Source organism: Enoplosus armatus, chromosome 2, assembly GCF_043641665.1.
Source record: "Enoplosus armatus isolate fEnoArm2 chromosome 2, fEnoArm2.hap1, whole genome shotgun sequence".
NCBI lineage: Eukaryota > Metazoa > Chordata > Actinopteri > Centrarchiformes > Enoplosidae > Enoplosus > Enoplosus armatus.
In genome coordinates, this window is record NC_092181.1 from 3,626,020 (window position 1) to 3,753,228 (window position 127,209).

Sequence of the window (127,209 nt, forward strand, 5' to 3'; positions counted from 1 at the left end):
AAGTTAGAGACGCCCGACAAAAACTCCACTGGGATGTTGGAATTAGTTAAAAGGTGCCCGAGGCGATATTATATCAGGGGACCCAGGATTCCTGTGCTACGCCCCTGATGGGACCAGCGTGTCTGTCAAGAACCCCTGAAGGGCCGACAACACAGCTGTTCTCTGCCTCAGAATGATATTGAGCATATTTGTATTACATATATTTATTTGGTGATTATCAGAATCTCAAAAAGATGATCATTTACGGTGTCTCTCGTCACACAGAGGACAGACAGTGAGTCCTACAGTAGCCTGAGTTCCACCACACGGTGGCCCTCTGCCTCTCCTTCTCGATGCTCCTCCTCGCCTTCGCCACCGTAAAGCCCCCCCCCCCCCCCCCCCCACCACCACCACACACACACACACACCCCACCACCTCCTCGTCCTCCCTCTTACTTCCACTCCTTCCTCCCGTCGCGCTGCGCAGAGCCACAGACGGTCCTCCAGCTCCGTGCAGCCCGCTGCGAAGATGGTTGGCGGCTTGTGTGCTCGCAGGTTGGCCCGCCGGTCGCGGTCCGCCCTGATAGCAGCCCTCACGGTGCTGCTGGTGCAGACGCTGATTGTGTGGAACTTCAGCAGCCTCGACTCCGGCGAAGACAGGGAAAACGGAGGCTCCAACGTGCGGGAGAAGAGGGACCGGGTCGCAGGCAACAAAGCCGCTGGCAGCGACTATTTCCAGCACGGGGTCCAGCAGCAGCAGCGGCGGCAGCGGCAGCATCTTCCTCCGCCCGGGAAGGGGACGTCTCGCCACATACAGCAGCCGGTAAGACAGAAGCGCTGCCGATGTGTTCGTATCATATCCAGGCTAAAAAAGACACTGTCTCGCCGGGGATGAAGCCCGGAGGGGTTGGCAGGCGGGTCAAAACATCTCCGGTTTGCGCCTTTTGGGAGACAAGCACACGGCCGGGCCTCAACATGAATTCACGTTTGATTGTTGTCACTTGAGCGGAGGCTGCCTCGCAGGGAAACGAGCATCCTCAGCCGACTGCGTGCTGAGGACAGGAGCCACATTGCGCCGTTTGAATGAACGCACTCCGGTCCAGACTCCGTTTTTAAAATGCCAAAGCTGAGTATGAAATCTGAAGTCAGCGTGCAGTTCACTCCGGGGCAGGATGGTAGCACGGCAGGGCAAATCCTCTCAGAAGGTATCAGAGCTGAGGAGGCGCCTGGAGCGCTGAGTCGCTGACTGGGGTTGTAGCCTGTACCTGTCACGGTCTATTTGCTGTTTTAAGTCAAATACAGTAGCTGCGTGGCTCAGCAGCGACTGTCTCTGCAAGGCCAAATTGAAACCTAACCTAATTTGCAGTTGTTTTTGATGAGCACACAAAGATTAGAGTCATCTGTTGTTTGTGGCAACACAAACAGTTTTATTGGTAGTGGCAACACCAGACTCAAAGGTCAAGATAGATGTGATTGTGGAGCCAAAGCAAACATGCAGACCTGCATAATGAACATCTTGTATGCATAATGAATGCATGAAGTCGAAAGATGTGGAACTGTGTCCATTCAGGGAGCAGAGGAGCTAATGCCACCTTCTGCTCCCTGAAAACGGAAGAATTGGCTCCCAGAAAATCCAAATGTTTGTTTGTCGACTCCTTTGACTGCTCCCTGTGCCCTGGAGGCTCCACACCGAGCAGGTTTTGTGCTTGTACAGTGCTTCCGCGCCGAATGTGATTAATTTTCACAACCTCATGTCTGGAATTAAATTCTTGAGCTTCTTGCTCGCATGGTCTCCCAAGCAGTTAGGCTGCCCTAAAGAAATTGGACGCTGTTGGTCCTGGCAAACGTTCCTTCCTCAAATCTGCCAGCCATTCAAGTATAGCCTACTCCTCAACCACCATGCAACCAGTAGATAACCGCCTTTGATATGGCATGATACGCTGTGGCCTCCGCGCTCAGTCAGTCACTCGGAGCCGTGCACTGTATCATCTGTCTCCTCCGCAGATTTTACAGTGACTCACTCCCTTCATCTGGTAGGACTGTTTGTCCCACCTGCCGGCATCTCCACAGTACAAAGTCACGCTAAGGACGGGTTGTATTTGAGTCTATTTTTGGCCACTTGGAGAATCTACTAACGAGTCATCACTGTAACAGTCCTGCAGGGACTCAAAGTGTGTCTGTGGCACTCAACAGTGAGTTTACATTATAACACGTCAGGGCATTGTTGCTGTTCTGTTGTATGGGATCACTGCCTCATTCCTAAAAGAATTGTACATGAATTAGTAACGCAGTGACATAACAGGAACTGTGGCACTTGTGTCAGAACCTATTCACGCTGCATCAACACCGATTTGTCCAAATGTGTTTCACTATTAAAACACACAGCGGATCTGCACCCATGACCTTTTTAAAGAAGGGCTTTCATCCCTCACCGCCTCGAGGCACTTCACACAGCCTGCATGCCAGTCAGTCCACCAGCCAGTCAGCTCGCCTGCTGCCTGCCTGTCTGATTGTCGCTCCCTTCAGTTCTGTGGCCCCCGGACTTTTAACATTCAACCGGCCGCCCTCGGCCACATGCATTCCCCTTCAACTGGTTAATCACTGCATTTTCATTCTTTCTTCCCTTGTGGGCGGTGTGTGTGTGTGTGTGTGTGTGTGTGTGTGGCTTGGCAAGGCAGAGTTGTCCAGCCTAAGGCTGACGCACAAGCGCCAACTGATGCTATATGAGGCACCACGCCTGAGAGAGAGGGGAGAGCGGCGCTCTGATCCAGAATAGAATGAGCCAGAAGCTACAGCATGACAATAGCTGCGTTTTCTATGTGATAACTTGTGTTGGATGGAAACATTATGCATAGCTTGTGTGTCATCCCAGCAGGCAGGAGCTACAGTTGTCATTAGTGGCTGTCTCCTGTTGTGTCTCTTGAGGGAAATGCTGCAAGAGAGCATAGATGCTTTCTTCTTTAGTCCAATAGACGCCACAGCTCCACTGCCTTATGTATCTGGATATGAAACATGAATGATATTATGTCAGCTGTGAGCGTTAACTCTAGTCACACAGGCGGTGGCTACCTGTTGCAGATTCCCCATCACAAACGTCTACACTTGTTAATTAGGCTGTCTTGTTTTGCCTGACATCAGTTTATTACAGGAGATAGCATCACAATTATTATTAATAGGTGCTTATTAAGGCGGTCCTGGTGATGGATGTGAAAAACTGTTAATGTGCCAGAATTAAACCAATCTACCATCCGCAGAATACTGAGTAAAGCCTTGATAAGCATCCAGCTCCGAGCTTCACATCTGGTTGTCAGCGTTTTCTTTCCATCTGCCGCGGTAGTCATATACTGTCATGATCCCCATGTGCCCAGCGGGTGTCCAGCTCACACGTGTTGTAAAGAGTTTCCCTATTAGTCATGGTATTACACGTAACATTACCTCTGATGTACACTTTTTCCATTGCACTGAGTTTTCCTAATGGTTTCCAGTGGCAGAGAAGGCACTTACAAACCATCTGAAAATGCACATTTACCTCAGTTTATTTTTACATGGTTCCTCAGTATGGTGACGATACAGACATGACGAGCTTAACCACAAAATATTATACATTATATTTTATTATAAAGACGTTCACCACTGTTTTCTTTTAATTTTCCCACAGTGGCTCACTTGGCTTTTGCTGCAGACCTAATTTGTACAAAGAAATGGGTGCCAGCAGATATTTTACTTGAAGAGTATGTGACTGACAGAGGATGTTGTACTCTCTGTGTCGGAGAGGGGAAACTGTCGAAGAAAGCCGCCAACGCCTGTCTCATCAGCTCCCATATATGACCGTTAATACCCTGATATTAATGTTCTTATGTAACTTTTAAACAACACTTCTTATTTTACAATGGTGGCTACTTTTAATAACTGCAATCGAAGTCTTTGAAGCTGTTTTTCCAGGATTTAATGAGAATAAATGAGCTCTTAGATGAATTAGAAGAATTAACATTAAAGAAAATGAAATAACTGAGTAAACTCTCCAGTCATGTTGGTGATTATCGTTGGAATTGAAATCATGTCCAGTACAAGGAACAATGCACTGTACATGTGTTTTGCATTTAGGAGCTTTGCCGAAATCTATTGTTACTACCAGTCTATTCTCCAACCGCCACCACAACCACAATGTGATTCATCCCACTGTGTCCATGATCACAGCACTGACTCACACACAGACACACACGCACTGTGCACACCAGCACTCACACTAACACCCAGAATTATATATGTATGTACGTAGACGAAGGGAAGCAGCTCCACACAAACACACCCACATATACGGATGCGTTTATAGTTACACACACACACACACACACACACACACACACACTCACAAAGTATGAGTCCCTTTTTTTCCAATTTCCTATTTTTGAATCTGCACTTAGTGCGACGACATAGGTTGTGACGAGGGCTTTGTACAGTCATCGCTAACGCAGTCCTGTTAGCTGCAAGGTGTGTGACTTGTCTGCTTGTGAATATGTATTAGGGCTGCCAGCTTGAAATTTGAACAACAGTTTGAACGAGGGAACAAAATAAAGTATTTCCGTTTGTAATGATCAGTATGAATTCCAAATTCACAGAATGTGCGAGAAAAGGCACTCGTCTTTTCCGGAAATGTATCCACTCAAGTGAAGCAGCAGAGGAGCGTCAATTCTACATTAACATTAGTTTAGAGTTTATATTTGGAGTATTGCTAAAGTATTATTGTGTATTGTGTGGTGTGACATGGTTAATGGTGCTACATTTTTTTAAGGGCCAGCCTTCTCATTTTTCATTCCCTGAAAGTCTCTTCATTGACTCCGTCGCCTGTCCCCCCCCCCCCCCCCCCCCGGTGTTTCACGTTCAGCTCTTCTTCACATTGCGTTTCTGGCAGTGTAGTTTGTTCCAGTACCATTTCAAGTGCCAGTCACTGTCACTGCCGGTTTTGGTATCATAGCAATGCCACTTTAGTGGTGGTAATTGGCAGTTAAATTGGCACTCCCTGAAAGTAAATCGTCTTGGAGTGTGAGCTATTCTGTTTTAAACAGACCTTTGAACATACATAATTACAGTCCAGAGACACCCAGGAGATGCACTGTGTGATTTAAAATTTCAAACGTCCCCAATCATTACATCAATAAAGTGTTACTTTGTAAAACCTGTAATGAAGGAAAAGTGAAGTACAGCCTGCCCATCAGTCCATCCATCTGTCGTTGTGATTTAGTACACAGAGAGCTTCTTTTCCAAAGTGCCGTTAGTGTTGGAGAGAGGTGGAAACACATTGAGATCTTAGGGTGGAAGTATACACCTCAGACTTGAAAGAGACGCATCGAAAAATCCAAGACACTTTGATGTTGAAGTGTAATTTGTATACATGACACCTCCCGTCTTCAAAACCTGCAACGGGAAAAACATTTTATTATTATCATAATGCAGTATATTGTTAAAACCCTGTCGTGTTATTTCACCGAGATGATCCTTCTCATATGCAAAATATCAGCATCAATATGGAATCCTAAGACTTCAGACTGTGTAGTTTGTAGGCTGAAAGTTTGGGTATCCATAGCAGCTCAAACATCACAACGGAAACACTTACCTGCGAAACACTCCCTCTAACACAGGTGCTGAATGTACTGCAGGCCTCTTCAGCGTGGCGTCCGTGTAATCTGTTTACAGAGGAGGCAGCGGCCTCTCTCACTCTGTACCCCTCTGTCTCTTTGCTGACTTTGTGTGAAGGAGGAACAGCCGTTTAACTATTCAACAAGTGTCAGGGTGTTAGAAATACTATGCATACACTCGGGAGCAGAAAACACACTGGCATGACTCACGCAGACCTGCCAATTATGTTGACTCTTGCTTAGGATATGAGAGCAGAGCAGGTTCCATTATCATGTTATATTTAATGGGGCAAATGGATAACTGCATCATCAAGTTAATAGCAAACAGTGTGTTGAGGGTTGAACATCAGCACAATATGTAAAGTATTCTACTTAGAAATAGCTCACAAAGTAATGCAGTTATGAAGAATAGGACTGGTGTTCAGTTTCTTTTCTTTTGTTCCAGCTTCTCAAATCTGAGGATCCGCTGCTTTTCTCAGCTTTGTATAATTGTCAATGAAATATCTTGGGTTTTACACTGTTGGTTGGACTAAACAAGCAATATGAAGATATCACTTTGGGCTTTTGGGAGATTCTGACATGCATTTTTCTCAATTTTCTGATGTCTTACTGACTATAAGATGAATCAGTGTAATCGCACAAGCATTGCTCCATCCATAATGTTTGGAAAGAGTCAACATGGAGCTTTTCTGGAACAGAGACCTACAGATGGGTGACAAAACGAAAAATTTTGAAAGGTCCTGGGCCACCACAAGCCTCCTGGACCGCTTCAGGGCTCCTTGTCATAGATTCTCCAAGTCTCTGGTGCTCTACTTATTTTTAAACATACCAGCCAAAAGATATTTCCTCATTTGGTGTTTTGATGATGGTGGTGTTCGTCAAAAATCTCTCGTAGGTGTTCAGTTGGGTCATAGCATATGTGACCCCTCGCATCCTGTGTGGAAGCAGGGGCATCTGTTATGTTTCTCAGCTCATTTATTCAGATTTCCCCTTTAATTTATCACCTGTCTGTATGTTTGAAAGCCCACTACTTTAGAGTAATGTGCGTGTCTGAAAGGGGCTTAACAGACACACAACTTACTATCCTTTCTCTGTCTCCTGTTAGACCGTGTGTATGGCTGCTTGTCTGTGTGTGCTTTGTGCTCAGCTTGATGCCTTTGTATGCCTCATCTGTAAAACTGAAAAATCAAAGATCATAACTACCGTTCATCTCTTTCCTGTCAAGTCTATTCAAACAAACCTCACCATTACCACCAATTAGAGTTGCATCGCTCTGTGTCAACCCACCCTCCACACACATACACACACACACACACACACACACATACAACATCACCACAACTCCAGCCCAGCCGTCTCTCTCCTGCCTCTGTGAGACAGCTTGCCCCCCCCCCCTTCCCCTCATCCTCCCATCATCCTCTGCCGCCGTTACAGATGGTTTCATTCCCCAACACATTAATAACGCATCATCCAGATGAATGAAGCTATATAATACCTAGCGTTGCCAATAATCCCATAGGTAAGAGGCTTAGCAGACAGCCCTGAGAGAGAGACAGAGGGAGAGACATAGAGAGGGAGATAGGAAGATGGGGAGGGGGGGGCCTGAATTAGTTTTATCTGAAGTCGGGTATCCATGTTGATGTTTAGCGCAGAGCTAAAAGGCTGCACACACACACACACACACACACACAGGTCTTGACTAGACCATCACCATATGGAGGGGTTATTAGGCTAATCGCTCAACTCCCTTGCTGTTTAGTAGTTGCAGGGTTATCCCTTTAAATAGATCTGCTGTATTTTATAAAAATAGATCAGTGCCAACCGCTGTAAGACGCTGTACTTGAATTACGTAATTTGGAATCACATTGAACTGCTCAGTAAAAAGAAATGTTTTAAAAAAAAAGGACTCTATTGTAAACTCACCGCAGTGGTTTGATCTGTCTCTTGTTTCAGCCTCTGAACGTGGGATACTGGTTCTAGATCATTTGCCACTGGGCCCAGATAAGATGTGATATCTGGTCCTTAGGTACAATTTTCAATACAATAAAAAAGCAAATTGAAAACTAAGACTCTGTATAGAGTACTGTATGATCTGCTTTTTATTTTTAAGCCCATGCACACAGCATGTGTCTCTGAGCCTAATCTGAACTGAAGAAACAGCATTTGAACTAAGAAAAAGTCCCTGATCAGCTTCTTATTAAGAGCAACACTCCTACAGAAACAGATAGAAGAGACTTCGGTATCGTCGTTTTGTCTGTGCTCTTTTCATTAGTTTGAAGTGGGTGGCTCAGTTGGAAAAAAAGTGATGTCATGTGTAGCAATCGCAACTTTGAAATCAAAGTGTGACGACAGTTTACAAGCACTGTTAGTCAAATGACACCCACGCCGTCTGATGAAGCAGATATTAACTGAGTTTTTGAGTGTTAAACCTTTAATAAATAATAAGTATATTTTTTTGATTGATGCTTATTTTGTCATGAAGTACTCAAAGGAGGACACAGATTTGCCAGGGAGAGGCCACCGTTACTCCTGCTGTGAAAACATGTATGAATGTACTGATTCCCTGTGAGCATGAGACACGGAAATTACTGCAGCTAAAATACAACCTCTGCAGCCTCTAACCTTTATTTATAGCCAGCAGAGGGGCTAAAAGTTGTAAAAAGTGTAGTGTTTTATTGATTGTGTTTCGATACACAAATTCTGTGGAGACTTGTATTTTAGGGAGGATCATTTTTTTCTTGTAATGGAACATAAGTGAATTTTCTCCTTGTAGTGTAAGCTGCCAAGCTGGGAGGTGTGACATGATGGCAAGCTGCACTAGCCTATTCCTATTGGGTCAGGTACTGTATCTATAGCATCTATATTGTAGCCCCTGCAGCACTCACCATGAATGGACTTCTGTAGGGGATCATTAGACGGTAGGGAGTGTGTGTGTGTGTGTGTGTGTGTGTGTGTGTGTGTGTGTGTGTGTGTGTGTGTGTGTGTGTGTGTGTGTCTCTCAACCTTAATGGTCACATCACAGTGAAAAACACTTGACAGCCTTGTCATTGGGGAAGCATACGGCAGATTGCCCACTTCTCTGGAAATCGCTGCAGTGCATGCAAACATGCTGATCCACATGTAACACCCAAATGCACATGAACATATATTCACACCCACACAGACTAATGACAGTGAGCATGAGCCACTGCCTTGCTATCTCCTCCTCAACACACCATACACTAATCCCCATGAATTGTGTTATTCTAATAAGACAGGGGGGTTTGTGACAGAAAGAGAAAGGAGGACGTGGCAGTTTGGCGAGGACACAGGGTGATGATACGTCGGCTGGGTAGAGATAGGGGCGATCCGACCTGTCAGGGAAAGCTTTTGTCCCTCGAGTCCCGTGGAGCAAGAGGAGAGGAACTGACAGCGGCCCTTTTCTTCTTCCTCCTCCTCCTCCTCCTTTTTTCTTCCTCTCACTACTGGAGCAGAATGCCAACAGCCCAGAAGACTTGTCTCTATCTGTGATTAAGAGAGAAAGTGAGGGGCGAAAGAAAGGACGAGAGATAGAGACAGTCAGAGAAAGAGAGACAGATATGCAAGACAGAAGAAAGCTGGAGGAAGAAATGTTTGGGGGGAAAAAGAAAAGATAAACGTCTCATCCCTTCTACAAATCCGACGTCGACTCAAATCCCGGCGTAATCCTCAGGGGAACCCGGGTTGGTTGGAAGGCTTGTTAGTGTAGCTTGGGCCTGGCTGGCATAGACGGTGTGGTTGGAGGCCGTTTCTGGAAACCAACCTGAGTCCAAATGGCCTCCACGCATGCAGGGATCGGGTCTGTAATTTTCCCCTCTGTTGGTGATGTTTAGGATTTAGAGGTAAGCTGATGCCAAGACTGATCAAGCTGGTTTTATCAAGCATCTCTAAATAGGAGCTTTGATTTAGGACTATACTGAAGAGGACGGTTGAGGGAATCTGACCAATAATCCCCAGTGTTTCCCCGAGGATGGAGTTGTAGAAGTGGAGGTGAAGCAAAAATGCCTTTTTTTGTGCGGAAAAAATATTTGTGTGCTCTCAAAGCGCACCCTGCCGGGAGGTTTCTCTGTGTCTATCGGCACCAGAAGCCTAAGTACATACAGTGTCTTGAACATCACTTCTCTCTCCCCATAGTTCAACCTAGTTGCAGCAAACAGCTGTCGTCGTGTGGCGCAAGCCATTGGAAGTAATGGGTTTCAGAGTGCAGTGGTGCTGTTGTCACATTGTGTCTGAAAGGGCCTTATTGTATACTCGTGTGAAGTTGCAGGATTGTTTTCCCTTCAGTGAATGATAATCCTGAATCCGTAATCAGCATTGCTTTCTTTATTGTCGACATCTACCCGGTGCTTGTTGTTAGAACTGTTGTGCAAAGTTTCTCATTTATATGCTTTAGTCACAGGTGTGTGAATTGACCTGGATATGAAGCGTCCGTAGTACAAAATAATATAACGTTCGTTTCTAAAGAGATAAGACGGAGCGTATCGGTGCGGTTCGGTGCGTATAGGGGAAACACTGATCCCAGATCTCCACTCCCACTTAAAACAGGTTGTGATTCCACAGGTTTAATTATTCACCCTAATCATTTAATTAAAGTAATTATTTCAGTGTGGCTCATGAAATTTGAAATGAGAACTACTGTTGTGTTTTGTAATGCTATTCAACCCTACAGCAACCCTAGAAATATGTAGAAAATGATGCAAAAGGCATTTACAATTTTCATTAGTAGATTAGAACTGTCAAGTACTGTAACATGGCGTCAAATGTTTGGTCGGTTTTCTAATCTTATTGACTGTAGTATTTATTAGCGATTTAGTAATTTATTATTTGATCAGATAATTCCTGTTCCTGTATGTGTACTAGTGTTTGGACAACATTTAATATTTGAGAACTTTTGAGAACTGAGGAGAGAACAGATAAGGAATACATCATGTTTTGTCCCCTTAGTGGCAGCGCAACACACTGTAAAGAAAACATTTACATATTATCACATTATAGTTAATATGGCGAACAAAGAGTTGCTTATTTACATCCAGCAGACACGCAGAAATGGTAACATTCATTTGGAGTTGTGTCTGGCCACGTGATGAATGAAAGTTCAATAATCGCTCTCATTTTGGTCTCCACCAACCGTCTCTTTAGCTGCTAAATGCTCCACCGTGCTATTTGGTGCTGGGCAGGTAGTGTACCGTGGGTTTATCAGAGCTTTTTTATTTTTTTTATTTTTTACAGCAAATAGCTTCCTGCTGCGCCTGGAGACGAGCTTGATGAGAGTGAATCAAAACCTAGTTAAGTTACAGGGGCGTAAAACAAAAACAGTGACAGCTGAGAGATGCTACTCTGTAGAGCTGAGGGGATTTGGGTGATGTTAATCTGTGGGTTACACCTTTGACATTACACAGTCATTTGAGCCATTAGTGCAGCTGTAAAGCTACATAAAAGGATGATTAAAGGAACACATTAGGATTCAAGTGGTAAATATCTCCTGTAAGAATACCTTAGATGTGGTTATAGGGTGGTGTTTGGTTCAGAATGTCATAGCTACAGAATTACTGCTTATTTCACCCATTACGCACGCATGACACAGTCACCGGTACATTGCATGTGAGAGAATCAAGGTTTGTGTTTATGGTCAAGGTCAACGAATAATCCCCCGCTGGGAGGTCAGTGAAGCAGTTCAGCTGAAGTTGCCTTTGCCTCAGGGCAGCCTGGAAGGTACGTTGGAAGGTACGCTGCAGACGGCCAGGACGCAAGAGTTAGTTAGATGCACACACCTGCAAACATCCACACAGACGCGTACACGTGCATACACACTCCCACGCGCTCTCCTGCGTCCCCTCGGTGCTGAAGGCGCACACCTACAGAATGCATAAAATCATGAAATACTCTTTCTTTCCTGCACAGCAAAGAAAGAAAAAAACACTCACCCACACAATCTCCCTCTCACAAACACACACACACACACACTGAAAGGCCTCTATCCTCGGCTCATGCACAACACACACACACACACACACAATTTGAGAGTAAATAAAATTATAAACCACTCTGTGCACCACATGAATAGCTGCACTTCAGTATTCATGTTAAAGCACCAGGACCAGCCGGAGAGCTCGTAGTCATTACTGAGCAGGTGTTTTCTCCATCAGCGGTGCATTTACATCCTGTCTGTCCCTCCTGTCTGTCCCTCCTGCCTGTCTCTCCTCGAGTGCGGGGCTCTTTACGCAGACGCGCGCCTGAACGCTGCCACGTTCGCGCCCCTCTCCTCGACGACTTCCTCAGGCTCTTCATCCCTGCGTGCTCCCACTCCTCCTCTCTCCGGTCGCCCTCTCCTGCCTCCTCTTCTTCCCCCGTCTCGAGTGGGGATGTCTTGCCGCTGAGTCGCTCCCTGGTCCTCCAGACGCCGCAGGCCTCCCAAATCAGCTTCAATGAGGAGCCCTGCAGAGGCTGTCGCTGCCGGGGAGAAATTGCGCTGTAATTGAGCTGCTTGATAATAATACGTTCTTCTCTCTGATTTCCTACCAGCGGTGAATCATCAACACCATCATCATCGTGCCATCACATCAGCAACGCTCCGCAGACGCTTCCACGCCGCCGCCGCCGCCGCCGCCGGAGTTGACCTGCTCTCTCACTCGACTCCCGCTCGCTCTCTCTCCCGTCAATTGCTCTCGTTCCACTTATTTTATTCCCATTTCCTCTCTCTTTCACTCTTCTCTCGCTCCGTCCTCGCCACTACTCGCTCCTCTCATCTGTCTCCAGCCATCCTTCCCGTTTCTGTTCCGTTCCATTGGACGCCATGCCTCAGAGGTATACAGAAATTACAATGTACGGGGGAAAAAACGTGTGTGCATGTGTGTGTGCGTAGGGGAAAGGGGGGGGGGCAGAGGAAGAGAAGATAATTAGGATGGGTGATTGTGTGGGCACAATGTCAAATGCCTTTTTGCTACGTACTTAAGGCTTCTGTGGCAGGAAGCGGGAGGCTTGATCATTTTTGTGCAACAGTTTGAGTTTTTTTTTTTAGAAAACAGTCTGGATTTCATCGACTTTGAACATTTAACTCATAAGCTCTCACTTAGTCCTTCTCTCTCCATTCTGTTACAAAATATCCTCACGTTCCCAGCACACTTCAAACTCTCATAGAGGCCTCTGTGTTTCCCTCCATGCCATTTGCAGTTTGTTAAAGGTGTGTGCGCATGTTCATGTAAACGTGAGAAAGAACGAGAAAGAGTGAGCAATATTAGAAAGTTGGTTAAATTATGAGGCAAGTAAAAGGTTGTGGCTTGAAGGGGAAAAAACTGAGGCAGAGGGTTAATGCACTGCCAGACAGACGGACTCAGATGTAAAGAGAAAAAGAGGTTAAAGGAAAGCGAGCGCTTGCCAAGACGGGTTTTAGACTTGAGTGTGTTTTTCTGTATGTGCCTGTGTGTGTGTGTGTGTGTGTGAGAGAGAGAGAGCTAGTAATGGGGGGGGGGGGGGGGGGTTACACATGGCTTTCAGTGCTTTAACCATCCTCATGAGAATTGCCTTTCCATAGAAGAGAACCATTAGGAAAATCATTGACTGCTTATTGGTGTCAGCACTCTATTTGTTTTTTTTGTGTGTGTGTGTGTGTGTGTGAGCTCAAACAAAGAACAATACTGCTCTTTTTTCTCACTCTCTCTCTCCTCCGAATGACCAGTTTAGCTTTTGCAGGGGGGGGGGGGGGGGGGGGGGGTTGACTTCTCTCTTTGTCCTGAAGTTTCTCCCTTAACTGCTGCGAGTGAAATCCGTTTTACTCCGGCAAATAGGCCTACCACAATCTCTTTATGTAACTCTGAGTTTATCCACGGGATAGATGAATACGTCTTGCACATACAGTATGCATGTGTTGCGGAGGTATGTAGTGTATGCAGACATAATTGTCTTAGATTTGGTCAAGGCAATTACAATGCAGCCAGGGCCCATCTGCTTGCTTTTGCACTCAGTCTATTTGCCTAAAAGACACAAATGACTGCAGTTTAACAGCAATAGAGGAGGACCGTAATGAGTCTGTAACTATTTGCCTGATGTGAGCGTGTTGCTCTAAGGTGCGAAGAATAATCAAAGGAGTGGCACGATGTTTTCGCCGGCATTATGTCCAATGGCCGCAATGGAGATTAATGAGCATGAGGTTTATTAGCTTCTCAAAACTATTCTGCTACCTTTTTTTTCATTCTTATTTTTCCTTTTTTCCTTAATAGACTCGGATTATAGCGTATATATTATTTCTGCTGAAATTATTCTGCTTAACGCCTGGTGGGGAGGTTGGTGGTTACAATGCTGCCTGGTGACAGTGCCAAGAAGCTCCACATATAGATACATTTAGACAGTTAGTGTCCTGGTTAAAGGAATCCTTCAACATTATTTCATTAGTGACCTTTAGAGGAGGCAGATTCTGTTACCTTTTGGACAGAGCCAGGCTAGCTGTTTCCCCATTTCCACACCTTTATGCTAAGCTAACCGTCAGCTACATACCGTCCAGACAAGAGTGGTGTATTTCTCAAAATGTCAAACCATTCCTTCCTGGTATTGATTATATTTGGCATATGACATTTACACAGAGCATAGGGAAACCTGGTTATGGTCATTCGTATCCCTGAATGCGTGATTGTGTCATTATCCAGGTTTCTGATTGTCTGTGTTATGGCAATGTCTCCGTCGTTAGTGCACCATTTGGTTGTTGAGGACACTGCAGCTTTTACCACTCTACCTGATTTGGCCTCTCTATCTAATTTCAGGCACTTTGAGACAGGAGCACCAGGCGGTCAAATTCATCCCCCACCTCACCGGTGTCAGACTTTCACTCCAGTGTACATCTTTCAGTTTTTGTTGTTCCCACTAACTACTATGTGTTCTGAGTTGAGGATGCACTCGCACACATAACAGACAATGATCAGAAACCTGTAAAAACTGTTCCACTCCTCAGTGTCTCAGTGGATTAAGGTCTTATCCATCTTTCTAAAACCAGTACATGATTTGTGGTATGAAACAGCACTTGACGGAGCGATCTCAGCTCAAGGTCCACGTACTTGCATACCCTGGAGCTTTCAGCCGTGTCACATGGTCCTCATTAGCAGATGGAGTTTGCTCGTTTGAGTCAGTGGATTAATGGATGCTCAAACTCTCCGTTATACTGAGCACCATCTGTTGATGAAGATCGTGTGATGTGGCAGAGAGCTCCAGAATAAGCGAGCAAGTGGACCTTGAGCTGAGAAAAAAACCTAATAAAAACTGGGATGCTAGTCTGCAGGGAAACATACTTGCTGAGTATTACACATAGTATGCTTGTGAAGCCACAAATCATAACCTGAGGAGAGCCACGGCCGTCACCATGGAGACACAGAGTTAAGTTGCCATAACCCTTGTCTTTACCACCTCAACTCATTTATATTATTTATGTGAAGCCGATGAGCAGAGTAGCTTCCCAGTGATTTCATATTATACAAGTTTATGTGATTAAATTAAATGTTTTCTTTGCATTTTCCTCCTATATAGTAAAGGTGGTGAAGGTGCATGCTGTGCTCTCTGTACGCACACTGTCACATTGAGCCTGTTTCTTCTGTACTCTGTGTAAGTGTGCACCACTGACACCAAGGCAAATTCCTTTACATTGATTTTAACTTCAAATAATCAAGTAAGAACATAATCCCTGTGAGAGCCACAGTACAATATATGCTGAATATTAAATGCGTGTGTGTGTTGAGTGTCAGAGGTGCCTGAGATCAAACTGTTTTGTTTCCAGCAGGGCTCGCGCTGTCAGGCATGTGCACTGCATACTGTATATATCATGTACAGAAATCTTGTACAGAGTTACATGTTTCTTGTGTTTAATGGATGAAGGGTTTTGAGTTTATGATGGCCTGTGGCTGTACACACTTTTCATGTGTGTGTGTGTGTGTATAGAAGTGAGGTGGTGGTGAGGAGCTATGTGCATGCTGCATTGAACATCAAAGGTCACGGAAGGTGATAGGCCTCTCTCGTTGTTTGTGTGTGTGTGTGTGTGTGTGTGTGTGTGTGTGTGTGTGTGTGCGTGTGTGTGTGCGTGTGTTGTGCTCCACATGGCGTCCCAGCCTGCAGCGGGGCCCGATGATTCAGAGGACACAGGCTGCATGACGTGCACTGTCTTTGACCCTTCTCTGCAGCAGCTGTTAATATAACGCTGCAGCTGTGTGTTTGTTTATGTTGTGGCGATGAGGGGAGAGGACTGTGCAAATGGGACTAAATAAGTAAGTTTGTCGTACACTTGTCACTATTAGTATGCATTCATTGTGAAGGATATGTGCATCTTTGTGTGTGTTTTCATATCAGTGTACAGCTGCGTGTATTTAGCGCCTGCTGGGTCACCCCAGGGCCCTCTGTGCTCTTGCCAGTGCCCTGCTTTGGCTCCCAGGGGCCCCAGAGAGTTTTAGCTGGGATATTCTGACAAATTGACGCTGCCGGACTGGCTAACTGCTCCTTCTGTGGCTGGCACCAGCCGCAACGTACTCTGAATACCAAGCGATGGCCGTGAGCACTTTTCTCTCTCTTTGTCTCCCACAAACACACACACACACACACAAACAATATGACGTCATTGCGCAAACCCAGAATTTCAGATGGGCCCAGTTTGAGGAAAAAGCCCCAAATCCAGCCTAAAATCTGGATCAAAAACCTAATCCTCAACTCTGGGGGATCCGATCTGAGTCGCTGCGGGGTCTGGCTATTGGCCATTGCTCCATTCCTCATTGCCCCCTCTCTTTCTCTCCCCTTCTCCCCTTTTCTGTCTCTCCCGCTCGCTCTCTCAAATGTTGGACAGCTGTTTCACACTGTGAAAAGGCTGGGAAAGTAGCTTTAATTTTGCCAATAATGCCTCAGTCTGTGCATCTGCTGTGTCGGAGTGATTAGCGCAGCAGAAGCTGTCTTTACTATGGTGACAAGCCCATATGGTTTCCGTATGTACTAGTAAGCATTAGGCTTGATCTGTCACTTTGTATTAGAAGTTGTTGTACATGGAAATATAATCATTAAATCTTTTCCATAATACAGTGGGAACAGGGAGCGTTTGTGTGTTTGATTGAGGTACATGTGCTTGTAGAGTCTGTGCGGTTTCGGACGTCAAAAGTGGTTTAGAGAACACAACAGGCGTCAATGTAGAGAGCTCTGAGTTAATCCAAGTGGAGTGTGTGTGTGTGTGTGTGTGTGATTTGGTAAATGTGTGTTTTTTTTGCTGTGTTACAGTGCGACAGTCTTGAGTTTAATCTCACACACTCCCCCACACGCGTACACAAAAAGCAGCCTTTACATTCACAGTGTGACTGAACCCAGTGAACCTCAGCTATCCCTACACTCCTCAGTAAAGATACTCCTCTCTCACACACACACACACACACACACACAGAGGGGCTCTGTATGGCTCTTTAACAGTTTCCTCTCAGACAGAGGGAGTTTTGCTCCTGCCCGGTTTCTGTTTGCCACACAGTGCACCACTGTAGCCGGCTAGCCGTGCCTTCAGCTTCCGGTCCTTTAGCTGCACCAATAATCAGCTAACCTCCACCACTTGCCAAGGCTAACCACATAATTACTGCACTCATCTGGCCGAATGCAGCGCAGAAGCATGATCCCGCAGTTGCAGAGAGCTGCTTTAGCCAAACCCTCGAGCACACGAGACTACAAGGCTAGAGCTCAGCCCTCATAACTCTCACTGCAGCGTGGTGAAGATAGAGCCGACTTTCTCGGCTTATCTTTCTCGGAAGGTCATGGATTAGCAATCCTTGGGCCTTGTAGCTCTAACTCATTCTTATGGATCAGCATCGAGCACAGTCAACAAACCAGTATTGCAGCACGAAATGCTCGGCGTCGTGGTAGGAAAGTCTGATTGGTGGTGGTCGGACTGTGTTGGAGCCGGATCGTGCTGGCATTCCTCTGGAGGGCTGGGGAGTCGCTCTGCTACACCAGACAGACTGAAGAAGCTAATTAATTAGTTTTTGATGTGTGTGGGCATGGCAGGTATATATGTATGGGCTCCTGAGTGTCTGTGCCTTTTCATACCTAAGTTGTGTATAGAGTATGTATGAACGAGTGCACATGGATGACATGAATTTCCCCTGGCTACATCCCATCCCCATAACAGGAAAGGATGAAGTAGACATAACCCAGCCAGGAAATACTTTAATTGAACGTCTCTCGTTGCAGTCATTCATGAAACATGGGGACTTTCTCAGCCTTGTTTTTTCCTGCATTGTACGTCAGAGACTAATAGCAGAACTGTCAAGCCTGTAAGATCTGAAAGAACTGGATTAGTGTGTCAACTAAATAAATAATTTGTTAGTCAGTGTCTCCCCATCATCTTACTCCAGAAAGACAAACCCCACACGTCTCACGATGTCAAACAGTGCTGTAGGGAAGTCATCAGTCTGAAAGGGTCAGCACACTGCATGTTGTCTGAGATAAAAGGTTTCTATACTAACTGTAGGATTACTATAAGGTTATGTAATTATTATGGGCTTATTATAACCGTATAGTTTATGCTGTCTGTGACATTGAATCCTGTCAACCATAAATTTGGTTGCTCTCAATTGAATTTTCTCTTCATCTAATTTTCATTTGAAGTCAATTTTCTTTTCATAGGTTGATAAACATCCTGAAAAGTTACACCACCCATCAAGGGCTGCCATTAACCTTTATTTGCATTATTGATGAATTAGTTCATTAATTGTAAGAAAAGCACAGTCACATTTGTGAAATTTTGGCATTTTTGCTTAAGAGATGACTTAAATGATTAATCGATGATCAAATTTGTTATATACATTTTCTGTCGATCGACACACTGACAAAGTGTGTTGCTGTGACGATAACAAGCTGACAAGTTGCACTTGAACGCACAACAAAGATCACAACTGATACATAACCGATGGTGCCGCACGCACCACCAAAACTACATGTGATGGTCAACCAAAGACATTCAACCACGACCGTTCGGCGCCCGACTGCCGACAGTCAGCTTGGAGTGTCGGGGGCGCTCACACCTACTGGCTGATCGTAAAAGAGAATTGCAACCAGAAAGGTTAGTACTGCAGTTGTGTGTTGGAGCCCTTCAGCAAAGCACTTAAGTCATAGTAAATGTCCTGCTGTGCCAATGGAAAACGTGTAAAAGATTTTGCCTTGTCAGACGCTTTGTAGAAAAGTAATTTCCTCTTGTTTCTATTGAGGCTGGAGATAAGCCAGCAATCCTGGTACACTGAGGAACAACTCACAGATGATGCACATTTTCTGTTATAGCAGAGAACAAACACACACAAACAAGCTTTGCATTAGGTCTCAAGAACAGTCTGCAATACATGAACCCCCACACACACTGTACATAAACATACATGTGCACGTATACAGACAGTTTGTCAGCTGGCGTCAGGCACAACATATACACATCTAAAAGCTGACAGGAGCGCTTCACAGTTTTGTTTTATTACAAATCTTGCAATTTCCCTCCAGCACAGAGACACTGTAAAGAGATTTCTTTATTTAAACCTGTCCATTTATTTAATTCCACGATTCAATTATGTATTTACCTCTGCAATATTTACTTTTGGCAAAAAACACCGAACATCATTAGTAAGATAACCCGCTGAGCAAAACTGACAAGTGCACGAAAGAAAGGAAGAGAGAGGATGTGAGACGAAGGAGGCAAATGACAAACATGATGAAATAAAGTTTTTCGGAATAACGCTGCGTGGGAGGAGATTTGGAGTGACCTAATTAAAATGTTGGAATCCTGAGAGGAATAAATTAAGAAAATGTCAGTTAGGCTGAGCCGGAGGAGGGGAGATTAAGAGGCGCAAGCTCAAATACTGTCTTATTTCTGCTCTTCTTCTCTTTTATCACTGCTGCATGGAACATTGGTCTTTAACAACAACATCGTGAGTTGTAATATTAACCATTTGAGTACATGCAGAGAGTTTGCAGTGACATATCTGAAAAGAAAAGGAACAGTGTTGCAAGTCGGGAACGTTTTGAGCTTTAGGTGAGCTAAAAAGAAAAAGTTGAATAGGTGTGTAACTAGTCTGACATGGCTGATGTTCCAATCTTCAGACTTCCTGAGGAAACTTCGAAATGAAAATGGAAATCTGAGAATAAAAAAACAGAAAGCGAGAGAGAGAGAGACAGGAAGATACAGAGTTTCATCAAAATAGTCCCACCTTGCAGTTTAAGCAGCTTAAGGTTTCCACATCATTACTGTACAGTAGCACTATGAAAGCCACCGGTCTATTAGCATCATCTAGCTAGCATCCTCGCCGACTTCCACCAGCCGTCCCGGATACATTCCCCCTGTGGGGAAGCTCCATATGGGGCCAGCATGTCTCTGCTGTGCTGGGCAGGATGGGACCATACGGACGCTGTCGGACTGCATGTAGCGTGTATTAGAGCAGATGACGGTAATGGCAATGTGTCGATTGTCAACACAGTGGAGGAAAGGGATGGCATGAACAATGAGAGGAGGAGGAGGGAGGGAGGGAGGAGAAGGAAGAAAGGACAGCTGGTACCAAGATTGGTGTTAGTTAAGGATGACTAAGTGACATGTTGACAAGAGACAGATAAGAAGACTCTGTGGAACAAAGATGAAAAAGGAAAGTATCAGTGAGGCTCTGATGCCAGTGTGCTTTAGTAAAGTACAAGATCTTTGATTCCGTTTCCCTTTGAAGTGATCCATGGAAATAACACCATGTGGCATGCATGAATTTCAGCAAAAAAAAGATCCAGTCTGGTGCAGCATCCCTAATGCTGAGCCTTCACAGCCGCAATTGACTCGCACAGCCGCAGCATTTTCCTCGTGATTGGACCACATTACACCGGTGTGCACCCTCACGCTGTTTGTGCAATAAGCACTCACTTTGCTTTCGATTGCAATCAATTCACAAAGTTGGATTTCATCAAAGTTTTAACAATGAAAAACTTCTGCACTGAAAACGGATGTTATATCTAATCTATTGGACAATAATCTCTTGCAAATGAACAGCAATTTCAGTTTACATTTTCAAGCGCGCTGAAATGAAAGCGAATTGCCCCCCTAACGCTTGCGTTCCACACACCAGCGCCCAGACCCACACTATAGTTCAGGCGTGTAGTGTTTGCTCAGAAGGCATCCATTTCCCTGCTGTACTCCGCAACAACAACAGCGGGTCATTTGTTTCAATCTAACAAGAGATGGTTGCAACATCTATTTTTCTCTCAATTCCTCCCAAAACCTTTGCGTCAGCCGGGGGAGGCTTTACATAATTTCTTTCACCATCCCTTATCCCGAACTTAAATCTCCCGTGGACTCTTAGGTGTGTGGCGCTCTGCTCTCCTGCGCAGTACCATGCAGCAGTGGGTCTGTGTTGGTGGTTAGTGGTGTAACAATGGCCGTGGGGCTACACTCCACTTAAGCTGTCACGCCTGTAATGAACAGCAGATTTCAGTGTGAAGCAGCTATTGGTGTGTGTGTGTGTGTGTGTCTGAAAGAGAGAAAAAGAGAGGAGAATCTGAACTATAACATGGCAAACATTGTAGCTTACGGGGGAGAAGGTCCAACTGACTGCTGTGGATTCACTTGGTCTGTTTCCATCCACCTGTTGCTATGCGCTTTTAAAATTTGCCCATTGAAAAATAGGCTCTGTGCTGAATGGATGGCAATGTCGGCCTGTCGGTACGTCGGCCCACCTCTTAACTATCTCAACTACTATTGGATGGATTGCTACAAAATCTTGCACAGACAATTGTGGTGTCTCGATCCTAAAGACTTTGATGATCCCCTGACACTCTAGCGCCACCATGAGGTTCACATTTTTAGTTTTGAGTGAAATATCTGTGTAATTTTGTGGCCAAAGGTCAAAGGTCAGGTCAACATTTCATTTTGTCCAGTCTTTGGTTTATGACCAAATGCTTGCAATGACATTCCCATCAGCCTCAGCTGTACTTTGTTTACTAATTAGCAAATGTTAGCATGCTAACATCCTAACCTAAGGTGGTGAACATGGTAAACATTATACCTGCTAAACATCAGCATGTTAGCATGCTGACTTGGTGGAGAAGTTGGCACATTAAAAAAGACAAAATGTGATGAAGGCTTACAAGAACAGTTTGTTTGGTACTAGACAAAGCATTTGTGTTTTGCTGCCAAACGAAAAAGCCAAAAAAATAAGAATAAGAACAAAAAGTGTGTTGAGTCAAGGGTGCATGTACTGAAACTCCCCTGCTTCAAGTGCAGACGGGGTCCTGGTTACATGTCAACCCGCCAGCGTAGCAGCTGATAAAAACACAAGTGCCCTCTTAGATGTGAAACAGCGATGAAATGTCATAATTTATCAGAGACACTGGTGCTCAATTAATTGCAGAATCTATTGATGTCCTCCTGAATGGATTCAATTCAACAGTAGTTGAAGGAAACATAAACTCACATTGCATTTTGCAGAAATGTCATTGTAATGAACACATAACAAGTGAGGCTCAACAGGATGCTGTTGTCTGGCAGAGCTCAGAAAGCTTTTTGTCTCTCTCTCCAGTTTCCCTTCCTTTTTCTCTCACCAGAATTTGTTTTTAATCATTTTTCCTCATTTGTGCAATTCCCTGCATCTTTTTCTCCTCTGCTCTACGTCTGTGTCTCATTTGTCTATTTTTCCTTTTTCTGTTTCCCTCTCCCTTTTTTTTGCTTCCACTTACTTTCTCACAGTAGCTCTGTCGCCTCAGCACTTCTCCCACTGTGTGTGTCTGCTGCGCCCAGTGTGTGTGTGTGTGTGTGTGTGTGTTTCTTTTCCTAGTGACATTTCCATGCCAGGTGTGACAAATGGCAGGCAGAGAGGAAACATTTATTCCCTGTGGTGAGCTTAATTAGCCTATCAGCTAAGCCTTGGCACCAGCTTGTTTTGAAAACCACACACACAGACACACACACACACACACACACACACACACACACTTGCATGCACACACATTTATCCTCAAGTAAGAATCCACCAACAAGTGCACACGCTCGGGCATACACACAAACACACACATACACACACAACAGACAAATCACTTCAGTACATGAGCCACATAGATAATTGGACAGTACAATTAAATGATGTCTAAATCACAGCTCCGATCCTTACTTTTCTTCTCTGGCTTCACATCCAGAGGGACTCAGCTGTGGCCAACCTCATCTTTTCTCTATTAAAAGGTTAAATCATTTACAAATTACAGCTCTCTTCCAGCAGTTAGCATATGGTGGGTGTGTAGAGGCCATACAGGCAAGACTGGAGGAGAGACAGTGGAGAAATCGCATGCATGTCTCTTCACTGTGTGAATTTGTGAGCAGGGTATCACATTCAGCGCAGTTTTACATCACATTTCCATCTGTGTGTGTCTGTGCGTGCATGTGTGTACGTGTGGAAACATCTGTCCACTTCTGTGTTGGTCCATTGTCGTGCCAAACGCAACATCTGCAGCTGAGGGATGGAAGTTGGGGGGGACAATGAAGGAGGAGGAGGAGGAGGAGGAGAAGGAGTCCTGGTGTCCAGTAACCCTGCAGCCAAGCAAGGGAGCTGTAACACAGGGCTGCTAATTACACACACAAATGAATGCAAACACACACACACACACACACAAGCACATAAATGTGCTTTCAACTGAATGAGTGGTGTCTGAGGGCCTGTCTTTGTCTCTTCTTTCCTCCATCTTTGTCAAATTACAGATATTATTGGCTGCAAGAGAGACTCCCTGTCTACCTCGGTCTTTTTCTCTTTCACAGTGAGCCGGGGCTCTGGCATGTCCCTGTGCACCCCCGCTGCGGAGAAGGAAATGAAAGCCAAAAATGTTGCTGATGTGTCTCCCTGCTAAGCACTGGGTTTCTGGGCTTTGATGCCAGCCAGGTGGTGGGAGGGGATATTAAGGTGCCCTTTAAGGGTAGAAATGGGGGAGGTGAACGCTGTAATTTGACCAGGTTGTGCTGCGACTTGTTTTGGGTGTGGCCCGGTCCGGCAGCCCCGCTGGCAACAAATGACTTTTGATGTCGCGGTTAAAAGGTTTGGTGGGATTTTGGAGAGACTCCATGCTGTTCTGAGGAAGGATTAGTGTTGCAAAGTCAACAATGACAAGAGGCGCATGGTGCTTGTTGGTCTCCAGCACTGCAGCAGTTCAGCTGATTAGCTATAATTGCTGGAGAATTGGATGCTATGTTTGCCTGTAAATGATTGTTTAAATGCATATGAATGTGTCCATAAAGTTAGGGCGAAGTAAGACCTGGGTTCAAGTAAATATAAAAACTATTTATTTAACTATTTAGAATTATTTTTTGGTGATGACAAGCAAGATCACATGTTATGGTGAAAAGGGGGCCTGCCCTACATTTTGTCCTTCTTTACCTACCCATGCTAATTCTCCCCCAAGCTGGTACTGTAGACACAACAGGAGTGGGAATGTAGTCCTGGTTAAACAGGAGCTCAAAAAGTAACGCGTGACCCACAGGTTAGTGAAGACAAATCCACTTTGTCCAGTCAGGGTTTGGCATTCGTAAAAGGCCGCTTGTTGGCTGCCAGGGGATTAAGAGTCATGATAGAGTGAGAGAGGGGAAGGAAACAGCAGCTCTGATGCTGCTTTGTTTCTGAATATTGAGTTAACATCAGGGTGGAGGCAGCAAGGATGTCCCCGCCTGGTCATTCGCCGCTGAATTCAACCATGTGTAACAAAAAACGTGCACTTTTTTGCCACAGTAGCAGGATGGCTCTAGGGATGTTCGGTCAGTCAGTCAGTCCACCACTTTTGTCCAGACTGGAATATCTCAACAGATTTGATAGAAGAGGATGAAGCCTAATGACTTTGTTGATCCCCTGATTTTTCATCTAGCACCACCATGACGTTTTACAATACATATGCCTGCTAAACATCAGCAGGTTAGCATTGTCGTTGTGAGCATGTTAGCATTCCGACAGGCTCACAGCAGTGTATCTGAAGTCATTAATAATCCCATAGTGACTTCAATATCAATTTGGCACAGCGAGCTACTGTTTTTGATAAACATTTGTTAGATTAAGAGCTTTACAGATTATGAACGGTTCCGTCTTCCCACCTCTTCATCCCTGTCTCTCTCCCTCTGTCACTGATATCCAGTTGGTTTACACCTTTGTGTTATCACTCACCTGCATAATATCAATTTAAAGAAATGCATTTCATTTAAGAGCCAGTCAAATCTTCAAAATCCTTATTGACAGACATATTTCAGACAGAAAAATCCAGTCATGCAGTGGTTGGGAATCTAGCAGTACCTTGTCAATGTCCAGTGTCCAAATCCACTGCAAACAAACCACAGAGGCACATTTCTTTGATAGAACAACACTGACCAGAGCAGATCAAGACTGCAGGTAACTCTTGCCAAAATTAATACTCGGGTCAAGCAGGGAAATCTCCGGCAGTGTCGTTCCAAACAGCATTAGAATGAATCAACAGCTCCTTTGATAGATGCACTTGCTATCGTTATTGCAATAGTGGAGCTCATTCTGTCAGATAGAGACTAAAGACTTGTTTTGTTTGTTGCAAAATGACCATATAACATTTTCACCCTATAAATGTTATCATTAGACTGTTGATTTCTCTTTGGATCCATTTGAGGTCCTTAAAACTATGAAAACAACTTAAAGTCTGAAATCTCCTTTCTGCCCCAGGATCCGCTGTGCAGGACTGTCGGGCCATCAATCATTTGGATGTTTTAATGATCTTGGTGTCAGACCAACAGATCGTATCAGTCGTCTCTCCACTCGTTATTGCTAGCTTAGGTGCTTAACTCCTCACCTTCACTTTCTCCTCCTCCCCCAGCTTTCCCTGTTTTCCTCTGATCTTTATCTCTTTGTCATTCCATCAGACAGATAACTCTGCAGAGTTTTTGTGACTTTAGAAAGTTATCAACTACATTCGTCTGAAACCATACATTGTTACAGGAATTTCATTTTATTTATTTATTTAATTTCATTTATTTTATGGGAGCCAAGCGTGACTGGCAGTGTGTCACACTGTACAACCCCACAAGAGTATCACAGCTGTTTGGAGAAAAGCCATTAGTTGCTTAGTTGCTTGCATTTGTTGTTTAAATGCAAATCTGACCTCATGATGTGACTTTCAAATGAACTGATTATAATCATTTAAAAAATGATATTCAAAACAAATGTTTAACTGCTCTGCATGCGAAATGCATTAAGCAAATGTAAATGCAACAACTGGACCATTTACACTTTTGAAAAAGTAATCTTTAGTGTATTTCTGCTTCAGTAAATATTTGTGCTGCACCCTGACAGATTTTCACCCCCTGTTCTCTCGGCGGATACCCAACCAACAACTGTCTCCACAGGCTACTTCTGATTCCTTCAACACAGCCTGAACCGTTTTTGTCTGACAGCCAAGAAATGATTATAATACCTGACCAGATTCAAAATATCCTCTCTGGAAATAATTGGAGCCATATAGGGGTCCTCAGTTACACTGCAATGCCTTATGCATTTATTCATACATGATACCTCTGTATATGACTTGTCCTGGCCCTGGTACCTGTACGATCCCAGGGTCAGCCTAAGAATGCTACCACGGTATCACACTTATTGAAATAATAGCTCAACATCCATTTAGCTAAATGCCTGCTTTACTGTGGTCCTCCCTCTGCCTGTTGGACCTACTACACTAGTAGAGTAGTGTAAGCAATTACAATTTAAAATTCAGTAATTCAATTACAGTTACAGTTACTGGCCTCCTCCCCACATCCTTGACTAACTCACAAAAGGCGTCAGGATGGTTCAATCGAAGTGCTAAGTGCAGAATTAAGGGGGCTTCGGACAGCAATTGTTGTAGCTTTCTAAAAAACGACAAGCACGGCCACTTGGGTTTGACAACTGGTCAATTGTCCAGGTGTACAAAGGTTAGATGCAGGGATACAACACCATGAATGCCTTCAAGGAGAGACTGTCCGAAATTGCGCCATTATCCCCATTTGTACCTTTTCCCCTGCATTTGAGTGCGGCCGTTCGGACCAGCTGTACTTTTGCTTTCAGACGTAGACAGGTGACTTTTCATACAGACTTGTTCCTTTCAAGTGGACCCTGGTTTTAAGACCTGATTTAAGACCCACAAGCTTTGGCTCACAGAGAAACGTACACGTTTTTAATTAATTTGTGTCCTTTAATGTTTCTATAAACTAGAGCCAGAATACTAAGAGCAGTAAGACTAAGGCCTGTACGTATAGTGACCCTAACTGGACCTCTTTCGAGTCTGTCGCTCTATAAGTAACTTGCAGCTGTCTGTGCAGTTGGTCTCATAGGAGAAGCTCAAGTCTACACACATAAAGCCTCAGGTAATTAACATTGTGCCTCTTACCCATCTTTCATCTTGTTTTTCACCCCACCATCAGTCTATCAGTGTACAGAAATTCATTTCCTCTGCAGGTGTAAACAGCAGATAGGGTCCTAACCTCGGTGCACAGTACGTGTGTTCTTTGTGTTGTTAGAGTGACACAGGTCGCTGACAATTTATGTCATTTGCAAAACTGCGTTCCCAGAAAAATGCCTTTTGTCAGTGCCCGGGCCTGATGCATTCAGGTGTTTTTCTTCTTGACACTGCATACAGATGAGAGAGACTGTCAGCTGATGTATGACAAGGCATGAGCCTCATTTAAACCCATGTTGAGATGTGTATTGTGCATCTGAGTCACCAGAGCTACCAGGAAACCAAAACATCGTTAATTCACGTAATAACTCAAGCCTTACTTGCTTGTTCCTGAGCTTTTGACCATATTGCACAGTCCTCATTAGCAGATTGAATTTTCTCAGTTAAACACACAAACCATAGATGTTTAACAACAGGAAAAATCGTTCCGTAAAATAGTTTGTGTTTTCAGTCGAGTAGGTCATAGGGGAATATTTTTTTGACTTCTCTATATTATTTATGTTACACAATAATGTGCTTCTGCAGGCTTGTCCTCCCGACAGAATTTGTGGTTTCATTGTGGAAGTGAAACCAAAGCTGTCGCCACTGTGATATATTTGCACATCATTAGCATGCTGTATTCAAACACTGGCACATGAGTGAAACACACACACATCCACCATTTTTTTTTACTCATCCTATATACAAGAATGATACAGTGAGTGAGTGGATCTTAAATCCAGAGCTTGTCACTTTCTGTTTCGCCATGACATAAAGGAGCTGACGCACTCTGACCTCTGCGTCGGGGTCACACTGGGGTCATGCCGTGTCACCGCTATGTCACACAGATGCCTGGAATCTCAGCTATGTTCCCTGACACACTCGCTACAGACCTTACATCACACATTCACATGTCGTTCCCACCAGCCCATTCATGCAGAAGAAAGAAAGGGGGTTGGGGGCCTTTTTCCGTCAGGGGTCTCTTACCCCATCGCTCTCTCTTGTTCTCCTCTTCTCCTCTTATCCACTTTTTCTCTCAGGCTTTATCTTACTCTGTCTCCTCCACTTGTAATCTCTCTCTCATAGCCCCCCTTTTCTCCTGTTTCTCTGTTATTCTTTACCCCTGGTCTTTTTAGGGCCTCTGTAAAAAGTCTGTGTGAGGGGCTTTTCGACTGTGGCGCACACACACACACACACACACACACACACACACACACACACACACACACCTCCTTTGCACCCGTATAGATCAGCTGTAGGATCCCACTGTGCTGTCTGACCACGTGGTCTCAATGCACAGAAGGGACCCTCTGTTGCGGTGCCATTGAGCAGGGGCCCATGATGTCACAGGGAAATCACCTTCATCTCTCAAACACACACACACACACACACATCCTCTGCACAGTAAGCAGCCCCTCCCCCGCTTTCTTTTCTTCTCATCGCCGTGGTGAATGGAATTGCATGGCTGTGCAGTTCAATCACTGTCAAGTGCACAGAAAAGGGGTCTCTTGTGCAAAATTTCATGATTCACAATTGATTAAATAGGGGTGTCATTTCATGGCTGAACAGGGAGGTGTGCGGAGAGGAGAGGGGGTAAGGCTTTTTCATGCCCTTGTGAGATATGGCTCAGAAATCGCCTGATGGGCCCCCATTCAAAGCTGGAGATGTAAAGGTCTGGGGTTTATTCACAAAGGAAAATAAGAGGCCGGTATAAGACAGAGGAGGGGGTAAAGGCACACAGTAGGAGATCTTCTTATGGCTTGCTGAAGGGCTTTCATGCCCTTGAGAGATATAGACCTAATATACTGTATGTAAGCCGTATGATTTAGATTCCTGTTGTCATGTGGAAACTCCCAGGGTTTGCCCAGTGGGGAGGCAGGGAAGGACAGAGGACAGGAAGTGGTTTTGAGAATAGACGACGAGGAAAGAGGATGGTTTTGAAGTGAGGAGTGAGTGGGCATATATCATTTCACTGGACGCTACAATAGGACACTGACTACAGTAGTAATGAGGTTAGGGAGAAATATTTCAGCATTGTATTGTGGGAACTGTATTGAGTTGCAAACCTCAGACTCTAACCGATGAGGTTTCTTGATAGAAATCCTTTTGTTCTAAAGTCAGAACTGTGTCTGACCCTGGTCAGAAGCAGTGTTGCAAAAGATGCGGATGACTTGCACTCACCTATTTAGACCACAATCAGACAGCCACATTAACTCACTTTATCCCACTGGTGTTCAAATGTTAATTAAGACAATGTAATCCATAACTACATTTAGGAAACTATTTTATAATTGCCAACTTACCTACATCTATTACAAATGTTGCGATGTAAGCCAAATATGCACGTCCTACAAGTCAAACTAAACATTAGATTTACATTGCAAAATAGTCCCAAAAAAGAGAGTACTGTGTGGAGTGGGAGTTGGAGTATAATTAGCAATGTTAGTAATTAATAGCATGAATATTCAGTTGACGTTACACACGACTGAGACGTTACGCTGTGTAACACTTTAGATGGAAACTTTGTTCCATTGGTGCAGTTTAGGAAAACTTTTTTGTAACCAGAGGAATAAAAAAACACTACACCAGCTATTAGTTCTGTAGTTGTCACAGGTCTCTAGCGCTCATTAGCTTGCCTTGCTCACATATCATTATGTCAGCTTTGGCTAGCTAGGTAATGCTAGCTGTTGATAGTTCAGGAAGCATTTCTACCTCACTGTTACACCACTGGATTATAAACTATTCATGGATTTTATCATTTATTTCTTTATTTGTGGCTCCCGAAGTGAGAGGATTTTAAAAGGAAATAATGTCCATAAGGAGAAGTTTAGCCGTTTATTGCTAAAGCAGGAATGATACCACCATAAGGCAACTCTAAAGCTGTGTCTCTAATCGCTGCCTCATTCACTCGTTCACTACTCTCTACACAGTAGACACACAAGTTTACTGTACAGTGAGCAGTCGACTGAGATTTCAAACACGCTGACGGTCTTTGCGGCCCGTAACTAGAAGAATGCACTCAGCTTTCTAACACAAAATAGACACATTTCTATGTCACCATTTTGGCCTTGTGTCATAATGTTGGCATATAAATGGGAATTCATGTCATTCTAAAGGTATATTAGTATGTGATGAATTGGCACGTAGCATTAAGATGCTTGTGAATGAGTGCCCTCTTGTTTTTGCATGTCAGACACACGTTTTGAATAGAGAAAATCTCGGTGGGCATGGATATGCAAAGTGCACTTTTAGAGCTGATCTTTTACTTTTGAGTCCAGTCTCTACTGTACAGAAACACTGAGGCTCTCACACCCTCAGATTCAAGACCCCTCCCTGGTTTCTGCCTTCTGCTGCCTCCACAGCACAGAAACCATGTGTTACTCCACATACACACACACAGCCACACACGGACACACACAGGCCCCAGGATAAATGTGATACTAGTGTGTGTGTGTGTGTGTGCAGCCTTGTGTGTGCATTGTCGTGTGTGTATTAGAAACAGAGGACAACTTAGTCTGGAGGTGCAGGTGTGTGTGTGTTAAGTAATCCATCTATGTAAGCTGCTGGGATGCCGAGTAAAGATTTTTGAGGGAGAAGGCGAACCAAACCTTGTGAGACTCAGGCAGCCCGGCTTCACTTTTGCTACATACTTTGGGGATTTTAGCTGTAACATTGTTCCCAGTGTGAGTTTCCTTGTTGTTGCTACACACTCAGAATAAATCTTTGAGGTTATTTGAGGTCGCCTCTCAACTCTATTTCTTCTTAATCCAATTTCGGGGGGAAAGTTCCAGAAGAGAATAATCTTGATATAAACACATTTATGGTATTTTCTTATTTTTCCGCTGCAGCGGACACATATTCTAGATTAAATTCTGTCCATTAAGTGACTCATTTACATTTCAAGCATTTATCCGATGCTCTTATGTAGAGTGACTTATAGAAAGTACACTAAATGCATTATATTGAATTCCTACTGTAGAATTCCGATGCTCAAAACAGCCAAGAGTAAGGAATTTAATGGTCAAGTGTGAGCTCTGAATACTAATGTGTGATTGTGCTGCGTGAAGTATTAGCGGCCAGGAAGAACTAAACTTTTTTTGCACTGCAGGATGAAGATAATTAAACATATCTCTTTTTGTATTATCCTTAATCAAACCTTTCTTGTATTTTACTGATACTTTTGCATCCCTTAGCAATAGCTTTGCATTCCTAAAGCTTTTGCATTCTCTGGCAACAGATTTTGGCTACCTCGCAGACAACTTATGATGCTATTCCTAAGTACAGCCACAGCAAACATCACACGGCGTTCGACATTTTGGGAAGTATGCTCATCCGCTGGTTTGCAGAGAGGTAGATGAGAAGATCGATACCACTCTCGTGTCGGTCCATTAGATATGAAGCTACAGCCAGCTGGCAGTTAGCTTAGCTTAGCATAAAGACTGGAAATGGGGAAACAGCTGGCCTGGTTCTGTGCGAAGCTAAATAAAATTTGCCTACCAGCACCTTTAAGGTGACTAATTAACACATTATATCTCATTCTGTACAAAAACCAAAGTGTAAAAACGACAAGTTGTGGTTTTACAGGGAGTTATGTGTCTCCTCTGGTTAATTACTGAGCATAAGAGGTGCTGGGAGGCAGATTTTTTTTAACTTGTGGACAAAGCTAGGCTAGCTCTTCCCCAGTGCTTCCAAACGTATGCTAAGCTAAGCTGAAGCAAAGCTTGCTGGCTGTAGCTTCATATTTAGCATACAGACATGAGAGTTGTATCAATCTTCTTACCTTTATCTGCTTACAAATCTGTAACACGCAATCTTCTTACTTTCACTTTAATAAGGAGGACATAGGACTTTTATCCATTGGCCTTATGCTTGATGTGTGTTTACTTGGGTTTTGAAAAGTTATCCATAAATAAAGGTGATTGTTATTTGTCCCGCACAAACAGGTGCAAGGAAGAGTGAGGGAGATGTTGATCAAGTGTAGTTTGCACACGCCCACAGTCCTGAGAAGAGGCCTAATTAGATAAAGTAATTCAAAACACCCGTGTGGGTTTGCCATTGGAGTGCAGGGCCTTAAACATCATATCTGTATCCTAGGATGATTTAAACTGTGGGCTTCATACATCAACAGGCCATGAGAGAACATCAGTGCTTTGAGTGGGCTGAGCGTTATGTATACACAAACAGAGCTCTCGGGGAAAACCAGAGATCATAAAAGTATTGCAATGGCATGCAAACATATTGTGAGGGAAGCAGAAACATTTTTTAATTCCACTGTGGCCTTGTAGGAACTCCTCAAGGATTCCCCCGCATCCCCCCCACTGGTAATACATTTCTTCATACGTAGCATTGTGTGGAGCTTTTCATGCAGAGCTTTGCTGCCTCTAAAAACTGTACTTTTTAGAGGAACATGAACTCTGTGTCTGTGGTTATGAGTGCAGAGGTCTGGGGGTTTTTGTCTCGTTGCCCAGTTGAAAACATGCATGCAAATATAGCCGGTGAAGCCATATAATTGCAATACAGGAATGTCCATCAGAAAGAAGTGGGAATTCAACAGCAGTTTGTGAATTCACCTCTGCCCTCTTGTCTTGTCTTAGAACACCCACGAGTCTCAACCCCAGGTTCATTTTCTCTGGAAGACTTTTTTCAGTGGTTTCAACCATTAGCAGCCGATTGCAATAATGTGTCTCTTTTCCCAGAGGAGAGGCCTTTTTTATATTATTGCTTCCTTTTCAGATAATAGATCCTCTCTCCAAATTTCATTTTCCAAACCTAAAGCTGTTAAGTAGTTTTCAGAGGTTCTCACTGTCTGTCTCCGCTAGGTATTTGTAACACATTTGCACACACACACACAGAAAGACACACTCCATTTTCACCACTCTCGCTCCGGGGCTTGTCGCAGGGCACCCAACAAGAGGCTTCTGTGCATACCAAACCCAGACTGTTCATTCAGAGCTGCCACTAATCGCACATTTGCGCACACACACACGTACACACTAACATTACATGTGACTAGCATTCCTCCAGTTTTAGCCATTTGGGGAGAAGGGGACTGAAGGGATTGAGCGAAGGAAATATTCATAACTAGAAGATAGAATACAATGAAAACCCTAGAAAGGGAACCCAAGTACTCTCTTGGCAGATGTATCACAAAAATCTCTCTGTGACTCATATTTGTATTTCTTTACCCAGCTTCCAACTTGATTGTTCTTATTGGTAACTCCAGTTTAGACCCTTTGAAGCTCTTCGCTGTAGGTAGGCTATTTGTTGTTTTACTGAATTAAAGTTCAGTCTACTTTACCGTACTTGATACCACGAGCGTTTGATAGCTAAACTGTGAATCTAAGAAAGCGGAAAAGCGACTCTACAGCTGATAAGCTACGATAAGTAGACTTCTAAGAAGTCACTAAGCATTTAGGTCGTCCCGGCTCTACCCCGGCTCATTTCTCTGCGAGGTGTCCTGAGGTGCTAGAGCAGCTGTGAACTAAGTCTGTCAGTGTATCAGTCTCCCGTGTCATGCCAGACGCCACATCTTGCTCAGAGTATCGCAGGGATTCAGTCCAGGTAATTAATCTGAGCTCGTTAGCCACATGGCAGGCAGGTCGTAGCAGAAGCTGGCCTGCATGCTGCCGAGGTGACTCAACACCCACCTACTCACACATAGGCAGTTATTATGTGTTTCTTAGTAAACTTGACTGTGTTTATGTACATGGTGGTGTCTGCATGGCTGTCCATACACCAGCTTGACAGAGTACGCACTGCTGGCACACGTAGTAGTTTATCTCAGCTCGGCCCCATAGGAATGATGTCTTTTAAAGCGGGCTGGGGTGAAACTGATATGTGCTGCTGCCTTGCTCTCCCTCACATCTACCGTGGGACTGCAACAGTAAATGATGGCATTAGGGAGGAGGGGAGGGGGCGGAGCAGACGAACTGCTTTCCTTCCTAGAGCGAGGGATGATACGTGGACCAGGGCAGGAGGGAGGAGAGTGGGGAAGCTGGACAGGTGCTGAGAGAGAGATATGTGCTTTTTTTCCTCTGCTGCACAGGAGATTGGGGGGGGGGGGGGTGTGGAGAGAAAGCGAGCGAGAGAAAAAGGACAGGTGAAATATTTCCCCCTGTGGCAGAGGAAATGGGGGAAAGTGGAAAGGGCCAGCTCTGTATTGAGAAATGGACTAAACCATTCCCGGAGGGGATGCTGAAACTCCCAGCCCCACAAACCTCTCTCTAAATGTACCCACCAGTGATGGATGATATTAACGTTTACCCCCTCTGCTTTTTCCTCACTCCTCAGCAGAGCTCCGGGAGGGCTGATGTGTGGTTGTGTGTGTGTGTGTGTGTGTGTGTGTGTGTGTGTGTTAGCTTGAGTGTGCGCAAAAAGCACAGCGCATGCCAGGCAATCCTGGCCTGGCCTCCTCGGCACTCCCAAGGAGCAGAAAACATATCCCCCTGTAACAATCGATAGTTTACCCCAGCTCCCGGCCCCATCTGCAGTCCAACGCAGCTCCTATCTCCAATGGCCGCCACTACTATTAATTCTGTGCCCCACTGCTTCCTGCTTAGAGCTCGGTCCCTGAGATTAAAGAACGACACAGCTACTGGAGTCCTTTGCTCACAGGAGGAGGGGGAGAAGGAGGGAAAAAGGAGCACAGTGTGAAGATTGTTTATCCAGAGGAATCTCCTCAGTGCCAGCTTACAAATACTACTCATTTCCACTTCAGGGCCACATGGGGCTAACCTCGTCTGACTCTCATCCATGTCAATTAATTTGCAACAAATCTACTTTGTTGCAAATTAATCTTTGTGATGCTTTTTGCTCCCCCGCCCCCCCCAAAGAAAATCATTATAGCCAGATGGGATACAGTAGTAGCAGTATTAGAAGCAGTAGTTTTACATACAGCAATCTCGTGCTAAAATGATTAGTCGATGAGTCAGTTGATCAAAATTCATCTAGCTAACAATTTTAGTAGTCAAGTAATTGTTGATGAGTCATTTTTCAAGCAAGGATGCCAAACATTTGCTGGCTGGACACCTGGTTGCACCTGATTGTGACTCATTGTTTGTCTTTACTTCTCCCAACTTGCAAAAAGGTTTTCCTTTTTTTTCTCGACATCGCAGTGTGCTGCGCTGATTAATTACTGCAAGCGAACATATGATGTGATCAATCAATCACTGTCACCTGCTGAGCGGAATCAGACAGAGTCTGACGTGTCTTGTCTCGTTATCAGTTTAGTTATTAAACATTCGCCTCATTTATTAAATATGCGGCCTTCGATGTGTGATGTAGCGCTGCTGCTTGCTTGTTTTCCCTGAAGGTTAGAGGAATAGTTTGATGTTTTAGGAAATACGCTTATTCGCTGTCTTGCCAAGAGTTGGATGAGACTGATACCTCTCTCTCATGTCTGTATGGTAAATATAAAGCTACAGCCAGCAGCTAGTTAGCTTAGCTTTGCATAGCTTGATTGGGAGCAGTAACTCCCTGAAGTCTCTTAGCTGTCTTGACAATGAAAACAGCTGATTACCATTTTTACACTTTTTTTCTCAAGGTTTAAACTAACAAGATTAATCAGTGAGCTTCAGAGGTGCTGGTAGGTGGATTTTGTTACCTTTGGACAGAGCCTGGTCTGTTTCCACCTGTCTCCAGTCTTTATGCTAAGCTAAGCTAACCATCTCTATTTACCGTACAGACATGTCAGTGGTATCGATCTTCTCATCTAACTCTCAGCATGAATGATGAAAATAATCATTAGTTGCAGCCTTACATCAATCCCGTCTTTACAGTACAGACGGACATGCCTCAGGTAAGCCTCACTTGGCCTTGCTGGAAATGACCATACATACATGGCATACTTTCATAAGGATTCTGTATATTTCGGACAGTATGAATTCAGTGATATGGAGAATGCTTCATCAGCGAGCGCTCAGTATCTCTCTGCTGTAAGCAAAGTAGATTTGCTCCATCAAGATGGGTTCAGGGACAGTCGGGCGCTGTTGTTTTTTATCGTTTGCTCACTTGGACATTTTTCCAATTTAAGTGCGTCCCTCATCTTCTCATGTCTCTCGCAGTGGGACGCAAAGCGAGAGTATCCGTTTCTCCAGGGCAAACACATGCTGCCTCGACTTTACTTGTTCTCTGTCTTCCTTACACACTCACACACACACACAAGCATGCACTGTACACACATAATCATGAATGCACACAGACTCATTTTACCTCTGCAAACATCCAGTGACTTGCACTGCATGGATTAGCCCCCTAAAGCATTCCCTTTGAAACTCGGCAAGTAGGGATTTCTTTTTAGGTGATCACTGGCCTAAGCAGCTGTTACACACAGGATTAGCAGGTTCTGTCATTCAGACAACAAGGTCTGTTTAAACTGGCAGGGTGAAGAAAGTAGAGAAAGACAAGTAGGGGAAGGGGAGGGGAAGGGAGAGGTTATGACAGGCAGGAGCAGAGATGAAGTTGAGAATGGGGGGGGGGCGGAGGTGCGACAGACATGAAAGGGGGAACAGATGACGAGAGAAGAGGAGTGAGATGTGGAGCAGAAGGGATGAGAGGTGAAAAGAGCAGAGCGGTGGAATCGGGATGTGTGAAGGGAAGGAGATGCATGGAGAGAAATGAGTGTGGAAGGAGAAGAGAGGAAAGGAGCAGAGGGGAGGAGAAGAGGGGAGAGGAGAGGAGAAGAGGGGAGAGGAGAAGAGGGGAGAGGAGAGGAGAAGAGGGGAGAAGAGGGGAGAGAAGAAGCTTAAACGTATCCAGTGTTGTGAGAAGCAGACCTCTGCCAAGGAAGCAGCTTAAAAGGAGCTGACAATGAGAATATTGTTCCTCCTCTGTTTTCATCCAGTTTGTTGTTTCTTGTTTCACTTCCATTATATCATCCCCCCTCCTGTCTCTCCCGAGCGTGAAAGTGTGTCATCCAGCCACCTTTGTAATTGTGCTGGTACAAGGTGTTTGCAGAGAGGGAAGGTTGATGGGCTGATAACAGGCCTGGCTTTAGGGGTGGAAAGACATTTCCATGCTGAGCGGCTGGCTCACAATAGCATCCCACTTGCCTCCCTTGTGCCTCTTGCCTCTCCTGCTTCCATTCTGTCTCCCATACCTCATATTGCACTTAGCTCTCCCTCCCCTTTTCTCTCCTCTTTTCTGTGTCTTGTAAATGGAGAAACACATCAGGGGTCCCTGTTGTTATGAGCTCTATCTTTCCCCGGCTGCTGTTTGTCATTCCGTTCCCCCTCACTCTTCCTCCTCCGCCTCTTCTCCTGTGTGTCTAGCAAGGTGTGGAACAGTGGTGTGGCATCCAGGCAGCTTTCTTAGTTTGTCCGTTTGATGCATCGCGGCACATTTCACTGGAACAAGCCAGCGCTTCCCAGGAGCAGAACTCAAGCCTCGTGTCAGCGCTCCTTCGCTGCGCACTCTCCACTTTCACTCATTACCCTTTTTCCTCTTTCTGCTCTCCCCTGTGCCCCTCCTTCGCTTTCAGACTATTCTGCTGGAAAGATAGGGAAATTGTACATTCAGACGTTCACACACACATACACACTCTATCTCACATATGCAGACGCACAGCGCTGACAAGTGCAGCCTTTCCAGTCACACGCCACACCACTACAATTTCTTCACATTCTCATGTGGCTCCACTGAAAAAGGAATTGTACACACGCATGCACACACACGCATAAACACAAACACCCACGCAATCTCACAGTCATATTCTGGCCCTTTATCCCTTCTTGGTAATCTGTTTACGGAGTGCTGGGCCCATTTGAGGGAGAATTTAATTGAAACCGGGGCTAATCTGATGATGGCACGGAGCGGCAGAGCCCTCCGCCCTGCATCACCTCCGGTAGGTTGCCCCTTGTAGTCCTCACACCCAATACCTTGCTACTTCATTTCATGCCTCACGGTTCAATGCAGTGCTGCCCACTCATACATGCTGCATTGATTGTTAATCCGACATTTGATATGCACCACGCTCACTCAATTCTGATCTTGTTTTTCTTGTTTGTGTCTTCCCTCCTCCTCCTCTTTTCTCTCTCCCCACCATTTACCCAACACCGCCCCTGTCCTCCTCCTCCTCTTCCCACTCTCTTCATCCAGGATGGATATTACTCCCACCGGCCAAAGGAGAAAAGCAGAGTGGACAGCAACAACGAGAACTCTGTGCCCAAAGACTTTGAGAACATAGACAATAGTAACTTTGGCGCCCGCTCGCAGCCACACCGGCAGTCTGTAGGGGCCACCAGCAGCAAGCAGCAGCGGGAGCATCTGCAGGAGAAGGCCCACGCCCAGCAGCAGGCGTGGCGGGACAGCTCCCCGAGTCTGGGCCGCAGCTCAAACGAAGTGCTGCCCGTGGGCCACCAGCCGCTGGCAGTCGGCAACAATGCCTCCTACCTAGGCGGTCAGGGCGTCGCGGGAGTGTCGCTGCAACACTACCGTGCCTCACAGCCCCAGCAGGCCCAGTCGCAGCACAGACATCAGCACCCCCACAGGAGGCAGGTGACTTCAGCGCCGCTGGAGGTGACCTACGACCAGCCACCCAAGTGCGAGATCAGTGGGAAGGAAGCCATTTCAGCTCTATCCAGAGCCAAGAGCAAGGAGTGCCGGCAACAGATCGCTGAGGTGTACTGCAGACACAAGGAAGGGCAGCTAATGCCTGAGAAGGTCACTCGCTACTGCCCCCTCGAGGGTGAGTAATTAATCACTGTAATTCATTTAATTGATTATTTGATTTTAGTTAATATAAATGGCTATGTCTGTGCTATGTTTCATGGAATGACTAATGAAGAGGTTCTTAGATGTTATAACCAATACCCCCACCCAACGCGGATATTACATTGCGTGACGGCTGTTCTACGACCTAATCTTTAGGTTTTCAAACGGACTCCCAAAATCTACACGCAATTTAGGAAATGCCTCCCTGTGTCCCAAATATTCAGAAAACTTTAACCTCAACACCAAACATAACACAACAGCAACAAAACATCAGACACCTGAGCTGAACCTATTCAACATGTCCTTCCATATCATACATTGCAATATAAACACAGCAGCTTTCATTGAAATTCACCAATCAAGGTCAAATTATTATCTACTGTCGGCATATCTCAAGGAGAGTAGTCTTCTTACCTGAGGGTGGCTACTTAGATGACCTCAGAGAGGAGCAACACAGGAATTTGGTTGGAATGTACAAAATACAACCCAGTTTTATTGGAGTTTTATCAAAAGAGTAAATGGATACAAAATGTTCAAAAGAAAGAAGAAAATATAAAAAAACAAGTAACAAAGTCTCACAAACAACCAAGGACCCCAAGGGACCAAAACGGCAGAGTGCGTCAGCCCTGAGCCTTTGTTCTGCTCTTCTTTTTATAACCTTTGCCCCCTGTTCTTGGGGGTGGGAGATCCATAAAAGGTCTTCCTCTGCACAAACACCTTAGCTATTGGGTAAAAACACATAAGATCACAAAAATACATTTTCCATACTATAACAAAGCACGCTTCAACTTCCATGTTTAACGAGGCGCCTGCAGGCACAGAAGCAACCGTGCGTTTGTGGTTTTTCACTGCAGGCTACAAACTAAAGTACAACTTGACCTGAACTGTTAAACTTAATTTGAACTGTTGAACTTAATTTGAACTGTTACTTTGAAGAGGGGGGGGGGGTATGACTCAGACACAACACAGGTGGATTGCTCAACACTAAGAAGCAACAATCAAAGTTAAAGTTTGTCTGTGTGGATTTGGGTCAGATTTGATTGACAGTGCTTGGTGCACGGAAATACATGACATCACCTTCTCCCAACTGAGCTCCACCTACTTTAAACCAGAAATGCAAAGACGAAAAAAGAAATACAGTAATCTCTGATGTGAAATAACCAGAACTATTAAAGAAAAGTTTAGGTTCACGTAGGAGCCCATACTAAGAATCTGGTTGTCCTAAATGTCAAAAAGAGACAGACATTAACACTGAGGTTAGAGGTTGTATTCAGGTTAAGGCCTTTCTTGCCAAACAGCATTTATGTGAAAGCAGTCAAAATAAATGCCACTCTTAAGAGCCTCTTACAGCAGCGCCCTTTAAACAATCGTTCATCTCAAGTAGATTCAAAATCAGGGGATCAATAAGCTGATAGAGATTTCTGCTTGAGTTGATTATTCCAGCAGACTAAAGTACAAAACACAAAGAAAAACCTCCTGGAAATAATGTTGACAGGCTGTCAATGTCCTTTCCTCATACAGTTTGACATTTCATTTTTTCCACATTATTTCTTCCTACTCTCTGCTGTACAAGCTTTTTTTTTCATAGCAAAAAAGAAAAATAATTTCCGCAAAGCTAAGTAGAGTGTCGTCTGATCAATCAGGCTTTAGTGCGTGGTAAAGTATTTCCTGTTCTTGTAATTGTAATTCTCGTCAAAGACAACAAATGTCTTTTTTGCTGATGCGTAATTGGTGAAGTAAATAGTTGGAGAAAATGGGGATGCTGCTTGTATTCTCTCCAAATTGGTTTCCAATTTTCATTTGTTTTGTCAAGCTGGCCACAGAACACAGGTTCTCCTTTCTTTTTCTCAAAAAGACGCACACAAACACACACAGGCTTTTTTTTCTCTAAGAATTTATGGACATCTGCAGTCTGGTTGTGGATTCTGTAAACATAATCTGTTCCGGCTGCCGCCATCGGTGAGCAGCATGCATCAGCAACCGTGTTTCAGTGAACAGCACATACACACACGTGCATTTATACACATGGGAATGGACTAAATGCCGTGTGGACAGCAGGGGAGGAGGAGAGAGCTATTATACATCTTGCCTGTTCTAGTCAGATACCTTCCCGGCCCTCGCTCATGTTATTAGAACTCGAGGAGGCACCGTGACTTAGCAACTTTTGTACATTCCACTTCCCAAGAGCAGGAGTATCGTTTCTCTGTGCCTAAGCTCCTGTCATCTCACACGGCAACTCGCCATCCCACTCAAACTGACAGTTTGATCAAAGGAGACAAAGAAATTGAAAAGGGCTTTCCCCTGGTGGCTGGGCTGTAACAACACGACAGCTAAATTAAATCACTTTTCTTTCTTACTCTCTGTCTGCCTGCCTGCTGCCTGCCAATGTGTTATATCTCTCTCTCTCTCTCTCTCTCTTCCCTCCTCTGTTCCCCGTCCCAATTCAAGTCCTAACCTTGTTAGCAGAAAATTGTCCAATTTGATTTGATCTGTGTTCTGTCCTTGAGGCCTTGGCTAGATTAGCAATTGTCTTAGCTCTGGCATTAGCATCATTGAACACAGGAGGAACATGTTCGATCTCTTTGCCTCTCATATGCTAACTTGGCTAATGATGATATGATTGGGCTCCAGCCGGGGTACTAGCTGGCAGTCAGTGACCATGTACCCATGTAGCTTTAACCTAATGGCCTAATGTGAACAGAGTCGCTCATAGTGACAAACGATAGAGAATTAGCACCTAACTCTGAAGTTCCCCTCAGCTCTATGGGCTTTATAGCGTCTTTAGCTTTAGTTTTGATTCACTCACACCACTCTTATGGCATTATCTTTAGTATCAGCAGGCAGCTGTTTTCAGAAGCTCTAATATGCTACCTGCCCAGCACCAAACAGCTGACAGAGCTAGCGACTGCTGGTGAACCTAGTGGAGCATTTAGCAGATAAAGAGCCAGATATTTCTCTCAGCTGGTTGTTGCTGACTAGCATCTTGTTAGCTGATGGTGTTAGCTGGTGGCATGGTAGACAGGAGTGTTGTTGCTTGCTAAGGTGAGGTATGCTGAGGATGATTGGTTGTTGCTTGGCGGGTTGGGCGGCATGCTGCCAGTGGAGGCAACATGCTAGTTTGCTAAACCAAGCCCCCAGGAAGTGTACGGGGCTTTGAAGGCCAAATCGTGTAATTACAACTTCCGGGTCCGTCACGTGATGCACACTGACCCAAAAAGACTTTTCCCCATAGACTTACATTGTGAAAGAGACGTCTGTAAGTCAGCATATACATTTTTTATGTGGTAAGGTGGTTGTTGTTGTTGTAGCTAGCTCCAAATGAACGCTATTGTTGGTCCACGTGGCGACTGTTTGCTAACAAGCCATATCAACTTAAAAGGTGACAAATGTTAAGTGTTGTGTTTGCTCTGCTCCCAAGTGACCCAAAAATCAGTTAGTACAGGTTTAAAGAAAAGGAAATTAAATGTGTTATTGTATTCATATAAATCAAACCTATGGATATGATTGATAAGTCTGCAAACCCGGCTTTGTGGATGGTTTCAAGGGGCAGACACCGTCCCAGAGACATTTTCAAATGCAATTTGATGCAAGCCCTTTGGGGTATAGCTCAGCTCTTGTTCTAACCTCTCATATGAGCAGTTAAGATGGAGGGTGTGTAAGAGCCCGAAGTTACACAAGATGATGGAGGAAGAGAGTGGGGTGATAGCAGATGAGGGAGAGGCAGTTTAAAAGATAGATGGCGATGGGAAGGATGATGAAGAGTGATGAGTTCAAGAGCAGGGCTTCTGTTTTTTTCTTTTGGTATTGGCCTGCGGTCTCTTCAGGTGCAGAGTCTGTTCAAAAAGCACTACACATAAAGCTCCTCTGCAGGTAAACACACATGCTCAACAGAACTGACAGTAAAATTGAAGTTCTCACACACACACAGCAGTGCTCATTAGTTCAGCTAGCTAGCATAGCACGCACTCTCAAAGTGCTTTGTGAAGCGACTGGCCAATTATCCGTGTGCAAAGCAAACCAGTGAACCTTCTTAGCTGGCCACCAATTACCGTTCAATCTGATACGGCCCACAGCAGATTTCCCCCCTGAGCTGTCACACACACACACACACACACACACACACACACATGCAGAGAGAGAGAAGCCAGAAATAAGTATGAGTGACTGACAGGAGCCACGGCCAATTGGGGCCAATTGAAGCCAAGGGAGCGTGTCATTGACCCCAACCTTGTGGTCAACCTTTAAACAGAGCCATGTTGGACACCTGCCCTTAAATTTGAATGAATGAGATTAGTTGGACTGGAGGGGCCAGGGATTCTTAGTCAGCCCCTGTCGACTCAAAGAGAAGACGTGTCAGAAACATGCCCTTAAATTTTGAGTAATTACAGGACCCTAGGGCCAGACGGGAGAGGAGTCGGGAGGGGCATTTTTGTGGAAATGTAACCTCAGGGGACTAAACAGCCCCCACGTCAGTATTCCCTCCTCTTCAACACAAACAGGCTCTTGGGAACTGGAGTCCCAAATTATAGTCATTAATCTCCTTAAGGCACGTTTTGTGAACAAACATGTCTCATAAGCTGCGTGTGCGCATTCGCTGTAATAACTGAAGATTTAAAAACAAACAATGTCTGGGATAATGTTGGGGGACTTGATGTTGCAGAGCAGCTTCGGGGGAGGTTTTTTTTCAGGTTTGAAGTGCAAGTGTTTGTTTTTGAGTGGTTAAGGGTGGTGCAAAACCACACAATGGAGCCATGAGGAGGTTACCGATGGCTCTCCAGAGATTGTTGGAATTGTTTAATTTGATAGTGGCTTGGCAGGCCGCGGCCAGGGCTGTGTTTGCCTTCATGCTTACTGTTGTCGTTTGTGTGAAATCCAAGGCATCTTCTTGGAGTTTTGCCTGAGAGGAATGATGGCACATTGTCAAAGCGTGCTCCACCCTGAGAGCCCCAGAGGAATCGCTTATAGGATTCCTGTCTGAATGAGGATAGTAGTTACAGTGTGCGCAGTATGTGGTTGAAGTTGTCGTAGTTCCGATTCAGTCTCATAAGAAAATGGATGAGTGAGTCATGGTTTTGTGGTTATGGGTTTTTTGTTGTATTTATATGTATTTGAATGACACAGTGGAGAGCAAAAGGAAGTTACTCATGTTTACAACTATCTCTGCCTGTTACAGTGTTTTGTTTTTTTCAAGGCATGATGGTTGTATTATAGTCTTACTGTTTATCTTCAAGCGAGCATCTTGATTGGTGGTTATTAAAACGGTACCTCCTCAGTTCAGTACTGAATGTTCACTTTTGACATAGCAGTTAGTTATTATGAATATGCTAATCATACCACCCCGACTGCTACTTAGTGTGTTGCCTAGCAACCTTGTTGTTTAGCTACTTCCATTTATTGTGTAATAAAAGAATAGCATTTAATTATCATTAATAACTATATTCATTATGCTTTGGCATTTGCTTGCTTTGTCCCTCGGAGCTATTTATAGGCGCTCCCCATCATATAGTGACTAATAGCGCTGTTTGTGCAGCCTCTCATACTTGATCAAATAAACAACAGATTTGATTTGGTAATCAAACGAGCAAGCAACCCCTGATTATTTTACTGATGAAGAATCCATGCAATGTTGTGTGAATTAAATGGAGTGAATACAACATTCGTATTGTAATGATTGCATAAATGTAGACATTGTTGTCCTCATACCTCACAGGTAAAGCCAATGCTAATGTCCAGTGGGATGAGGACTCCGCCGAGAGCTTCCCATCAAAGCCAGTCAGAATAGCATTTGTCCTGGTGGTCCATGGACGAGCCTCACGCCAGTTTCAACGCCTCTTCAAAGCCATCTACCACGCATCGCACTACTACTACATACACGTTGATCAGGTGAGCCACAGAGAGCCCACAAACACGATTACCTTGAATGTAAAATCAGTCAAGCCCTTTTAAACCCATTGTTTTATCAATGGGAGCTTGGTGACAATATTAACATTTTCTTTTTCAATTGCATTGAAAATTGAATCTCTTGATATCAGACACAATATTAATACATTTTTGATCATTTCCTTTGTTCCAGCGTTCTAACTACCTGCACAGGCAGGTGCATGCCTTGGCTGCCCAGTATCCGAATGTGCGGGTGACACCCTGGCGCATGTCCACCATCTGGGGCGGTGCCAGTCTGCTGACCATGTATCTTCGCAGCATGGCTGACCTGCTGGCCATGAGGGACTGGAGCTGGGATTTCTTCATCAACCTCAGTGCTGCTGACTACCCCATCAGGTAACAAAGACAGATCTCGCAGCAAAGAGTAGCTCAGTAAAGGATAGTGGGGGAGGCCTGAGGGGGAAGGCAGTCTGGTAATGAATTGTCCTGTAAGGAAATGAAGTGAGGTGTAGGGGTAAGCGTCTAATATAGGTGACAAAGGCAGTCACTGGGGCACAACAATAGCCGACCGCTCTCAGCCAATATGGAAGAAATTCAATACATGCTGTTGTGAGATTCTGTGGTTAACTGTGAGCTTTAAATAAAGATTCACTCCAAACCAAACAGATCAATGAAGTAGAACCTCTTTCTCTTTCTCTTCTTTTCTCAAACACTATTCGTTAACACCTTCTCTTCCAACTCCCTGCTTCCTTGCTTGCACTCCATTGAATGGGTTACATGGTGAACTGATTACAATTTAATTGCCCAGGGTCAATACCTATTGACTTTCCAGGCCTGTTGTGTACTGTACAGTCCGAAAGTCGTCTCTGCACTCGTAAACATCCCTTTTAAAAAGCTGTAAAAGGTAATTAAAGACACAAAGTCTACATGGATTGGACATGAAGTCACGGAAATAGCCTATTGGAGGAGAAATGTGACTTGTGCTTTTTTTATGTGAGTTTATAGTCCTTCTGGGAGTTCAGGGTCTGCTGGGTTTTTGATGTAGCTCTGCAGCAGCCAATTAAAATCCTCCTATTAAGGAGAGAGTTATCTCTTCTGCGCAGCCAGATGTCCACCCGTTGAATTTAGACAAGCTGTAATGGCCACTGGGTAGAAGAAAGCTGAATCTGATGTCTCCACAGCTGGAGCCAAGATGCAGGGGCAAATGTGGATTTTGTTCATGGACGGGTTCAGTCTTGTTGTGTTTAGTTTTTTTCACCATATCGATGAACGCCGCTAACAAGCTGTCTGTGTGTGCACGTCAAAGATTATGTCATAGTTCAGCGTGTCTCAGCACCTGTCTGTGTACATGTATGCATATTTATCCTGTCTGTGCACCTGTCTGTCTGTCTGTCAGTGCTTGATTAAAGGTGTTTACGAGTGCGTGCACCGAGACACTGTTTTCTTCGTCTTTTGCCTCCTCATTTGCATGAGGGTGATGTTGTTTAGAAAAGGGCTGACAGTGGAGGTTTTAAGCCCCATCTGTTGGGAAACGAAACGATTGATGGAGCGAAAGAGGGAGCCGAGAGGCAGAAATGACAGGGAGAGAGGCGAGGGAGCGAGAATAAGCAGTTGGGGTAGGAGAACAAGAGGGAACTGCATGTTTTGGATCCATGCAATATGGAAATATGGAAATTGCACTCTTGTATCTTTGCTTAGCAAGTGCATTTGTAACCACAGCTTGGATTTGACCAAGTCTGTGCGCTGCATATTTACTGAGTTGAACTTGCAAATATGGTCTTTTTTTAAGTGGCAGGCCTGGGTTCAAGCCCCCGTGAGAGGGAGCATCCGTGCTACTCGAGTGTCCTCAGACAAGAAACTGAAACCCATTCAGCTGTTTTGTCGCTGACAATCCTCTCTGATTTCTTTGTGAACGGGATCAGGCAGAAAGAGACATTCTCCCTCAGAAATAAACACCTCAGCATTACATTATCATTACTGACTTACTATAGCACACTACAGCACCGAAAAACGTGTTGGAATAAGCAGATGCCTCACTTATGCCAGACTGCAAATACAACCATGTGTTAAGCTGCCAGTATGCTTCATCAGAACCGCTTGTCGGACGGTTGAATAGCTTCGGACACCTCCTGCCCCCGCACCTTTTCAACGTCAGATTTGGGGGACTCTGTGTCCAACCATTTCTATTACAAAACCGTCAATCTGACATTCACACCCACTTCACACTGTGATTGGCCAGATGTGTGGAGATGACAAACTATATCTGTCACTTTTCATGTGAACAACTTCCAGGACAGACTATATAAAAGTGTGCGCTGTTGCCCTCCCCCTTCGAGTGTGGCCATTTGAAACAACTATAAACACATTTGACTTCCGACGAGGTTGGACACCACATTCTAGTTCTTTTCAAGCATAACCCGACCTTTATTTTTCCACGTCCTTTGTCACTTCATTTTAAGCTGAAAATTTATGTTGATCGTACTACATATATTCAAAAAATAAAATATCCAAAAAAATATCTATGGTGAGCCTGCACCTGTCTTTTCTGAATGTAGCTTTAAGTTACAGTATTTTTGGCCACAGACTTTCCAAATGGCACTTGTTTTTCCGTTGTGACCATACTGCGCAGGTGCAGACAGGAAAGGGGCGGGGGGTGGCTCCCCTGCCCCTTGCTGCCCTGACTACTGCTGTTGTTATCAGTGGGACTGGAGACAAGCATTATTTCCCCTCTAATTCCCTGATAATGTCTGTCCTGCCGCATGGATGGCTCTCAAAGGAAAACCCAGAGCCCCTCACACCAGCAGAGGGGCTGTGTGTCCAGGGGGAGATATACTATGTGTGTGTGTGTGTGTGTGTGTGTGTGTGTGTGTGTGTGTGTGTGTGTGTCCAGAGAGGCCAGAGGATGAGTTACACGCTTGCTTTGTCAGAGTACAACCCTCTTTCCCAGCTTTTATCTACACAGTCTCCTTGCTTTTACCTCTTTTTTTCTTTAAAGCCCCTTTCATGGACTTTACAGCAGCTTTTAAGAAGTCTGAGCTTTGTGAGACAATGACTGGCTGCAGGCATCACATCTTCTAATCTCTTTCACTTTGTCATCTCTGTCTCTGGAAAGTGTTGCATCTCATATTTTAGCTTTGTTCCATAAGTGATAGGTGTCATTTCCTCTTGAAAACCCGTATAACCTATTAGTACTAAGCCAACTCATTTGAAAATGTAATTCTAAAAACTTCTAAGATTAAAAAACTAGCAGGATTTTTGAATTAAGTGACAGAACTTTTTTTTATCTTTTGTTGTTAAGAGTGTTTGCTCATAACCTGTCAGCCATTGGAGTTCAACTATTCCCCTCTGGAATGGTGTATTTAAGGTCCGCGTTATAAAAAGGCACATTATTAATTTAACAGTAAGACTGTGGAAGTGAAACAGTGGCATAATCATGAAGTCTAATTGGCTATGATATTGAAACGGTGTGCATTTTTTAAGTATCAGGTGGGGTTGAAACTCCCAGCAGTGTGTGTGCTGTGTGTGTGTGTGTGTGTTGTGTGTTACTGTAATGTGTGCGTGTGAATACCACTGTGAGACAGAGCAACCACAGGGCTGACAGTAAGCAAACTAGACCCAGTGGACGGGGTGACCACTCAGGTGGCAAATCTGGAGCTTGACATGAATTCCCCTCGCTCTGTGTGAGTGTGTGTGTGTGTGTGTGTGTGTGTGTGTGTGTGTGTGTGTGCCTGCAAGCATTTGTGTGTCTCTGTGCATGTATATTGTATTGTCAGTGTGCATGCTAGCAGATACACAGTGCGTGTGGGAAGTAGAGACAGAGAAGACTGCATGTGTCTCAACAGCACATCATCAGTTAGGCTTTATGGCTCAGGACCTCCTAAGATAAGCCCCCCAGGCTGTGAAATTGCTCCTTCAAGAGAAAATGACATTAATATGCGCTTGTCCCTCCCCCCACTGATCCTTGAGTTTTTTACCAGGGCCTTGCTGCTCTTTTAGAAAGGCAAGCCAGGCCATGAAAGGCTCCAGCACAGATGAAATGTTAGAGCCATTGACTGGGGCATAGCCTGCAGAGCAAAGCTTTTAGCCTGTCTGGCCTGTGTGTGAGGGAGTAGACTGCTCTACAATGTAAGAGCAGCATGGAGTCATTCATCAAAATCATGGATAGCACAATCTTTTGTATAATCCTAAATAGCTGTAATGGCTTGAAGGAACGGAGGGACTTACACGGAGTTCAGCCGAGATCTGTAATTGATCTCTACGTGAGTTAAAACCCCTGAAAACGTATTTCTCCGTACATTAAAAACGGGTTTTTACTAATTGTTACTTCACTTCACTGTGCAGAGTTTGTTTTCACATTCATCTGCTGAAGGGGGAAAGTTTCTCTGTGCTCATGTTAAATCTTATTTTAACACGTGTATGTACCGGCATCATTTGTGACATCACAGCTAGTCTATAGCCAATCGTGGTCCAGTATGCAGCTTACACAAGTGTGATATGGAAACTCGTAAGCTCCAGTGCGCACACACTGAGAGTGGACTTTTCAGTGAAGTAGGAGACGTGTGGTGATGCACACAAACAATAAATATTGGCCTATTCATAAATTTTGGATTCTTCAGTAAGGGAGAGACAGTAGATGTCATTTTAAGAGATTTTTAACTAGTTCATTTAATTGTTCCAAGCAGGGTATTTTATGTGTCTTTAAACATGTCTAGAGAGGGTCTTTAAACATTCATGACTAAATAAGTAACAATGAAATATAAGTTTGGAACAAATGGGGTCATCAAAAGTATTTGAGCGTTTTACAGGAGAGGGATTTTGATATGATTATTATACTGTTCTTTAGGATGTAACAAGAGATAACTGAACAATTAACACAGGGACACAGGATTAGAACTTGAACATTTAATTTCAACTGTCATTAAGGAACTTTATTTTAAAGCAGCCAGTAACAGGGTGATTCATTTGCATACTTTACCTCCAAAACTGCACTTACAGCATGCACTGCACTGCAAAATCAATGTCCCCCCTCCAGCTAGGTCTCACCATATGTTTCCCAGTCAAAAGTCATTTTCTTCCATTTCAGGACCAATAACCAGCTGGTGGCCTTCCTGTCCAAATACAGAGACATGAACTTCATCAAGTCCCACGGCAGGGACAACGCCAGGTGAGGAACAAATGTTTCAAACGTCATTTTAATCACCCTACAACACCTCCCCCAGCCTTTCTCTTACTCTCCGGCTAGTGTTTTTCCTCACTTACTCACACACAGCAGCACCTACTGTATGCGCACATAACACGGCGCGCTCCTGCCAGCACGGCGTGGTCACTGAATCATAATACAATTAGCTCCCATCTGTGGCTTCATTAATTAACCTTCTTGGTGGGGTGAGCTAGCGAGGTCGCTGCCAGGACGCCCTTCTCCACTGCCGCCACCATGCCGCCCTCTGCTTTCTGCCTCAACACACCCCGGTGACAAACCAGTCACCACCCGACACTGTGGGCAAAAATACTCCCGAAACACATGATAAAAAAAAGAAAGAAAAGAAATCGGCCAGCATGGATGCATGAGTCAGCGTGACTCAGCGGTACCTTTTTGTGTTTGCAGTCACAGTATTTTATTCAGTGCTGTTTGATGAGAGTGAAGATGTTTTGTTCCTGATTTAATTCCATATTACCAACAATGATGATCTTGGTAATCCACCACTATGTGCGAATGGCTGAAACTAATTGAAATGCTTGGAAAATGCATGAGTGCATTTTCAAAATGTCATCAGCGTATGTACACGCGCGTATGCCTGCGAGCCACAAGGTCAATACCTCAGAAGTCTTTGTCACTGTTCAGAGAACAGAAGGAACAGTCTGACCAGGCTGACCTGAATTTGACTCCCTCCATCTGACACTCGATACGTTCACAGGAGTAACACCATCCATTATGTATGCAGGGTGTCACTCTTCTTGTTGCTGATAAAAGTGTGTAGTGACAAGTGTGAACAACACATTTGTCAAGTCATTTAAGGCCAAGGATAGGAGACAAATTCTGAAAGGAAAGTAATGTTTGGATATACAACTATTGAAATACTAAAACTAATAACAGTTATTGTTTAAAATGATTCATCTGTAGTCTCTTTTAGCTGTTGTGGCACTTGAGTTGTGTCTACATCTACCTGAGCATGTTTTCAGCGTGTTCTCTGCTCTTTTTTAGCTCATCTCTTGCTTTTTTTTTTTTTTTTTTTACAATTTTCACCCCCACCGCCCCCAAAAAAACAAAACACAGATTGCTTTTAGAAGATGTTCACCCTGATTTCATTATAAGCACTTAAAAGTTGTGTTTCCGACTGAAGGAGGACAATGTTCACTGAAGTTTACAGTCAACAAGGGCCTCTTGTGACAAGCACCGCTCAAACATCTTCTGTTTATACAAAGTAAAGAGAAAGATTGTGACGAAATATAAATGAGCTGCTAATTATGCATAAGTGTCCCTCTAAATATAAAACAAAAGCTACAGAAATTATGTTTTTAAAGTCAGATTTGTTTTTGTGTATGTTTTTTTCTTCACAAAAATAAAGATCCCTCCCATCCCACGTGTTTGTGTGTGTCCACTAGGTTTATCCGTAAGCAGGGTCTGGATCGTCTGTTCTATGAGTGCGACACCCACATGTGGAGGCTGGGTGACCGTAAAATCCCAGAAGGCATCTCGGTGGACGGCGGGTCCGACTGGTTCCTTCTCAACCGGATGTTCATCGAATACGTCATCAACTCCAAGGACGACCTGGTCACCAACATGAAGCGCTTCTACGCCTACACTCTGCTGCCTGCCGAGGTAAGACACACACACACACACACACACACACACCACTTTCACATTTTTCAAGAGTTTCTTAACGTTTTGACTGACAGGTAAGCACTGCTTTGTACTTACACTGCATCCCTTATAGAAGCAGTATACGCCGCTCTCTTTTCATTGCTGTGTTAGATGAGCAGGGGGAAAAAAAGAACTCGGAGACGGACATAAAATCAAAAAGTGAAGGCAAGATGTAAAGGCTGACTTTCCAGCCGTATACAAGGATTGGATGAGAACTGAATGATCTCTGTGGGGAAATTGGATTTTTATCATGAGCTACTGTGAATCTCCATTCTCTGCTGCTACTCTATTTCCACTCTGTGAATTGAATGGTGTAAAAAAAAATAAAAGGTATACAATTTTCTAATTTCGTCTCTCTGTCTCTGCCCCCCCACCCCCACCCCCGCCTCCCCCATCCATTCCTGCCTCTGTTTCTGTTTCTCAATACCCAGTCGTTCTTCCACACCGTGCTGGAGAACAGCGCCCACTGCGAGAGCATGGTGGATAACAACCTGCGCATCACCAACTGGAACCGCAAACTGGGCTGCAAGTGCCAGTACAAGCACATCGTTGACTGGTGTGGATGCTCCCCTAATGACTTCAAGCCTGCAGACTTCCACCGCTTCCAGGTAATAATAACACACAAAAACACGACGGTGGCAAATGTCCTCTGACCAAAAGCAGAGCTGGTGGCATTAGTAAGTCAGGGCCCATGTTTATCAGACCTCTAAGAATCACACTTTCACTGTGATTTAGAAAACTTTAGACCTCTAAAATTAAAATGTATACAAAGGGACAAACGTGTGTGTGTGTTAAATTGTTTTTTTCAAGAGATAATGAAATATTCAGAATAGAAGTTAATTAAGATAAGATAAGCCCTTATTGATCTCCAAAGGGGAATGACAGAAATAAGTACAGATACATAGAGGAAAGTAAAAAAAGAAATAACTAGTAAATAAAGTGAATACAATTTTGATAAGAATAGAAATAAAAATACGAACTATACAAGAGCAATTAAACTCAAAGGCAAGAAGTATACACACAGTTATAAGATGTCAGCGTACTCCAGAATAATATATAACATGATGAAGTAATGATACTTAGTGTTTGTTTGTATACATAAAATATGATATAAGGTGAAATGTAGTATAACATAATATATAGTATAGTACTCCAATATATCATAGAATATAAAATATAAAGAACTATAGTATGAGTATAGCATAATAAAAATGATAATAAATAGTAAAATTGCTCTTTCGTTGCATAATACCAGGACAAAATCCCTGAAAAACTTATGATGCAGGTTTAATATTTCTTTAAAATACTTTTGGCTGCTAGAAAGAAAATAGCTGCAGGCAAACCCTCCAACCAGGGACCACCAGACTGCAATTTCCAGTAAGACTGAATGGAGAGATCAGCCTTCATCTCAAGACTACGATATGAACATTATGTAAAATACTGAAAAAACTTGACTATATGCTTGTAAGATGTAACTCATTACATTGAAAGATGCGGTTTCTGCTTTCTTAGCTTGAAATGATCAATAAAAATAAAGTTGCAAAAGAAGAATGCTTAGGAGTAAAAAGTCAAAAAGTGAAGACAGTGAAGTGCCGTTAAGCTCTCAAGTGATCACATGATGATCACAATCAGACTCATGTATTTATCCTACATCTGCTATGTTCATTCTAATATCTCCAGCTGTTAACACTCGATGTTAACAACAAGCAGCTCCAATCATATGGGCTCTTAAGGCTGCACTGAAAGTGTGAGTGTCAAAAAGTGAGTTAAAAGAATTCGTATCATGGGTTGAAATTCAAGATGGATTTAAGAGCATTTTTAAGTCAAAGGAAATGTTATCAATATGTTTTATTATTATATCTGTGGAGTAAACGTGAAGGACATTTTTGTCTTTCATTTAAGTCCAAAGTTTCCCTTTTAGCTGTTGGATAAATACAGACCTTGGGCATCATATCTTCCAGCAGATGTGACATCATCAATTAAAATGAAAAGAATACATCACTTTCAGTGGAAGTTTGCAGCACATGCGCACGCACACACACACACACACACACACACACACACTCACCCCTCAGCTCGTCGTAGGAAATCAGCTGCAGTCAATCTCTAAATTCTCTGCCCTCAAGGTCTGTCCTCTCAACCTCAGCATCCAGCCTATTCCCACAGCTTTCACAATCAATATGTGCAAAATTACGTCTCGATTAGTATGACCCTGAAAGGGAAAATAAATTAATAGTAATTAGATCCTCTTTGTCTTGAGTATGAGGGAGAGAAGAGGGTTAGTTAGCTTTTCAACATGAAAGTGAATGAGTGGCGGTGACTCCAGGACCCCAGAGAAAGTCAGTATCGCAGTTTGACTTTTAATGTCCTCCTGAAAAAGTAAAAGCTGCGGTACAAAGTGAAAACTGTCTGCCACAGTTAAATATCACTTCAAGTCATATCCTTTAAGTGCTGTGACTCACTCCGTCTCCCCTGTCCTTCACATACACCGCGGCGCTGACCTCAGTTCTCCCTTTGCCAGACCCGTCTGCCGTCTGTCTCGCCTCAGTCTCTGGCAGTTCGCTGCCAACACATTACCACAGGTCTTTGGCATTGCCGCTGGGTCTGGTTGGCACCCTGGTATCAGTGAAGTCCAACCCTGGGAACAAAGCATCCCTTCCAGAAGCCAGCCAGGCCCCGGTCTTAATAGGACTTAATATCCCATTGAGCGCACCGTCCGAGTTTCCCTTTGATCCTTAGCGTTGGGGAAGATACAGACAAGCAAAGCAGGCTTCCCTTTGGTTTGCAGATGAGAAGAATAATTCAAGGTACAACTGTCGAGTTTCCCACACAGTGATTTTGAAGTGCACTCACCAGGGGACGGGGTTGGGACTGGAGAGGGAGGGCGGTGATGTGCCTTTTGTCTTAGTGCATCATTGTTTAGTAATGTGTTTCAGAATGAGGTGCATTTGGGAAGTCTCTTGGAAAGACAGGCTGTGACAGGTTGGTACTTTCAGTCGACCGCACTGAGGGCATGTCAGAACGCACAAAAGCTGGGAATGTGTAAACACTAAAACCTCCCTCCTTTCATTTGATACCTGTGGCCGATCACAGAGGGTTAATGCATCATCTGGTGCCGTGTGAAGCCACACAGACATCCCACAGTCGCCCCACCGGCATGAGAAAAAAGCTGAAGTGTGCCGCCGCTTGATTAGGTCTCCTTTTTCTTCTTCTTCTTTTTTTTTTTTTAGCAGGTAACACCGAGGTGTCCGCTGCTGAGTAGCCATCAGTAAATAGTTTTGTGTCTGGGACTGAAAAGATGTCTTTGTGTTGTAAGCCAAGCTGTGGAGGCGGCAGATTTCATGAAGCACCATCAACCACACAAGCAACAGTGTGGCAGGGACAGAGAGGGTGAGAAAGACATGGGCGGAGTGGAGGAGGCCAGACGAATGGCGATGAATGGATAAACACAGAAAAGGGGAAAAGGAAAGTACTGAAGAATCATACAGCTGCTGTGTCGATTTACATGCGGATGCTTATGAGGCGTCATACGGCATCTTCTCATCTTTCTTAGTCAAGTACCTTTAGCCACTAACATCAACTATGATTCCTGTAATGAAGCTGTCTGGTGCAGATGCCCTGAGTGACTTGCCGGCTCCAGCAATGCAGCCACAATCCTTTCATCAATAGCTGCATTGTGGTGTGATGAGCTTTTTTTTAGACCTCTCTCAATCTGTCATTTATTGTCTCGTCAATTTCTCCGTAACCTTTGACACCCGGCCCTGCATCTGAGATAGCAATCACAAAGTCTTTCTTCTGCAAGCATGCAGTTCAGAAAATGTATACTGTAGTACAATATGTTTTCCCCCATCCTGTCTGCAGGGGTAGGACAGGGTGTTTAAGAATCAGAATCAGAATCAGAATCAGAAACTGTTTATTGCCAAGTAACATACATTACAAGGAATTTGCCGTGGTCTGAAGGTGCTATTGTTTTGACAACAAATATGTAGAATATAAAAGGTAAAATAAGAATAAAAATAAAAATGAAAATAAGATGAGATAAATCAAAACAATGCGCTCCAACAGACCGAGGCAGCCATCCACGGCGCCCTCTAAGGGTAGTTTCCTTGTTAATTCAAGTATTATAGTGAGAGCATTGTTTTTGACAAACTGGAAAAATTGGGAATTGACTCCAGGGAACTATAAAGAGCAGTTGGCTTGGGACCCCTTAAAACAAAGTAATGTTTACTTGTGAGCTTTCGTCACCGGTTGCATATGTGAATTAGATAGACCTCCATGTTTTGGTTTTTTTTTTCTCCAGTAATTTACAAAAAAAAACTGCAAATTTAAGAGGAAAGCATGACTTTGTGTACCAGAAATGTTCTGCTTTCCTCTTTTCTTGAAGGGGAACTGTGCCGATTTTACACATCAAAGTCTGTTTACAGGTCTTGGAGGCTACTAACTTGCTTTTTATGTGAAAAAAATATGAAGCCTTTTGTGGCTCCAGAGGGAGCTGCGTGAAGTCCGATAAACTGCCTCAAGTGATGTCACTGTGGAGTTGGAAAGAAGTCATCTTACCAAACCTCTGTGGCCCGCTCCTCGTCTCTGCTTGTGTCTACTAGAGTCGAGTTGTATTGTGGGTAATGTAGGCACCAGGTTTTGACAAGGAAGAAGAATGGCTGCATCGATTTTGATCCTTTAAAAAAAAGAAACTGTCCAACGTGAGTGCGACAGTGTTATAGGAGTGTACCCCCTTGTGTATATGTATATATGATGTATATAATAATAATTCATTCACATGTCCACGCAGAAAGGATTTACCTCCTTTTATCCGCTCCCACCTCTTCTCTACCTTTTCTCTCTGCCCACACGTCACTGCCACACACATCTAACACATCACATTTGTGTTCCCCTGCCATCCTGGCACACCGCCATTTCCTAATCTTCTTCTTTTTTTCTTCTCTTTATCTCATCCCTCCCTGCTTTGCTGTTATGTTCCCCTCCCTCCCTCCCTCCTCCCCTTTCTCTCTGCAGCAAACGGTGCGGCCCACCTTCTTTGCCAGGAAGTTTGAAGCCAGCGTGAACCAGGAGATAGTAAACCAGCTGGACGCCTACCTGTTTGGACCGTTTCCCCAGGGAACGCCGAGCCTCAAGTCGTACTGGGAGAGCGCGTACGACGAGCCAGATGGCGTGGCCAGCCTGTCGGACACTCAGCTCACATACTACCACTCCTTCTCGCGACTGGGCCTGGCCAGAGCTGCCGCCTCGCTGCAGGGAAACCCGAAGGATCACAGCTGCAGGTTGGTTTTTGTAAACACATTCACACACACTTTTTTCTATTCTCCATCCACACACGCCATCATCATCATCACAGCATCGTGACACACCTGCGCCCACACCCACAGGTGCACTCCAGTGTTGTGTTTACTTTCAAAAGCCAGCCACACCCATGTTAGCATGCAAAACCACAACATATGTCTCATCTGGGATCACATGTCGTGGAAATAGGATAACAATGAGTGGTTCCAATCAGCAGCTGGGAACTCTGGGTAATGCTATTCATTTTGTAACACGATATGACACTCTGTCAATTTATCCCAGAGATAATGAGGCTATATGGGTCAAAGCACTGAAAGCTGTCCCTCCAGGCCAGTGTGTTATTAGTGGAAATGTATGAATTCCAGTGCTGTTAACATACAGTATGTGGTCAAAATGAAAAGGGAAAACCACACTTGCTTTCATGTTTAATGGCCGAGTGGAACATTTCAGCTTCATGTGCTTCAGTGAGGGGTTTCAACAGCATATGTTTTCAGTAGCATCTGGTGTCAGAGCTTTTTAGGTTAGCTGTAGTTTATTTGCACAGCAATGAAAACGATCATAAGCGATAAAAAACACAGTGACAGATTAAATATGCTGATTCAAAACAAAAAGCAGAGGTGTAAATTGCTCATTCGTGTGACAGAAAGCCCCATGCATCTCATAAAAGGCGCTTACCTCGAAACAAAAGATGCAGCAGCAAATGTTAAGACGGCATCTTTATGTTCATCTTAATGACAGCAACAAACATTACGATGACTTTTCGCCACATGAGACAGGATAACAGAATACAGTCCACAATATACGGAGACACGCTGTGATCGGATCTGCTGTAGTTTTTATTGGTAGTCATCCAAGCTGCCAATTCACGTTGTTATACTCAGAAACGTTTCAAAAATGATCAGGCAAACTGACTGACAGCGTCTTCGAGGGCAGCGTCACTCGCTGCTGTAGGGTAAATCTAGGAGGTAACACAAACCTGATCGCCTGGTGTCAGCTGAGACGGTTTGCTCCTTGTCAGCGGGGCTCCAGTACAACGGGCCGTCCAGTGCCAACTCACAGCCCCCCGCCTCATCCTGCTGCATTGTGGGTGTTCTGTAAAGTCCTGCGGGTAAAGTCGAGCAGGGAAAGGAAGCATGTTTCCGTCTGTCAAACCTCAAAACCAGCTATCGGCTACAGCTGTTTCTACTCATACGCTGCATCTGTTAAAAGAGAGAGCAAGAGCAGAGCAAGGGAACATATATGAATGTGTATATGCATATGTGTGTGTCTTTGCATGTCTAACAGAGAGGGGGGGTCTCCAAATCTCTGTCATTGTGAGAAAAAAAGCATTTCCTTAATGCAAACAACCAAACCTCGGTCTTTAAATTTACATGTAAAAGCAAAGTTAAATGTCTGAGAGGCCAAAGGTCAAACAGCAGGAGATAGAGAGAACTACTGTAAATGTGGGCATGTTGATGTGCATGTGTATGTACTGATTACTATTAGCACACAAATTGAAGTGTCACCTTATGTGTGTGAGTGCTTTTGCATGTTTGTAGGTGTGTATAAGCTTCTCTGTGTCAACCCAGGAGGGATATATTAAGCAAATGCACGCAGAGTGAAGTGCCGCCTTGTGTGTGTGAGTTGTATTGAGCCTTTTGGGTCAATTTTCAAGTTTCTGCGAGGTGTCAGAACGCTTGCAAAGATGTTTTAATGGTGTTGTTACATAGCTGAGTCCAAATTCTTTCACTGCATTTTGTTTGGGATGGAGCTAATTGAACACAAATGAGAATCAATGAAAATAATTATTTAGGTGGAATGTGCCCACCTTTCTGAAATAAACAATATAAATGCATTTTTTTTCTTTCACAGTAACCTGCAACACATATTTACTAGTGAATAAATGCATTTGTGACTCTCACGTATTACAGTCGAGTCCCACAGCTAAGATCACATTTAAGATCACTCACTGTTGTTCTGAAAAGACTCCTCTAACCTTCTGGATTAAAAAATATTGCGTCTGATGCACAATAAGACTTTACACGTAAAAGATGGTTGCTGGAAATTACGTATCTCTGCTCAATTTGTACAACGTGAATCAAAATTCTTAATTTCATTATCAGTTATACTGGTAAACTTTCAAGTTTTTTCCAGTATTTTATATTTTCTTGGACTGATTGTGTTTTACCCTAACCTAAAAAGAGCAAGCACATAGGATGAGGAGACAGTCGTAACTTTTAACAGGTTAAAAGTCTTTTTTGTCTGCACACGGTCAGATTATTTTTTGATTCAGGTGGTTGGAAGAGTCTTTCAGGATTCTGGAAATACCGTCAGAGCAGCAGTAAGTGTAGTTAAACAATCTTGTGGGTTTTTCAAACATCGCCAACATGTGCTAAGCTCTGTGACTCGAATGTAATGGTAATATATGAGAGGCGCAAACCGGGACTAACCCAACACATCCATGTTATGTTGTGTTACGTATGCTGTCATATGATGTACATTTTCCAAGGCTTAATAGGACGTCAAAATCTAACACACCGTGTCAGACGGCCGTACTGTCTGTCCTGTCTGGGCTGTGATGTGTTCTGTCATAAATTGATCACTGCAGCATTACTGGGTATAAATCATGAATGATACACAATTTTTCATAACTCTTACAGAGAAAAAGACATGACTAACAGACTAATACTCTCCAATGTGCTGCAAGAGGAGTATATGATTCTAGTTTATGAAGTGTATGAGCAGAAATCAGGTCCTTCTACATAAATAATGTGAGCTACAATGAGTCACAGCTGCAGCGAGGCATTGTTCAGATCAAGCTGAACAAAAAGGACAAATAAAAAGTCAAATGAGCCTTGTGATTCTCTTTTAATTCAGCCACGCTCTGGTTTATAGACCTAATGATAAAATACACAGTGTGTATGACATAACCACACTAGGCCTGCCGTGTCATGGGATGCCTTATTTATGTTTCATTGAATTTTACTGATCAAGCCAGGTAATTAAAGCCGATCAAGGTTTGAAGTCCCTGCAGATGAGCCTTTCGCTTTGGAAACTTGTGTATCTTATTCGAGTCCTGGTCTGAAGTCTCAAGTACGGCCACATATGGCGCGTGTGTGGCCACATATTTTGCATGCACATAGAATTCAGATGTGCTACCAACAGATGGACGGGTCGGCCTCAGCGTGAGACTGGAGCAAGAGAGAGGTACAAGGCCGCAGAGAGGGATTTGGCTCTTTTAGCAGCCCACTGTGACTCCATTGGAGAGACTGTGGAGTAAAAGCCTGAACGGAGCGTCTGTGCAGGCTACGCTCCGACCCCTTCTCACTGCCTCTTTTGGGAAAGGCAGCGGGGGGGGGGGGGGGGGGCAGAAAGCAGGATGAAAGAAGGAGGAGAGGAGCAAAGAGGGGAAAGCAGACAGGACAATAGAGAAGAGGAGAAAGGGAGAGGGAGCACAAGAGGAGGGAGTGTGCACTGCTATCCTTGTGGGTGTAAATATTTGCTGTTCTGCTTGTCAGGGTAGCATTTACCGGGGCGGGTTGACTCCTGGTCCTTTAGTGGAATACTGATGAGGTCGTGGGCACTGGGGAGCAGGGAGGGAGAGTGTGTGCGTTAATCTGTGTGTTCAAAAGAGGAGGAATAAAAGCGAAGCAGAAGAGACCAAGGATGAGAAATCTGGGCGAGAGGGAGTCAGGACGTGTGCAGAGAGCAGCTGTGGAGTGTTTCCCCAGCAGTGCCCACCCTGCTCCCTTTTTTTTTTTCCTTCTCCAGAAGTCACTCGGGCTGGCTGCCCCGAGGGCCGGCCCTCTGCCACGTATGAAGCGGCACACAAACAAACAACACGACTAATCAGCGGGGCAAGACCTTCATTCGGCTGCAGCTGACTGGATGACCCAGTTCAACTTTGTTCAGAGGACTTGTAATGTGTTTAGTTGGATTGTCTGTGTGTGTTCAGAGCTCTGACTAATCTGAATCTGCTGCCAATACAGCCCATGACTATTCTGTAATTTTCTTTAGCCAGCAGAACGCTGTGGTCTCGACTGTCACATGTCTTCTTTAACCATCCCTTCTACTTCACAACCGGAGCGCATGCCGGAACAAACAGCACATCATAAAGCCATAATTAGCATAGAAGAAGTTTGTTATTTACTTACTTAGAAGTTCTCAATGGTTCACTGATCCATTACTTATCTTTGATATACTCTAATAGCCATGTGCAAGCATAGAAATAGTTTAAAACCCTGGTTACCCAAGTGTATGCATAGCAACCAACAAAGCAATGCTTAATGGGAATTATCAGCATGGTCGACACATGTCTTTGACCAATTGGGTTTCTGCTAAAGGTCATTGAATTAATGTCCACCATGTCACACAATTACAGAGCACATTGACTGCCCGCTAATCTTCACTGCGAGCATACATTAGCATCCAGCCACATTAGCATGTCTGAGGCTGGTTCCTTGCAGATGTTATCCAGATGAATCTAGATATTCTCCTCTTACACTGTTGGCACTGAAAAGCGGCACAACAGCTAGGTCAGCAGGTATCAGGTTTGCTAATGGATCCTCGCTCTCTCGATGCTCCGCCAGGTACTTCCCCATGGGCCACCCGGTGTCAGTGCATCTCTACTTCCAGTCAGACCAGTTCCAGGGCTACCTGGTCAAGCACCATGCCACCAATCTGGCAACTAGCAAGCTGGAGACCATGGAGACCTGGGTGGCACCCAAGAAGAACTTCAAGCTAACCACCCCTCCCAGCAGCACATTCAGCAGGTTGCAGTTTGCAGAGGTGAGTCAGCGTGTTGGCCTGCGTGCCGTAGCATTTATTTTTAATTTGCATTTAAGTCACTTGTCTGGCATGAGTCAAAACAATCAGTCAGCCATTGCCAGTGTCAGGAAATTAGTTCCATTAAAACCCTAAGCACCACATAGTTTTTCCTATGTGGTGCATATAATTAGAGGTGAGATATACAGCTCATTGCCATGGTGACCTTATATTCATCGCTATGGCGACCTTGCCAAGACTCATAGCGGCGCGTCGCCACACAATTAAACTGGTGCCTGTAATGGCCTTGTAAAATGTAAATTGATTGAATTCATCCAAGTTTATAGGGATGAGCGCTCAATGTGCTGCTTATTTGTTGTTTCCTAATAGAACGTCTTCTCACCTTCACACTGGAATGCTTCCCTTGATTGTCTTGTTATGTTAATCTGTGTTTCTGTTTACCACAACGCCTGTTTAGGACACAGCAGCTCGGCTGCAATGTGACAGCCACCGAGTGTCTTTTTAAAAAGGACAAAATTAACTGAGTGAATGTAAATTGACCTTTTTCTCTGGTTTGTCAGGCGCCGCTTTGTAGGACACACAAATGTCAACAAACTTGTGAAGTAATTTGTTTTGCTTTGTTTGTGCCTGTGGACCATGCTCATACACCTGGGCACACCCTGCCCCTGTTTGAATTCTTCCAGCGATCTCTGAGTGAACTCAAAGGGGTCCAGACGGCCACGCCGGCCCCTCTCACTAAGCCCTGTTTGTGTGTCTAGCCTATGAAACCGTGAGTGACAGGGAAGTGATGTGAGCCGTGGCTTTTATCTGGATGCTCAGCCTGAGAAAGCATTCACTGTCTGGCACTGTGCAGTGGCTGTCAGTCAGTCAGTTTGTCCATCTGTCATTCAAAACGAGAGCAGAAAGAGCTTAAATAAAACAGCACGGCGTAGCAGCAGTAGCTCTGCACTTTTTGTCAACTTAGCAGATATGAGCCATTATACTAAAGCTATACGCTGGAGTTTGCTAGATAAACCATATGGTTGGCTTAACAATGTGTTTCCTGTCCTCCTTTAGATATAAAGGAAGACAGATATGTCTTTCTTTTCACTCCTCTACTGCCGCCTCCCAGCTGCCTTTATAGGCCTTTTTACAGCATGATTTAGTGTGGGACCACTTACAGCCCACACTGTTAGAATTAGTATTTCACCTCAAGTCAGACTTGACATTGAGAGGTACAGTATATTACCCTTTGTTGGACAAATCTTATACAGTAGAATGACTTTAACTGATGGTTTAGTCCTCGTTCTATCACAATGTATATACACGTTGTGGTAGAGGATATACAGGGAGGGACAAAATAACAGTGACACATTATGATGTAAAGCAATCCAATACAAAAATGATCAAAGAGTGGAATCAACATTTGTCCAACACAGTCATACACTGTATATCACCCCAGGGACCAGATCTGGCCCTGACTCCCCCACATGTTTAGGATTTATTGCTATTGTTTTATACTTCATTCTGATCTACCCCCAGTCTTTTATTTAAGAGTAATCAATTAATTTACTTTTCACACTTTTTTAACTGGCTAAACAAACAAGATATAACGTGTTAATTAGTGAGCGATGTTAGTAGGCAGATATTTTCTTGCCTTTGGACAGAGCCCAACTCGGTGTTTCCCCCTGTTTCCAGTCTTTATGTCAAGCTAAGCTAAGCTAACCAGCTGCTGGCTGTAGCTTCATATCTAGCGTACAGACATGAAAGTGGTCTCAATCTTCTCATCCAAGTCTCTGTAAGAAGCTGAAACTATTCATTTAAGTCTGTTTTGATGCAGCTTGTTCTCTGTCTTGCACTCTCTGTTCTCCACCCTTCCTTCCTCATACATCTCTCCACAGTGTAACTTTATGAGCAAGCATCCAGCCATCTTACCCATAATCCCTCAGTAGTGTAAATGGTGCCCCTGGGGAGTCCTCTGGTGCTGCTGGTGAACACCTGTATTTGATTACCCCCACAAAAAGTGCCACTAATAAGCCTCTGAACAGAGCCTTGAGGGGTGTTCATGCACTATGGTTTTAAGCAGGGCCAGATGTAGTCTGGGACTGTCCATGCCGCTGCCTGATTGAATTGACCTGTCCTATTTAATGGAGGTGTTAGAGTATAGGCGCCGGCAAGCCGGTGACGTGGAGAAAAGGGTTGCAGGGTTGCCAGGTCAGAAGGAAGAAATGGAATAGAGGTGGATTATGAGAGCATTTTATACTTCCTATTAAGTCAGGTAGGGGATTGAGCAGCAGATGAAACAAGTTATATAGGTAATCGACATGAATGATGAGGCACATGTGGAGAAAAGTAAAATGTTCAAGTCAGGTCAACAGCAGTGATAGATAGATGAGGGTTAAGTCTGCTGAAATGAACAATTATTGTTAGTTATTGCTGGTTATGAATGGAAAATCTGAATAATTGCTTCAAGTGAGTGGAAAGTGTGAGTAAACAGGCCAGTAGAGAGATGGGAGTAATTGAAAAAAGCGGGTAGAGGTCACAAGGAGGTTGCCAGATCAGCGTTAGTTCCACAAAAGCATGTTCTTCTATAAGTATAGCCATAAGTGAGAGAAGATCATAAGCCTTCGACTTGGCGAGCGGTCATAAGGCTTGATTGGGTGTTGGTTCTTAAGCCAAAGCTTATTGGGTAGAAGCAGCAAGGGTCAGGTTGAGTCTGGAGGTCACCGTAAGATATAGGCTGAGGCTGAAATGGGCCAGAAGTTAATCCCTGTTTGACCCACTTTCATACTGGAAGAAAGAATTTCTTGCTACTGGTGGATTCGTCTGTTACCTGCAGATATACCTTGAGTTGAACCACTAGGAGAGTGAACCCTTAGTTACTGAAAGAAATCATTTCAATATTTAAAGCAATAAAGTAAAACTTACAGCTGATGTGGAAACAATGCCGTGTTTTTTGAGTGGGCATAAGGACCTCAAGCTCTCTGCATAAAAATACAATAGGTCAAAGTGTAAGTCTACGTATTTTACACTTTTTTACTAGCAATTGCCTCCTTCTGCCCAGTATTTCTATGGTAAGCAGAGTAGAGGTTGAGCTTCAGTCATGAGGCAGGCAGCCAGGGAACAAGTTGCATGTGCACTTTACTAACCTGTGTGAACAGTATGCATGGGTATGTCATGCCCCCCCATACTGAAAAAATACCAATGTGGCCCCCCAGTATACAGTACAAAATATGAACCCTGCCAACGGATCTGTCGTTGTTATTGTGTTGTTATTTACCAATCTGTCCCCCCAATACACTTGGTTGAGCTCATGCACAGGTGGATTCAGCTTTCATTGTATTAAGCATGCACGCACACCTTCCAGTATGAAGTGAGGCAATAGAGGCCGACAGAAAGCCGACTGATAAGACGCAGGTTCGAGGTGAGCATGAAGACATTGTACTACTCAGAGAACACTCGCACAATAATATTGTTGGCAGCCTGTCCAACAATACTGTGTCCGGGGCGAGAAAAAAAAAGTTTGTAGAGCTTGGCTAGCAGCCAACCTCCACATCGCGAGCTGTCGTCCTGAGGTCTCTGTCTCTCTTTGGGTTCCCTGCTTCAGTAAAACTAGCATTGGTGATCCTGGATAACCATGAAGCGGGTTATCACCTGTCTCTGTTGACACAGGTTTATTACCGCTACGTTACAAGCCACATGATCAGAACCATGAACGACGTATTGAGATGAGATAAAACGGTCAGGTGATAGCACCCGCGGGAAAAATCGGTTACAGCGACAATCAAAAGTGATATTCAACAAAGTGAAATGTAAACAATATCACATAACTAGAACACAATAAGAAGCTTTAGAAAAACTAGAAATGATTACAACACCCCACATTTCGCCCTTGACAGTATGTCCCATATGTGTGTGTTGGTGCAGAGAGTGAAGAAGAGCCTGTGGAGTGAACTCGGACTGCTGCACCAGCCGTGCATAATGTATGTACAACTTACTTTATGTTTGTTGTCGAATAAATTATGGGCAAGAATCACAAGCAAGTCTCGGCGGGGTCTCCTCCTTCTCCCTCTCACAACTCTAACTTTAGTCGGCCGTCTGCAGGCTCTCTCCCAGTGGATTACAGTGAGATTCCTCTGTCAATACTTCCTTCATTCCTTTCTTGGGCTTACAACGAGAGTGCTGCCAATCAATCGGGGATGCAGTGTGTGCCAGCGAGTCGGCCTTGAATGAAGGAATGAGCTACAGAGGTGCCAGACAAGAGAGTTGATTAGCAATTTAAAGGGAAAAGAACTGAGGACCAAGGGCCAGAAATGGCAGAGGTCAGTCCAATAATTGAGATGAAAGTGAGGTGTCTTTTACGGATGGCCAAGACACACACACACACACACACACACACACACTTCTCATTTATGCACGTAATGTCTATTTATACTGGATATCGCAATCTCAATACTCAAAGGATGTAAGCCAGAGTCAGTTCCAGTCAGCCATTGATCGTCCAGCAGGGTGAGGCTGTGTTAATCAGCTACCATTGTAAGGATGAGCGCTTCCTAAAGCCGCCATCCCTCTCACATTTCTGCCAACACCCCAGACATATTTCACTGTCAGCGCAGCACAGTGTGTGTGTGTGTGTGTGTGCTGCGCTGACTCTCCCCCATCAATCTCGATCGCTCCACGTCTCTCTTTTTGCATACCGCGTGGTTTTGCAATCAGATCACACCTCTTCAGTTACAGTTTTTACGGCAATGAAAAGGTTATTCTGCTACTCTTCCTGTTCTTGTAATTTGTTTTTTTGTTTTGTTTTTTTAATTTCAGTTTCAGTAGAGTGACGGAATCGTCTTCAAAAGACATAACCGATAAGTTTCACTCCAGTCAAACAAACAAACCCGCAAACTAAAATGTTGATTGTGTAAGCTCACAGGACGTAATAATCTTAAATTGGCTCATTGTTCCACTGGCAGGCCTCCAGTGCGCAGCAGGCTGGCAGCTAGTCCCATGTTCTGCAGCCAGAGGCACTGCATGTCTCATAATTCAAACCAAAGATATATTTGACTTTGGTATTATCTGTTTTCTGTCACATTTTTATGTTCAGTTTATTTGTCTCAAAATTGTCGCAGAGAATGCAGCCTTCTCTATCTTTGCTGAAGCACTAAAACCTTATTTTTCTGGACGTTTTCTCCCTAGATTCCCTTTTTTTTTCTATCAAAAGGCGGCAGTCAACGTGTCTGCATGTAATGTCAGCACGTCTTCCTCTGTTTTTTTTTCCACTCATGTCAGGTTGTAATCCTCTCCACTGTAGTTTCTGTTTAGGTTAAATACAGCTCACACTGGATACTGGTGTTCAGTGCCTTCCTTGTCTCTTTCCATCTCTCTAAAATGTGTTCAGAGAGCAAACAGGGATGCATTTGATCTTCACCCCAAGGGGATACGGTGGGGGTCTAGTCATACGCCTTCCTCAGCCTGCCTCTCATGTTCCGTCTCAAAGATATACTGAGGCATACAGTACCAGCGACTGTGGACAAATAGACTCACAACATGCAGGACGAAACAATCAGGCTTGTCAGCTTCGGCATATTCTAACATTATATAACGCTTGTGTGGAGGCCTGGGCTGGAGTGCAGTGCTGTTTGATGAAAAATGCACGCTGAAGATTATTTCCCATGATAATTCACTGCAGATATTGGTTATCTTAATAGCATGTTCAAATGGTGATGCGCGCACAGAGTGTGTTACTTATTTATGATCTCTGTGCAGTGGCAGGAGTGGTTTTATAGACCCTCATCTCTGGTGCTTTTTGCTGTAGCTTCTCTCCTTGTCTTTCTTCTTACCTCATTCTGTCACTCACTCTTGTCTTCCTGTTTCCTCTCCCTCCTCTCCTTTTCCTCGTTGTCAGATCGGCACCGAGTGGGATGCCAAAGAACGTATGTTCCGAAACTTCGGCGGCCTGATGGGCCCCATGGACGAGACGGTGGGCATGCAGAAGTGGAGCAAGGGCCCGAACGTCACCGTCACGGTCGTGTGGATCGACCCCACTAACGTCATCGCAGCCACCTATGACATTCTGATCGACGCCAGCGCCGAGTTCACCCACTACCGCCCACCGCTCAACCAGCCTCTGCGGCCCGGCGTGTGGAGCGTCCGCATCCTGCACCACTGGAGCCCTGTGGCTGAGATGCACTTCCTTATTGCCCCGCTGGCCTATAATAAGCACCAGCCCATAAGACAAGGTGAGAGAGAGAGAGATTCAAATAGCCTCTGTGATTGTCATGAGGCTTATTTACAACAAGCACTTGCCAATTTGTTTCAGCTTTATCATAACACACAATGACTATTGATTGTGTTATTTGTACAAATAGCCTGGCTAGACTTATTGCACTGCTGTGACGTTCCTCAACAACAAATAATCATTCATCAAAAAAAGTACTTTAGGTGTTTCTCTAACTGCCAAACATTTCACTATATATGTAGATTGGGTGGAAGCTCCGCACTGCAAGGGTAACAGATCTACACAGTGCAAAGCAATGCAGCAGCCCTGCCCTGCAGTGTTGTGAGAGAGGAGCTGGTCATTTTTGAGGCCGTATTTTTGTGGCTTATTAATCCTGCTCCTCTGCATGTCATGTGGTAATATTAATGCCTACTTTTTACTCCACTGACAGTCATAGTTACTAGTTACTTTGTAGATGAAGTTTTTACATAATCCACACACTGCAAAAATTCTAATTAATTATATATATATAGTTTTAATAGAGCTGGTTTCACGACTTTTCTAAAACAAAAGTGCCGTTATTTACTTGATTTTAGAAATGGGCTCCTTTTTGTTCTGCAGTGTAAGACATTATATGATCATAATATGAGTTGAGTGGTTAAAATGAACTCCACCTTATGATAGTAATAATCCAATAATAATGTAAGATATAAAAACACTATGAAAGTGGCCACTCTGGAGAACGAGTACTTTTACGTTTGATACTTTATGTGCTAATACTTGCTGGACTTTTTCTTGTAATGGAGTATTTGTACAGAGTAGTATCGTTACTTACATACTTCTTCCATCACTGAGTGTATCTAAGTTACGAGAACTTAAATCCATAATGGACAGGCTCATTTTAACTTTGAATCACACCATCTGCCCCCTTTATCTACTATAGATCATAGACATATACAGGATGCTGAAAAATGAAAATACAGGTAGTGGTTATGTTTGACAGACAAATTCTGCCACAGAGTGACATTGCATTCATTGTGAAGTCATTATTGCTGGTTTAGGTGCCTGCAGATACACTCACACACACACACACACAAAGGCTTGCATTTGCAGTGATGCCCTTTCTAATCAAGCCTCTGGGCCTCTGCAGACCCTGGTTGTTTGTCATCAAGTCACCCTTAATAACCCAGCGAGCTGCTCATACACACTAAACAGAGTGTTAAACAACAGCGCACTTAGCCCTCCAAAAACAATGACACAATTAAATCAATCAGCCAGCATGAATCAGGGGCAACACTGCGTTGTTTCTCGTCCGTAAGCAGCCGGTTTGCTCTCAAAGTCACATGAGAGTTGAGACGCTAGCGTCGGCATAATCGCGCCTTTCTCCGCTTAATTATCTCACTGAGCCGCTTTAATGATGAAGAGGAACAACAAATAAAGTTACAGCTTTTGTGTTTGACCTGAGTCTCAGTGGGGCTGTGGGGGGTCTGTTGTGCAACAGTGTGAGTTAAATATTCATCTCTGGTTCATGGCTGTTAAGTTCGTTCGCATTATGTTTTCTGTAGTGCAATTCCTATTGATGTATGGATGGAGGAGTGTGCCTGGTGCTAGCTAGTCGTACCATTAACTTTAGCTAGGTCTATTTAATAAACTGGAAACTGAGCCCCTTCTGTATTCGAGGTCTAATCTTTTTTTTCAATATAAATATGAGGTATATTCATGATGATAGTATTTTGTGTTAAGTGATCATAGTTGAAAATAAAGGCCTATTTTACTCCTGATCGCATACCTATAGTGAGACTTTTGAATTTAGAAATAACGCAATCTTCCTCTTACAAATGATAGACATTGCTGTATAACTGACATTATTGAGTTCTTCTGATCCTATCCTAGTTTACGTGCTTCTGTTACACTGCATTTTAGGATTTAACAGATAAACATTTCAATTTTGTTACGTAAGTAAAACATAGCAATCTTCACCCAAAATAAGTGGGAATTCAATGTTCTGATATACTGTAATTACCACTTGAGGGCACAGTGGCCGCTGTTTAACATTAACGTTATATAGTCTCACTTAAAGTGCATCAGAAAACATGAATAACTCAGATTTTGGCCGTTGTCTTGTGTTAATCTGTGTATTAAAATACCTGTCGATTAGGGAGTGGTAGCAGCTTGGTGTTTGGGCTTCCTTTGGTTTACATTTGGATGAAGGATTGTGTCTTTAATTCACACATCACAAGAAATGGCTGAAATAAAATAGGATTAAATCATAAACATATATTTTACATATTTTACAATGTAAGGATACATAAGAATTAGTTTTATAGAGTTATCAGCTTTTATCAACAAGTTTAATTGGAGTTCATAGTCAGTATGTAATAATCTTCAACTTGGTTTACCATGCATGTGTGTGTATGTGTGTGTGTGTGTGTGTTGCAATGTGTGCTTTCGTCTTAGCTGCTCCATCCACCGCCTTTAATTTACTGCCATGTCTGGCACCAGGTTTCCCTCCTACATGCAGCGCCAGTAAAACTTTGTGACGTGGCCTTCCACCCGCATTGGCAGCAGCAGGCACATGCATACACACACACACACACACACACACACACACATGCACAACTCCACTTTTTTTTTATACACAAAATACACAGATGCATGGCTTTATAACACATTCTGCTACCACAAAGCTAGGTGGCATGGGTTGGACATCTCCTGGCCTGGTGGAGCACCTCATGTCTGACTGCATCTTTCTGTCACCAGTGCATGAAAAGCGCTGCTGTCTGCTCAGCCATGCTTACAAAGGATGGCTAGCGCCCCAGTTAGAGGGCCAGTGAGGAATTTACAGCTTCACTGGAGCTCAGGGTGGATAGTGTTTTCAGTTGTGTCTACGTTTGCCGTCTTCCTGCCGGGGCTTGACCGTCATGGGAAGAAAGAATGAGGGCACGTCTGAGTATTTCTGACCGTTTCCAAAAAGTCAGCATTGCAGTGGCTTGACATACCACATCAAAGAAAGGGATTTAGGGAGTCCAGTCGTACAAATCAATCCAAGCAAATTAGCAACCAGTTTAAGCTTTTCAGATAATAATGAAGCAAATCACGTCCTCTGCTTTGATATTTTATCGTTCATGTCTCCCTTTCTCCTTTTCCTCCTTTCCCTTTCACCCTTTTCCCCCTCTACAATCTCCTCCCTCCCTCTGACCACTGATTATCAACTGTTCACACATCATCTAACTCCGTCTCTGTTCTCTCCTCCTGCCCACGTTTCTCCAGAGGATACTCTGAAGCTCCACAACGGGCCAGCGAAGAACAGCTACATGGAGCAGAGTTTCCACGGCCTTAACCCAGTGCTCAACATCCCTGTCAGCCTGGGCTACGTGGAGCAGGCCAAGAGGAACGCGGCCCTGACCGGCCCGGAGCTCGAGCGTTGGTTAGACAGCCTGGTGGGGGAGTTGTGGGAGGCGGCCGACGTTTGCGCCGTGGGCCCTACCGCCTGCCCTGTCATGCAGGCCTGCTCCAAGAACCCTTGGAGCTCCCTGAGCCCAGACCCCAAATCCCATCTGGGAGCACCGCGCGCCGACGGCCGCATCAGGTAGCAGCGAGGCCTCCAGCTGGACAGGAGGCCACGGCACAGGAGATTCACTGTTGATTTTTATTTATTTAAGGGGTTTGTTGCAGGTGTGGGAAGGAAACGTGTTCTTCCTCTGGCTCGGGAGAAGAAGGAAACAGAAGAAAAAGTGGGTTTTCTGGGGAGGATGGTGAGGGTGTCTGGACAGAAAGCGAGGAGAATGATTTTCAGATCCTCCCACGGGGTTCCTCCTTTTAGGGGATTATGCTGGCTTTGCTATTTCAGTTTCTCAGTGTATTTATTTTTCTTCTCATGGCTGAGTTTTACTGTGATCAAACGTTGCAATTTTCGAGCATTTATTTTGCTGCTGAATGAATTATGAAGTCAGCTTTTAAAGCCCTGCACGGGGCACAGCGGTCATGCAAGTGTGGATTGTCGACACTGGTAGCAGACCAAGTTCTGCTTCAAAAAGGCCTTAGCAGGAAGACGCATACGAGGAGGCAGCCTGGTACTGAAGGAAATGTGCCTCCTTCAGTGTATGTCAACATAAACAACATGAGATGATATCTTGAGTGTTCAGATCCACCCAAGCCAGCCATTAAAAACAAATTTCCCGCTTGTGAAGAAACTTGGAACAACAAATATTTTAGCATTATTAAAGCCAATTACTTCAAACCTCTTGAGTTTCTGATAGTTCAGTGACTCAGTTTGTAAATCAGTAGAATAAATCAGCAACAGCAGCACAACTTCCTTCAGTTGAGTGCCTGATCAGGATGTGGAACTGTTGTGGCTGAGCGAACCATCTGCTGCAGTCACATTTCGTAAATATAGAAAAAGAGAAATGCAAATACAGAGGCCTTCGCAGAGTAATTAAACCTATTGGGACTAGAAATTTAACGTAGACATTTTAGTGTCCTAAATTCATGAATGCTCCATTTGTGGTTGTTGTACAATAGTATTTTAAGATTTAACATTCACATAGTGTAGGTTTTTTTTAATAAGACCCAGATGTTGTGACAGGCAGAGGACAAAGAGAGAATTCATTTTGTCCGTCTTGGTTTTCTGACCAACCTGCCTCAAACTTGAAACACAATTATTCTAAGCTGACCTTAAAATTCTCATCCATGTTTTCAGTCTCATCTGTCTTTTTTTTTTTTTTTTTCTTCCAGTCATTTCAATGACACTTTATGTTGTACGTGATTATACATGAAGTCTCAAAAATTGTGTGAATGAGTGGGGGTGAGTCCATGAGTCGCTATTTATTTATAAGTTTATATTAATACTGATATTTTTAGTCAGTGACTAAATAACTGCGACGCTGCCTTGGCAGCATGATAAATATTTTTTTGTAAAAGAAAGCCGCCTTTATTTACAAAGGCCAACACCCCATTACTTATACTGTACCTTTTTATGGCCCCGCACCTGTGTGTTAGTCAGTGTTGTCCTGCCTGAAAAGATCTTCTTGTCTTGGTTTCTTACATGGCTGTTCTCACAAGAGAAAGCCACCCTGACCTGTGAGGTCAGAGGTCAGCTACCTGACAACCTCACCAAACAGAGAAGGGTGAACAAAAACTCTTTACAACCGAACATATTGGACAACGTCTGGATCGAAGGAGAAACTGTGCTTTTTGGTGTTTTATGGTTCTTGTCAGTTTCAGAATGATCGTGAGTGGTAGTGATCTTCATGCTGTGACGATAATGTACAATTTCAAGTGAATATTATATTGTGTCTTGATTGCAAAACACATCATTTGTTAGATCGGGTCCATGGCACCTTTTCAGCTCTATCCACATTTACAAGTACCCTTTCTGCCATCAAGACAATCTCTGGACATTTGAGACAAGTTGATTACACTGAGGGTAGAACTGTACCACAACACATCCTGAACGCGTGGTACGGTCAGATATTTGTTTTACTTTGAAATAAGTTTCATCTGAAGCCAATTAGGAGTTCAGTCTGTGATTGTCAACATTGTTTAGTCACCACACTAGCTAAGTGAGTGTTTTTGCACAGGCTAATTAATAGACATTACTGTTTATTAATGTCAAGTTCACCTTGCCTCTATGTCGGATGTGTCAATTATAATTGCTATCACTCCCTCCCTCTCAAATCTATACTGTTTCTGGAGTTGGGCTGTAAAGGACTATTTTGTTTTCCACTGGCCGCCCTCTGCCGCCACCTTTTAACTTATAGTGCCACCGTGCTCAGAACAATTACTTCACACAATACATATTATTATGTAAGCTCAATGACAGTTTTGGAAAAAGGTGAATCAAATAAATGTAACTCATTGTGGAAGTCCTATTTTGTAACAAAATGATTAACAAATGAAGAAGATGTACATAGGTATTTTGTATTGAAATATTGTTTAAAAGGTATTGTACATGTAAATACAGATGTGGTAAATATGACATTGAATTATTAAGAGTTTTTGAAGTGTCAATAACTGGGCTCAAAGAGTGAATTGATGGTGTTTATTGATCAAAATACATAACCTGTTTCAGTGTTTTTGGACAGCTGTGACAACAACCTTGTCCTGTTTGCCTCTCAGAGAAAATCACATGCCAGATTGTTGTTGTTCTTGCTGGAATGTAATGTCGAGCAACTGTTGCACAAATTTCTCTGAACTGACGTTTCCCCCGTTATTTTTTTCCGGGGAGGCTCTGTGTGCCTTAGCTGACTTTTAGAACCTTCTCTGTCCATTAAAAGAAAAACCTTATTTTGTTTATTTGTTTTTGATCTTGTGTGAAGAATATCATGAGTTTGTCGAGTGATTCACTGGTACTGCAACACCAAAAAGATGTCTGCTGTTGTATATATCATCAGGCCTTCTGTCTTTATCAGCTTTTTTTTTTTTTTCCTTCCCTTTGGGGGATTTGGTTTGTTGTACTTGACTGGCTTGTTTTACTTTTCTCTGACTGCTTTTTGGAAATAAAATTCTATGGAAAAATGGCTCATGTGGACTGATATAAGTCTCTAGTAACATAAGAGTGAACATGTTGTGGTTGATAACAAAACATTAAGCCTGCTGAAACATCTTTCCACCATTAGTCTATTGTTGCTTATTGAATGCACGCTGCTTTGCAAATACAGCCCATAACTTCGTAATACAATGCGTTTGATACAGTATATTTTTATTCACTCACAGGGATCATTAAACTTTAATCTTAGTTTTATCGTTTTCATTTCAGGAATATTCATATAAAACATTAGTGGAAGGATATTACATTTGTTTCAACTCCATATGTGTCTTAAAATAACTAAGACTTAAAGAATGTATAACATGTTTTCAACTTTTTTGCAACCAGCAAGCAGTTTAAGGAAAGGACAAGAGTAAAAACATTTAATAATAAATACACGTGAACTATGAATGAAATACTAAAACGTAATTTCAAAAGGCATTTCTATTCCCTGTTCCCTGAAGTCCAATCTCTGCACATCTCACAGTTGGAAACCATTTCGGGCTTTAACCATCACTTCATTCCTTAAGTATTTTCCTCAAACTGAGGTGGTTGAATTGTTAACTGTGGGTACAGCTAGTTGCTCCCATATGTTTTCCACCAAATTAGCTTCAACGATTGTCCTCGCACCCAACACCCACAGCATAACACAGCTCTTAAATATGCGGCTGCGGGGAAAGTTGAATCATTTCAAATGAATGATGACTTCCTATAAACGAGACAATCATATAGTCATACTGTTCACCCGTAAATACAGCTATGAAGTGCAGTTAGGCTTGTTCTGCTCACAGCATCTGAGAACAAAAGCAGAGACTTGTCAATAGGTAGAGAAACAAGTCTTCATTTTTAGTTCACTCTTTATGTGTGTGTGTGTGTGTGTGTGTGTGTGTGTGTGTTCCCCACAGGCTCTCTACCACAATGCAGCGCTGTTGAGTGTTTGACAGGCCTTGATCAAAGGAACACTACAGCGGCAACAGATCCCATTTACTGTCCCATAAGACATGGGACAGGCGGCCTAATTAGTCCTCGCTTACTCTGCTGTACACTGATTGCGTGTGTGTAAGTGTGTGTGCATGCGTTTCCTGAGTAAGCAAAAGTAAATCGCTAAGAGAGGAAACCGAAAACACTGCGTGCAGGTTCACATCCATGTGTGGGCGTGCCGGTTGAGGCGGATGTGAGGAGAAATGTGCGGCCTCGTGCTGCCGACTTCACCCCGCAGCAGGATGAGCGGCGTGTTTGTTCGCCTGCGATGTGAAACACTAAAAGCTATCCTGCTGATGTCGGGAGGAAATGACTCGGATTAATGGCAGATAAACACTCTGATGATCATTTTCGGCTTTTAACTCTAGCTCACTGACACACATGCTGCTTGATTAATTAGTACCCCTGAAACGGAGAGAGATTGTAATGACAGTGATAGCAGGCGTCGCTCTCGCTACTGTAGCATGGCCATCTGCACAGGGAGAGCAGGGGAAGGCATGTTTGACACTCATGAATGCATCTGAGTCACAACACAATGAAAAAATGACTTTCTGATAAACAACTTGTGTTACACTCGATACAGCAATGTTAACTGATAACACAGATAATGTGTAACACGTACTATTACCCTCGAGGATTTCAGTGTTCAAATTATTTATTTTTCTTGTTGTCAACAAATCCCATTAGAAAAGACCAAAACCAACAATCAGTTAATCTGACGAACAAGTAGTGTCTGTGTAGTAAAAGAAACTAGAGAAACTCCAGAAACCATTAAAACACATCAGTGAGCCACACTATTGCACTGGCTGACAAGTTCCTTTACTACGATGAATTTGGGCTCTGTTGTTTATTTTGAGTGTATCCCACACACACAACGTCCTGCTGCCGTAAATACTCAATAGCACACCAGATGTGTATTAATCCACGACTGAAAATAGTCCGCAACAAATGCACTATTTACTCCTGTCTGGGTAACGTTTTTTAAAGCTTTTTTAGGAAATTATTTTGCCTTTTTTTTTAAAAATGAAAGTGTTTGGGTTTTGTTTTTTTTTGGGAGATTTGGGTTTTAACAATAGAGGCAGCAGATCTTATTACCAGAAAAATTCAAAAATATGAAATTTAACATGACAACACCTGCATACTTTCATGTAGATGATCGAAATTAAGCTGCTTGAAAACCAGTTTAACTGCAGTCTGCACTGGATTGCAGTGATAAACGGTAAACATGACTATTGACACAGCGTTTTCTGATTTGACAAACCACTTTTGAAAAAAATAAATCTGTTTTATCATCTGACAACGCTATGGTTAAGCTTTGGTTAGGTTACAAAAACTGTTCGGTTAGGTTTAGGGAAACATCATGGTTTGGGTTAAAATGACTACTTTACTCCAACAACACAACGAAATAGAGCAAACTATAATCCTGCTTTACAGATGTTAGAAACTTTCTTCAGCTTAACTCTTCCGGTGATCACATTTCCCCCAACTTAGGTTCCCTATCCTCCTGCATTAAATCCCATTGTAGAAATCCAGGTGTAATCTTTGACAACAAGCCTAATTTGGAGCGTCGTGTGATGTCTGTTTCCCGCAGCTTCTTAAAACATCTGATCTTTTTTATCTACAAAGAACATGGAAACTGTCACCCATGCTTTTATTACATCCCAGTGAGATTACTGTGAATTGCTAAATACCTGTCAGAGTCAATACAACCTTTCCAAACTCCGGCTGGTCCAGAATGCCGCAGCAAGACTTCTCACAAGATCCAACAAAACAATGCACATAACCCCAATGTTAACATCCCTACATGGATTACCTGTCTGCTTTTGAGTAAACTTTTAAATTTTAATGATTACTTTTAAGGCAGGTATAGATATGCTAACCCCATATGAGCCTGAGTGCAGCCTGAGATCCTGAGGTAGGGGTCTGGTAGCAGTTCCTAGGTCGAGGCTAAAAACCAGAGGAGACTCTGGAGCGGCCTGAGAACGGGCAGGCCAGCTCTGTTTCTTAGAAACGCATTATTTTACATGAAGATTTATAAACATGATACATAGTTTCATACATAGCATGCGCACATCACTCCTCTTCTATCCAATAATATTTACTTAAATCCAATGTAATAAGCAATAGGTTACATTTAAAGTCACTAGCTCACCATCTAATAGTGAGGTACTTGATGATCGATTTGACCTCTCATCCTCTATCTATGTAGCCTGCGGTTCTGAGATACTGAGCATCAAGATCCTCAAGTCCCTGCTGGCAAACTTATCTTATAACTAAGCCAGCATCCTCATCGTACACTGAATGCAAAATATCAAAAAACTAAGAAAAAAACATGTTTATTGTAATATTTATTGTAAACAGCTGTAAAGGAGCCTACCGCTTCAATGAAAACCAGATGAATGTCACTCAAAAGAGACAATGTCTGAAACTGAAACTTTTTTAAACATTGTTCAGTGTACCAAAAACAAATCGAGCTTAATGTTACAGTGAAACTTGTAAGTGTAACTTATGAGAGTTCTTCAGAAGACAGCGAGGTTAGCAGTGTTCCAATATTATTTTAACTCTAGCACAGACATTGTGCCCCGCTTCATGTCTAGACTTCAAAAGCCACTTTGCGTTTGGAAACAATGAAGACTTTATCAGTACAGCTAGCGGCCATCTAACCGGGAAGCTCGCAGCCAAGTCAAGTGTCAATCCAAGAAAGCATCAAGTGTCCATCTGGCCACTAGTGCCAGTCGGCCTGCCAACACACAGATGGACGGTTTATGTTGCTTTTCCATGTTTGAAGAGTCAATCCAAACCAAGTACATACACAACCGACATACAGTTAGTAGTCATTTCAACTTGTCTCTTGCTGATGTTTTGTGTTTCTTCCCGTTTTGCTTTGTCCACGGCTGACTTAATAAAATCACACATTATGTCCTTTACTTTCTGGCAAATTACATGCCAACAATTTGCAGAGCCTCCCTACTGAGTACACACACACAAGCATGCATGCCAATCACACACTGAGCTCGGGCTGAGCTTTCGGGTGCGTTGAGGAACATGGCAGTGCCTCAATGCACCCCAGAAAGCTGCATTTTAATGTTGCCTCATAAAATAACCCACCCACTCTCAAAACTAAATGAAACTTTCTCCACAGTCATCTGCAGTGCAAATCTAAGTAGACAGCATTCGTCTACAGAGAGTGGACAGAACAGAAGTGAAGGTTGAAAATTTCACTTCAGCACATCCTGTCTATTTCCAAGCCATATACATATATATGACTTAATTGAGCTTAAGTTTCAAGTTTAACATTTTAGGAAGTGAACATTTTAAAAGTTTATCACAGGTTTGCATTACATAAAAACATATAAAAAAAAGTATTCTAGTCTAGAAACTGTAGGGCGTCTGCCATCTGGTTACACTCCATATTTTTCTTGTGTTTAACAAATCCCACGAAAAGACCAAAACCAACAATGAGTTGATCCCACCAACAAGTATTGTCTGTGCAGCCAAAGCATTACTAGAAACACGGACACTGTATTTTATTTTGAGTGCGTTCTGTGTATTAATCCGCTGCTAAAAAACAAACACACACAAACACAACCTTTTAATCCCAGCTGTCTCAGGAAGTTATTTACATTAAGTTAATTACATGCTTTTAAAGATTTGATAGGAACAAACAGGCTTGAGTGCCACAGACAATTTGGGAAGTCAGGAAGTACTGGGAGAAGACGCATTGTTGGTTTTGGTCTTTTCATGGTATTTGTTGACAATAATAAAAATATACAACATCATCAGGCTTAGCCTTGAACTTAACATGTTTCCCTAGATGCCTCACCCATCCACTGATCAGAATAAACGTTACAATAAGTGTATAATACTGTGTAATGCTACCCAAACAGCATATTTTTACAGTGATAAAACATCAACAATGTGTTTATTTTCTTGTGTTTCTTGTATATTAACATCAATATGCCATTAAATTTACTTCCTGGAAATGTTCACAGTAGTCATTTCCACTATTACAACAATCCTCTTCAATCATTTACACCAAAGTGACGCTGCATTTTTCACTGAACGCCCCCAAACTCGGGTTCCATTTCCTAGGACACTATTGATGCGTCTGAGAGGATGAAATTTATTCAGTTTGAAGAATTTGTGACAGCTCAAGGGTATGCATGTATTCTTTCATCAGCTACACTGAATATGCGATGAGCTTCACTGACTTTCTCCTTGCGTGTTTGTTATGGTCCAACCCCACTGTTATGCCCTTTTGAACAATTCCTCCTTGCAACATTCAGCAGCACTGCTGAAAATTTTGTTTCCTTGTGACTTTTAAAAATCCACACTGTTGCCAGTGAAACACTCAAGCTGAGACGAGAATCGATCTGAAACTGCGGGTTGGGGAAACTACAATTTGAAGCCACTATCACCAGCCACTAAGAGATTTAAACGAAATGGATATGGTTAGACTTTGATCGCCAGCTGGCTGGTAATGACATTTATCTCTCCTATCTTCTTTCCAGTGGACAGAATAATGACATCATCTTTCAGGGCCAACATGCTCCTGAGAGCAGCAGGCTTCAGCTGCACATCCGCCCGAACGCGAGGAAAAGATCCTTAACAGTCAAATCCGATTTGAAGCACCTCCACACTGTGCAGCTCCCAACTTCTACCGCCAAGCCAATGTATTTCCAGCCAGGCAGAAGAAAGGCCAGAGCATGCTTGTGAGCTGGAGTGGGTGCTAAATATTTCAATAGCAGCTCACTGACAGTGAGAAAGGGAGCGAGAGAGCAGGAGGTGCAGCAGGGCTCGGTGCTAGACGCCGTGGGAGCAGCAGTGAGGGGTGACAGGTTAGTGCCGGTGTTACATGAGGAAGTGTCTGAAAACATCAGCCATCAGACACACAACAACACCAGTAACGCTAAGAGCGAGAAGTGGGCCAAGGCCACATGGCATGTTGATCAAAGAGGCTGGGGGGAAGGAATCCGTCGAGTCTCCACTTATACACCTGCTGGTACAAGGTGTATGTGAGTGGTAGAGAGGCAGGAAGAGGACGAGCTTTTACTCTCACAGGCAACATGGCCACAGCTGAGGAAACCCAGCTAAGAACAATGCGAGTTCATACACGGTTTTCATAAATTTATGTATGGAGAAGAAGAATGGGAGGTGTCTGCAGAGATCTGCTGTACATCAAGCAGACATGACATCTAAAAAAAAAAATAAACAGTGGAGAAGGTTTATGGGTGTTGGACGAAGATCCCATTTTCTTTGAGGAAATACAAGAAACTGTTGTTTATTATCATGCTGCCAGGTTCAGTGCTGGTCATACATTTCAAAGTCTGAACCCAAATCATGACAAACAGCGGGGGGGGGGGGGAGCAGCATAGAAACACAAGTCTGGCAGTTAAATTTCCCTTGCCTCCCCATCCTTCACCCAGAGTCTGGCCCCTGTGTGTCCCTGTGCTGGAAATTTGACCCACACACACACTTGTACAGATCACACATTGTCCCTGGATTGTCTTCCAAGTAGGGACTAATGAGGCCAGCTTGTACCACCCTCAATTTCAAAGGAAAAAAGGAACAGTACCCTTCTTTCACATTGATCTTATGTATGTTTTCATTAACTAGAGTGAGAAGTCTCATAGTAACTACTTCATACAGCCGTCATGGCAAGCTGCAGCATGATGAACAAATGTGTATTTATATTTGAGTATGTCATACTCCAGTATGAAGTCGTTCTGTGGAGAGTGGCTGACAGATATATAATGTAGGATATTATGTACTTCTACGCTGTGCTAAACTTTAATGAACTGTTATATTTGGGTTATTTTCAGACTGGGAAAAATGACATCACGCTTAGCATGGGGAAGATTTCCATATAAAAACTGACACTCAGTTTTCAAACAAGTAAAACTGTTCCCTGAGTTTAACAGGGACGTTAGCTAGCTTACTGGCTAGTTACATGCCAGTTACCTAAATACTTAGGTAAATACTTAGGTATACTTGGGTAACGTAAACCTATATCCAAGTTCCGAGTATCACCGACGTAATTAGACATTACACTGTCTTCACAGGAAAACATGGCAGCGTTCGTTTGGGTCAGCATACTTCTTTCAAACACAATCAAACACAATCTTTCCCGAACCTTGAAGTGAAACTATGTACCTTTTGATAGGAGACATAACACGTTTCTCTTCTTAAAAATGAAAAGTTGAATTTATTCAGTTCAGTGCTCTAAGGGGGTTTTGCTGCTACGGTTGGTTTGGTATGACCAGTAGCATTTGGTTGCTAATGTTAGCAAACTTTGGATAGACATTGCTGTGTAACTGACATCGCTGAGTCAGTTAACTGACTTTATGACTCCTCTATAATTGTGCAGCTGTTACAATATGTTTCGGTATTTGCCATTGTCCAGGATATTGCCACTTGTGTCCACCGTGGCCACTGTTCAGCAAACGTTTTGGAAGGCAATGACTGACAAACGACCTGTTTTTGTTGCTGAGGTTAGAGGACTTTTTGGTCATTGACATAGTATCTAGTAGTCTGTTCTTAGGAAGCGTATCACGTTCAGCCACATAGTCCTTGATTCAGGGTTACTCAGTAACTACTTGTTGGATATTCATTAATTAATTTGATTTGATCTGACCTTATTTTGTCCTTAATCAATACCTACCCAGGACTTTGACCATGTCTGTCCAATGCCAATTTCGATACAGGTCTGTGTTCAAACTAGTCAACCTGAGAAGGGAGGGTCCTGCCTAAGCCCACTGTAGATAACATTCAAATAATTCAATAGTAAACTGTAAAAAAAAAAAAAAAATAATAATAATAATAAACTGGAACACCTGTAAGTTGTTCCTTAACAGCTTTTATCCTAAAACAAAGCAGACGTTTTCCCCGAGCCCGCTCTGTTGAATGAACATATTCGGATTATTCAGTCCCAGTCTAACTCAGCTATTGATTCACTCGGAGCAAAGAGCCTCAGGTCGATTTTAAAATGCTGATCAGCTGTGTGTTCAAGTTAAGATGTACAGTGGAAATAAGTCAGGGAGGTGGGGTGGACCGAGGAGACAGCGAGAGACAGGGAAGGAGTGTGTGTGAGGAAAGTGAGGCAACTGAGAAAGAGACAGAGACAAGGAGACAGCTCCCAGCAGAACTCTAAAACAACAGCGTGTCTTGCTGACGGATGATACGCTGAGGCCGGCTGGCCAGCCATGCGAGCAGCCCATTCCCTCCTGAACAACCCGTCACAGAAGAGGATCCACATCAGCAGTGCACAAGAGGAGAGGAGAGGGCAGGGAAGGAAAGAGAGACGAGAAAAGAGAAAAGGGAAAAGGAGGGGAGGGGAAGGTCAGAAGAAAGAGAGAGAAAAGGGTACAAGAGAAACAGGTGAGAAGGGAGGAGATGGAACGATAAGGGGAAGAAAGACGAGAGGGAGGGAGGCGAAGTGAATGAAGGAGGCCAGGGAGATCTGAAAAGGGCAGTTAAGCCGACTTTCTCAATTATTCATTTAGAAATCAATACAACCCCCATGCAGCAGCGAAGGAGGTTAAGAAGAAAGAACGTCAGAGGAGAAGGCGGCGGATGATAGAATTCATTTAGTTTTTAATTTGTGATCAATTATTTAGCTCTGGATGCTTGTTATTTCCAAACAGCCTTACTGTACTTTCTCACAAATTGACCCAGGGAGTTATTTAAAAGGAAATGTTGAGAGAGAAAAGGACGTGAATGTGTGCGGCCTGAGAGGTCAGGCTGTCCTCCGTGCTGCTTTATTGCAGAGACAGAGTTGAGCTGACAATCGACAGACAAAAGAACATGAGTGTTGTGTGAGGAATGTGTTTTCAAATGACCTGCCTGGATTAAGGGAGAGGGTTGTAAAAGAAAATGGTTGTAAAAATAACAATAAAAACACGCCATGGATTTACCTTCCAGAGTGCACTCTTCCTCTCCGCTCTTGCTGTTTAGTTGTAAGGCTCAGAAAGCTGCTGACTGGTATAATAAGGAAGATTACACATTAAGCGAGGGCAATAGCCTTTTTGTTTGTGATCAGATCCGCCCATTAAAGCCCCTGACTCATCAGGCCCTCGCAGCTCCCTCTCCAAACTTTCCCTTAGTGTGCCGTGGCCAGAGGGATCGAGGGATAGATCTCTTAAATGTCATGAAGACTGATGGCGGGTGTGTTAAAGTGTGGTGACATTACTGCCTCTGCTCTCCCTCTTCCTAAGTCAGGCTTGTCTGCCTTCTGCACTGACATTTCGCCGGCCGTGTTTACGTGGGACTCGCCGGCCAAAATGCCACTCCAAGATTTATAGCTGTGAACACTGGCCGGTGGAGCGGAGAGAAGGTGTGTGCGACCAGGTAGAGAGAGAGGCGGAGAACAAATGAATTTGAACATTCAGCGGTTCTCCATCTTCTGGCTTTCCTTTTCTAACTTTCATCTCCTTCCCTTGATAACCACTGTCATCTCCTCTGTACTGTGAAATTCTCCTCCGCCACTCTAGTTTTTATTTTTTTTACCCAAAACAACTGATTCTCATTTTCCGTTTCTCTCTTCTCTCCTCTTATGTACATGTACAATATTTTCAAAATTAGCATTTCATGTTTTTCTTTTCCCTCAATTGTCATTTAAAGGCTGGCAATATTCTATATTTTGTCAGCAAATCCGATTAAAAGACTGAAACCAGCAATGACCTCGTCTCACCGTTCGTAAAATTCAAGCACTTTAAAAGTAACTAAACCAAACATTTTCCAGACTCTCGAAGCCTTCATCGTCACATCTAAGTTGTTACTATAAATGCAGTTGCAAAAAGAATTAGTGACAGAACTCCTTTATAACCACAGCAATCATTATATATTGTCACTTTATTTTACCAGCTGTTCACATTAACTTTGATTGTATGTTTTGATCATGATCATTCAATGCTTGCTGAGACACCAGGAGACAGCAAACAAATATGACGACGGGACTGTTTCATTTCAAATATTCAAATATTCAAAGTTTACATGAGTGGTTGTGGAGATGAAACTCCAGATTATGTTGAAAATCCAGCATTTGTCAAGGAGTAGATTGGAATTAAAGCATATATTCCTAACCTTGAAAACATAATGGATAAAAGTAAGCATTTTCCAAACTTTCAAGACTTTGTATGAACCCTGTAGTCTTCCCGTACTTTCAGACTTCCCTTCCCCGACTGTGGCACTGGGCCACATGCCCATTAGTTCATGCTTTTTAAAGACTCAGTAGTTTTGTAAAACAGCTGATCTCTGTAGTTTTTAGCAAATGGTACTCAAACAGGAGTAAATAGTACATTTGTTGGGGACTATTTTCAGGGGTTTATAAATCCACATTAGGTGCTCTAGTGAGTACATCTGACATCACATTTTAGATTAGTCTCATTGTAAGTGATGAAAATGAAGTTGTGATCACAGAGTATCAAATATCACAGTTTCTCCTGGCCCTAAAACACAAACCATCTGACAGGAAAAGCTAAAGCTTACACGTGCAGTGCTTACAGCTTCACTTCTGCTTAACACACTGTTTTCCTTCTCGTTAAAAGACTCTTGTAACATTCTTGCTCAGCAAAAGGAGATCCAAAGAGAAAAGTTAGAGGGGGAAATGTTACTGAAGGGTAGAAAACCAAGACCACGTAAGAGCGCAACTTTTTTCACGGTTCAATGTCACGGACGTGTACCACATAACTCTGCTGTGGTGATTTCCTGCGAGACAAGAAGTCACATCTCAAGGGCATTGTTTTTCCTTCCTTTATGGGTTGCATGAAAAACACCCTCCCACCGCCGCTGCGCCCCAGTAGCCATGTGTGACCCACATAAAACAGTCAGAAGGAACGACGGTCTGAGCCTATGTGCTTACTGTTTGTACACACATCATATGTCACGCCGCACTGAGTGTCATCATCGCGTGGTGGGGACATCAACTTCCTCTGTGGGAGCAGCTCTGCTGTATAATGTGTGGGATGCATCATTCCTCAGCCGCTGCACCAACCTCCAACCACCACAATCTCTCAGTGTGAAGAAGTGATCTGTCATGCTGGCAAGGTGGCACACTGAGTCCCACTAAAACATGCACTGTGAATTGTTTCTTTATGTAACGAGCTACATCTCACTGACGCCATGTGGGACTGTTTGCTCTGAATATATTTAGCATGCATCGGCACATGTGACGTCTCCACATCCCTTCAGGATCCATCTTTCAGGAACTAAGAATCCGCCTTGATGTTAATTGGATGGAAATGCATTTTTGACATTATTAAATGAGCTTTTACAAGCACAGTGGGTCACAAACTTCGTACATGTGCTCCTATAATATCTGAAAACCTGGAAACAATTACAGAAACTGGAAACACAAGGTTTTCAACAGACAGCGACACGATTACTGTGAACGGAAGGACATCTATTATCCTTTCCTGCGACCACAATGTGCACCACTGCTGCCTGAACGCACCCACTGATCACATGCATAATGAGAGTAATGAGTATTGGCTACAATTGATTCCCTGTAGGTATACATGTTGGAGAATATTACTGTCAATATACCTCTGACTTGGCCAGTAAAAGTATTTTGTGTGTACTCTGTTGCACCTGTAACCACACCCCACAGTGATGTCACGATGTACTGACCACACCCTGGAGTACACTTCTACATCTCTGCAGCGAGGTGAGAAGTTAAACCACCTGAGGTCAGCAGGTTCTCAGCTGCTGTTTCTCTTTGAAGGCATGCATACTTCAAACAAGTTTGATTTTGGATTGTGCTGTTGGTGTACACAATATTGTCCCATAATGCAATGCACAAACTAAGTGGAGGAGCCGATGGGGTGGTGGTGAGACAGCGGTTGAAGTTGGCAGTGGTATACCTGATTGATGTCTGAGGGGTACTACATACAGTAGAAACATTGATGTCTTGTATAACAACTGCAAAAAAGCATGTAATGAAAATTATTACACAGAACTTTGCCAGTGGAGGAAAGTAGTAAAGTACATTTACACAGTTTTGAGATACTTGTACTTGCTTATACATTTTGTGCTACTTTTTACTTCTAATCCACCACATTTCTGAAGAAAATACTGTACATTTTACTCTACTACATTATGGTTAGTACTTATTTTTAATTAATTAATTAAATTAATTACATAAGAAAACATATGCATGATTAAACATTAAACTACCTAAATGGAAATGATGTAGTTACTACTGGCTACACTTCAGGAATATCTAAATGATCCACTTCACCGTAGTTATCATATCTTCCTCTCGTTATTATCAAACTCCAATACCAGGTCATCTCTTGTCCTTGCTCCAGCACAGCGCAGCCCACTGCAGAAGCCATGTAAGTAAGACGGACCAACATCATATCCTCTTCCATCACTGTGAGGTTTCTTCTCCCTCTTGTCTTCCCTCCCTGCCTGCCAGCCTCTACCAGTCTTTCAGTCCTGCCTGCTCTCCAGGCTCACAGGCCCAGCCAGTCATGATGAATGTGGAACAGGGCCCGGCCCGGGCTCCTGCCATTACCCCGTGACAATTTATTACCCTTTATCTGTAGGCACAATTAACCCAGGCCCAGGAAATAGGGACTTATCAGTCCTTCATTACCAGGACCTGCCCATGTCCCCATCCCTCCCTGTCACCTGAAGCACACACACACTCACAACTCAGTCTGTGTGGGCTTTCAGTTTCTCTTTTTGTATATGGCTCGCTGTTTCTCTCACCATCTCCATTACACCCATAGACTCTCTCTCTCACGCACACACAACACACACACACTTGTAATCTCTGCCCTTTTCACATGTCCTTTTGTTCTCTGTGACACACTCTCTCTGACTTTCTTAGAGATTGTATTTTTAAACAAAGATGATGAACACCCAGAGTGACATTACAGAGCAGTAAGTGTTCTGATCTGTGTTTTTATGATCTGTTACATTTACACACAATTGGCCTAAAATAGAAAAGAAAAAAGAAAACGTCCTCATTGTGGACAGATTTCTTTGGAATTGCTTTCTACTGAAGAAATAGTTCCTGTGAAACTCACTGATGATGTGTGATGGGGAGTATGCAGAGTAATGGAGACAATGTTTCTGAAAACAGATGTTGCCATGAATTTCTTTCAGTGCTGTGAGCACAAGAAACTAAATTCATCTCAGTTGGACTGAGTATTGGGGTGGAGGCAGAAATCTCAAAGCCTGGCCAAATGAAACCCAAGATATTTGAATGGCAGGATATCACGAGAGGTAAGTGGGACAAATATATATATATATTTTCTACTCTTCTTCTTTTTGTCCAACAACACATCTTTTTCACAGCTGTCGAGCTGATGAATTGTCACAAAAAATAATAGCGTTGACTGAGTTTGTTGATATTGATAAGGTGATTATATTTTGGGGATGATGGTATTTTCTGAGGAAGTTTTACAGACAATACATTTTTGAGAAGCAAACAATACTAATTTGGATATGACTACATTATTGACTTTACAGATAAAACAGCTGAATTATGGCCTTAAAAGCCCACATTTTAAAATGGCTATAATCCATATTTATACAATAATGTATCAAATTGACAATGTGAGAACAATGTGACCTACAGAGAGATATCACCTGAGTTTGCAGCTCCCCTCTGCTTTATGAAGCTTTATAACACATATACAACTTCATTGCATTGTTTTCGGACACAGCTGTTTTTTGTGAAAAAGCTCTAAAGCTATTACTGGACACTACCTGCTCAGCAACTTTTTGCTAACAAGTTCGCCATGTCAACTTAAGAGACGATATATCAATAATGTGTTGACTTGTTTCCACTGCCCCCAAGAGACTGTGTGGTTTTGGATCAGATTTGACTGACAGTGGCTTCAACTGTAATCCATGGATATATCAAGAGAGCTGGATATGACGACACTCAAACTTGCTGTGGAACTAAAAGAAATCCCGAGGCCCAAAAAGGATTTTCCCCATATACCACTGTTATAAAAGAGACGTCTGTACAGTACAGTACATCTCAGGAGGTTAAGGTCAATTATTAGTCTTTCTATTATAATTTTTTAAAACTGGGAGTTTTTTTTGTTTTCAAAACTTTCCCAGAGCCTAGAAAATTCTTATTTGCATGACATCATCCCAATGTAATGTCTATGGCCTGAGCGGAAATGCACAGGTGGAGCCAGCGGGAGAAACACTATTACACATACGCAAAACTTTCTTAGCTAAATCACTGGGCAAGTAATTTTTATTTACATGAATGGGCACCATCTTGGAGTCCGGTATCCAGTTCTTATAATGCATCCATGCTATGATCACATTTTGATTCAAATATCACTGAAACCTGATTGGTGTAGGGAAGTGTGTGATGAATCATTTTTTTCCAACTGAGCCCCGCCCCCTCCAAACCAGTGAAAAGAGCACAAAAAAAACCCCACTGAAATCTCATATAAAATAACCCAAACTGTTCCAACTTTGGCAGAGCATGTTGTGTTATGGGCTCCATCGCTCATAGTAAGAAGCTGATTGAGAAACAGGGCCTTTAAGATGAGAAAACATGACATTAAGATCCATCACAATGTCATAATAACCAGAATCCAAAATGTATATTATACATATTTTGCCCTTGGCTTTACAGGTACATTGCAGTAACACAATCTGTGGGAGTCCCTTTGTATGAATGCCAGAACTAATCTGTCCACATTATCCATGCATGTCAAGGGGATATCCTCCTAGTGTGCATCCAGACATCAGACAATAGCCTACTATGTACACCATAGACCATGTTGCCATTCAGCTTATTCAAAGCTGATCAGTGCCAGCCTATGAGCAATTGCCACTGGCACCCACGACTGGCGACTGCTGACATTTTAGGCTGCACTGCTCTGCTGCAAAATGGAGGGATGTTATAAAAGCTGTAGTCAATCAGGTCCGAGGTGAGCCAGCTCTCCTGCAGTCAGCTCCCCGACCAGGCTCCTCGGGAAGCACCCGGTCTCTGCAGACACATATACCGCTGCTTGTAAGCATTATGTAAGAGTATGAAGTTGACTAATGAATGCGAGCCCTGTCCAGTTTGCCAGGAGCAGGAGGATGATGACAGCCAGGCTTGACGATACGGATATTTAGGAGAGCTGTTATGTATTGTGTGTGTGTGTGTGTGTGTGTGCGGGTGTGAGTTTGGGAGGTGTTCTTCATTTGTAGCCTTACGAGCTTATAAAGTGAACAAAACTAAATTCATACGTTACAAAAAGCAGATATGAGGGATGATTTATAGAATGCATCTGCCCTTTGCTCTCTGACGCTTTCGCTCTTTCGACAGCAGCCAAGAATGTCTCCTTATCCGACTGGAAATCTCCGACGGCTCTCAGCCTGTACATGTCGACGTACATTAGAGCCGTATACAGTATCTAAATCTGGTACGACAATGATAACTTTCCCCCGTTTAAGCTGGTGGGGAGCTGATTGAAAAGCCGGGGTCCGTGTGGGAGCTGACTCTGGAGACGCTGAGTCGCTGGAAGCAAAGAAGAATCAGAAAAGCCAAGACTCCTGCTCCTAACTGATAACAACATAAACAAATAGTCCCCGTTATACACCCCTCTTGCCTTCCGCACTGCATCATATGTTTGACTGTATGTGCTTGTGCAAAATGAGCACCATATTTCAAATGTTGAACAGAGCCTGCACATGCTAAAACGTATCCACCTGTAGCCTCAAATTGACCGGATTCGCTGCCTTGAAGGAATCTCCTCAGTAAAAACGGTATTACAGAGTTTACCTCCTCCCCTTGTCGTCTCTTCTCTGTAGGCTGCAGACAGAGACAGACAAGGATCTAATAGAGCAGGCAGTCAGTCAATTTGCGGATGAATTCAGCAAGGAACACATTCAGCCCCTGAAAGGACCTGGAGCCGCAGCTTGTTATTTTAACAGAGATGTTTCCTCAAAGGCGCAGTTTGCAAGATGTACGTTCAGAAAAATACCTCAAATGTCATCGTGAAATGAGCGGGATCAACGCATGAAACTCCTCAGTGAAAACAGCCTTCATAATGGAACACTATTCCCATCTACAGAGCCTTGAAAATCTGGTGTCTTGACAAACACACAAAAAAGAGGATCTTAAAGCTCATAACTCCTTCTCCCAGAGGCACGCCACTAAAACTGCAACAGCTTGTGTGTTACTCGGTAGTCTTGCCAGACGAAGAGAAGGTAGCAGGCATCAAGGCATGCTGGAGGCAACATGCCCAAACAAACGTCCACTGGCAGACTGCGCCTTCTTTACAACTTGCAAACTGCATCTTTAAGCAAAGATTAGCTTAAGGATTACAGGGCTGGATGCTTTTAGCTCCTTGAGAGTGCTCGATCTCGTTCCTCAGAGAGTTATCCTCCCTCCCCTTTCACTCATCCTTTACACTCATTAAGCAGAATGGAGACGTGTGATAGAGTGGGAAGGGAGAGGGGGAGAAAGACAGAGGGAGAGGGTGAAAGAGAGCAGAATTAGATTCTCTGACACCCCGCTAATTGAGCGATCTCCTTTGTGCCCGGCCCAGCCTGCCAAGTTTTAATTAGCAACTAATCAAATCAATATGGAGGCTGCCAAGCGAAGAGGAAGCTACCTAGATCGTGGGATGGCTGCCTGGATCACAGCTGCCTCTGACCTTTGAACCTGGAGGTAGTTTTTCCAAGGCTGTAAATGATGAGGGCCAGTGGCACTGATGTCCCGGCAGATCTCTTTTTGAGAGAGGGATGGAGCGATTCTGAGCCGGGGCGAGGTAATGATATCTGGCTTTACTCGGCTGCTTCAACATTAAGATAATTGAACAGGAGGATAAAACCTGGGAGCTGATGCTCAAAATGAAGTGTTGTCTTTTAAAATGGCCATTTGCATGAGAGGGGAAGCGATAGCAGAAGTGTCCACCTTGTAACTATTGCATGCCAGCATAAATACCAAGGGCATTTTTATATGAATGGGACATCAAAGAGGAGGGTGTAAGGATGCACATCTGCTCTGCGTGCACACACACACACACACACACACACAATACATTTTGCACAAATTGTTGACATGTGCCTACACATACACCCACCTTCCAAACCCCATCAGACACACCAACACTTCAACAAACCCTTGAAAAAGTGTTAATTACAGAAACGTGGTGCGACGTGTTGTGCCATCTTCGGAGACATCCACATGAGTTGGAGACGGGAGGCAGAGCCACTTCTGCTCTCTCATCTGCCTCAGGAAGCTGTCAGCACATCCTGACCTCCCCTGGAGGCGTCCAGCTGGGACTGACGTCTTCTAGAGCCCGGGGGCCCACTGGCTCCTACAGCTGCCACCTCTCTCTCCCTGTCGAACACACACAAATACATAAACACTCGCACGCACTTACGTAAAAAACACATAAAAGAACAAACATTCACATGTGCCCCAGAATACTAACATCCTTCCAGTTGCAGTTGCTAATGTGCGCATACGTGCACACATCTAGTCACATGGGCCCTCAGACCATTAGTGTTCTTCACTCCCATCAAACACAAAGTCAAAGCATTCACCGGCTTTACTGGCCCGCGACATTTATGTGTTTCTTTTGCCCGCAAAGACAGGATGATGTAATTGGGAAGTGATGTCATGACAAGTCTTTGGTGTTGAGAGGGCAATGACAGCAGCGCAGAGGCCAAATAACACAAGCCCCCTAACTGAAAAGTCTCACCACAAATAGACTCGGCAGCAGTGCTCCGTCTGGCTGAGTGGTTAGTGGTTAGAGTCAGTTAATATGAGGTTCAATTCCTGTGTATCCATCAACTGCCAGTCTATAGTCAAAGTGTCCTTGAACACCAAACGCAAGCTCACTGCAAGTTACTCTGAATAAAAGCATCAACACATTTCACAATAAATGTTACTAAATACAGCAAATGCCAAAACAGCAACAAGTGTACTCACAGCAGATTGTTCTGAAGCAAAGATGAGTCAACGTGGTAAAGTAAAGGCGGGAGTTTTCCTATCTTTGCCTTTGGAGATAAGATTGTAAGGATTTTATTCTGTTATGGCCCCAGAATCCCCAGATTGCTTTGAGGGATGTTGGAACTATTAACATATTTAGTAAAAAATTCTTGGCTTTCACAAGGCTCTGTTTTATTTTGATAGGTATTTTCATAATCTTTGTAAACGAAATGCTTATGTTCGGGGGGCATAATAGAACAAAGGTTTTATTTTAGAGAGAGAGAGAGAGAATACACAGCCTTAAAGAGGATGATTCACCACCTGCGAATAATAAACTGACTCGGATATTGGCAGATGGGAGCCTGCAGCGGTAACTGCACAGAAAATGTCCATCAAGTATATGATGCAAATAGAAGCTGAGGATTTGCAGGAGGTGTAAGGCCCAACTTTCCAACACCTCATCCAGATTTGTTTTAAAAAGCAAAAACAATGCAATAATCCTCTAGTAAAGTTTGATGAGTGTCGATAATATTTGATGATGTGATGAAACGCTGAGTTGAGATGCGTTGCCATGCTATACGATATTGTACAATGGGTACGATTTGATTCATCATTTGTTCGCATGCACGAAACCACCTGTGTTAACACTTTGTCTGACAAATACTTCTTGTGGCTGTGCGAATTACAACCGTTGTCTGCGAGGAGCTGAGGTGGAAATGGTTTGATGTAGTTCCAACGCTGCAAAATCTTTTAGGGAGGAGGTCAGGGTGGACGTTGACACGGGAGATCAGTATTCGCATCCCATCTACCACCAACCCTAATGACATGCTAGCAATCAGTCAATCCACCACTTTGGTCCAGACTGAATTATATCAACAACTTTTAGAATCACCATGACATTTGGTACAAACATTTTATGTTGCCCACAATATGAACTTTAACATATTGGTGAACAGAGAGACAAAGTCTTGGAAAGCTTGTCTGGCACCATCATCGGGTCAAAGAGGAACAGGAAGTCTGCACTTTCATAACTCTGACGCATTTATTCCAACTAATGAAGATCAACATTTTGATCAACTGCCTTCTTCAGTTTGAAGAAAATTATACTAAAATTAGCATTTAGCTCCGAGCACAACTGAGCCCAACAGCCTCTAGAGCCGCGGGTATGACTCAAAGCTGTATTCAAAAACGCTTACTTCATACAACAGACGAACGCAGTATGTAGTACATGATGCATACTTCTTTTTATAGTAGTATGTAGTATGAAACTGTCAAAATTTCTTGTTTTATTATGCAGTATGCTAGGCCAGGCTTAGTCTGCTTTGGAAAGCCTAAGTAAACGATAGCGCGGCTAATGCTAAAGCGCTTTGCATTGTGGGACACAGTAGGCGAGGTAAACTGGTCCGATACATACTAGAGATTTTGTCCAAATCAGTACAACATCCGGGTATTTTTGGCATACTGCAGAATTTGCTTTTGTTTGCATACTACAGGCAACATTTTGACCAAATCAGTGAGTATAGTCGGCAGTTTTGATTACTCTAACCAACCAGGGGCAGATCACAAACCAGCCATATAAGTCATGTTTGAAATGGTGGTTTTGGAAAGCACTTCCAAATGAATGTCCTGTTGATGGGGCATTAGGTTTTTTTAAAAGCCAGTGACAGCAACCAACCTATTCTGTTGTTTAGTTTGGAGTACTTGTTGGGTCCAGTAAAATGTTACGTGATGTGATATTATGAGCGTGCCTTAAGTAACATTGCATACTCTTACTCTTTATTTATTTAAGCCTAAACAGTAATCACCTCTTACGCTGTGATTTACTGCGGGGCGTACTGTACATCATCCACATAATAGGCCAAACTGCACAGTAATGCTCAAGGTGATCTATAGCGGACAAATGAGAGGCCTAATTAATAACGGCAGCTTCTCGCTGGCACCTCTTGGCCTCCCTGTTATTATATGTACATTAGCAGCTTGTGTTCATTGCCTGCTAATTAACCATTGCTTAACATGCAGTGAGGGGAGCGGGACGATGGCTGCTGCGTCGTTTACCTGGATGACCCGGGCATCGTCTCCGCAGCAGCAGCAGCAGCAGCAGCAGCAGCAGCAGCACCTGCAGCTGCAGCGGTGGGATCCCCAGTGAGCCACCTAAGATGGGACCCAGAGGAGCACGATGCCCTTGAGGACAGCCGGGGACTGCAGGGCAGAATGGATGGCTGCATTCACAGCCATAAATTCACTGCTTCCTAACTATCTCATTCATCATATGCACACCAGACTCCTCCGCACCGTGAACACACCAACACACACATCCCAGCCACTACTCCTACCTCCCTGGTTTGTCCCAGTAAATAAGGCATACAGACAGAGATAGGGCAGAGAGTGAAAAACATGAGATAAGTGTATCAGTGAATTGGCCATATGACAATGCACAGCCCTCTATTTCACCTTGGAATGAGTGAATTCCCTCATATTGGGGGAGACAACAGCCCCCCTTCCCCCCTTTCTCTCTACAAAAGATACATTTTCATATCTTCTTCTCAGCTGGTCACCATTTATTCCAGAATTTCCTCGGGTCTTTGTAGATACAGCATCTGTCAGAGCTGTGTTGGGTGGTGGAATAAATCACACGGCTGGAAGTAGAAGTGCAATGCACAATATCATCACAATATCATGCAACACCAGCACGGTAACATACACAAGATGTGTTTTGGTACAAGACGCAGCGGCGCCTGAGACTGTGTTCCCTATAAACTGGAATCACTTTTATGGTGTTGTTTACACCGATGCAAAAGGTATTGTCTGCTTTTGATTGGGGTGTCTGATTCTGCTTTTCTTTCCCTGTAAATCCAGATTTATTGCGACAAAAGACAGCGCTGATTAAAGTTCAAATAATTCCTCTCCTTTCATCACATTTTTAGTTTAAAAAGAAAAACTGTGCTGAGCTCTGTATTGTTTCCTGAAAACAGCTCTTGTAAAGATCCGTCAAGGAGTCAGATTTAATATCCAGCAGACTTTGTTTCCACATTTAAAGCATATTCAATGTATAAATTTATAAGCCAAAAATGGCCTCAATTCACTTCTGCAAATCCACTTTCACTTTTCTAATCGTCTTTGTTTTTTCTCCTTCATTTCGCTGTGACCCACTAAGTGGTTTATGGCAGCAGAAGACAATGTAGAGCCGAGTAAAAAGAAATTTCTCTCTTTTGACTGAATCCACGTTTCATACTTTCACTGCTATTCCAATATTAATTCTGTTATCTCTGAATCAATCATAATTAGTCTTGCTGCCTGTCGACCAGCCTGGCCTGAATGCAGTATGAGGACCAGGACCGGAGGAGGAACACTGAAGATGAGATGTATTTCTACTGCCCTCAAGTGTTCGGCAGATGGAAAATAGAGCTACTGGTGCTGACACCATCAATTACCCACAGTACAGCTGGACAAGGGGGCTCTATGAAAACTGATGCCATGATAGCAAGCAGCTAATAAGTTTCCAGACTCAAATGGTCAGTCTCTCGGCTCTCCGTGGTAATGGATGTGATGTTTGCGCAAGGACCTCTGTGTCAACTGTAAAATGCTTTCTTCCTGCCAGGAATTTGCAGCAGTGGATTGCTTTGCTCAAGCTCCATCACCATCACACTGGGAAAGAACACAGAGAGACCAAATCATTTCACAGGGCTCTCATTTCTCAGCCCAAGTCGAAAAAAAGAGAATTACTTGAGGCAATGGAGATTTTGTCTACAGGAATGAGAGGTTAGCAAGTAGAACAAAAATCAATGTGGCTAGAGCAGCACTATTTCAACACTGGAGAGGCACGGAACAAAATATCTCCCATTTACTCCACGCTGAGAAACTAAACTGGAACTTTTGCTGTTGAAAGTTTGACTTTTTTTTTACTACAATAATAAGAAAAAAACACTTAAATTCAGTAAATCAGTAATTAATTCACTCTGCAGTGCAATAGCAACATAATCACTGTTGCACGTATTTCTACATACCAGTTGTATGCAAGAGTTGTTTCAACAGCCAATGACTATATTTCAATGCGTAGTTCAAACCTGCTTCTCATTGGAAATATAGCCATTCAAAAGTTGTTGAATCCATTTTTTCAGTTCCTCCTGACCTGCAAATTGCCTAATTTGATGATTTGCTTATTGGGAATTCTGTTATCATCTATTCTATTGGGTTGTTGGAATAAGTTTCAAAGGTGGATATCTCAGAAAATAGTGCCAAGTAAATTGAAATTAATTGGTAGGCAACATACCACAGGGTTAAGCTGGAAAATTTTTGTGATTTGGGCGAACTTTCCCGTCATTTTTGTCTTGTTCTACCAGCAAGTGAAATGATTCAACCATCTTTATTTTACTTTCTTTCTTACATTCTGTGCTGAAGAAAATATTAAACACATATGCATGTCATGTTTTCATAAGTACAATGTTTTCAGTCTCAATACATTCAACAAAGCCCCACGAAGACACAACCAAGTTGCTCTCTCGCTCCCTCTGCCTCTGGCTCTCTCTACCAAAGCGGGCCAAACAGCAGACTTTTTGTTTGGGTATTAATGTATTCTATTTGTTTTGAGAGCTGCACGTCTCCTCTTCTCCTCCACAGCGGTGCCTTAAAGCCTTCAGGGACATCTCAGGGATCCAGCTGACATATGGTGAAGACTGGAGGAACATGTTGAGGGCTGCCAGGCTGTGGACCCCGATCCCCAGATGTTCGGTGGCGTATTGTCTTCAAATAGACTCTGTCACTGCGGCTGACAACACTGAGAGGTTCGGAGGAGTGAGGCTCTTCAGAATGCGTTTTGAACTTCTGCGTGTTGTCCTCCTCAAGCCATTTTCAGTTTGAAAGAGCCTCGGGAGTTCAGTCTCTACTCGCTGCTCCAGAGGTGCTCTCAGTGCTTCTTATAGCCATGCTACTTATCACGCAGAGCTAAAACGGGTTTGAAGTGTGTTCATACTGCAATAACTACACCTAATATAGGCTAATAAATAATGGAATAACAGCAGAATGCAGGCATGGTTTCATGAATGCTTTAGTTATAACAAGCTGCTGTTCCACTAGCTTCTCTAACCCAACAATGAAACATGTTCCTGGGGTTTACGTTCCGTATTCTAAGACAAACACTACAGCACTTGTTGTCAGAAGTTGAATCCTTGGTTAAACAAGAATTCATCTGCTAGAATACAAAAACAAAACACATTTCCCATTAAATACTTCCGTCATCGTAACTTGGTTTCTCCCTAATCCACGATATCCACCAGTGACCTCTTCTAAAATTGCTTTCCCAATTTTTCACCTGTAATCTCTGAGGTCCTGTGTCCTCTATACTTTTTATATGTTGGAATTTGGGTCTTAGCAACCTTTCAGGAGTAACATTTTACAGTAAATAGGCAACAACAAATAGTAACACATGGTGGGTGTTTCACAGCCTGATTACAGCATTTTTAGACTCTAGCTTATTTAAATTTGACTACTTTTATGTCCCGTTAGTTTCTTGGGACTCATGACCTCAGTTTTGCTGGCTACGGCCCTGACAACGCCTGAAGTAGCCACGGACACTCGCTTCATTATGTGGAGCTGGTGACATTTTACACGTTGTGGTGTCAGGGTTATGGGAAATGGTGTTCAGAACTTCTTTTTCAGAACTTCTGGAACTTCTTTGATAATTGCGTGCATTCCTGTTTGGTATTTCAAACTTCTTGTGGCATTTCATTTCATACCTGTATTTTCAGATTAGTAAGAACATACTAATCTTGATGAGCTGTAAGAAATCACACAATAATGCTTTCTATCACCTTGAAAGGGTATGTAAATGCCACTATCCAAAGCTCACCAGAAATTAGTTTTTAAAAGCAGATTTCCACAAATTTCTCCCCAGGGGAGCATCTTTCCCCTGGAGTCTGACAGAAAGTGCTCTTTCAGAGATTCTTTTTAAGGCATTTCTGCTTTATTAGAAAGTTCAAAGCGAGGGAAAACGACAGCAGAGATGGGAGAGAGGGGGTGTTAAAGGCTTTCAAGGTTCCTGACAGATTTCAAACTCACAACATGGTCAGAGCATTTGACCGCACCAGTCGGTGAGTTGCTCTTTGGGAGAATTTGCTCCAGAAGTAGCTCTTTACAGCCTCTTCCCACTTAAAAAAACACTACGAGTACTATCAAACTGTTAACAAGCTATCTGATCAATTGGTTTATTTGGTGTTGTCAGGACAGCTGACCCCAGATGGTTTAATGTCAATAGACTCACTGCTAACAGAGCGTGAAAGCCGTACTTCAGCAGCCCTTCTGAACTCTCTGAGCTTGGCATCTTGGCTGGGATCCCCGATGTTTAAAACAGCAGCAGCAAAAGAGTTTGTGTTTGGTTTTTTTTTCCTTTTACAAGGCAGCGCTTAAGTGCTGCGAGCCCATGAGGGAGGCAGGCAGACTGTGTGCTCTTAGCCCACAAGGAGCACTTGGACAGAGCTGTTGCATTAGCAGGCTGTTACCTCTCCTCTTCACAGTCTAATGTGAGGTCAGCAGCCAGACTCCAAAGAGGTTGGGGACAAGACAAAATACCCTGGAAAAGGTCACACTGGTGAGAGGATTGCAGGGGCAGCAAGCCAGCTTTTTACAAGCTGGCAACTGTGTAGCAAAGATGTGGCAGCTCTTAATAGTCACTGGGGCTCCAGCTACAACATGGAGGTGCCTATTAGAGGTTTGTTTGGAGCAGTCAGGTATGTGGTGTTTATGGACGTGTGCCTCTGAGGTGTATGCCCTCGCCATGTCACAAAATGTCACTTTCCACTGCAGTTTCTGAGACAGTTTTGCGGTCTCAATGAGCACCTGCATGCTTCTACATAGCTTTTTCCTCAACAGCTGCTGTCCGCGGATTGACAGATAAATGTATTGTCACGTTCTCAGTTCAACACACAGCCAAAACAGGCTGTAAATATTTGTCTTGCTCTTGCTTGATCTCCTTCAAATCAGGTTTAAGAGCAGTGGCCACAGATGGACTTCCTCCAACTCCTATTATCACTCCATCACAAGCATGCAAAGTTAATATTATGCTTTTAGTTTTGTTTTTGCATCACATGTAATGACGTCTCAAAAATCCCATTAGTTCCTCTGCACATACAGTACTTGGACTATTAATCTTTTAATAGATGATACGTATACCTGTGATGACCAAATGATAAACTAGTTGATGAACTCCTGAAGCTACTTTTTAAACAAGCTGATCATTTGAATCAGCTGTGGTGGAGCTGGGAGACATCTGAAACATGTAAGACAAGGGGTACTCCAGGAGGGGTTTGGAAAACCCTGTGTATTCTCCAAGGATGTCCCTCTTCTCCACAAGACTGCTACTGAATCTGACAAAAGCTGCATTTAAAAAAAAGAAAGAAAAAAAAGCCATCTCTCTCACACCTTTGTATGAAATAAGTCACAGCAGACTACCAGCTTTCCCCTGGTTGTTTTTTATTTGCAGTTTACATTTTAGAAAAAGAATCCAAGGATTTTGCCTCCTGTGTGTTTCCGTCTGGCCTCTTCATGGTCCATGATGCCAGCTGAGGTGGTCAGCACAATGTATCTGGAAACAAATCAGCAGGTTACCATACAAGTCAGAGGAATCCATCACGCTGCAGGGGTTCAAGACAGCAATAAGACAGCTACTGTGATCCAGGACTCAACTCATCCTTCACATGGTTCATAATTATACAGAAACTGGTACAAACCATGGGATTTGAAAAAGTGTATCATCTGTTGTATAAAACCAAAAAGTCCCATGCTTAAATATAATATAATAAACACAATTTAATAAACTTCATTGTCTTGACTGACATCTACGTTACACTGTTCAGACCACAAGTCTTCATATTTAACCATCTAACTAAACCCTGCTCCACTGAAGTGCCATGGGCCTCTTAATGTTTTATAAAGTAATAACTGATTTGAAAAACTATTTTATGACCTCCATTCCACATGTAGTTTATAAACTGTACGATGACCATTTCAACTGTAGAGGAAAAAACATGCAACAAAGTGATGCAGTATACTCCAAGTATGATTATGTTTAGTGCATCTCCGTCTGCAACCATATACAGCTCCACAGGTAAATAGCAACTCAAGACAACTCCATGCAGGTTGGTTAAATGGTGCACACATCAGATGGAAAAGCTTTTTTGAGCATGGTAGGACCAGATAATTTAAAAGTAACAAGACAAATAAACTGGTGTAACTCTGGAAGTAAGGCAGTGTGCATCATGCAACCAATCTTTATATTGATGACTAACTACAGGCAACTAACACATTTGTGAGAGACCTCAAATGTTTTTTGGTTAAAAACTTCCTACTTGGCTTGAGAGAACATGCCAAATTAATTTTACATCCAAGCATAAAGCCAGCTTAAGAGATACCCTGTAATCATTAATGTGAGCTTCAGTCCAGAAAAAAAAGATTACTCACTTTCAACAGACTAACAACCTATTGACCATGGTTCCTGTAGCTCTCTACTTCACACGTGCAGCTCAGCAATATCCCACATTTTCTCTTTAAATAACTACAACACTTTAGATAAGAAACAGCTATTTAGTGTGTTAGTGTCGTTATTAGTAAATGGGTTTAGATCAGTCAAATTTGATGTTGATATATAGATCAATGTCTGAGCTACATAGGTTATTATTCTGTAGATCAAATCACACTAATTGCCCACTATCAATGTGCAATTACGCTCATACTTCAGGTTATTCCTCAATTAGCATGCGCGACAAATTTTAGCCTCACTGCATTTCAGTGATAGAAGTAATACATTAACACCAGCCATTATCTCCACACAAATGAACGACTTCTACTCTGAATGATAATAAAATAAATAAAATCAAGGCTTAATTGAGGTGTCATCTCATTCTGTATCCCTGCCTGCAGATACAGAGTGATATGCACAGCCTTTGAGGGGTCCTTTCCACTAACAACGTCAAACAACCACTGATAAAAACAATTTTGTATAAGACACCATTACTCACTGTTGGTAAAAGAGGAAAGTTAGTGTCCAGTACTTGAACATGTAACCTTCATTATGTTAGATAGTTTCAAATATACAGCATAAAAACTAATACTTTCTTCAAGTCTTGAATGAAAAACCAAATAAACCAATTTTTCCCAAATCAACCACACAGGATGGCAGAGCAAAAGCAAGTTGAATCAACCCACTGCAGTAAGTAACTGATCAAGAGCAAGACTGGAAACCATTGGGACTAAAAAGTCTCCACTGTCCTTTCCAGTTGATTCAGCACTACATTACAGCCACCGTTCAGTTCAAAAAGTTAGAAGTTGGTGTATGTGATTCTCACCCGAACTGTCTTGAGGGCAGCAGGTTGTTCTGCCACTTCTCCAGGTCCTTGAGTTGGAGATCAAAACGTGGACTGATCACGCCACACTGAAAGATACAAAACACTGGTTTAGCCTCCACATTCACACGCACAGTAGCAAGCAGGAGCTACAGGTTGCATATTGTAAGACGCACCACCTGTGTTAGCTTTAGTATTTCCCCTCAACTCAGTTAGAAGGCTATTGCAAGCAGCTAGCGCAAACACGTAGTTAGCGTTTATCTGAAATTGTCACAAAAGCAGTGGTGACTGCAAAGCTGGGTCAACCGATAGACTTTACCTTGTTCAGCCTGCCTGTGAGATTGACAACGATTTTTCCGGCTCTGTGGTCGTCAATGATCTCAAACTCACCAATGTAACCTAAAAAGGTACAAATGACAAAGAACATCCATTAGTAAAAAAAAACAAACACTCACTTCACACTAATATTACCTTTTTGGCCAGAGCTAGGTGTCCCAGATTTGGTCCGACTGAGAAGCTCAACAGTGATTACCACCTCTCAAAGAACCTCATCAGCTAGATGCTGTCATGTTGACTTTTACAAACAATACACCTCTGTAACTTCTCTGCTACAGTAGCTCTTCACCAGCAAATATATTGCCTGGACCAAAGCACGGCCACATTATTAGCCAAGTGTTTCCTGATGCCAGTTCATCACTCACCGTGCTTCATCATGACGGTCAGGAAGCGCACAATAACCTTGGAGCAGGGCCTGATGAGGACCTGGCGTTTCCCACGCTTCTCAGCATTGTTGATGCTTTTCAGAGCATCCGCGAGAACGTTCATGCGCACCATGATGCCTGCAGACACATACAAAGATAAATATTAGGTGTTTAGTATGTGGGTCTTAACTAAAAGAAACTATGCTGTGCCCAGTTTCCTATACCACTCTGAGTCTATACCCAGTGTCCCCACACCAGTTCATTACAGGCAGTGCTTCCTAGGCTGTGTTTTCACATGCCAAATGACATCCATTATCTAAAGACTTGAAAGCTGTCTCTTTTCAGTGTATCATACTCTGGGGACACAAACTTAAACCCTGCACGTAATACCTACAAAATGTAATTAGCAAAGCCTGGTTAGCCCTTATTAAGTCACGACACGTCCATGGTATTAGCAACTAGGCTAACATTAACATGTTACATTGTGTAAATACTTTTCTGACGCTTAATTTTTCTCGCAGCACGCAATGCTGATTTTTTTTCTCTATGCTTTTATCTGAATACGTGAAACGCAGAGACTCCCACCAAAGCATGGTCCTTCATGAGTACACAGAATAGCTACCTAGCCTAGCCGTCTACATTGCCAATGCAAAGCATTTTCTACCATATGAAGGTACAATGACCAATACAGTGTCGACCGCGTATAGAAACGTGTGCCACACGGGAAATCAACGGACAGCTAACAGCTTATTTCTTGAAACTGTAAAGACACTTCTGTGGTCTCACAGCAAAGAGCTAACAAGGCGCTTTGAACGCACCGATTCCCAGGGCCGGGCAAGAGAGACTGCTCGATGAAATTTATAGCCCAATTGTGTTTAACTCGCTGCACCAATCGAGACGATAATCACCCCAAATTATTAGTGTGTGATTTCGCTGCAGGATGATCACATAAATGGAAGATTTAACATTTTGATGCTTTAGATACTTTAAAGATTGAAGGTGACAGTAAAAAAGGCTTCTTACCGGTTCTGCAATATGGCGGAAAGAGGAAGTAGAAAAAACTGCAATGCAATATGGGAAAAAATCCGAGACTTTTTCAAGTCGAGATGACCCACCATGAAATTACTGTTACTCTCTTACGTATTGATACATAACGTACTGTGCCTCCGCTGTGCTAATATAAAACGACACAGAGAATATTTGCACTTTTACCACATCGGTAATGTGGCTTGATTTTGTTCAGCAAGGGTTAATATGACCTGGTTAGTTGATTTAATCTGAAAGGTTTTTGTGCGGATATTTTGCTACATGTAAAGCCTACCTTCAACTCGAAAAGGAACTTCTCGAATAGGCTGTACCAAATTATAAAAATCTTAATTTTGGAGCCAGGTGTCACTATCAAATACATGCAGGCTATTTAGTAAGTATGTGTTGAATTTAAAGCAGCGCCACCCAGTGATGGGGATGAATAATTGCATGATTTCGTATCCATCCATTCTAAAGCATTTGGCTTGGCTATTAACTGTTTGGTGGATTTGTTGGAAACCAAAAGAAAAGGAAAGCTTTCAAGGGCTAGATGTTTGCATAATGTATAAAACAATCATATTTCAGCTTTTGTTATCCAAAGCAATGTGTATATATAAAGCCTACTGAGTGTAATCAAAGTTTGTTGATAGTCCACATTACATGCAATATAGTTTTCAGCATGACAAAACAACAAAGCCTGAATATCTTGGTTTATGCCATGGACTGTATCCCCAACACATTGTCAGAGCAAGAAGAGGAGGATATGACCATGTGATGGGAGCAAAGGAAGGTGGACAAGTTGTTAGGGTATGATCATAGATTACGGTGTCATTGTTGTGACATTTTCAAAAAGCACAACATCTGCACTCTCCTGGTCGGTGAGAAAACAGAAGAGGCCTATCAGCATCATTGGTTCAAGTCAGTCCTCAACGTTTGTTGCATGTCACATCCCCACTCTCCTGTCATTTCTGCTCTCTCTCAGATTCGCTTGCAGGCTCCGGGGGCACGATGCTCCCCAGTGGAATTTGTGCAATCTGCTTTTAAGAATGTTTTGCTGCTGAGCAGTGGCATTTACGGTACGTAACCTTTGAAGAGAATGTGCATATCTTACCACACACTGAGATTAACATATAATCATATCTAAGAATTAGAAGTCTGAAATGAAATGCAACCGGGATTCGTGTTTGTTTCCTCCATTATCTTTTTTTATGTTAAAGACAGTCAAATAATCAACCAGTGTTTGTATTTCTAGATCTTGTCACTTTATTTATACCAAGCAGAGGAAATATTGAGATGTAAATGCTCTTCAGACCGGTTGAGTTTGTAAGTATCTGTGGCTCCTCAGATGGTAATTAAAATGTCAAGAGACTGAACAAACAGAAATGGATGAACCACAAAAGTAGAGTTCACGTTGTCAGAGCCAATTAATATCTTTATTCCCTGTTTCAACATGTGCAACAACTCAGTCTGATGATCATTAACAACAGGTAACAAACATTGTCAAATCCTTATCGGTTGACACAGTCATTACAGTACCTAAATGAAAATCAAACATGGAGTTACAGCAACATCTGTAAATGCCTTGCAAAAATAGCATGGCATGAGTTGTAAATGTTGACAACAATGAAAGATTGCAATACATAGTCTGTATTAAGTCCATGTACTGTAGGTCACTAGATATAGATCATCGTGACAGCTGAGCGGTGAATAACCACAGCGTTGTTTTTTTCTTTTTATTGCAGCCTTCACATGTCAAATAGGTAAACTCCTGCTGGCCTACACACAGAAAACATCAATAACTAATCACACTATTGTCTTACATGCACATAAAATATGTTTATATATTATGTTATATATATATAAGTTAGCATAGCATCAGGAGCTACAGACTAAAAAAGTCACAAGAATCACAATCTTTGGAACTGTGTGCAAAGAAATTATTGAGTTAGTGTGAGTGCAGTTTTTGTGCGTTCTGAGTTATATTTTATTATGTAAGAATCAGAGTGCTAAAAATTTGGCACATCATGAATAATCCCCGTTGTCTGAAAAGTATGACTGTTAGGTAGAAAGAAAAGCAATAAACCTTTATTCAAAGCTAATTCAAATGCTAAAACTACAGTATATGGTGTGCAAATGTTTCTTTTTTTATGAGTCCTGTCCAAGCAACATGTCTGTGCCTCTGACATTTTGAGTGAGCCTCTGTTCAACTCTGCTACCATGCTCTGAAGTTTAATTTTCATGTAGAGTGATCAGGATAAAAAAAAGTGTGTTGTAGGAGGTACAGTATGTCCGGCCATCCGCTAAAACTCAAAGCTATTCAACCAGTACAATCGAAACACCTTTGGTTTAGACCCAAAGCTCTTTCCTCTGGTGTCCAGTAGAGGGACAACCAAACCACCCAGACTCAGACACAGTGACACACCCACCAGTCAAGTCACCAATTTAACAGACACATGAAGCATAATGGAATGCTGAGCAGCACAAGACATAGTAACCAGATTTGAATCTGTACTATTTCTATGGTTACATTAAAATTTCAACACATTTCTTTCCTCTATTAAGCCTTTGCATGGCTATCTCTTAAGCTGCTATCCACTTTTACACTTAGCCACCATTGCTGACCATGCTGGCCAGAGAATCTGCATCTCCCTGGGGATCCAGGCCCAGCCTCTGGAGGTCCAGGCCCATGGCTACCAGCATCTGGAGCAGTGTGAGCTCCTGCTGGGTGGCCTGGTCTACCAAGGCTGGGCAGGTGGGATTGCACTGGGGCCACTGGCAGGTGTCCACCAGGTGGAAAGGGCAACCTTTGGGAGGGGTTCTGTTGTTGCGGGTTGCTTCCAGACTCCTGTCCCAGCAGTGCAGGGCCCGTGGCAGAGAGGTGCCTCTAACTTGGAAACTCAACCAGTTACTGGAAGAACAGCAAGACAGGGACGTAATGGATTAGAAATACACAGAGGCACTGATAGAGAAAGAAAAAAGAAGTGACAGGAAATGTTGCCAGAAAGGAAAGAGATAGTTACACTGCAGCACTGCCACTGCAAAATTACCTTGACCTTGGACCTTCAGCTCCTCCCATTAAAAATCACCAACCTCAGTAAATGCACCGAACTTAGCCTGACTCTGTCAACCTAGCTAAGACTGCACTGACCCATCAATGTCCATCTGTGCAGCAGAATAATGAGTGTGTTCAAGGGGTACCGAGGGGTTAGGGAAAGTGTGAAATGGCATTTGGTGACATGTAGAATGTGGCATGATGAACGAGCGAACAAAAACAGCAGCATGAGCTCACTCAGCAGAGATGACTACTGCTAGAGGCGAGAACAAAATGAGTGGCAGAAGGCGTAAAAGTGTATTAGCACCACAGGAGTCAAATATCCATTCTTACCTTTTGGTAATCAGTGTGTGGGAGAGGCAGGACGGAGCAAACACAGCCCTGAAAAACACACACAGAGGAATGCAGTCATCTTTAGGCTTTAGTCCATGTTTTATTTTAATCACCTGGCCCATAGTAGATCCATCGTAATCACTATATGTTACTCTTCCAAACAGTTTTTTTGGGCTCTTACGTGACATCTCTCAGTGAGTTCTTGAGCTCCCTGCCCAGGTTCTGTATGTACTGCCACTGCTCCTCAGACAGACTCTGTCCTCCCATGTAGATGTTCTCCACTCTCAGCTGCTCCTCATCAAACAGCCACTGCACGACAAACAGGGGGGCTACGGGGAATACAAAGAGTTCAATATTAAAGATGCTCTAATCAATATATTTATATCAACAATGGGTCAGATGACTATGTGTAATATAAAATGGGACACTCATAGGGCTGTTTTCAACAACAGACAGATACAGTTGGCAACCAGCTGGTGAACATATTGGAGTGTTTAGCCGCTGAGAGTCAGATATTTCCCACAGTAGTTGGTGGAGAAAAACAGAGGCAAAAGGAAAGTGAATATTGGCCTTACATGTCTAAATTGCTTTCTAACAAGTTTGTCGTATCAGCTTTATAAGGTGTAAGGATGTCAGTGTTGTGTTTACAGCTTGTTGCGTTACCCCCAAGTGGCCAAAATTCTATATCATTTTGTCAGTAGAAAAATTTGAATCTGTGTTGCTTTCTCCATAGTGTGTTTTTTTATTTTAGCAGTCGGAATCACCAAAGTCTGAAATTGTCAAATCCCACACATGGGGGCTTTAAGCTTACATGTAGTAGGATTTTTCCATGGGCCCAGGTCGCTTCATGTTAGCCGCGCCGTGCCAAGCTAAGCCGTGATGACATGCCTACTGCCTCACAGCAGGGGATCAAGGTGAGCAAGGTAGGCAAAAAAAACAGTTGAGTTGTTCCAGCACGGCTTGCCTACTTTTGGCTCTTCACGACTGCCCCCCATAATGGAAAACCCTATGTAACTATCACTGTTGTCAGATTTAAAAATATCAGGTGTCCAGGAATTGAATGACTTGAATGGCCAGTCTTGTTGGTTTTTGATCCAAGACTTGCAGAAGTGTTGCAAAACTATGTACTTCTTCCACCAAAGTAAAAGCACGAAAATCACCCAGATTGGATATTTGCAGTCTGTTCACTTTTCAGCTTCTGAGTAAATTAAACTCACACAACTCTCATTTCAGTGCACATTACTTTTGAACAGCTCAAATATATTGCATGCTAATCCAATATCATGATCAATTTAGGCACCAGCCAGCACTCACAGGTCAAGGTAGAGTACAGTTTGTGGCCAAAGAAGCATTGCCACTCCTCTCCTCGCTTATACAGCTGCCGACATCTATCAGGCACAACCCCATTCCACAGCCTGCAAAAACAACACACACTTTTAATGCACACACATCTATTACTCATACACAACCTACATAGTCGAGAATGCATGACTTTACCTGAGTCCTATCCTGATAGCGTCTTCAGGTGAGCAGGAAATAGTCTCGGGACAGTTAGGTGACCGCTGCTGTTTACTCTCTAGAAACCACCCAGAGTCCACGAGGCCTCGGACCTGAGTCTCTGCACCGAGCTGCTCCAGCTGACTGGCCACCCTCTCGATATTCAGCAAAACACCTGTTCCGCCAGCACTGCAGGGGAGCCAAGAAAATAAATAAACAGTTTGGCTTTGAGAGTTCCTTTTTCATTAGGGGTATCAAAATGACAGCGCATGCCAGCTAACGGCAGGGAAGTCAAAATTTAGCAGCTTTGCATTCAGTCAATGGATCCCGTTTTAGGGCTTGTGGGTGTCCCAACAACCATGTTGCTAACCTGGGAGGAATGTTCACCATTACAGGGCGAGGCCCTTTAATAGACATTATGTCATTGTTCACAGTTGACTGTAAACATCTTAATCGTTGACAAGAGGATGAACCCAAAATAGGGCTTCTCTTGTTTAATGTTAGGTACGGGTACGGTCCAGATGGTCCAGAGGATGCAGGCTCCTGTCCAAAAGCTGGGGTCAGCATCAGAGCACCAGCGATAAAACAAACTCACCTTGTGCCAGACAGCATAACAACCTTGGCCTGCTTGATTCCTTTGGGGATGAGGTCTTTGATGACTTCACGGATGATCAGGGATCCCATGAAGGTGTACTCAGCTGATAACAGATACACACATCAAATGACAAATCATGTTTGTTTTTTTTAAAACCAAGGGAGGCACAGATCTGTCATTCATATGAGGGACCTCATTGAAAAGATCTTGACGGATGTGAAGAAACGTACTTGCATTTGCATTTCTATCTCTTTCCTTTTCTCTGCCTTGCCGTGGCCTTGGAGGAGGGGTTGGGGCAGGTCCAGTGCCACTCCATACATCACTGGAACAGTACGGGATGAATCTATGGAAAAGGACACAATCACATTTGTAAGACTAAAGCTTGAGGCCATCAAGAGAAATCCCTCTCTCCATGAAAATCAACTCTATTGAGCAAGGGTGCATTTTGTTGCTTATGAACTCAATTTTGTAAGAAGATTGGATAATTTCTTTAAAAGCTAATCTTGCTTTAAGGCTGCACTATCCATATTTTCATACTAAGAATGGATCAAGTGACCATGTCTAACGTGAACTAAGACACTAAAAATGATAAACCCACAGAGACTCTGCAGTTGCCCTCAATTCTGTGAAGCGTTTTAGCGTCTTTAAGCTCATTGTTTTGGTTTTACAGCCTGAAACTTTGTTGTTTTGGTTCACTCTCACCATTCTCATCGACCTCTTCTAGACACAGCAGGTAGTTTAACTTTACAAACCGACTGTGCACTACCTGCCCAGCACCAGATGGCAGGCAGACAGAGTTAGCGGCGGCTAACTAGCTGGTGAACATAGTGGAGCATTTAGCAGCTAAAGAGACAGATATTTCTCTCAGGAGTTGGTGGAGACCAAAACAGAGCAAAAAGGAGAGGACTTCAACTCCAAATGAATGCTAATGTTGCCCTGTGTGTCTGCTGGAGGAGTAAATATGCAACTGTTTGCTAACACGTTAGCCATTACAACTTTGTAATGTTACGTGCTTGTACGTCAATGTTATTGTTTACATTTTGTTCCAGTCCCAACAATGGCCAAAAAAATCAATTGATGCAGCTTTAAGTAAAGAAATGAAAACACCTAGAGGTATGCACGAAACTGATTCAATGCTGTTTTATTATGTAAGCCATGGGATGATATTTTAATGTCTACAGAACTGTGCATTGTCTCACAAATGTTTACAAATGACGACTGTCTGCATGTGACACCTCCAGTAGCCACAATAAGACACACAGTGAGGATACACAAGTACTTACACAATGTTTGTATTATGCCAGTGTGGGTTTTCTTCCGCTTGAGAAGACAATATTCCAGTTCCTGTAAATCCAGCATTCAGAGGTCAGACAGATGTCCTTTTGTCTCACACAAGATTATGTAAAACAAGTAACACTATGGGAACATGTATGACATGCATTTTAAAACATGGCTCATGGCTGACCTACCTCTTTTTGTTTCAGGCCACCCTGATGAGCTCATTAGCCGGGGGATATTTTGGTACCTGGAATCGCAGGTCTCTTTGCTGTGACAGCACCAGCCGCCTAAAAATAATAGAGACTAATATTAGACATTCACATCAGGCACAGTGGGGGAGACCCTTGTTAGCCCATCATAGAGGTCTGTGAGGAATGGAGAGAGGAAGGAATGCACCTGTAGCGTGGTCTGCTACCGAGACTATATATTCACTCAGAGTTGGACAAAAAAGACGAACCATTCCATTAACTGTTAGCACCTGATTTGTTGATTGACTTTCAGCTTGTGCAGAAGGTTTCTCCTTCTCCAAATACAACAACAGTATGACATATATTGGGGGGAGGGCAAAACCAATTTATTAGGCTCTACTGCTCAGAATAAGGCACTCATAAATCCTCAATCCAGTTAGAGAAAGTCACTTCAGCCAGGTGAAACGTTTGTGTTTGGGAAATGTGACAGACAGCAGCCAAAAAAGGAGAAAAACAGAAGATGACATCCCCATCAAAATTCCAACGGGAACGTCACGCCAAAACAAGCTGACCTTTGGGGACCAAATAAACCAGTTGGGTTTTTAAAAGCTCACCTTCCAGAAATAACAGCCATCGGCGGCTTCCTCTGAACTCCTTTAGGTAAAACCTGTAGAACCACAAATAAACAGGAATGAGGAGATGGAGAAGATAAAGCAGTCATGTATGGACACACTGATGTTCTATGTAGCTTCTAAAATCAATGTATTAATCAGCAAGCAGCAAAAGGCAAAAACATCACAATTTAATTTCCTGCTAAAAGAGAAATACGAGATCCAGAACATCTCACCCCGCTGCTGTTCCATCATTACATGTAACCTGGGCGTTCTTGAGGAAGTGCAGCCTCATATCATCTGTCTGTTGTCCAGCTGCTCGAGCGCCTGCAGCACCTTCCCGTCCTGCATCGGCTGTGCCTCCAGTGCCTCTAGTGCTCCCAGTGCTTCCAGGAGTCAGATCAGCCGCGTGGGGAGGCTGGCCAACATCACCTCCTTGGTTCCCGCCAGACTTCTTGGTGGACTTGCCACTGGCTTTAGCATTACGGTTGTTCTGACACCAGATTCCCCCGAGCAAAAGCAAGAACGCAACCTGGCCCAGTATCTTCATATCTGAGGCAAAATTAACAAAAAGAGATACATGCTCACTCATAATCTGGATTCATAATCCAAAAGTAAAAGATGAAAAATCACTCTTACAGGACTTTTCTCATCTTCTAATCCAGTTGTCCATAACCTGTTGTCTACATGAAATCCATCACTTTTCAACCTGGAAATGAACTTACCTCTCTAAGAAGAATCAGCTTTGGAGATTGTTGCTGAGGTATCCCCCGGGGTCAGGCCGATAACTGGTGCTGCTGAGGAGAGAGTGAGAGGTTCAGAGCCCAGTGACCAGGGGTGAGAGGAGGATGCCAGCCGTGAGCAGTGATGAAGCCTTGACCAGGTTTTGATGAAGCCTGCAAATCAGCGGTGGGCTTTATAGTGCCACCATATGGATCAGATTTCCTCCCATTTTCCCTCGCAGCTCCTGCCAGGCCCTGAGATAAACTGCTGACGACACACCGCGAGGGGAGGTACTGGACGGCCAGTGGCGAGGAGAAAAGATAACACGCGCGTCTCCTCAACATATTTCAAGTCTTTGCACACACCCACCGCCGAGCTCTCTCCCATCTGACCGTGGCTCAAGAACAAGCTCTCCTTCCCCCTATTGCCCCCGTCCACCCCACCCCACCCCCACCATCCTCCTCTGATTGCCAGTGTTTTGATTTAAACATCTACATTGTCAGCATGACTGCATAGCCCCTTTGCGTGGTATGCGACCCCGAGGTCACTGGAGCACACACCTCAAACACTTTCCAACACGGGAATGAATAGCACCGTAAGGTTCCCGCATGGTCAACAATTCAGCGGACACTCTCAAGGCACAGGTGGTGAACACTCTAGTTGCACCAAGCACATTATGCATGTTCCCCAAAGTCTCCATATTATAAGTGACAATAACAGACAAATAACAGTTTCTTATCATAAAATAACGCAAGTGAAGGAGTTTGATATTTTTTCTGTGGCTTAAAAAAAAAGAAACAAAGATTTCCTCATTCATGAATAAGTTTTGAACCAAAAAGCTATTTGTATTCTTTGATCTCATATAATAAAATAATCATTACTCCACTACAGGAGAAGAAGCCAAAAGGAGAAAGTCAATAAACACCACCTAAACACCACACCTAAGATTGAATTTTTCTTACCTTATTTTCTAAAAATTTAAATACTTTAAATTAATTGTTGTGGCTGTAATCACTGACATTACAATAAAACTGGCCCAAAAGTAATATGTAATCAAATACAGTTTAAGTAATAATCTAATTAGCATTTTCAGAATGTTTTATGGATATCTCAATGATACAGGTCTGCTTCTATACCATGCTTTTTAAAATATGACTGCAGAGAATAACATGCGACTAACTTAAATGTAACAAGATTTGAAATATCCGTGCATAATTGTCAAATACATGTTTATGCAGATGATGCTATTTAATACTGTGTCCCTGACTCTGTTTAACTAGCCATTGAGAAATGACAGTTCTTCTGTGATGCATTACTTTCCAGTTGAAGGAGAATTGTTGAAGCCATTGTAGTTTGAGTATGTAATAGATACCCTGCTACCGCCACTCTTAGGCTCACTCTTAGAGCCCGTTCACCATTCTAGTCTTACGTAATTAATCTTTCTCATTTTTTAAACAAACACGACAGAAATTCACTGGTACCAGCATCTCAAATGTGAACATTTGCTGGTTTCCCTAGTTTTCTATGAAACTAAACTCAACATCTTTGAGTTTTTGACTGTTGGTCTGACAACAGAAGCAATGTGAATATGTGAACTTGGGCTTCAGGGAATAATGATGGGCCTTTTTCCTTTCCTTTTTTGACATTTTATAGACTAAACAATCAATAAAAGACCACAATATAAACTAAAATAATTTAGGTTTTAAAACCAGATTTTGAGCAGGGCAGCTGCTGGCTTTGCCCGGTTGGTAATCCAGCCTTGTCCTAGGATGGCTGTAGGGTGACGTACAACTAATCGCTGAAGGATCACAAGCCCCAGGGCTCTAAAATTCTCATCAATGAAATGCACACCATCCCGATGTGTCAATCACAACAAATAATGTTGCTTGGAGACCCTTGGAAGGCCAGAGGCTGCATGGGACTGCAGGGTGGCAGGAGGTCTGAGAATGAGTTATTATAATATAAAGGTACTAAACTTTCAGCTCACACTGACAACAGCACGCACACATAATCAGACATCTGAAACCATACAATGATTTCAATTTTAAAGGCACACATAAAAACATTATGATTAGGTCAAAGGTGGACTGTAAAATGGGCAGCAAAATGTCTGCCTTTATTCTGGGTATGTTGAAGATTATCTATCTTTTCTTTTTGGCAAAAGAAAACAAAGATCATACAGTATGTTGTCTGCAATAATCACCTTACCATTTAAAGACTTAAACAAGGCAGACAGATTTGTCTTATTGCTTTGGCAGGAATAAAATGGTATTTTTGTCTCATTTTCAAGCATTTCATGCTATTTTAGCTACTTTCAACTATGGCCAGAAAGAAAACAAAGCTACTCAAAAATATGTCTGTGAGATCGTATACACCTACGCGCAATAAAAATGTACCCTAAGGACATCACTATACTGAATTTGATCTACCGAGCTGAACAATTCTTCATTCCTTCAGTTGTCTTGAAGCATGCACACCACCATCTGTCTTCCCAGAAATCAATGCAACAATCTGTTTAACAGATACCTCAAATAGCTGAAAAGCGAAAGAAGTTGCTGTAAATCTATCACCATTTCGCGAGAATGTCACGAACAGAGAGATGGCATTGCTGCTATTTTGTTTTTCTTTGATATGGGATTGGACTGAATGATACGTTTTTTTCACAGCAGGCTTCAGATCAGTGGATTAAAGTGGATTTGTGTTCTTACACCTCCAGTGATTCAAACACCACAACTTGTCATGGGTCAAACATCGTCCCTCTTAGCATCTATAGCAGACACACTCACATACCACTACACAAATACACAAAAAGTGAGACCTGACACACTTCTGGAGTCTATTACATTTGTCTCTTAACCTCTGAAAAACAAACATTAACCCATAAGGGCCTCATGAGACATGCTGAACTTCACCCTGATAGGGGCAACAGCTTGTGCAGCATGGGAGGCATTCTTTCTCCCCTTGTGTCGTTATTTTTCACAGCCAACCTCCAAGGTCAGGACACCTAAAGCCCGGGTGGTCCGGGCACTTTGTCTGCTGAGCATGTGTGTCATCACCAGCCTCGAGCTAGAATATTTGTCGGCTGATAGCTTCAAAGAACAACGAGCCAGAGACGGCAGTCATATGCTGGATTCTCATGCCCGCACCGCAGCGCAGAAAGGCTGCGACTCACAGGTAACAACTCCAAAACCCAGCCCTATGAACTACAGATTAAAACCATAGAGAGGTTCAATAAATAAACTCTACTTTTAAGACTAATCAAAACACCTTTTTGTATGAAAAATGAAACAACAAAACTCCTACAGAGTTGTGACCCACATCACAACCATGCCGTGCAGCTCCGCTTGCCATGTTACGTGTAATTTGACAATCTGCAACAGCATCTATGTTGTCACCAGCAGTGGAGGGCATAGCTGGGCAAAGAGGCCCATGATTAATAGGAGATAAGAGCGGTATCTTTGCAAGTCACATGAAAACGAGCCTCGGGCGAGAGATATGAGACATGGCCAGAGTAACACTGCCAGAGCTCTCCATTCAATCAGTGAGGACGACAGACAGGGTCTTAGCGGGATCGGTGTAAAGTGCTGGGCCACTGCAGGAGGCTGGCAGGTGGGGTGGGCAAAACTATCCCTAAAACCAGGTGTTAAGAGGCCTCGCGTGGTAACCTTCTGCAGACTGCCAATGCATCAGTGTGATAGATGGAGAAGGGGTCGATGGCAGGGATACAAGGTGTTGAATTCAGAAGGGTCGGGGGGGGGGGGGCGGAGGGGGGAGTGATGTAACAGGCATAGAAAAGGATAGCTGACAAGTTTTGTGTGCTGCAGCTCATTCTGCTGAACCTCTCACAACCAACTGTGCGTTCTGTCCACCTTATTGACGTGCCAGACGCACCTTCATCCAGGCAAAATATGTTCCGCCTCGAGTGTGAATGCCACAACCGCAATCCTAAACAGTCAAAGATGTGCAAAGGACAAACTGTAAGATGTGAGAAACTAAAAGCATCACATCACAGTTTCTGACTATGAAAATGCTTCTCCATCATGGTGGAGATAACTTTTGGGAACAAACAGATCCTATGGGAGAGGAGTTATGTAACTTGATGTGTATTTATTATAATTTTTGTAATGAATTTACTGAAAATTAATGAAATTTACTGATACGTTAATTTGCACACATACAAACCAAACAATAACTGCCTATATATATTGAAAACTTAAGGCCTGTTGTTCACCTTATATTAGAGACTTCACTTGTGGTCTGCAGGCCTTTAATACTGTTCTCCTGCCAAAGTGGGCCACTGGTTGTGAAGGGGGGTGAAATGGGGGGCATACTGTGCTAGAGTAAAAAGCTTGGAGTGTCTTTGGGGCTCGTGACACAGTGGAGCAGCAACGTGGCCTTGGAGTCACACTGGATGAACCAGGCCTGTCAGTGCGGTGATGGATACCAGTGTGGGGGGGGGGGGTCACGCCATGCTCACTCGACTATAGGTCCTTCACATAAGTCTTCACACCTGATCAACGATACAACTATCACACAACAGCGAGTGGAGACAGCTGCACAAGCCCCATCCGATAAGAGAAGATGCAGACAAATGTCACCTTGATGTCGTGCTGTCCATTTAATATCATGGTTTAATTAAATATATCTCCAGGCACAGTGGTGTATTTTCAACTAAATGCTAACATGCTCACAATGGCAATGCTATCATGCTGATGTTTAGCAAATATAATGTTTACCATGTTCATCATCTTAGTTTAGCATGTTAACATTTGCTATTAGCAGTAAACACAAAGCACAGTTGAGGCTGATGGGAATGTCATTAGTTTTGCACGTATTTGGTCCTAAACCAAAGTATTGGAAAAATGTGAACTTTTACCTCATGGTAGCACAAACTGAAAAAATAAGGGATCACCAAAGTCATTAGCAATCATACTATGGGGACCGTGAATGTCATACAAAATTTTGTGCCAATCCATCCAGTAGATGTCGAGATATTTCACTAGATAAAGAAAAACACACAGAAAAAGTGTTAACATGCCATATTATTTGTCAATTTAATGTCGTGATTTCATTACATGCACCTGACGTTACCATAAAAATAAAATCCACACCCTAAAAACGTTTATACACACTGCTCCAGAAAACCAGTTTGCCAACTGATTTGTCAGAGTGAAATTGATTTGTTTCATGCACTTGTACAAATACATCTACATTTGCAGTGTAACCCCACTTAAAACTCCTTTGGTTTTGTATCCAGGTCTGTTTGTTGTAGCTCTATATTTTACATACTGCAAAAAAGATTATACATGCATTTGTCAAATATCTAAAACATGATCAAGGTTCCTTTACCACTATTGTGGTTGTGGTTATTTTCTGCATGTGTGTTTGTTAAAATCGGCATACGGTGATGAAAATGGTGCAACACACAGTTTTCCATCATGAAATGTAATTTTGTTCTGATGAACCTTCCTAAAAAGACTGACCTTGGTGTGTTTTTTCTTTCTCCAAAGTGATTGGTAGATGGCACTGTGTGACGGGCCATAAATCAGAGATTCCAGCTGAAGTGATGTCAGCCCCTTGCATCATGTGTTGTCGCTCCACACTGTGAAGACATGTGGACACGTGGTCACAGCTCCTCCAGGCCACACACCTCTCTATCACCCTAAACATTTATCATGCGTTTAGTAAGTCAGATGCCCACGAACGTGCACACATGCATTGCATATCTTTCAGCACAATTTTACATGCATTTACTTATATGGCACAAGCAAAATGCAAAGAGCAAAGTAAAAGCATGAACACATTTCCACTCTGTGTAACACAGTAGTCTAAAGCATACAGTGACATCACTCTGCAGGTATTTATATGTATAGACATACCACAGAACAGTAAAAATGTTTACTGTTTACTATTTATAGAGTTGCCTGTCTGAGTGTGGCTGTTTTTCAGCCCATGCTGCTGCATGTGAATGGTTGGCCTGGATAACCAGTATATGAAAAGCTTCACTGAGTCAGTTCAAGTTAATGGCCCCTCACTTCTGGGAACCCCTTGTTAAAGAGTCAAGGCAATGCATACTCTAATAAGCATGCACATGATTTGTACACAAAATTTATGGTGACATGACAGTTAGCATCTGTGTTAGCTTTATCACCCCAGGCAGTCAACTGGGCTGAGCTCATCAGACAAAACATAATAACGTTAGGTACCCAGCGTCCAGGTTGGAGCCATGCTCGGCCATATCATGCCAAGATACAAAGTGGGTCTTTCCCAAGGTTGATTTGGCAGCATAACAGGCTTTAAGTAATGAAATCCCTGGCAGAATAAACAGAGAAAGTCAATGTGGACATGAATTAGTAAAGATAATTTTTCTCTGTATTAAGGGAGGCTAGGACTTGGGGAATGCAAGCAGATGTAGACCAGTACCTCCAAGCAACAGTAAGACATTTTGGAAAATATACTTATTTGCTTTCTTGCCGAGAGTCAGATGAGAATATTGATACCACGCTCATGTTAGCTTAACATGAGCTTAGTTTGGTATAAAGACTGAAAACAGGGGGAAACAGCTAGCCTGACTCTGTCCAAAGGGAACAAAATTTGCCAAATTGCACTAAAGATCGCTATCAAGTTATCTCACGTTTGTTACAAAGACTCCAAGAAATCCATTTTTATGCTAAGCTGAGCTAACCGACTGCTGAAGTAGCTTCACATTTGGTGTGCAGACATGAGAGAGGTATCAGTCTTCTCATCTAACTCTCAGCAAGAGAGCAAATAAGTGTATTTCCAAAAATGTTGAACTATTGCTTTAAATCCTGGCAGACTGGGCAACAGCTTAAACCTTGATTTAACATTATGGTCTGACATTCAGAAAGCTGTTTATCACTCTGCAATGGGACAACGCATATAAGGCATATAGCTGGAATATGTTTTAATAGAAATAGAAGCACTCACCTTAAAACGCAGAAGGAAAATGAACAATACTATATCTTGTGTCACTGGGCCTTCAGTGTTTTCTTAAGTGTCCTGTTTTTGTTCTTCCAATCTGTCTGATTTGCCTGGACGTTTTTGAATTGGTAGTGCATATGTCAAATACTATGCTAGAGATAATGGCTTTGTCTTACAACTCACATCTGACTTCCCAAAAGGCAAGCTTATGTTTGTTTAGAGGATGATTCAGTGTATTCCTTCATTTTAAAGGGACTAATGTGAGATGAAATCCTTTTATATAAACAAAACCTTGACATTGACATTAATTGAATACTCTTGAAACAATATCTACTCAATGCTACAGATGGACCTCATGCTACCTATTAGTTACCATAAACCATAAAATTAGGCCTGCTGACTGACAGTCTGCTCATTTCCAAGCCAAGAAGCAATACATACAAATCTGTATCCGAAAGCTTTTATGACTTATAGGGATTTGTATTATTCGTGCTGCTCAAAATTTACAACCGCAATTATTCACGGGCAGCAAGACAGTCCCGGTTTAGTTTAGTTTTATTGCCCTTTTCAAATTCCTGTTGCCAAAATCTCAGTCAGTGTTTCAGCAGATTCCTTTGGACGTGATTCTGAGAAAAGAACCTAAACAATTCACATGAACTCCTGATGGCCATAGACGGACGCAGAAAGTAGTTTTCTCATTTAGTGAAATTAAAATTAAAAGTGATATACAAAACATTACATCTACAGTAAAAAGTTATGGCAGCCAATATAATGTAGAAGTTGATGGGTTATTAACATCCACGTTTTGAATGAGTCATCACTCCTGTTTTTATATACCAGTATTTTCGTCACCCAAAGTGATGCTACAGATGGAGCTGTACATTTGTTGCTTTATTTAAACAGTTGCATCTTGCTATAAATCTGTCAGCACTATTAATCTGGGCCAGAGATAAATGTATGATGATCTACCTTTGATTTGCAAAGCTGCCTCCTGTTGCTTATGCATAGTGGGTGACCTCCTATGACTGTTGAAGTGAGTTTTGTGCCTGTTTGTTCAAGTCATATCAAAACTAAAGGTAAGATAGTTAGAATGCTTTTGTGCTTTGTAAATGTAGAAAGGATTGCTGCAGCACACAGGGGGCATAGTAGGGACTCATTCTGATCAGCAACTGAGATATTGTCATTAAAAGATTCAGACATTCTTAGTACAAATAAAAGGGGTTATGTAATTACTAGATAAGGAGTAAGGTAGCCACTACCCTGAGGGAGCCCTCATAGAGTTGAACAGACTAATTCTGATTAGCTGATTAGCTGCAGAAATGCTAAGAGGAGAACTCTCTGAACTACATCAAAATACTCTGCATTTGATTTCAGGTTATTTTGTTATCTAATGCACTAAACAATTAGAGGACGGGTTGTTTAACGTGGCCTGCTGGATAGTAAAGAAGAGGCTATTTTTAAGGAATGGAGGCCATACGGCACATTAACCCCTGAGGTCAAGTCTGATATGCAAACCCACCCCAGCTAAAATAACTCCTCTGACCTCATGCTAGGCAAAATAGATCAGAGCCTGTGAACCTGGGTAACAGCTCACCTCCGTGAGACACTTCTAGTACAGATACTGACGTACAGACATGTGATGAGTAAAGACCTGAATATATCAGTTAATCTGACGGCTATTGTCTTCAACCACCTAATTGTTTGATCTATAATAATAGATTCGCAGTCACCAGATCTCAACCCTATTAAACACCAATGGGAGATTTTGAACTGTGTCTTCCACAGTTGCACAGACTTGTAGTTTGAGGCTGTGGCTAGGACACTATACATTATGTTGGTTTTTCCTTTGATGTGTCACCCATCTGTGTTCATATATATTCTATAGTACCCACCCTTACTGCCTGCTGGAGCCAAGAGACAAATTGCCCACGAAGGATTGCGTTTGAGTCCTATCAGCCCACGCCACTGGCCATAAATCACTGCTTCATCACGTCCCCAGTGCATGAAAAGGCTAAACCGTGGGTAAAAAGGCCTTGGGTCAGTACTCAATGTACAGTGAGGACAAACTGATATTGGCTGGGAGGGGAATGAACACTTTGCTCAACCTGCTGAAAGGCCTAATAGATTAGGGGCCCCTGGACAAGCCTCTTGTCAGTCCCTCTTTCTCAGTGACCTAATGTACCCAGAACAGCTGTGTGAGGGCGCTTAGCAGTTAGGCCAGGATGACAAGTCATTGCTCAGCTTGATATATGAACTATTACATGTGAAGCAGGAGAGTTTGTTAGAGGGTATGATGGCTGTGTATACTAGTAACAATATGTCCTCATTACATGTATTTTATGTTTTAGCAAGCATAAGATCTTTGTCTCTTGTCCATTGCTGCACTGGCAGGTACAAGATCACTCATATCTTGAGGAAGAAAACGGGCATTAAAAATATTCTCTGTTAGCTAATTAGAGTATTTCTTCTTTAAACTCCTGTTAGTTCATCGAATCGCTAAAGTACTCTTGACGAAAAAGAGGCGATTCATAGCATCGCAACAAAAACATGAGACAGGATTTACATTGACACAACATTGTAGAGATCTGCTATTTAATTCAGGAAGGGTTACCTCCACCTACTTCAACAGTCCATGTATTATACACTGTACAAAGCAGTCAAATGTAGGTTCATGTAGATAACTGTGAATGTTTGTATACAATACGTTTAATCTTGTAACAGTACAACAATGTGTTGCATCACAAGGTGCTTCATTTACACTGGAGCAGATCTTGAACTGACATTCAAGTTCAAGTTAATTTCTTTATACAAACCGAGTCAGCATATCAAAACAAACATTGGTGGAAATTTGTAATTATTCTTAATACGTCAGACACGTTGAGAAACATATATTGCAGCTTTGCAGCCTAGCTGTATTGCATTTTTTAGCAGCCAGTATCCAGGTACCTAAAACAAAGAACAAATAAAACATACTTAGATTTTAGTACTTTAAACGACATTCATTAATAACTGCAAAGACAACTAAATACTTATTGATATTTATGTGTTTTCTTCTTATTTTTGTGTACTTTGTACAAGGAGACCTTTGATCAGGTTTTAGTGAAATCAAAGTATCGATTGTGCAGTGAAACATACGTAACAAAATATTTTAAGATGATAAAATATACTTACTGTTTCAGCATCGTGCTCCAGTCCCGTATCATGATGTTCCATCTCATCATCTCTGAATTCCTTTATAACCTATTAAAATACAAGATCATTCGTGAAGTTATTGAGATTTCACGGCATCAGTAGACAAATGCCTCAAGCTATTCTGACAGGACTGACCATAAAAGACCAGGCAACAACAACGTTCATGTTGTTCTTCTTAGGGCATCTCTCCACCTTTTAAATTGTGAATGTTGCTCAAAACTGCTGGTTACACTGAAACAATTTTCACTATTTCCATTCAAATAAACTGCATGAATCAACCCTGAAGCCCAAATATTTTATGTAATAGGACCAGGCAAAATAACAGATGAAATCACTCTTAAAAGACCCTCTTTGAAGGAGGTCTATCTTTCATGTGTTGAGTGCTGGACCAGCTCCGTGAAAATAAATGGAAAATATAAACATGACACTGTTTAAAAGGCAGCAGGTTTGTCTGGGCAGCCTGCACGAGCTGCAACAATCAAAGCTAAAGCTTCTTTATGGTACAGTGCTTCTCATCAATTTGCCTGTGCAAATACAGTAATCTGGATTTGGTCTGGAGAACAGGTCATCCCTTTGAATACACAATCTCAATAACCACTAAGCCATACTTTCAACTATCCTATTTATGTATTCCCTAAAAGATAATGTTTTACTTTTACATACATTTTTACTGCTCCGTCCAATACCATGAGTAAAAAAATCCACAATAACACACCTTAACGTCCTTTATGTATCACCACAAAAAGATCTTTGCCAATGGAAGTGACAGAGAAAACTATGGCTGACTCACTTGTAACAGTTCAGTGTATCTCTCAGGGTCCCTCTCCATCAGAGCTCTTATCTGGCTGTTGTAGTGTTCTGAAATACTCTCCTCCACCGCCACAGTGCAGGCCATGGCCCCCTCTTTTCCCAGCAGTGCGGTGGACGCACCTGGAGTCGATTTAAAGCAAAAGAAATACACAGTTCAGACACCTGACTACATGTTGCCATGAAACTGTAGCAGACTAACTAGAGAAATGTGGTGCAAGCTCAGCAACCTGTAATAACATGTTTCAGCTTGTCAATACTCACATCAAGTTCAAGTAGTAGTGGTTAGGGTTTTAGCATTCTCCCACAGCAGATACAACTTTAACTGTATACACCAAATGAAGTACGATAATAACCCAAACCAAACAAAGCCACATTACAAGGAATCACAATGCAAAACTGTGTCAAAAACCAAACCTGAATTTAAGTAGGTTATCTTCTAATTTAAGACTTAGACTAAGACTTTATTAATCCCACAGCGGGGAAATTTACAAGTCACAGCAGCAAAGACAGAAAGGTGCAGAAACACACAGCAGACAAGCACTGTGTCGATAAGAATTAGAAGTATTTTTTTAAAAAGAAAAACAATATACTAATGAACTCTGCTGTTTGCTTATGGGCTGTACCGACCTAATACAAACCCAGCGATGTTCCAGAGGGGTAACAGTGCGGTGGGACGAACTCTGTTCTCAGCCAGAATTTCACTAAACTTCTCAAGGTGTTTCTTTTCTTGATCCCACATTTCCTAGAGAAAAACGAACATGATAATGTCAAACATTACGCAGTTTCATGCTGAACACACACTTACATGTTTTCCACTTTTGAATATAAGTGAAAATACACCCAACCAGATTCACCCAATTGCCCAAATTAAATTCTAGTGTCAAATCAGGGACAAGGGACAAATTGGAAGTTAAGGGTGAATTTCATATTTCTACTAAAGAGAAACTCCTCCTGAAGAAGATAAGCCTAATCCATTAGGATTCCTTGAGTAGAAAGAATCCCAAACCAGCCTCACTGGTCCTTTTCAAATATTTTGACATTTGGAGCCATCAGTGTGAACTGCTGTCTAGTGCAGGCTGAAGAATAGTGACGCATGTTACAAATCAAGAGGACATTGTTGCCGGTGGACAGTACTTCAGACATCTGTCCATACCTGGATGAGAGGTCCAGTCCTAGACCGACCCAACACTGCCATCTGGCCGGCGTAGATGCGGTTGGCCCCGTATTCGCCCGCATGGTCCACGCGCAGCATTCGGTCCAACATCTCCTTCTCCTCACTGTCGCGCGGGGGCGGGATCACACCGTAAGCACGCGAGCTCAGCTGCAGGGGGGCTGTTGCGTGCAGTCAATATTACAACACGATAACAAACACGTAACGACAACTGAAGCCATAAAAGTCTTGAGCTCAAACACTTTCAACCCTGTGTCAGATTTCATGCTCAGATGTTATTCGCTTTAAAACAATGTCACGAGTGTTTGGAGAACATTTTCGGGATGGAAATGTACTGTAGCTACATAGCTAGTGATTCAAGTTTTCAAGTTTCTTATTATACAACAAAACAAAACCTCAAAGACTGGAACAACTATCAGTTAGCTAACAAGTCTGTTATGAAACATTATGTCCAGTGACGTTAAAGCTCCTGGGACTCGTGACTTAACGCATGCTATAATAACAACGGGAAGAGCAGTAGTTATGACAAAAACATATTACACGACGTTATAGCAACACATAAATCCCCACCATATTAGACAAGTGTTTTTAGCATCTCTAGCACGTTAGCTCAGAGCTGTCGTTCCTGAAGTAAACCATGGAGCTACCGCTTACCTCTGCACTTTAAACACTGGCGACTCATCGCTGGACCGACAACATGAGACCAGCCATAAGAAGCTGTACGTGCGGCTCTTTGCATGGCTGTCGGTCGATGGTTTAGCTACCTGCGTTATCAAACAAACGTGGAAAAAGGTGTGCAAACTGTCATTGAAAATGTCAGGAGGTGGACGCGGCGCAGACGTATGACGTAACCGCGTCACGTCTTGCACAACACTGCACACCCTCCCTCATACAAAATTATAGTGCATTGATTCTTGTTCAGGCAATAAACGTGTGTGTTAGAAGGTCCCAAAAATATTTCTGATATGCAGAACTGTGCAAAAAATTATATGTTTCCTAATAATCACCAATTTACTATAATGAGCAATCCAAATACTGTCACCACATACAGTATGAGCCTCAGGTACATACATATATGATGACAGCGGGAGGGATTTAAGTCTGTTAAACAGAAATGTCTCAGGAGACACTTATTGATGAAGTTCTTTTGACAGTGAAATATTTTGTTGTTGTTTTTTGAGATGTTACATCCAAATGTGTTGACATGAATGGAGGGCCTACAGCTGTGAATAAATAAATGTCCCTATAGACCAGTAAATAGTAAAATCACCACATCTGCTGTCATGCTGTGGCAGTTAATTCATTTTTCACATTTTGTCGGCCTGTGCAGCTCCAGGGTTTGTCACTAGATGGCAGTATGTTATATATAATGTATATATAATATGTATAAGTAACAGGTCAATAATGAATCAGTAGGCCTGAAATATTTATCATGAAGATCAATGCAGTCCATGTTTAAAAGTTATGGGGTCAGTAAGTGAAGTAGAATAGGGATACATTTGACCTTTAAGCATTGTTTTCTTTTAATATGGACGAATGAATCAGAAGGGCCCGGAGGGATCTACAATATAATCATCCATCTAGTCTCTACAGCTGCTTATTGCTGTGCAGAGTCAGCATACTGGACAGGTCACTAGTCCACCACAAGGCTATAACACAACACAAACAAATCCACACTTAACAGGCAATTTAGAGTTCACACAGTTCATCTGGCCCACGTATCTTTGGCCTGTGGGAGGAAACCACGCATTTAAAAGAATAAAGTAAACACAGAAAATTACCTTTTGGCCAGACACTCTCTGCTTTTCTGTGTCAAACAAATCACAAGTGCATCTTTTGTTTAGGTTTGTTATGTAAGATTAAACCTAACAATAAGGCAATTAAGCAAAGAAAAGGAGGGAGTCTGTTGAGCAATCCCAATCATTGTTGGTGGTCTACAGATGGCAGTGTTGCACAGATAAAGGCCTTCTGAGTTTTACCTTGTAAACTCCAGTTGGTCCCAGTTTTCATCACCATTTCAGTTTCAGTCAACGTGTGCCACTGTAGTGTGGCCATCCAAACACAGACAGGACAATTAGATTTAACCTCAAATGCAAAAAGAACCAAAATAACAAAATATGTGAAAATGAAATATTTCAGAGCTTCTGCATTATCTATTACTATCATTTACTTTCTTTATATTAGTCAGCATTATTTAGTAATGCCTGCATGTCTTTAAAGAGACGAAAAAAACACGAGACTTCCCGCAGAGCACATAAAATGGTGCTGGGACGCAGGAATCTGTGGAATGATGGGGTAGACTGCTGCAGAGCTGTGATGGTCATGAGTAAACAAGGCCAGGACAGTGAATGGAGGGGTGTGTCGGTTTTGTCTTTGTGTGTGTTTATGTGTTTGTGGTGAGACACCGGTTATGTGTTTCCCTATCTGTCTGTCTGTCTGACTGTGTGTGGCTGCACATCGGTACGCGTGGGTTGCCTTTGTTTTCCTTGTGTGAGTGTGTCTGTGTGTGTGTGTGTGTGGGTCACAGGTGTAGGCGAGGCTGGGTTAACGACGGGGCAACAGCCCCCAAAAGCTCTGGGTTCACAGCGTGTCATTTGGTTTTTGGTAATTGCTAATTTGTTTGGGAATTTGCACCACTGAAGCACAAGTGGGTCCTGAATTATTAGCTAATGTTGTGGCTGTGTCTTGTAAAGGTGCCCTTTTACCCAATCTAGTTTTAAAGCCTGTTATCATTTGACATTTAATCAAATTATTTCAAATTATCACACAGAAAACCTGGGGCCATGTAGTATTATTCCAACATAGGAATAGTGGTTGTTTTCTGGGTCTCTTGGTTAATAATGAAGCTGCCATTTTTAGTCTGCTGTGGGCACTGATGGAGGCGGAAGAGTAGATACACAGTTCACAATGGGGAGAGGTGGGGGGTCAATGGGGGCCTAACAGTAAATTTAACAGGTTAATCCCGGCATGGGTGTGAGGAGTCAGGGGATGAATGCCTGAACATCTCTTGATTCACTATGACGTCTGGTCCAGTGGAGCTTGAGACTGGGGCTCGATGTCTGTGGACAGGCTGGAGTGTGTCTGGCACACTCAGGGCACATGGTTGGAGGATTTGTGGGGAGAAAACTGAGCCTTTCAACACAAGTGGTTTTCAGAAAGGCTTTGCAGATCTGTCAGACAGGTGTAACGTCTATCCCTAAAGAGCAAACACTCGCTTTCAGATTACTGTATAACGGATATACGAAGTAATCAACAGTTGGGTCTAAAATTTGGCAGCGCAACTGAAGGAAGGAAAGACCAAAAGAGAGTGCATGTTTTCTTGCTCTCAAGTGTGTTGTGGCTGATGAGCGGATTGAAGCGCAAACCACAGGGCTGGAGAAAGAGTGAGACTGGCATATGTACGTGTCTGCGTACCTGTATGTATGTGTGTCAGACTGTGTTTGTGTAATGTTTGCATGGCATCCAGGGACGTGTGTGAGTCTGCACACCCTTGCTCCGAGGCTCTGGTCAGACAGCGCATAGCTGTGGTGGGACCCAGGCTAAGAGCCTCTAGACTACAGTGAGTCAACAATGTCTGCTCTCGCTGAGAGGAGACATGATAGGT

The 127,209-nt window shown here is 43.0% G+C and overlaps 4 protein-coding genes across 5 annotated transcripts; 1 reads left to right on the forward strand and 3 right to left on the reverse strand.

Annotated features, from left to right (window-relative positions):
- Nucleotides 1-508: 508 nt before the first annotated feature.
- Nucleotides 509-71,334, forward strand: LOC139298089 (xylosyltransferase 1-like). The gene is made up of 12 exons (XM_070920937.1): nt 509-802; nt 38,136-38,453; nt 38,517-38,724; nt 44,461-44,633; nt 44,824-45,026; nt 49,714-49,794; nt 51,234-51,450; nt 51,924-52,100; nt 56,506-56,771; nt 61,359-61,557; nt 67,430-67,763; nt 71,012-71,334. Exons 1-12 carry the CDS (start codon nt 509-511, stop codon nt 71,332-71,334), a joined length of 2,793 nt encoding a protein of 930 aa, XP_070777038.1.
- Nucleotides 71,335-99,601: 28,267 nt separating this feature from the next.
- Nucleotides 99,602-103,234, reverse strand: rps15a (ribosomal protein S15a). Its single transcript, XM_070917844.1, has 5 exons — nt 103,211-103,234; nt 102,188-102,325; nt 101,806-101,885; nt 101,490-101,575; nt 99,602-99,730 (listed from the first exon to the last, which is right to left on the reverse strand). Exons 2-5 carry the CDS (start codon nt 102,318-102,320, stop codon nt 99,637-99,639), a joined length of 393 nt encoding a protein of 130 aa, XP_070773945.1. The 5' UTR covers nt 102,321-102,325; nt 103,211-103,234; the 3' UTR covers nt 99,602-99,636.
- Nucleotides 103,235-105,817: 2,583 nt separating this feature from the next.
- Nucleotides 105,818-111,317, reverse strand: notum2 (notum pectinacetylesterase 2). The gene is made up of 11 exons (XM_070921814.1): nt 111,004-111,317; nt 110,771-110,823; nt 110,160-110,255; nt 109,974-110,034; nt 108,921-109,033; nt 108,691-108,793; nt 108,096-108,284; nt 107,913-108,013; nt 106,780-106,927; nt 106,599-106,646; nt 105,818-106,121 (listed from the first exon to the last, which is right to left on the reverse strand). The coding sequence occupies exons 1-11, from the start codon at nt 111,315-111,317 to the stop codon at nt 105,818-105,820; spliced, it is 1,530 nt and encodes a 509-aa protein (XP_070777915.1).
- A 9,690-nt stretch (nt 111,318-121,007) lies between these two features.
- Nucleotides 121,008-124,408, reverse strand: coq7 (coenzyme Q7 homolog, ubiquinone (yeast)). 2 transcript variants are annotated; one of them, XR_011598842.1, is made up of 7 exons: nt 124,260-124,408; nt 123,588-123,766; nt 123,062-123,176; nt 122,415-122,554; nt 121,604-121,672; nt 121,214-121,378; nt 121,008-121,180 (listed from the first exon to the last, which is right to left on the reverse strand). XR_011598842.1 is itself a non-coding variant. In XM_070922930.1 (6 exons), the coding sequence occupies exons 1-6, from the start codon at nt 124,342-124,344 to the stop codon at nt 121,301-121,303; spliced, it is 666 nt and encodes a 221-aa protein (XP_070779031.1). In that variant the 5' UTR covers nt 124,345-124,408; the 3' UTR covers nt 121,008-121,300. The 2 variants fall into 2 exon arrangements, 1 of the variants encoding a protein (XP_070779031.1); XM_070922930.1 differs by having other exon boundaries at nt 121,008-121,378.
- Between the last annotated feature and the right edge of the window lie 2,801 nt (nt 124,409-127,209).

Coding starts and splice junctions, on each gene's coding strand:
- LOC139298089 (XM_070920937.1), top strand. CDS start 509: ATGGTTGGCGGCTTGTGTGCTCGCAGGTTGGCCCGCCGGTCGCGGTCC. Junction 56,772..61,358: donor CCGAAGGATCACAGCTGCAG/GTTGGTTTTTGT, acceptor ATGCTCCGCCAG/GTACTTCCCCATGGGCCACC. Junction 61,558..67,429: donor GCAGGTTGCAGTTTGCAGAG/GTGAGTCAGCGT, acceptor CCTCGTTGTCAG/ATCGGCACCGAGTGGGATGC.
- rps15a (XM_070917844.1), bottom strand. CDS start 102,320: ATGGTGCGCATGAACGTTCTCGCGGATGCTCTGAAAAGCATCAACAAT. Junction 101,576..101,805: donor TCACAGGCAGGCTGAACAAG/GTAAAGTCTATC, acceptor TGTATCTTTCAG/TGTGGCGTGATCAGTCCACG. Junction 99,731..101,489: donor CTGCCCTCAAGACAGTTCGG/GTGAGAATCACA, acceptor ATTTGTTTCCAG/ATACATTGTGCTGACCACCT.
- notum2 (XM_070921814.1), bottom strand. CDS start 111,317: ATGAAGATACTGGGCCAGGTTGCGTTCTTGCTTTTGCTCGGGGGAATC. Junction 110,256..110,770: donor ATGGCTGTTATTTCTGGAAG/GTGAGCTTTTAA, acceptor TATTATTTTTAG/GCGGCTGGTGCTGTCACAGC. Junction 106,122..106,598: donor CACACACTGATTACCAAAAG/GTAAGAATGGAT, acceptor CTGTTCTTCCAG/TAACTGGTTGAGTTTCCAAG.
- coq7 (XM_070922930.1), bottom strand. CDS start 124,344: ATGCAAAGAGCCGCACGTACAGCTTCTTATGGCTGGTCTCATGTTGTC. Junction 123,767..124,259: donor CCAGTGTTTAAAGTGCAGAG/GTAAGCGGTAGC, acceptor TGCACGCAACAG/CCCCCCTGCAGCTGAGCTCG. Junction 122,555..123,061: donor CATCGCTGGGTTTGTATTAG/GTCGGTACAGCC, acceptor AATCGACTCCAG/GTGCGTCCACCGCACTGCTG.